Source organism: Oryx dammah, unplaced genomic scaffold, assembly GCF_014754425.2.
Source record: "Oryx dammah isolate SB20612 unplaced genomic scaffold, SCBI_Odam_1.1 HiC_scaffold_8, whole genome shotgun sequence".
In the NCBI taxonomy this organism is placed as follows: Eukaryota; Metazoa; Chordata; class Mammalia; order Artiodactyla; family Bovidae; genus Oryx; species Oryx dammah.
Window position 1 is genome coordinate 17,259,691 of NW_024070192.1, and position 143,275 is coordinate 17,402,965.

A 143,275-nucleotide genomic window follows, 5' to 3' on the forward strand; every position below is an offset into this window, starting at 1 on the left:
CAGACGTAGCCCATGACTGACTCCATCCAGCTGGTCAGTCAAGCTGCCAGATGCGCAGAAAGGTGGGGGAGGGTAAGTAAAGATGAGGTACGGGGTCCTGCCTACTTCAGGAAGAGGCTGTGAGGAGGCTGACGGCTGGCCTTTTCTGTGTGCCCGACTGTTTGAAACCCCATGGACTGTAGCCTATCAGGTTCCTCTGTCCATGGACTCTTCCAGGTGAGAAATACTGGAGTGGGTTACCATTTCCTCCTCCAGGGGATCTTCCCGACCCAGGGATCGAACCTGTGTCTCTTATGTCTCCTTATTGGCAGCCAGATTCTTTACCACTTGTGCCATCTATGAAGTCTGCCCTTTCCTTTATTAAGCACCTATTGTATGCTCAGTGCATCACATATATTACCTCAGTGAATGAATGTTTTTTTTATTTTTGGGCCACACCATTCAGCATGTGTGTGGGATCTCAGTTCCCCAACCAGGGATCAAACCCATACCCCATGCGGTGGAAGTGCAGAGCCTTAACCACTGGACCTCCAGGGAGTCCCTCACTGAATTCTTACAGTGAATGTATCCTTGATGTGAGGAAATAGAGGCTCCGAGTGGTTGACTTACTTAAACCCACACAACTAGTTAAGCATCAGAGTCACAATTTGAGCCTAGATCTATCCTGTTCCAAAGCTACACTTTTCTTTTTTTTAATTTTATTGAAATTAGTTGATTTACAATATTGTGTTGATTTCTTCTGTACAGCAAAGTGACTCAGTTATACATATGTATATAATATATTCTTTTTCATATTCATTTACATTATGGTTGGTCACAGAATGTTGAATATAGTTCCCTGTGCTATACAGTAGGACATCTTTGTTTATCCATCCTCTATATAATAGTTTGTGTCTGCTAATCCCAAACTCCCATTCCTTCTGTCCTCTACACCCCCAAGTCTGGTCTCTACATCTGTGAGTCTGTTTCTGTTTTGTAGATATATTGGTTTGTATCATCTATTTTAGATTCCACGTGTATATTATATCATACAGTATTTTTTTAACTTTTTATTTTGTATTGGGGTATAGCTGACTAATAATGTGATAGTTTCAGGTGAACAGCGAAGGACTCAGCCATACATTTACACGTGTCCTTTCTCCCCTAAACTCCCCTCCCATCCAGGCTGTCACATAACATTGAGAAGGGTTCCGTGTGCTATACAGTAGGTCCTTGTTGGTTATCCATTTTAAATATAGCAGCATGTACGTGTCCATCCCAAACTCCCTACTGTCCTTTCCCCCCATCTTTCTCCCACTCAATCAAGCTCCTTCACAAAGTCTGTGAGTCTGTTTCTTTTTTGTCTGTAAGTTAATTTGTATCATTTCTTTTTAGATTCTCCTTGTAAGAGATGTCATAGATATCATATCATAATCTCTAGATCAATCCATGTTGCTGCAAATGGAATTATTTCATTCTTTTTGATGGCTGAGTAATATTCCATTGTGTGTATATACCGCATCCAAAGCTACATTCAATTGTAACTGTCCCCCATCATCCCTGAGCAGCTTTCTCTGGACACCTGGTGGGAGAGAAAGACGTTGTCTGTGACCTGGGAGAAGGAAGGGAGAGAGAGAACTTGGTCTTGTGGAAATAAGCAAAGATCACCCAAAGGAGAATGAGCACTCTATTTTTCCAGAGTTTGCTACAGCGAGGAAGTCAGCCATATTTACTTGAGTTTGACAGACACACAAAGGCAGGCAGAGGAGTCGGAAAGCTTTATAGTGGAGGGGGGGGTGATGGTAGCCTTCATATATGCCCTGATTGGAGACTGCTGCCTTGGAAAAGGTGTAGGTGGGCAGACTAGATGGGGGGCTTCCCATGTGATTGGTTAGGGGAGCATATTTAACTTTCTCCAGTTTGTACTAGGTTGAAAGTGGGGGCAAAATTAGAGAAGCTTGTTATTGATCAATGTCTGGCCATTTGGGGCTGGTTGCTACAAGGGCTGTGATTTGGCTTCCTGGGCTGTTGCTATAGGTAGTGAGTCAGAGCACTGTTTTTATATACAGTCTGGCCACTGTCTGTATATTCAGTGTGTCAGACTCCTCCCCAGAGTTCAGGAGTGGGGACCTACCTAGCCTGGACCCAGCCAGGTACTCCCTCCTTCTGCTTCTCCCTTCTGCCCTTTCTGGAGGCACTGGTCCCAGAAAGTCTGGTTGCCATTTGATTGCCTTTTTTTTTTTTTTAGCCACACCATGTAGCTTGTGGGATGTTAGTTCTCTGATCAGGGACTGAACCTGTGCCCTTGCAGTGAACACTCAGAGCTCTAACCACTGGACCACCAGGGAACTCCTTGCATTAACTTTTTTTTCTTAAGCTCTTTGGGGCCCTCAATTCTTTTTATTATTAACTAATTAATTTTTGGCTGTGCTGGGTCTTCACCGCTGCACAGGCTTTGTTCCTCTGTTGCAGTGAGCGGGGCCTACTCCCTAGCTGTGGGACACCGGCTTCTCATTGCGGTCACTTCTCTTGTTGCAATGCACAGGCTCTAGGTGCCTGGGCTTCAGTAGTTGTGGGGCTCCGGCCTTGCTGCTCCATGGCATGTGGGATCTCCCCAGATCAGGGATCCTGCATTGGCAGGCGGATTCTGTACCACTGAGCCACTCACTAGGGCAGTCGTGCGTTAACTTTTAATTCATACAATAACCCTGAAAGGTAAGTACGTTACTTATTTATCTCTGCATCACAAATCACCCTCAAATTTAGCAAATATTTATTATCTTGCAATAGTTTCTGAGGGCCAGGAAACCAGAAGCTGCTTAGCTGAGTGGTTCTGGGTTGAGGTCTCTCATGAGGTTGTAGTCGAGGGGTTGGCTGGGGTCACAGTCACATAAAAGCTCCATGGTGGGGGGTAGAGGATTGACTTCTAACGTGATTCCTCAACACAGCTGTTGTCTCGAAGGCTCAGTTCCCAGCTGTGTAGACCTTCCCGAGGGGCTGCTTGAGTGTCCTCATGACATGCAGTTAGCTTGCCTCAGAGCCACTCTTGAAGAAGGTGCTGGAGGGACTTCCCTGCGTCCTAGTGGTCAGGACTCCAGGCTTCCAGTGCACGGGGGTGTGGATTCCATCCCTGGTCCGGGAACTAGGATCCTACATGCCACAAGGTGGGGTCAAAAAGAAAAAAGAAAAAAAGCATGTGCAGGAAGGTGAGCACCCGGTGGAAGGGAGAGAGACAGAAGAATGAGGCTGTAGGATAGTAGAAATTGTTATTTAATCTTCACAGCAAGCCTTACTGAGAGAAACCGTGAGCTTCTTTGGATAGATGAGAAAATGGAAGCTCAGAAAGGAGAAAATTCTTGCCTGAGGTCACAGAGCTGGTAACTGACACAGCCAGAATTTCAGCCCTTAGCTACCTTATAAGCCCAGCCCAAGCTCATTCTAGTTCCAGCAATTTGTTTGCTCATGGGGGCAGGAAGGGTGGGGGGACGAATGGTGAATATAGGAGTGTGCTTTGATATTGGAGAAAAACTCCCCCCTTCATCCAGGCCCCAGGACTCAGGAGCCTAAGAAGGTGCCTGTCTGCGGGCTGTCTCCTGCCCTAGAACCAGGAAGCCAGTGCCTCTGGGCCCAGCTGCCTCCCACACAGCACTATTTTTACCCTCCACCTCAGTGACAAGCCTGCCTCTCCCAGATCTGGAAAGGCCATCTGGGCAGTCTGGCTGCCCCAGGAAGAACCTCCACCCAGAGGCCACTGTTGTCCCCGCAGCTGTTTCTAGATGAACCTTTAGCTCTCAGGCCTGCCTTGGCCATCCAAGATCGGTGAGACACCTCCTCCCCTAGATTCAGAGATTAATCAAACCTCCCCAATTAGTATCACTTGCCAGGTGGACCTATCAGAACTAAAATGTTTAAATCCAAAGGTATTTTACATTGTCAACCTTTCCAGAAAGGTTACTAAAGTGCTCCCTGCATTTTAATGAAGAGGTCAGAATGATTTTATTTGCATATTCAACTGTACACATGAACATGTTGTTCAGTTGTTGCTCAGTTGTGTCTGACGCTTTGCAATCCCGTGGACTGCAGCACACCAGGCTTCCCAGTCCTTCAGTACCTCCTGGAGTTTGCTCAAACTCATGTCCATTGAGTCGGTGATGCCATCCAACCATCTCATCCTCTGTCGTCTCCTTCTCCTCCTGCCTTCCATCTTTCCTAGCATCCGGGTCTTTTCTAGTGAGTTGGCTCTTTGCATCTGGTAACCAAATTATTGGAGCTTCAGCTTCAGCATCAGTCCTTCCAATGAATATTCGGGGTTGATTTCCTTTCTACTGACTGGTTTGATCTCCTTGCTGTCCAAGGGACTCTCAAGAGTCTTCTCCAGCACCACAGTTTGAAATCAGTTCTTTGGTGCTCAGCCTTCTTTATGGTCCACCTCTCACATCCATATATGACTACACACGCACAAAATATCAATAGGTGACCCTTGTACCATAGCTTGTTTCAGGGAGGCCCAAGAACCCTTGAAAGGAATTTATTTTCCGAAGTGGTTTCAAACAGCTGCCCTGGGGCTCCTGTTTATGCTAGTCATTCATTTGGCAAACTCTTCCTGGAGCGGGCAAAGGTTGCTTTATGCCCAGGTCCTGTCCAAATGATCTCACGTTTCATATTGGCAGAGGGGAAGTTAATAATGATTTCCTGCATCTGGTACAGAATTTAAATAAACATGGACTGCCCTGTTCAGCCTTTGCCCCTCCAGAGATTTCGAGGTTGGCCCCTACTCTGTTCATGCACACAGAGTGGAGTACAGAGGAGCCTGACTGTTCATGCAAAGGTGGCTTTGCCCAAAGCAGTGAGAGAAATGCCTTGGGGGGTGTTCGTGCCATAGCAGAAGGTGGGAAGTATTTTTTTAAGTACTGTTCAGTGGAGAACTTGTGAGCAGATGTCACAGGTATCAGGAACTTCACACGTCACTTCCTGCCACCTGTCTGATTTGTGTGTCAGAGAATACCTGGTTTTTGGAGATCTATTTCTGGTTTTAGATCTAGAATCTATTTCTGCCCTTAATTGCCTACATGACCTTTGACAAATCACTTATCCTCTCTGGGCTTTGATTGGCTCATCTGTAAATCAAGGGAGCTGAATCTGATCATTTTCAATAAAACTTTATTTATAAAAACAGGAAGTGGTGCCAGATGGGTCATGGTTTGCGTTTCTCCACTCTCTCTTTCCTGGAAGGGGTGAGGTGGATGTGCAGAGAGCATGGGGCCCAAAATCTGCGCCTGGTCTGTACCTCAGGCATTACCCAGGCCTTTCTTGTTGATGTCATTCAGTCACTCAATCATGTCTGACCCTTTGTGACCCCATGGACTGCAGCACACCGGGCTTCCCTGTTCTTCACCAACTTCCAGAACTTGCTCAAACTCATGTCCATTCAGTCAGTGATGCCATCCAACCATCTCATCCTCTGTCGTCCCCTTCTCCTCCTGCTTTCAATCTTTCCCAGCATCAGGGCCTTTTCTAGTGAGTCAGTTCTTTGCATTAGGTGGCCAAAGTGTTGGAGTTTCAGCTTCAGCATCAGTCCTTCCAATGAATATTCACGATTGATTTCCTTTAGGACTGATAGTTTTGATAGTTTGACTGATAGTTTTGATAGAATTGATAAAATGCAGGGAGCACTTTATTAACCTTTTTGGAAAGGTTGACAATGTAAAATACCTTTGGATTTAAACATTTTAGTTCGGATAGGTCCACCTGGCAATCAATACTAACAAAAAACTGAACAAACTTTTTTTTTTTTACTACTGTGTACCACTCAGCACAGTTTGGACTGGTTTGATCTTCTTGCTGTCTAAGGGATTCTCAAGTCTTCTCCAACACCACAGTTCAAAAGTACCACTTCTTTGACACTCAGCCTTCTCTATGGTCCAACTCTCACATCCATCCATGACTGCTGGAAAAACCATAGCTTTGACTAGATGGACCTTTGTTGGCAAAGTAATGTCTCTGCTTTTTAATATGCTGTCTAGGTTGGTCATAGCTTTTCTTCCAAGGATCAAGTGTCTTTTAATTTAATGGCTGTAGTCACCATCTGCAGTGATTTTGGAGCCCAAGAAAATAAAGTCTGTCACTGTTTCCACTGTTTCCCCACCTATTTGCCATGAAGTGATGGGACCAGATGCCATCATCTTAGGCCTTTCTTACCCCATTTGTAAGAGAAGCAAGGGTAAGATCTGCATTCCCCAAACTGTATTCTGGATCAACAGTCCCAGCGAGGTGCCCACAGAAGTGACACTGACTCCAACAGGTTTCTTCACTACAGGACTTCTCAGAGCCTTTAGAATACTGATCTGCATTGCGACTTTCCTGCAGGTTGTGCTGTGTAACAGTGGGTTGCTTTTTTCCTCACCAGCAACTAATATGGGTTGGCCAAATAGTTCATTTGGACTTTTCCATACCATCTTATTCGGGTTATCTTGTGGAAAAACCCGAATAAACTTTTTTTTTTTTTTTTTGCCACTGTGTACCACTCAGCACAGTTTGGGAAATGCCCTGTAATCTCCCAAAAACCTTTTGTTTCCTTCCCTGCAAAATAAGGGTGATGATGGTTTCTGCCTCCTGGAATTGTTGGGAAGGGTAAGCGAGGTAATGCCTGGAAACAGGCCTGGCACAGGGCCTGGCACAGAGTAAGTGTTCAATAAATGCTGGCAGCGATTATTTATAATAAGGTTCTTCCTTTCCAGCTCTGACATTCTGTGCTTCTAACTGCAGCGTGTAATTAAACCCCAAAGCATCTGGCTTCTCAAGCCTAAAGAACAAGCCTGGAGGAAGGAAAAAAGGAAGAGAAAGATCCTTCTGGGTTGCCCATTTGGCACCAGCTTCAATGCCAGTCGTCACAACAGGGGGCATGCAGCAAAATGCCAGCTCCTAATGACAAGGCTCTAGGGAGTCGGTGGTTCCCTGTTTAGCTCAGATGCTGTGAGGAATATCGCAGACTGTGGAGAGGAGAAGGGGAGGACCAGGGCTGCTTTGGGGTCAAGTGGAAGAACCCCACAGCATCCCACATGAGTCAGCCACCCCTTCCCACTGTCCGGCACAGTGATCTTGGCCACTTACAGTTCTGTATGATGTGTTAGGGGAACAGTGACAGGAGAACTGAGTCAGAAAAGGTACATAGCAGAATTCAGACAGAAGCGGCAGGAAGAGCAATCTGCAGGGGAAGCAGCATCTGCTGTGGCTCTGAAACCTGAGGGAGCCCGGGGCTGCGGTCTCAGGGACCCAGGGGTGAGGCTCCAGCGCTGCGGAGTGTCGAGAGAGAAGGTTGAAGAGTGGGCAAGGAGGGGACTTGCCTGGTGGTCCAGTGGATAAGAATCCACATTTCCAATGTTGGGGGCCTGAGTATGATCTCTAGTCAGAAAACAGATCCTACATGCCACAGCTAAGACCTGGCAAATATTTTTTAAAACAACACACAATATTAAAAAAATATTAAAAAACAGATAATGAAGTACGAAAGATGTAGTTACAACATTATAAATATAACTAACACTGTTGTATGTTATATGTGAAAGTTGTTAAGAGGATAAATTCTAAGAGTTCTCATCACAAGGAAAGTTTTTTTTTTCTTTTTTTCTTTTGTATCTATGTGAGATGATGGATATTCACTAAACTTACCGTGATAATCATTTCATGATGTATGTAAGTCAAATCACTATGCTGTACACCTTAAACTTAGGCAGTGCATTATGTCGATTATATCTCAGTAAGACTAGAAGAAAAAAGAGAATAAGATGATCATTTTATTGATGTTTCTGAAACCATAATGAGCATGTGCAATGCGAGAACCTTCTACAAATCATTGAAAGGGATGAGACAAGGGAAGGAAGTGATTCATACCACACTAGGAACCAGTGTCTAAAACATTCACCCTGCAAAGCCAATTGGACAACAGGAAGGTGTTCACACCTGTTTGAATGTTAGAAACATGTCTTTTTTTGCCTTTTTCTTCAGGGTCATTTGACAGCTGAAATGACATACACAAGCTGCTTTTATTATTTTCTTTAAAAACTTTTTTAATGTGGACCATTTTTAAAGTCTTTATTGAATTTGTTACAATATTTATTCTGTTTTATGTTTTGGTTTTTTGACTGCAAGGTATGTGAGATCTCAGCTCCCTGACCAGGGATGGAACCTGCACCTCCAGCATTAGAAGATAAGTCTTAACCACTGAACTGCCAGGGAAGTCTCCATAAGCTGCTTTGAAATGGTTCAGACCTTCCACCAGCTATATTTCCAAGAATTTATCACATTGCAATGGTTTTCAAACTGTATTCCTTGTGGAGCACTACGGTTTCATAGAGACATTTGGTTGGTTCTACAAAACTTTGACTTGAATGCCACAGGTGCTGAGGCTGATCAGAAACAAAAAGAAAGAAAATGTACATTTGAATTTATAAAATATATGTAACTAACAAGATGCCCCTCTTACCTGTTGTTTATGACTTCTAGTTCAAGTTTTATTTGGAAGGGGTCTTACTTCTAAAAGTAAATGGTATCACCATCCCAAGAAAATAGGAATTTTATGCTAGAAGGTGTAGCTTCAACGATACTCACTACAGCACTGCTTATAGCAGGATCCAGCAAACTATGGCTCCGAGGCTAAATTGGCCACTGCTTGTTTTTGTAAATAAAGTTTTATTGGAACACAGCCACACTCCTTCTTTTATGCATTGTCTGTAGCTGCTTTTGTGCTACAAAGGCAGGGTCAAACGGACACCTTATAGCCTATAAAGGCTAAAACATATTATTCGGCCCTTTACAGAAAACGTTTGCTAACTCCTGGTTTCTAATATTGAAAAAAATGGAACCAAAGCGAATGTCCAAGGAAGGGAGTTGGTTAAACTACAGCATATCCCTTCAGTAAAGAAAATGCAAGGCCACCATGGGAAAGTGAGGCTGTGGCAAGGAGCGCTCCAGCTTGACTGCACATTGGAACCCCCTGGGGAGTCTTAAAAGTCCCATGAACCAACCCCATTCAGGGTCAATTAAATCTGCCTGAGAGTGGAACCCAGACATGAATATTTGTTAAGCTTTCCTTGGGGCTTCTAACAAGAGCCACTGTTGGAGAAAAATATTCGATGACATAGAAATACGCCCACTGTTTGCAGTCGTCCCTCCATTTCCATAGGGAATTGGTTCCAGAACCTGCTTCAGATACAAAAATCCCCAGATGCTAAAGTCCCATAACCAGTCCTCCATATCCACAGATACGGAACCTGCCTTGTTTTGAAAAAAATCTGCAATAAATGAACCCGCGCAGTTGAAACCTGTGCTTTTCAAGGTCAACTGTATTGTTAAGTGAAGAGAAGCAAATTATCTAACAGAGTATACCTCATGACTCCTTTCTGGTAAATTTCTGCCTATACACACACACATGCACACAGACTCACACAGGTGAACAATAGGTGTGAAACAGATGTGCTCATCTCTGTGTAAGATATTTTAATATTTTTATCTGTATTCCCTATATGTTCTAAAGTGAATACTATATCTTGTAATAAGTACCAAAAAAGAGAAAGTCATCAGCTTAAAAAGTCATATACTTTTCATTTCAAGAAAAAAAGAGAAATGAGCATCTAATCAAAGTATTCACAGGTCATTTGTGTACACACCACACCCATAGGGGTGACGCAGCCCAGCGGAGAGGCAGGTCCCAGCCTCTTGGTGACAGCTGGGTTCTGTGAGTTAGGCAGTCGCTGCTGCCTCTAAGCCTCAGGGCCCTCAAGATGGGATGCGGGCTTCCCTGGTAGTCCAGTGGTTAAGAATCTGCCTGCCCATGCAGGAGACATGAGTCCCGTCCCTGGTCCTGGAGAATTCCACATGCCACGCCTGTGCACCACACCTGTGCACCGGGCACCTTAGTGCCCATGCTCTGCAACAAAAGAAACCACAGCAATGAGAAGCACTGCAACAAATAGTCCCGGCTCACCGAGACTAGAGAAAGCCCTCACTCAGCAATGAAGACCCAGCGCAGCGATAAACAAAATCTTAAAAAAAAAAAAAAAAAAAAAGATTAATGGGATGAGTTTCTCCACCTCATGAGATGAAAGATATGAATGTACAACGTCTGGCACAAAGCAGGTGCTCAACAACATTGCATTTTTCTCCATAAGCAGCTCTCAGAGTCAGCCTGCAGCCAGTTAGCTCCTTGCTCATCTTGCTGAAGGAGGAGGGTTAGTTTAGCCCAAGTTCGTCTACAGTTGCTGGTCCCCGGTGCTGTTGCAGTTGTGCTAACCAGGGGCCACCTCTCACTGGCTTTAGCTTGGAATCTCTGCTGCCTGTGGAATTTTCCTGGACTCCCTGGAAAGACCCGGGCTTCTTACCAACCTGTTGACCCTCTTATCAACATAGCCTGTCTCCACCATCCCCAGATGGGGTCCCATCTGCAAACAGAAAGAAGGGCTTTCAATTTTCCTGGGGCTGCTCACCTTTAATAAAAATGACAATTGTAGCTGCCATATTTGGACCCTACCTCTGTCCAGGCTTACATCCTCTGTCTCTCAGCCTCAGCTCTGCTGGGCATGGGATGATGCTATCCTCATTTCACAAGTAAGAGAGGTGGAGGGACTCAGTCAAGCTCACACATCTGGTAACTGGCAGGTCTGTCTGATCCCCAGGTTTCCCCACTGTGCCACACTGCCTTCCAGCAGCTGTTTATGTTCCCTTTTCTATCCCAGTGGATTCTAATGAACAGCTAAGTTAGAGAACTGTTTTTACAAAAGCAGTGATTCTCAACATTAACTATGGAATCTCCTAGAGAGATCTTTAAATGCTAATGATAGGGGGTGGATACTGAAGGGTGTGGCGGGGGAAGGGTGGAGGTGGGAAGAGGGTGAATGCGGAGTCACTGGAAGGGACCCTTCAGGTTTTCTGTGGTTGTGGTAAGGTTCTGCTTCTTGATCTGGATGCTGGGTGCTTAGGTGTGTTCGTTGTGTGTGTGTGTGCTTTTCTTTGTCCATTTATTCCACAGTAAATTTTAAAAAATTATTTTTTAAGTAAAGAAAAAAAAAAAAAAGGCAGTTGTCCTCAACCACATCGCCGCCTCCTGGGAGAAGGCAGTCTGTGACCCTTGGACTCATCTTGAGAATTCCTTTCACAGCATCAAGCAGTTATTGGCCTTTGAGTCTGTGCCTGTCCTTGACAATGAGCAGACAATTCTTCCAGGGCTGATGCTGCACTTAGCTGTCAAAGGCCCACTGTTGCTGCAGTGGCAGGTACTCAGGGACAGTTAGGCCCTGTGGCTGGGTTCAACACCTCCTCCCTCCCCGCAACTGAATTCATGTGACCCCATTCCACCCAAGCCCTGGGACCTAGGGCAGCAGAGATGGAAACAGCTACACCCCAGCACCTGGGTCTAAGGGTGAGCCCCCTGCTCACTTCTGCCTTATATGATAATTTGAGTCCCTGAAACATGTTCTCTGATTTTCACTTATAGACTGTCTGATTTTTAGTTGGGCCCATCCGTGAACATGTGAAACTAAGACTGTATTTCCCATTGTCATTTGCAGCTAGGTCTGGTTCTGGCCAACAGAATGTAAGTGACGTAGTCTGCATAATTCTAGGAAATGCCCTAAAGAAGGAGACTGTATTTCTCCTTTCTTGTTACCTGGAATATGGCAAGGAAAGGCTGAGTCCCAGCAGCCATTTTGGGCCAAGGAGCAAAATCATGACTGAAGATAGGAGAACAAGACAGGGGAAACTAGATCCTCTCTTTCATCTCCTTTGCACTGTGGGGCACCCTGTTGGTAGTAGACTGACTCACTGGGGGTGTCTTAACATGAGAGAGAAATGAGCTTCTACTCTGTTTGAGCCAGTGATACTTGGCGTTTTCCATTCCTCTCAACCCCAATTTAAGCCTAGCTAACGCTCAGTGCTTCTGATTAAACAAATATATATACTTGTTATTGATTTACTTGGCTGTGCCAGGTCTTAGTTGCGGCATGTGGGTTTTAATTCCTGTACCAGGGATCAAACCCGCGCCCCCTGCATTGGGAGTGCAGAGTCTTAGCCACTGAACCACCAGGTAAGTCCCAGGGCTTCTGAGTTTGATCCTTGGCCTGAGTTCTAGCCTTGGTAACCTGCCCAATATGAGGATGAGGGTCCTGCCTTTCTCCCCCTGGGCACTGGAGTTCTGCCCCAGTCCCACCTGAATGGTTGAACCCGGCAACCTGCTGGAGCTCCCTATCCATGCTGCCTGCATGTTGTGTTGGCCAGAGTGGCGTACAGCCTGCTGCTCCAACTGCTTTCCTAGAGTGAGCCCTGCCACTGCCCTCTTCCCTCTCATCCTCTTACCTGTGGCTCCTGCCCTAAACCTGGCAGGCTGGCTGCTCTCTGGACATCTACAGCAGGACCAATGCCTGCTGTACCTTCCCCAGGGGGCAGACAACAGCCAGTTCCTGAGATGTACTGAGAATATGCAGCTAACACAAAAGAAAAAGTACAGCTAATAAGTAATTTTGTTGTTGTTGTTGTTGTTCAGTTTCTCAGTCATGTCAGACTCTTTAGGACCCCATGGATTGATTAATGAATCAATCAATTAACTTGGTACCCCTGCAGCCCCACTTCCTGTACATGGGCCGTTGCTGGCCCCTAGTGGCCACCAGATAACTTGCACAAAGAGTTGGCCTGAGAATTGGAGTGTGGGAAAAATTTTCCCCCATTTCTGAATTTTCCCAACGCTGGGGGTTTCAACCATGACAGACCCATAACTTCTTCATCATATAATACATTTTGTATAATGATAATAGTTTTTAAAGATTTTAAGCACTTTATTGAGGTTGTTGTTCAGTCGCTAAGTCACGTCCGATTCTTTGTGACCCCATGGACTGCAGCATGCCAGGCTTTCCTGTCCTTCACCCTCTCCCAGAGTTTGTTCAGATTCATGTCCGTTGAGTCAGTGATGTGCTGTGCTGTGCTTAGTCGCTCAGTCGTGTCCGACTTTTTGTGACCCCATGGACTGTAGCCTGCCAAGTCTTTGATGCTAATAAATGACATATTTGTAGGGTGCAATTTAATAATTTTTGATTTACGTGAATTTCCATGCCCATCATCACAATCGAGATGGTAAACATCTCCATCACTCCCCCCAAATTTCCTTGTCCCCCTTTCTACCCCCTGTCCCCAAGCAACTAATGATTGCTTCCTGCTTTCTATAATTTTTAAAAGTTTTTATTTATTTATCTTTTTGACCACGCCACAAGGCATGTGGGATCTTAGTTCCCTGACCAGAGATCAAACCTTTGCTCCCTGCAGTGGAAGCGTGGAACCCTAAACACTGAACCACCAGGGAATTCCCCTCATGCTTTCTATAATTAAAAAATATATATGGATTAGTCCACATTTTTGAGAGTTTTCTATAAATGAAATCAGTATATACTTTTTTTGGTCTGGCTTCTTTTACTCAGCATAATTATTCTGACATTTATCCATTCAACGAATTAACCAATAGTTCTCTTTTCATTGACGTGTTTATCCATTCAGAGTGATGGTAAATTTAACAAGCAGCATTATGCCCTTACTATCATATAGAAAAGAAACAGAAGGAAAGTAATAAAATAATAGATAAGTCCCAAGTAGATGCTCATTCATGAGAACAGTAAAACATACAATGATGTGGTCACAGGCTTTACCTATACATGAAATTACATGAGCCCAGTTCTTTGCCAGAAACTTCGGCTGGTTTGGCTCCAAAGGCCACTCCATGCAGGAGGGTACATGCTGTGTGGATCACACATGGGCGCTGAGATTGAGCAGAGAAGGTGGACACAGGCAGATTTTAGTTCAGTGGATTCATTTCTCAGAGGACTGATCATTAGGGTGGCATGTTACTTTTTGAATTATGTGATTGGTGTGTTTGGTGTGGACCACTGTGGAATTTTCTCCAGTCTATTAATTACTCAGGGACTTCCCCGGTGGTCCAGTGGCTAAGACGCCACACTCCCAGTGTAGGTGGCCCAGGTTCAATCCCTGGTCAGGGAACTAGATTCCACAAGCCACAACTAAGTTTGCATGCCACAACTAAAAGAACCCACATGCCGAAAAGAAGATCAAAGATCCATCATACCACAACTAAGACCTGGTGCAGCCAAGTAAGTAAAGAAATGTTAATTACTCCAGCTTATGAGCTCACTGAGGTCCGTACTTGATTTTTTTAAGGCATGTATTTGATTCATCTTGTGTTTTACAGTGCAATCTAGAAGCTTCCTTTGCCCTTCCTGAGCAGAAACGGAAGTCTCCTTCCGTGACCCATGCTCTCAAGGCCAGCCTCCGGCAACGGTACCTCTTTGTCCCACTGGAGGCCTTCTTGAGTCAGAACATGATTTTATGAGAGAAAATGTTTGGCAATGATTTTGAAGTAACAAAGCTTTAGAACCTTCAGTTATTCTACCTTCTTGGATAATCAAGCTACTGAGTTTTGTGGTAATCTGTAGCTTCAGAGTGACCTGTCCTTGCAAGGAATTCACTCCAGAAATTTTGAAGAATTTAGCTTACACTGCACTAGTGCCACAGAGAAGAATCCAAAGTCCAAAGTGGGACACATGATATGCATGTTCTCTCATTGCTGTTTCTTAACGCCATTTTTAACTTGTCACCCAACAATTCCCCTGAATCCGATTCAATATGAATGTGTGAAAGTGTTAGTCACTCAGTCGTGTCCGACTCTTTGTGACCCCCTGAACTGTAGCTCTCCAGGCTCCTCTGTCCCTGGAGTTCTCCAGGCAAGAACACTGGAGTGAGTAGCCATTCCTTTCTCCAGGGGATCTTCCCCACCCAGAGACCAAACCCGGGTCTACTGCATTGCAGGCAGATTCTTTACCATCTGAGCCACTAGGGAACCCCTCACTTAAATATATTATGCTTTTATTTTTATGCTTTGCTTCCTTCTGTTTTCCTTGGGAAAGTTTTTCTTCTAATTTTTCTAACTTAAGTCAAACACTCAAATTTGTTTTACTTGAATGAAAGCAGTTAAGACTATGAATTTACTTCTAAATAAATTTCAGACACAATACATTAATGTCATTTTCACTTTAGAAAGCTGTTACTCCAGATTTTATTAATAATTTGCCAATGACCCAATAATTATTCAGGGGAGAAAGTGTCTGTGTGTCTGTGTATGTGTTTCTTTTAAAGTTATAAGAAATTGAGGTTTTTAAATTGTAGCCAGAGTATGGAGCTGATATAATTCCTCCTTTCGGGACAATTTGAGGTAATAGTTTTAGCCTAGTTTATAATCAGTTTTGTAACTATTCCTGAAGTGTTTGAGAAGGTATACTTTTCTGTGGGGTAAAATACAGCCTAAAAATAAAATAAAAAGCTCAGTCTTGGACTTCCCTGGTGGTCCAGTGGATAAGAATCCGTCTGCCAATGCAGGGTACACAGGTTTGATCCCTAGTCTGGGAAGATTCCATATGCCACAGAGCAACTACTGAAGCCCGTGTACCTAAAGCCTGTGCTCCACAAGAGAAGCCACCTCCACGAGAAACCCGCACCCCGCAACCAGAGAGCAGCCCCAACTCGCTGAGACTAGAGAAAGCCCACACGCGCAGTGAAGACAGCACAAACAAAAATACACAAATAAATAAATTTTAAAATTCGGTTATGAACATATGGTTTGACTATGTCTCACTGGTGACTGCCTTTTCATGTCAGATCTGCAGACTCACCTTGTTCAGCTCTTTGTCTTTGTCCAGTTTGTCTCTGATCTTTGTCATCCACATCCATCCTTTTTGGTCTCATTGTTTTCCACATGCTTTCTGCTCAGGATTTGGAGGACTTTCAACTGTGTGACAACAGCCTTTTTTTAGATATTTTTATAGGGACCATTTTTAAAGCTTTATTGAATGTTACAATATAGCTCCTGTTTTATGTTTTGGTGAAAGCTTAATGGCTCTTGCTAGGCACTATTTTGAAGTTGAGAGAGGCTGTGAGCGGAAAAGTATTTACGTAAGAGAAAAGACTAATAAATTAACTCTTCAGAGCTTCCCTCTCAGGTAGCCTGAAGGCAATAGATTTGAACACAATGAGATATCATTTGCTAGTAGTGCTGAGTGTACAGTTTCTTATTTTTGTGTTCCTATTCTTGGTTCTGGAAGTATCCATGAATTAGTACAATATTTACCTCAGCTGTAAAAAGCTGAGGAAATGTTTGTAATATTGCAGAATTCACATTACTCTTACGTTTTCATATATGTCTAGACTTTAGACATAATATAATACTAATTCTTTACATTGGCAACAAGATGGACATTAAATGATATACTTATGAATTTTTAATTTGAAAAGTTACTTTGAGGTTTTTTTTTTTATGCCTATATGTTGTTTTAATCTGTTAAATTTGTAGTAATATGTCACGCAGCAACAGAGAAGTCATACAATGAAAAGGAGTTAATGGCAGACGGGACATTACAGAAGAAATGATCAGTGAACTTGGTATGATTAGTGAACTTGATGACAGCAATACACAGCATCCAAAATGGAACAGAGGAAAAAGAACTTAAAAAAAGTAAAAAGATCATTAATTAGCTGTCGGCCAATTTTAAGACATTACCTACTGTTACTGCTAAGTCACTTCAGTCGTGTCTGACTCTGTGCGACCCCATAGACGGCAGCCTACCAGGCTCCCCCATCCCTGGGATTCTCCAGGCAAGAACACTGGAGTGGGCTGCCATTTCCTTCTCCTACTTTAAGTTTTAAATTAAATTTATAATTTAAATAAAATTTAAGTTAAATTTTAAAATTCAAAGTTACTTAGTAAAGTGTAGTTAAACTTTCAAAGAGTAAAATAAAATGGATCTCTGTAATTTTGATATAAAAATTTAATATACAGTCATTCTAATTTGTATTTTGACTTTTAAGAAAATAATTTTATTTATATTTATTTTTGACTGTGCTGGGTCTTTGTTATTGCTCGGCCTTTTCTGTAGTCTCAGCAAGTGGGGGCTACTCTCTGGTTGCGATGCACAGACTCCTCCTTGCGGTGGCTTCTCTCATTGGGGAGCACAACGAGAGGGGTGGGGGGTTCACTGGTTGTGGCACATGGGCTCAGAAGTTGCAGCTCCCGGGCTGCAGAGCACAGGCTCAGTAGTCGTGGTGCACAGGCTTAGTTGCTCCATAGCACGTGGGATCTTCCTGGACCAGGGATCAAACCCGTGTCTCCTGCATTGGCAGGTGGCTTCTCTACCACAGAGCCACCAGGAAAGCCCTTGACTTTCAAATTACTAGCTACTTTTTAATATTTTAAAGAAACTAACTTTTTGGAAAACAGAAAAAATTAGTACATTTTCTACATAAATTCATATTTTTGATGAAAATATATTTAAAGTTATATACTTTGAATATAATTATGTTTTTAATTCTTAAATATATTTAAAAGTTGATAATAGTAATATAACTAGTGTTTGTGCTGAAAGGAAGATAAAATAAATTTCATGGGAGAGTTTTAACCCTTTATGAATTATGTATACACATATTATTCATCCCAACATTATTAGTCCATTAACAGAGCATCCAGACATGTGGAATAAAAATTAAATTAATTGATATTTGACATTTTGCTAACTTTCAGTCATATATTAATATAACCCATAGCTTCATATGGGCTTCCCAGGCAACGTTAGTGGTAAACAATTCACCTTCTAATGCACGAGGTGCAAGAGACATGGTTTGAGCCCTGGGTCAGGAAGATCCTCTGGAGTAGGAAATAGCAATCCACTCCACTATTCTTGCCTGGAAAATTCCATGGACAGAGGAGCCTGGAGGGCTACAGTCCCTGGATCCGCAGACTCAGACCCAACTGAGCACACACACACACGTAGCTTTATACACATTTTAAAATTTTATTCTTTTAAAGGAATGTTTGTCAGAATATGAGGATAGAAAATATTTTATTTAATAGCTTGTTGCTGCTGCTACTGCTGCTAAGTCACTTTAGTCGTGTCTGACTCTGTGCGACCCCATAGACAGCAGCCCACCAGGCTCCCCTGTCCCTGGGATTCTCCAGGCAAGAACATTGGGTCTGAGTGGGGTGCCATTTCCTTCTCCAGTGCATGAATGTGAAAAGTGAAAGTGAAGGCGCTTGATTTATAACTTGAACATGTTTGTTTAGACAAGTGATACATGGAGGCCATGTCTTCTTGCCCCAGGCTACTACTTCCAGACTTTATTCATGGGTCCCAGGTTGGATGTGCCAGTCCTTGAATGGGTAGGAATCTATCCAGGGATCATGTGTGCCACGGTTGGGGGTGAGTGGGGCTGGAAGGTCCCTATGGTCCCCTTCTGAGTGCTGCCATCATTTCCTCTAAGACTTCATGCTGCAAGGAGACCCTCGCCTGCAGGTCCAATTCCCAGCATGTGGTCCTGGACTATGGAAGCCTTTCCTGTCACCCAGGGCTCTAATTCTGCACAGGTGCGGTTACTTGGATCATCTGAAGTTATCTGGGTCATCCGTTTTGGCCACAAATGGTACTGCATGAAGTGATAGCCAGAGAATGCCCTCCTCCCACGGTTCAACCTCCACCAGAGCTTCAGAATTGATGCTTTCAAGATGTGGTGCTGGAGAAGATTCTTGAGAGTCCCTTGGACTGCAAGGAGATCAAACCAGTCAATCCTAAAGAAAGTCAGTCCTGAATACTCATTGGAAGGACTGATGCTGAAGCTCCAATACTTTGGCCACCTGATGCAAAGAGCCGACTCATTAGAAAAGACCTTGATGCTGGGAAAGATTGAAGGCAGGAGGAGAAGGGGATGACAGAGGATGAGATGGTTGGATGGCATCACTGACTCAATGGACATGAGTCTGAGCAAGCTCCAGGAGATGGTGAAGGACAGGGAAGCCTGGTGTGCTTCCAGTCCACGGGGTCGAAAAGAGTCGGACACGACTGAGCGACTGAACAACAGTTTCTGCTGTCTTTACATCCTAAGATGCAATGCGCTGCTGCCCCGCTAGGGAGATGAGTCCAGAGGCGGAGGGTACAGGGCATCACTGCCCACTTAGAAAACTCCTCCTACTTCCTGTCTGGTAGACTTTATCACCCTGTCTCAAGGGTGAAGTGAGCATCAGTAACAAAGTTTCTCTTGCCTCCTTTTTGCTATGCTTCTGCTGCTAAGTTGCTTCAGTCATGCCTGACTCTTTGCAACCCCATGGACTGTAGCCTGCCAGGCTACTCTGTCCATGGGATTCTCCAGGCAAGAATACTGGAGTTGATTGCCACGCCCTCCTCCAGGGAATCTTCCCAACCCAAGGATCGAACCTGTGTCTTATGTTTCCTACATTAGCAGGCAAGTGGTTTTGTTTTTTTTTTTTTTAAGCCACTAGCTCGACCTGGGAAGCCCTTCCTTTTTGCTATAGTTGGTGGAAATGTCTCCTAGACTTCCGTGGTGACAAATGACACTGAGATGTGTGTCCTTCATGGGGAGGTGACAGGTTGTCAGGTCACCATTCCATGGATGGTTAACTCCATTCTACCTGTACTAAGTAGGTCTCTTTTGGTTGTATGGGTGACAGAAACTCAACTCAAATGTGTTTATACAAGAAAGGACATTTATTGAATCACAGGGTTGCAGTAAGGGCAAAAGTGAGTTTAGGCTGCAGAAGTGGTGGATGCCAGACAAGAGTCCGGTCTGGACTCTGCTCCCTGTTCAAGGAGGCTTATTCTCTCAGATGGGCTGTATCCATGAGATTCCAAGCAGCCTCAGGCCCCACACCTGAAGGCTTCCTGTGAGAAGCTGAGCCTCGCCACTTAGTTTCAGTTCAAGATACATGGGTTGGGGCACGAACAAACCCTCTCACCTGGAGGGCAGGGCTCTGTGACTGGCAGACCGTCTAAAACCCATGGGGGAAGGAGTTCCCTCAAAGGTGTTACTGTGCCCAGAGGGAAGAGAGGTGGTCAGACAAAACAATGTGCCCTCTCTACCCTGTCCCACCGGTGGTCCTCATCACAGCTGTCACCAATCCCTCCAGGCCCATCTGCCGCTTCTGCCTCAAGTTTGACCTCAAGACTGAGCCAGTTTGCAAGGTTAAGACCAGAATATTTCCAGGAGAGTGATGACATCACAGAACTGGGGTTCCAGAAGGCGGGGGTGACTGAGGGCTCCCATCTTCTTTAGAACATGGAGAGCAGTGAGCTGGGCGGGGCTAAAGGATAGTCCATGAGGAAGAGGAGGCTCCCACCCAAAAGGCTTTGTTCTATAAATTCTCACGGAAAGCCCTGGGCAGGCTGGGACCTGGGGTCAGCAAGGGATAGAAGAGAGGTAAGCTTCAGGAGGGGAGGTTGGGGTGTACCTGCCCAAACCACCATCTTCCCTGGAGAACCCCAAGAGGGGCTTTCAGGGGCAGAGATGGAGCTCCCTGCTTTCCAAGGCTCAATGATATCTGTCTCTGAAGGATCCCACTGAGTCAGGGCCAAGTAAGGTTGTATGAGACACACTTATACTAAAAAAATAACCATTGTCTGTTTGAAATTCTAACATAACAGGACATGCTGTGATTTTATTTACTAAATCTGGCAACTGTAAGGTGGGAGAGAGAAACAAAAGAATGGTCCCAAGCTCAGGCTGCTAAGGAATGAGTCTCAGGAGAGAATAAAACATTCATCAGGAGACAGACTGTCAGGGTAGCCATCTTGTCCAAGAAACTGCCAGACTCATGAAGCCAGTGGATGGAGGAACCTTCAGGAACATACACCTAGTTAAGGAAATCCACACACACACACGAGGCTTCCTAGGTGTAGTGGTCAAGAATCTGCCCGCCAATGCAGGAGACATGGGTTCTATTCCTGAGTCAGGAAGGTCCCCTGGAGGAGAAAAGGACGAGCCATTCCAGTAGTCTTGCCTGGGAAATCCCATGGATGAAAGAGCCTGATGGGCTAAGTCCATGGGGTTGCAAAGAGTTGAACATGACTTAGGGTCTAAACAAGACAGCAGCAGTATGATCACAGGGCAAGACACTTTCCCTTCCTCCTTCTCCATTTCCAGCAAAGGGACATATCTATTCTCCCCCAAATTCCCCTCTTGTATATTACGTTGAGCAGAGTTCCCTGTGCTACACAGTAGGCCTTTGTTGGTTATCTGTTTTAAATAGAGCGGTGTATATGTATGTATATGTTCATCTCAACTTCCCTAACTATCCCTTTCCACACCTTCCCCATCCTTCCCCCCTGGTAACTATAAGTTCTTTCTCTAAGTCTGTGAGCTATATCTGTTTTGTAAATAAGTTCATTTTTATCATTTCTTTTTAGATTCTGCATATAATGGATATCATATTTCCCCTTCTCTGACTTACTTCACTCAATATGACTGAAGTCAAAATGCTGTCTGGTTTCTCCACTGTACTGCTACTGTTTTTCTCATGCAACCAAGACACAATCTGTGGGGAGGCACGTTAGGGTCAGGAACATACTCAGTTCTTCACTAAGCTTCCCACTCCCTCTAAATGCACCCACTGTTGATTCTTTCTTGCCCAGATCAATCTATGATGGTTTCAGGATGGTGATTTTTCAACTTCATGCCTACCTCCACATTTATCAGTCAGCATTTTCTTGTCAGAAAGAGCCCCCTCCTTGATCCCCATTACGTACCTATTTGTCTATCTATTACTGTTATGAACTCATGGATTCCTGTCTCACTCAATGGGTTATCATCATTTGATAGAGTGAAGGTTATCACAGATAATAACTATCATCATTTATTTTGATGGCCAAATTGTTCTAGATTATCATGGAAACCGTTATTCATTGGTTTCACAGATATGATACCAAAACACATGAAACAAAAGAAAAAAAACACAAAATCGGTCTTCATCAAAATTTAAAACTTTTGTGTTTCAAAGAAATACCGTCAAGAGAGTGAAAAGTGACCCATAGAATGTGGGGAAATATTTGCAAATTACATATCTGATAAGGTTCAGAATATATAAAGAACACTTACAACTCAATAATGAAAAGACAAAAAACCCAACTGAAAAAGTGGGCAAAGGATATGAAAAGACATTTTGCCAGTCATACAAATGGCCAATTAGCATGTGAAAAGACAATCAACATTATTAGCCATCAGGCAAAGGCAAATCAAAACCACAATGTGATACCACTTCACACCCATTAGGATAGCTTTGCTCAAAAAGACAGTTAATAACTGTATTGGTGAGGATGTGGAGAAGTTGGAATCTTCATACATGGTTGATTGGAATGTAAATTGGTACAGCCACTTTGAAAGTTTAGCAATTCCTCAAAAGTTTACACTTTAAGTCACCATGTGACCCAGCAATTCCACTGTTTGGTATATATCCATAGGAATGGAAATATTTGTCCACACAAAAACTTGTACATGAATGTTCACAGGAGCATTATTCCCAACAACCGAAAAATAGAAACAACTCAAATGTCCACAGACTGATGAATACATAAACAAATTGTGATATATCCCTACAATGTAATATTATTCAGACATGGTTTAGTCACTCAGTCATGCCCAACTCTTGTGACCCCATGGACTGATGGTAGCCCTGCCAGGATCCTCTGTCCATGGGACTCTCCAGGCAAGTATACCAGAGTGGGCCACCATTCAGGGGTATTCAGCCATGAAAAAGGAATAAATACTGGTACATTCTATGACATGGATGAACCTTGAAAACATTAAGTGAAAGATGTCAAATGCAAAAGACCAGATATTGTATGACTTCATGTATATGAAATGCTCAGAACAGGAAAATCTATAGAAATAAAAAGCAGATTGCATGCGTACATGCTAAGTCACTTGAGTAGTGTCCAACTCTTTGAGACCCTCTGGACTGTAGCCCATCAGGCTCCTCTGTCCATGGGATTCTCCAGGCAAAGAGTACTGGAGTGCGTTGCCACGCCCTCCTCCAGGGGATCTTCCCCACCCAGGGATCAAACTCGCATCGTTTATGTCTCCTGCATTGGCAGACCGGTTCTTTACAACTAGCTCCACCTGGGAAGCCCAGAAAGTAGGTTAGTGATTGCCAGAGTCTGGAGGGAAGTGGAACAGGGAGTCACAACTAATGGATATGAGGTTTCTTTTTGGGTTGATGAAAACAGCATAAAGTTGACTGTGGTGATAGTCACACAGTACTGCATTCTGAAAATGATTTTCTGCTATCTGAAAATGACTGAATTACACACTTTAACTGAATTAAGTGTATAGTGTATGGATTATATATTGTCAATTATATCTCAGTAAAGTTGTTACCTCAAAAATGTTATTCCAGATTTGGCTAGTGGGTACCCCTTTAGGCCAGCTCACATGTCTATCTGACATGCCCCAGCACTGTTAATTTTAAATTGGGAATAAAAAACCAAAGAGGAGACCAAAAAAAAAAAGTATTTATAGAATAATACATGAAAGGAAAGAGAAATAGCCAGGAGGGGAGCAGTGAGTGAGTGAGGACATTTGGCTGCCCTCTCCAGATTCCCCAGGAGAAGACCAGCAAGCAGTCTGGGAGACTCCAGGACCCGCAGGCCCTGCACCGTTCACCCTCCACCGTGCCTCCTCCCCTCCAAGGATGACAAGCCCACTGCTCATCTCCTTGGTCAGCTGCCTCGTTGCTGTGAATCAAGCCAACCTCATCGGCCGCTGTGACTTGGCCAAGGTGCTGCACCAGGAGGACTTGGATGGGTTTGAGGGCTACTCCCTGACTGACTGTGAGTGACATTTTCTCACTCCCTCCTCCCTCTTCCCATGGTCGTGCCCTTGGTGGCCATCTTTCTTTCTTCTCTTATTTGTTTTTTCAAAGTCAAGTGAACAAAGCAGCCCTCTCCAAGAAGGCTTTCCCAACATTCCATATTTGTTCAACCATTATTAACTGAGCACTTACTATGTCCCAGGAATGATTTTAGATGCTGGGGGTACAGACTTCAACACAGCTCCTTCTCTTACAGTATTCACACCCTAGGAGAAGAAGCAGCAAGAAACATACAAATATATGAAGTGCCTCCTGGTGGTGATAATGCTATGCAGAAGAATAAGTCAGGGGGAGTGATGGATGACACTGTTGTAGAAGGGGAAGTCAAGGAAGGCCTCTCTGAGGAGGTGACTTGAGAAGTGCTGAACAGGAAAAAGGATCCAGTCCCCCAAATGTCTGGGGGAAGAGCATTCCTGGCAGAGCGAACAGCCAGTGCAAAGGCTTTATCCCGCTCCATAATAGAGATAGCTCCTTTTGGCCCAGAATTTGTGCATATCTGCCTTACAACACTCTCTCCTTTTATTTTGTCTTGTGGGTTTTTTAGGTCCATAGTTTTATTCTTACTCTATAGGCTCCTTGAAGGCAGCATCTGCATTTGACCCAGCTAAATGTCCCTCTCTGAGTTTTGCACAGCTTCTAGCACACAGTAGGTGATCATTAAGTGCAGAAAGGCTGGATGGACAGATGGATGCATGAGTGGTTGTACTGATGGGTGGCTGGCTGAACGGATGAAAAATGAGAGGAGAAGCTGATGGATGTTTCTGGCCTGCCAGCCCCATCTAGCCTCTCAGTCCTTGTTCCTTTCTTCTGATTCCTCATCCCTTTCTCCTCCGTCTTCCTTCTCCCTCAGCTTGGCCACCCCCTCTGAAAACCCTCTTCTCCCTGTTCTAAGGGCTGTGCCTGGCTTTCGTAGAGAGTGATTTCAACATAACAAAGGTAAATGAAAACACAGATGGCAGTTTTGACTACGGCATCTTCCAGATCAACAGCCACTACTGGTGCAACGATTACCAGAGTCACACGGAAAACAACTGCCAAGTGGACTGTCAAGGTCTGGCAAGGGCCCCAGGGTGGGAGAGGTGAGAGAGATGACCAGGCTCTACTCACGGGACTTCCCTTCCCATGCACAGCTTGGGAACGCCCCCAGAGGGATGGCTCAAGGAATCAATGAATTCCTTTACTGAGCAGGGGGTGTGACTGTGTCCCTGGATGCCCACAGGAGGTTCTGCAGGGTGCTCTCAGGATCCACAAAGGCTCTGCACAGTCAGTAGAGCAGAGCAGTGCAGCAGCCAACATTTATTGAGTGTATTAAATGCTCAGTATTTTGCACACATGGCTCATTTTACCCAGCTTGCTATGTGGTAGAGACTAATATGATCCCCACTGTACAGATGAGCAAACTGAGGCTCATAGAACCAGTGCCAAATGCCACAATGATGGCCCTGAAGGCTCAGCTCTTGTCAGCAAGCAATGCTGTCCTTGGCTAATGGTCTGACCGAAGGTCAAGTGCAAAGTCCCCACCTCAGGCCTAGTCCAGAAGATTCCACAGGTCCATGACTCTGTGATGAGGAGGAGACCTCATCTCCTCCTTTGAACTCTGATGAATGGCCCTTGGCTCTTCACCTGAAGAGCCTCGCTTCCTAGGCAGGACTTCACCTTGCTCTCTGTGCAGTCTGTTTTGGATTTTTCTTTCCCTAGAAACCTCCACACTTGGGGTGAACCACCATCCACTAGGGAGTATGGGAGTAAACAGACCCAAATCTCTGTCCTCCTGCCCCTCCTGCCCTTACTCCCCAGCCACCCCCAACCTCCACGAGCCATTGTATGGATGCCCAGATGGCCCTCTGAGAAGGAGGCCATGCCTCCACTGGAAGTTCTCAGCCTCTGGGTGGGAGGTGCCTTGCAGGAACAGCCAGTCTTTGGGACTGTCCCCGGCACTTTCATGGATATTCTCTTTTTCCCTTTCTTTCAGAACTGCTGAGCCCCAATCTTCTCGCAATTATCAACTGTGCAAAAAAGATTGTGTCTGGAGCAGGGGGGATGAAGAACTGGTGAGGAGGTCACTTTGGGACGAAGTCAGTGGGCAGAGCCTTAAGAAAGATGTGGTGACAGAGAAAGGGACAGTAGGTCAGGACTTTCTCTACAGTCTAGAAAAATGGGGGCTGTGGCAGGAACTCTGACTTAGTAGCACCTGGGATAGGCTCCCCACTCCAGTACTATTGCCTGGAAAATCCCATGGACGGAGGAGCCTGGTAGGCTGCAGTCCATGGGGTCGCTAAGAGTCAGACATGACTGAGCGACTTCACTTTCTCTTTTCCCCTTCATGCATTGGAGAAGGAAATGGCAACCCACTCCAGTGTTCTTGCTTGGAGAATCCCAGGGACAGGGGAGCCTGGTGGGCTGCCGTCTATGGGGGTCTCACAGAGTCGGACACGACTGAAGCGACTTAGCAGCAGTAGCAGCAGCAGGGATCTATCTAGCTCTTTCTCTGATGCTATATTCAGCAAAACTCTTTTGGTTGCAGTAACAGAATGACTTTAGCTAGCTGGGAGTAGGGGTATGTGTGGTGGGGGGCGGTGGATTTATGCTGAGAGGACAAGGTGTCTTGCTAGGCCCACACGAGGGGTGCAGTTAGGCCTCAGGAAAGGGATGGAAGCAGGGCTGGGGACATTCCCTGTTAGGTTTTTGCTTCTCTCGGTGCCTTGCCCTCACTACTCCCTCTGCAGACCAGCTTTCTCTAATCTACAGTCCAGCAGAAAGACTATGTCTGCCCTGAATCTACGGGCTAATGTCCTAAATGACCACAGAGACCCGTAAGGCTTAATCCTAGTCCAGAGAGAGGATCTGTTGGGTTCAACTTGGACCTGGTGACCCAGCTCCATTCAGCTGTAGCTGCTGCTGTTGCTGCTAAGTCACTTCAGTCGTGTCCGACTCTGTGCGACCCCATAGACGGCAGCCCACCAGGCTCCCCTGTCCCTGGGATTCTCCAGGCAAGAACACTGGAGTGGGTTGCCATTTCCTTCTCCAATGCATGAAAGTGAAGTTCCTCAGTCGTGTCAGACCCTCAGTGACCCCATGGACTGCGGGATGGAAGCAATTAAGCAACATAAACATGGCTGCCATGGGATCCTCTCTCCATAACTGGCAGCAACATTTCTATTAAAAAAAGTGTTGTTCATCAGCTGGATGAGTGTTGCAGATCCAGCTTAACTATGGTGGATGTTGAGTTGATTATTTAACATTTCTAAGCCTCAAACTGGATATATAAACAATGTGAATGGCTGCCTCTACCGGAAACTGAAAACAGGAGTTAAGTGCCTTGCATGCTCCAAAGTGAAGTGTTAGTCATGTCTGACTCTTTGCAACCCCACGCACTATAGCCCGCCAGGCTCCTCTGTCCGTGGAATTCTCCAAGTAAATACTAGAGTGGTTTGCCATTCCCTTCTCCAGGGGATCCTCCGTACCCTGGGATCGAACCTGGGTCTCCTGCATTGCAGGCGGATTCCTTATCACCTGAGCCACCAGGGAAGCCTGCATGCTCCAAAAACACCATGCAGTCCAGTGGCTAAAACTCCACACTCCCAAAGCAGGGGGCCCAGGTTCAATCCCTCGTCAGGGAACTAGATCCCACATGTCGCAACTAAGACCTGGCAGAGCCAAATAAATAATTTTTTTTAATGAATGCACATAGCAACTTTACCAAAAAAGAGAGAGAGGGAAAAGAGTAGGGGGCATTGATGACTATTACGGCTGACCCTTTCTGAAGGGAAAGTCAATAGTTACACCTGGGATTTTTTTACTATTATTATTAATAACTCTGTAAGTTACTAAAGTAACTCTGTAAGTTACTTTTGTTTTTTTTTTCAGTAAGCCCTGGAAAAAAGTGCTCCCCCCTTCAGAAGGAGTTGAGGATTTGAAAATGTGGAAGTATACTAAGTCGGGGGAAAGAGCAAACACTATGGATGACAGAAATTAAAGGAAGAATCAGATGGGCCACAGGAGGACCCAGTAGAGAGCTGGGAATGAAGGGGTTTCTGGGCATTGCTCTGTATGGAATACTCACGTAACACTGGGTCATGTGTTAAGAAGCAGCTGCCAAGTAGGAAGCAAGAACCACTCTTCTTTCTCTTCACAGGGTAAAATGGAGGTTGCACTGTGCCGGCCGGCCCCTCTCCTACTGGATGACAGGCTGTCACCTGGCATGAGGCAGCAAGTAGGCCTGTGGTGGAGTCATTCCAGAACTCCTCTCCTCACTCGGGAATTCTTCAATTCTTCTTCCTCTTGCCTCCACTTCATGTTATTTTCTTCCCTTCCCATTTACAAATAAAACTGACCAGAGAGCCCCAGGAATAAATGGTTTTCTAGGGCTTCCTCCTTGTTCCCATCCAGGCCCAGGTCCCTGGTTCCTGACTGTCATTTGCAAACCAAGAAGACCACAATGAAAAAAGCGTCTCTATTTTTTTGGAATTATTAAACCATTCCTTGTGCAAAGAATGTGTTAATTTATTCATGATTAATTCCACCTATATTTGAGTACCTAATAGATTATGAGTGTGTGCTAGGTACTAGAAGAAGGATGATAAATGGTAACTATTGTTCATGTGGTGTTCCTAATCCAGCTGGAGAAGCAAAGACATCTGTGAACAATGGCTAAAATGAATAAATGGACACATACTATGAATGGAAGAATAATGAAATGGATAATAAAATCTGTAGTTATTGGTTTGAAACAGTATCAAGGCCCAAGTTATTCCTCTAAAGTCAACTATTTTTGAAGTAAAAGAGCTCAGAAGTAGGTAATGAGTGAGGCTAAAGTTCTGATATATTGAAGTGGAGAAAGTCATGGTAGGGGTGTAGAAATATGGCAGGTGATTTGGGGGTACTTTAGGAAAATGGGCTCGAAATCAGCTTTTTAAGGATTTCAAACTAGACTGTTGATGGCTTTAGTAAGTTATACCTTGATTTGCATAATTTAAAACTCATGAAAACAAACACTCTTAAGTCCAAGTGTTGCATCTTTGGTGGTCATTTCCCACAGAGTCGGGACATCTAAAATTTTAAAGTTCAGTGGGTATTTACTGCTAACTACTTAGTACTCTGGGCTTCCCTGGTGGCTCAGACGGTAAAGCGTCTGTCTGCAATGCAGGAAACCCGGGTTCGATTCCTGGGCTGGGAAGATCCCCTGGAGAAGGAAATGGCAGCCCACTCCAGTATTCTTGCCTGGAAAATCCCATGGACGGCGGAGCCTCGTAGGCTACTGTCCATGGGGTCGCAAACAGTCGATTGCGCGACTTCACTTTCACTTTCACTTAGTACTCTAACACTAAACTCCAAGGTCTCCCCGGCGACGCACCTGCGGAAGGGGAACTAGAGGCGGAGACCCGCCAGGAGCGGGCGGGGCGAAGGAGAGGTCCGAGCACCGCCCTCGTCTCACTGCCCCAGAGCTGGCTCCGCCCCCTCACGCGCTCCTTTTAAAAAAGCGCGGGCGCACCGTGCGCAGGCGCAGTGCGGCTTGCTCGCGAGCCGCGCACGCGCGGTGACGGTAGGATGGCGGAGTTGGTACCTTTTGCGGTTCCCACAGGGAGTGACAAAACCTTGCTTGTGTGGGAACTGAACTCTGGACCCACGGCCGAGGCCTTGCAAGTGAGCCAGGCCGGGGTGGAGGGAGGGATGGAGAAAGTCGCCTCGCGCCCTAGTAATTGGGAGCCCCGGGGCCCTGCTTCAGCACCTGGCCCGCCGGTGGTTTTCGCTGAGAGGAATCTTAGTTCTAGAGCCGACCGGCGCAGTCAACTCGTCCTTACAGAATTTTGAGAGAGAGTTCCCAGCAGGCCTCACGCTGCCTCCTAATGCTTCTCGAAGCTTAGGAGTTCAGAGGGAAACTTGTTTGTGAAATGAGAAGTGTTTGGAGTTGGAGGCTCACCACCGTTGCCTGTGGCGAAGGGCTGGGGGGAATATAAGGGAATGGGCAATTTGGTTTCCTGGGCTTGAAATTTCCTGCTCTTACTTAGCGTGGGACCACCCTACAGCATTCTCTGTTCACAGTCTTCTCCCAGTTCGGCCTTCTGTATTCGGTCCGAGTCTTCCCAAACACAGCAGTGGCCGGTCCTGGATTTTATGCCATCGTCAAGTTTTATTCAGCGAGGGATGCTCACAGAGCCCAAAAGGCATGCAACCAGAAGCAGCTTTTCCAGAAATCTCCAGTGAAGGTGGGTCCAAATGTGGAATTCCTCGCTCCGCTGGGATGAAGTGCTGAATTTAAAACGAATAGGCCAACGTTTGTAAAGCACCCTGGTTTACAGAATGCTTTCAGATGTATTGCTCCACTTACCGCCCACAGCTCCCCATTTCTTCCCCCCAACCCCATTTCTTTTCTCCTCTTTTTTTTAAAGAAACTCGAACTGAGGATGGTTAACTGACTTACTTAAGGTTCATGACAATTAATATGGAAACTAGAGGTCAAACCCAAACTTATTGATGTTAAACCCCATGTCATTTTATGCTGCCCCTTAATTTAAGAAATCTTCACAAGTGTTCTTTATAGTTTTATATGAATTTTAAATGTGTGAGTTTGACAAAGTCTTTAGTCAGTTGTAACATAAAGGATGCTTTATCATCATCATCATCCTCAAACTGCCCATTCAGAACTCCCTTCAGTTTCCAGAAAATGGTTAAAATATTCTTTAGTGCATGATTATTCTAATAATATGGCTCCATAGTAACATGCCAGCCAGTTTTACTTCCTCAGAGCCCCAGAATGAACATTTCATTATATGCCTCCATTCAGCCACCATTCCTTTTCCAAGGATTTTTTCAATTCCTCTGAATAAGTGAGTAAGGCTTAGATTTCCCAAGCCTTTCACTTTATAACTGTATGTCTCCTCTGGTTGGCTTCTTCTTTTTTAAAATACTTATTTATTTGGCTGGGTCGAGTGTTAGTTGTGGCGCAGGGGCGTGTGGGATCTTAATTCCCTGACCAAGGATTGAATCCACGTCCCCTGCTTTGCACGGTGGAGTCTTAACCACTGGATCACCAGGGAAGTCCCTCTGGTTGGTTTTTTGATCTGACTACTTCCCACTGACCTTGCTGCCTATTCTTACCCATATTTCTTTCCTCACTGGTTTAACCTAGATGGAATCGGAGAACTCTCCTCAGACGTGACTCTAGGTACAGTACTTCCCACTTTTGTACCCTGTTTCACACTCTCTTCAATCTGGGCTCTCCTCCCTATGATTGAAATGATTTCCTGTCAGACATTCTTTAATTTGGAGACTATGATCTGCCTGCTACTTACTGGCTGCGACCATTTCATATACCCACTTAGATATTACTGGAAAGATTATGAAACGATTACTTGGTATCAGTGGTGAGTAATGAGCTCTTTTTCTTAAACTGAACATTAAGACCATTCCGTAAGCTTAGGTTTTGAGATTTACACACCATAAAACCCATCGCTGATAGAGAAATGAAGGCAATATTCTATAAGTCACTATATAGTTGAGAGGAAAGGGCATTCATATTAGATTTCTTTATGTAATGCAGAACCTTAAGTTTTTACCCCCCTCCCAATTGTTTCCTAGTTTAATTATATGTTTTTTGCCAGTGAGGACTGTGGCAAGGTTATCCCAGATGTAGACTCTCTACTATGCTCAGAGCTCTTCTGAAGCTTTCTCATTGTCCAGGACAGCTGAATTATGACTCACCATACAGGGCCTTGGAGAAGGCACTGTCAACCCACTCCAGTTCTCTTGCTTGGAAAATCCCATGGAAGGAGGAGCCGGGTAGACATGACTGAGGGACTTCAGTTTCACTTTTCACTTTCATGCATTAGATTCACTTTCATGCAAAAGGAAATGGCAACCCACTCCAGTGTTCTTGCCTGGAGAATCCCAGGGACAGCAGAGCCTGTTGGGCTGCCGTCTGTGGGGTGGCACAGAGTCGGACATGACTGAAGTGACTTAGCAGTAGCAGCATACAGGGCCTAGCCTCCCACAAGACACTCAACATTTAAAAATTAGTCTTCATTTCTCCTTCCCAGCAGGCAGCTTCGGTTGGAGAAAGTAATTTCATTTTCTTATTTACTCATTCTTTCATTCGTTCACTGAGTCAACAGACCCTCAGTCCTCTATTATATGCCAAGAATTATGCTTGTTCCTGGTGACAAGATATGGTTCCTTCCAGCACTTAAGAAGTTCATAAACTAGTGATAGAGGAAGATCCACAAACAGAGCAATAAAGAATTAATAATGCTTTGACTTTATTTGAATTTTTATTAATATATACTACACCCTGTTTAAAATGGAAATAGACATTTAACAAAGTGCTAGTGATGTAAAAAATCCACAGTAATGTGACACTGTGTAAATTATTTGGAGAGTTAATGCTGGAAATATTTATACTCTCAAAGAAGTTTGTCAATGTAGATGAACCTCTAATTCTTTTGGTTACTTATAAAATTTATAGAGGTATGTGTATTCCCTCTTCTAACAGGGGTTAGTAACTTGGGGAGGGGATGCTACAGATTAAGGTCCTACTTCAGTGGCAGGTCCACCTTATCTCCCCTTCAGGTCATATTCTCAAGCAGGATAAGATGGGGATAAGATGACTAAAAGTTTTCTTCCTTTGCTCACTCACACCCTATAATAGGCTTCTGCTGGGCTTCCTTGGTTGCTTTCATCATCACTTTTACCACCAAAGGTCAGGGAAACCTTCTGATGAATCAGGGGTTCTGGAAATGATGCAGAAAAGTACTGACTTATTAAAAATAATAAAGAACACTTATTTAGGGCTCACTGTAAACTCGTTACTTAAAATGTCATATATAATCTTTACAACCACTCTGAAATTGGTTGGGGTTTCCCAGGTGGCTCAGTGATAAAGAATCTGCCTGCAACTCAGGAGACGTGGGTTAACTCCCTGGGTGGGAAGATCCCCCAGAGGAGGAAATGGCAACCCACTCCAGTATTCTTGCCTGGGAAATCCTATGGACAGAGGAACTTGGAAGGCTACAGTCTGTGGGGTCACAAGAGTCGGACACAACTCGGCCACTAAACAACACAACAACATGAAACTGGTATTGACAAACAGGTATATCCAAAATAAGTCTATGTCAGATTGTGATATTTTTAGGTTTCTTATGTCTTTAGATTCGTCTTGGCACCCAACATAAGGCGGTTCAACACAATGCCCTTGCCCTAAACAGCTCCAGATGCCAAGAATTGGCAAATTACTACTTTGGTTTCAATGGATGGTCAAAAAGGATCATCAAGGTAAACTCTGTAGATTTTCTTTGACCAACCAGGCCCCTTTCAGCATTGAACTCCTACACTTTAGAAAGAAAACTAGAACTGGGCTACAGGGAGGAGATGGGAAAGACTTCCTCATGGAAGTATCTGAGCATGGACATGCCACCTAGAATTCGTTGATCATCTCAGTGACTTAAATGGTAGTATCCATAATTTTCTCCAGTATTTGTGTGATGTATAATAAAAATAGTTCTTTGTACCTAGTAATTCATTTGCAAATCTCACTTGATTTTGAAGCTATAGGACACCTCAACTATTAACTGGGATTGATGGGAGTTTTTTAGTTTTCAAAACAGAATATTTTGAAGTATAATCTTTAATTCAAAATCCTAACAGCTTCAGGATCTTTCTGACCCTGAAGAAGAAAGGGAAAATGAAGATATTGTGGCACCTCTTCAGAAGCAAAGCCTGAAGTTCTTCTGTGCTTTAGAGGTGGTGTTGCCATCCTATGAGTGCAGAAGTCCAGGAGTTGGCATGGCTGAGGAACCTTTGGATAACTTGGAAGAAGGTCTGTTTTCCTTTCTTTCTGAAACTCGCCTTTTCAGATACATCATCACCTTTGCCGAGCAGCTGAAGTCCTGGGCAGAGTTTTTCTCCTTTGCCACATAGGTTTTTAACTTAGGCAATACCTGACAGGACCTTAAACTTTAGAGTTTTAGAACTGACTGACTGCCAAGGAGGAGGGAAAATTAAGGTGGGTTTTTTTTCTTTTTCCATTTTTGGTTAATAATGTGTTTTCTGCTAAAATAGTCCTTCAAATCTCTTGTGGCCTTCAGTTATCCCAACAAAATCAGTCTAAAGATTTCAATAAACTCTTGTGTAAAGGTTCAGTCCTTTGTCTTCTATGGAAGGGCTTGAGTGGAGAAAGCCAAATGTAGATCCCTGGAAAGGGGATTCCCATTGGTATGGATTCCCTTGGCACTTGGGCTACAGTCAGAAGCAGGGCTGTTAGCAAAGGGAGTGGAGGAGGCCCCACCATCCACCTGAAAGTGATGCCTGGGGAGAGGCCAGAGCATCTGTCTCACTGTGAATCCAGCCCTCTCAACGCAGGAGTCTGCAGGAGCGTGGCTGTAGCTTGTCCATGTGGAATCTGTGAGTAATGAGAGATTTGTGTCACGTTCTTGGTTTGCATCTCCCATCTAGTATTTCAGGAACTTCAAGAATAGATGTCAGCAGGAAAAACGTGCCCTGCCGGAATATAACTACATCGTAATCATTCAACCACACCCTAGTGTTGTGTTCACCCTTAATCACTAAGATAATGATTTAAGAATCACAGGTGCATTTTTAAATTTTTAAACATATAACCTAGAAATCAGTTATCCAGATAAGCATTTTAAATTCATTTGTTTTGGTTGGATTTAGGGCCATTATCACTCCTTATGAAAAGGAGAAAAACCCAGAAGCTTGCTATTCAGAAGGCTATGACAGATGCATTCCAGAAACTGCAGATTGTGGTTTTAGGTAAGACTTGTTTTGATTGTCCTTAAAGTACTTCAGTTTCAATGAGCAATTAAACTTATTTGAAAAGTTAATTGGATGAAAATAATGGTTATCTAAAACACTACATAGGGATTTCCCTGGTGGTCTAGTGGCTCCCAATACAGGGGGCCTGGGTTTGATCCCTCATCAGCGAAGTAGCATGTAGCTCCCACATGCCACAACTAAAGATTCTGCATGTCACAGCTAAGACCTGGCACAGCCAAGTAAATAGATAAATAAAAAGTAAAAAAAAGAATGTTTAAAAATAAATAAAACACTACATATTCTTTCATTTACCAAATGCTTTCACAGCAACAGTCTCAAATTTGTTTTGTGGCATTTATGAGAAAAATGACACAAATATTATTGTCCCCACAGTTTAGATGTAGACTGACTTGCCTCAGTTCATATAGAAAGTGTTTGATCCGGTTCTTGTTTCTCGATTGCTGACTTATCATACAGATAGTATAGTGACTATAAGCCTTGGACACCTGTGTTTGAGTCCTGACTTTGTCTCTTAGATTTTTGTTGTTGCTGCAATTTTAGGTTTTCTAGCCAGAGAGATTTGAAGGTATTAAATATCTCTAAGCTGCAATTTCTTGATCTATAAGTAGGGTTAGTATTTCAGCTTACCTTGTGGGGGATATTGTAAGAGTAAATAAGATGATGAATGTAGAAGTCTTAGAGCCATGCCTGGAACATAGTAAACAGACAAAATATTTTGACTATTATTGTTGTTTTATTGAAGAGTTGATTACATTATGTTTTTGGAATCAATTTCAGTTTTCATTTCGGATATATTGGGTGGATATGATTCTTATATACATTTTTGTGAGCCTTGAGTGTGATCATGCTATTGAATAGCTTGATTATGTACCCTATTGAGTTATACAGGGTGAGAATGTCACAGGCTGTGCCCAAAGGAAACTTCATGGTTGGTAGATCCCTGGAACAGAATTGCTCCCCTGTTTCACAGCCCTGCAGGCTTAGGGACTGAGAAATGCTAGCTAAGTTGTCAGAGACCTTATTTGCTTGTTAGAGTTGGCCTTGGACTGGTGTCAGCCTTCCAGCCTGGGCAGTCGTTCCAGTGAATTTTGACTTCCCTGGTCACCAGGCAGAATCTCCATGAGTTGTCAATTCCAGTAACAACCTTTGAGAACCAAACTAACTTTCTAGGTTGTTGGCCTATCCCTAATATGCAAATGCAGTTGGCTCCATAGCTCAGGGGTTAGAGTTAGAACTGGACATGGAACAACAGATTGGTTCCAAATAGGAAAAGAAGTACGTCAAGGCTGTATACTGTCACCCTGCTTATTTAACTTATATGCAGAGTACATCATGAGAAACGCTGGACTGGAAGAAGTACAAGCTGGAATCAAGATTGCCGGGAGAAATATCAGTAACTTCAGATATGCAGATGACACCACCCTTATGGCAGAAAGTGAAGAGGAACTAAAAAGCCTCTTGATGAAAGTAAAAGAGAGTGAAAAAGTTGGCTTAAAGCTCAACATTCAGAAAACGAAGATCATGGCATCTGGTCCCTTCACTTCATGGGAAATAGGTGGGGAAACAGTGGAAACAGTGTCAGACTTTATTTTTGGGGACTCCAAAATCACTGCAGATGGTGATTGCAGCCATGAAATTAAAAGACACTTACTCCTTGGAAGGAAAGTTATGACCAGCCTAGATAGCATATTCAAAAGCAGAGACATTACTTTGCCAACAAAGGTCCATCTAGTCAAGGCTGTGGTTTTTCCAGTAGTCATGTATGGATGTGAGAGTTGGACTGTGAAGAAAGCTGAGTGCTGAAGAATTGATCCTTTTGAACTGTGGTGTTGGAGAAGACTCTTGAGAGTCCCTTGGACTGCAAGGAGATCCAACCAGTCCATTCTAAAGGAGATCAGTCCTGGGTGTTCTTTGGAAGGCAGGATGCTAAAGCTGAAACTCCAGTACTTTGTTTTGGCCGCCTCATGCGAAGAGTTGACTCACTGGAAAAGACTCTGATGCTGGGAGGGATTGGGGGCAGGAGGAGAAAGGGGTGACAGAGGAGGATGAGATGGCTGTATGTCATCACCGTCTCGATGGACGTGAGTTTGAATGAACTCCGGGAGTTGGTGATGGACAGGGAGGCCTGAGGGAGGCCTGGCGTGCTGCGGTTCATGGGGTCGCAAAGAGTCGGACACGACTGAGCGACTGAACTGAACTGAACTGAATATGCAAATAGTGTTCCTTATATGCACTCAAAATTCCTTAAACAGAAAAGCCTGGTGGCTGTAGTTTGCCTTGAGGGAAGCTATGTAGTCCAAAAAGTACATAGGCCACTAAAATTCTCTCTCCAAAGCTTTGCTCATTGTATCTGGTAGAATTTTGGTCCCAAGTAGTAGACACTTGCCTCGCTTCTAATAAGACATTTCCTGTATAGTCCAGTGGTATCTATCCCCGGTTTGAACTCACTTTGACCCCTCCTTAATGACTTCCTATTTAATCATATTGTGATTGAACATTTTTGTTTCCACAGCTTTTACTGCATCATTCCTTAGTTCTTATTTTTAAGATCATAAAGGTTTTTGAACCAAAACTGATACTTCTCTTAAATTTTTTTTCACAAATAGTAATGATATATGTCAGATGAGGGAACTGCTAGGAAAATGCTCTTGTTTTCTGCGTTTAGAAATAAAAAGAATGTCTAATTATTGGATGCTACCATTGTGCACAGGAAGTTTTAGAACAAAATTTCTGAATTGATATTTGTTAACTCTGTTTCAGAAAGTGGTAAAATAGCTGTGGCATATAGATCCTGTGAAGAGGTCACAGATGCTAGAACCGAAGAGGAACTACAGGATTTAATTCAAGTACGTGGAGAGAAAGACTCATGGGATTCAAAGCCAGGGTAGCCATAATTCAAAACAACCAGAAGATTCTTGGCATGTCTGCTCAGCTCCATCATCCTTTAGGGAAATGTGAAACTCTGAAACTGCTTTTGAGGCAGGAAGTTTCTAGGACTTTTCCTGATGTCTAAACCTTCTCTCTGACCCCTTATTTGAAATTTGGAGAGCAGGGTTGAGGACCATGAGGTACTTGTACAGTTGTGGACACAGGAGAAGACACAGGCCTCTTAGAACTCCTCTCAAACAGAATTGTGGGCATTTGGGAACAAAGTAATTATGGCTTTAATTTGTTGTGATTATGCTACAGTGTGTGAAAACTGTATTAATGCCTTTCAAATAAGGTGTTTTACCCAGATCTCATATGTATTTTGTGTGAAATATTTTGCTGAAGGACCTTTCTGTAAACCAATTATATGAATGCCTCAAATCAGGAATTAAGTTGTCAAAGTAATTTCTAAAAGAAAACATTAACGTACTGCATATTGGATTTAAAAAAAAAAAAAGGCAAAAAATGTGTTTCATGTCATTGTGAACTTAATTTGGGCCTAGATTTCTGATTATTTAACCCACCCCAATGTTGCAAAGTTTGCTTTGAAGAGAAGAAAGTAGAGAAAGAAGAGGTGGTTATGTCCTGAAAAACATAAGTTTTGAAAGTTTTTCTTCACAAAATAATTATTTTAATTCAATTTAAATCAAATAAGTCACGGAAACTTCAAACGTATCCAAGTTTGGGCTTTTAGAAGGCTAGCTTCCTATGAAATGAGAGAGGAAAGGAATCGGTATTGATGTTAAAGATTTTGGAAACCTGTTTATAGAAACAAATCTGTTCTCAAATGAGGCCAATCTTCGAATCAGTTCCATTTAAAAAACATTAGGTTGGACAGTGGGAATAAGATGAAGCTCCTTTTTTCTTGGAGTTTAAATGTTAGAGGTCTTGCCAAACAAAAAGGACTAGATTATTTAAAAGGACTGTGAAGAAAGTAAACTGGATGCTTAGTTACAGTATTTCAAGAAAATTACTAAAATGTGCTGACTTTTAACATCTTAAGTGTTTTCTCCAGGTATGTACACAGAACAGGACTCTGTGACACTGCAGTTTTTTCTAGATTAATGGCTGTGTTGAAACGAGGTGGGATGGGGCAAGTTTTCCCATGGTAATGTAAAGGGTCATTCACTTGGTTGGACATTCTTTCCCAGAATGACTTGCTCACTTGCCCAAAGCCTCTCCTACAGAAAATTTGAAGTCATCACTGATTTGGTGGTAACCCTTAACAGCAAAGTGGTGAATTAATGACCAGACTTGGGTACTGAAAATTTAGAGGAAAGAGCAACATTTTTGAATAACTTTAAAATTGTAAGGTGTGCTTTCCTCCCGCCAGCCTAACTAGTGCTGCTCATTTTGCAGGTGAGCTGCTTTTCCTGGAAGCTTTGTGGCCAAGGGGAGGAAGAATGCCTCTCAGACTTCAGCTTTGAGGAGGAAGAGTTTACAGTGCCAGAACTGGACTAGAGCTTCTGAATTGCCTGGAATGCTTGGCCTCTGGGGCTTCCTTGGGAAGCTCCGCATCCCCTTCCACTCCTCCCCCGAGCCCTGGGCTGTCAGCGTCCAGGGCCATTTAGGTCTGCAGCCCAAATCCTGCCTGGTTGCGCAGAGCCCGGGAGGGGCTGGGGGAGGCTGGGGAGAGGGCCCGGCTGGAGGTCACTGTCACCTGTGCGAGAGGAAGGATGGCTTGGTTTGCGCCCTGGTGATTCTGGGAAAAAGGCGCACTCAGATGGCGCAGATTGGTTCGAACCTAATAAAGGTGGCGTAACTAAAGGTGTCGTAAATAAAGGGCTGGACGCGGGGCGGGGGAGGGGCGCGCGGTTGCTAACGGTGCGCGCGCGTTGCGGGCTCACATAACGGTTCGGCTCCCGCTCAGGGGCGGCGCCGGCGCCCCACTGGCCTGGGTCGCTGCTGCGCCCGGGAGCCTCCGCATGTCATGTCCCGGCTGCGCCTCTGGCTCCTCCTTACCTGGCAACCGTTGTGGCTTTTGGTTCAGGCAGCTCAGCCTCTGGAGTGGGCCCAGGGCCCTGTCCAGTTGACCTCGGACCCCCCAGGGCTGACTGAGCCCTGGTCTTCACACTCCTCTGACCTCCCGCCCGAATCGCCCCATGCACTCACACCCCTGGCAGAGCCGGGGGTTTTTAATTACTTGACTTCCTCCTCTCCAGACCACATGTTGGCCCTGCCTCATGAGGATCTGAGTGAGACTCTGGTTCCATACCTGGACTCGGATTCAGCTGGAGAGCTGTTGGCAGAGCCAGATAAGTTTGCTATTCTACACGAGGATCTGGATGACAAGCTAACCCAGCATCAAAAGCTCCCAGCAGCGGTTCCAGTGCTAGATTGGGATCAGAATCAAGCCTTGGTTCTGCCTCCTCAACACAAAAGTAAGGCTAAAACTATAGGTCTAGATCAGGCTGAAAATCACCAATCATTTGAAATACTTGTTCCACCTCTAGGTAGTAAGAGCTCAAAACCAACGAAGTTTATTGTTTCACCCTCAAACCTGAAGAAAGATCTTGTTAAGCATCGACCTCTTGCCAAAGTTGTTGTTGGAACTACAAGACAACTTGGAAAAAAAAATCAGGGTCTAGAAGAACTGCAGGATGATTATTTAGATTCCAGTATGGATGCCTTTTATCCTGAGGAGAGCCTACCTACGGATTTTCTGGGGAGCCCAGATCAACTTCCAGAGCCCCCTGAGGCTGAAATTTCTTCATCTCAGCAGGCGTACCACACTCGCCGACCATTGCCCACCGAGCAGTTGGAATCTTTATCCCAACAAGAGTCGCCTGAGGAGGCTGAATCTTTTTCATCCAAGGAGGAGGCCCAGGCTCAGCATCTGGAGCCCACTGAAGAGGTAGAACCATCTCTACTTCAACAGGAGGCTCTGTCTCAGCCTTCAGAGGCCCCTGAGGAAGCAGAACCCTCAAGCCCTCAGGAGGCCCTAGCCCAGCCTTTGGAGACACCTGAGGAGACTGCAGCTCGACCAGTAGCGCATCATAAAGTCCAGCAGTCCCACTTGCACCATGTCACTGTTAAACCTCTGGATCTGGCGCTTACCTTGACTCCAGAGGTCACTAAAGAGGTGGAACCTTCTCCAGTCCAGCAGGAGGTCCTATCTCAGCCTCCAGAGCACTTTGAGGTTGAACCTCTTCCAGCCCAACAGGAGGCCCCATCTGAGTTTCCAGAGCAACAAGAAGGGGTTGAAATTCCTCCAGTCCAGCCGGAAGACCTATCTCAGCCTGCAAAGCACCCTGAGACGGTTGCATCTGTGCTCCATCAAGAGACCCCAACTCAAGCTCCTGGGTTCCCTACTGAGTATGTACTCCAAATTCCAATTAGTGATGAGGTATTAGTTCAACATGGCATTCAACATCAGGTTCATTCAAACCTGCACAATGTTACATTTCAACCTCATGATTTGAAACTTACCATCACTCCACTCATTAAGAAAACTAAATTTCCTGCAACTCAGCAGAAGCCTCCAGAGACCCTGGGGGAGGTTGAACTTTCAAGTGAGCAGGAGCAACCAGCTCAGCCTTCTGAGCTTACTGGGGAAGTTGAAGCTATTCCAAGCCAGTGGGAGACCACAGGCCAGACCCCTGAGGAAGTGGAGCCTTCTTCAAGTGAACAGGAGCAACTAACTCAGCCTTCTGAGCCTACTGGGGAAGTTGAACCCTCTCTCACCCAGCAGGAGACCCTGACTCAGCTGTCAGACTCTTTTGGAGTAGCTGGATCTTCTCCAGTCCAGGAGGAAGATGCTGCTCCGTCTCCAGAGTCCCCTAATGAGACCGAATCTTTTCCCACCCAGCAGGAGACCCTAGCTCTGTCTCCAGTGGAGACAGAATCTGCTGCAACCCTGGTGGAGCAACCTACTCAACATTCAAGAATATCCAATGTCACTGTCAAGCCTGCAGATCTAGAGCTTACTGTAACCACAGAACCCACTCCGGTGGCGGGACTTTCTCCAAGTCAGCAGATGCCTTTGACTCAGTCCTCAGTGCCCCTTCCTAATGCAGAATTTTCTGCGTCCCCGCCAGAGGCCCCCACACTGCTTTCACAGTTGCCTGAGGAAGTTGAACCTTTGCCAGTTCAAGTGCCAGCTCCAGTCCCAACTCCAGAAGCTGTTACCCAAATTACACCTTCAGAACAACAGGAGACCCCAGGTCAGGATCTACAGGCTCATGAGACTGTACCTTCTCCACCCCAGCAGGAGGCCACAGCTCAGCGTCCAGAGCTCCCTAATGAAATTATAGTTCTCTCTCCAGAACATCATGTGACAACAGTTTCTTCTCTAGGTCAGCTTCTGCAGCGGCCCAGCGCCACTGTCAGACCTGTGGATCTTGCACTCACCATCACTCCAGCATTCACTAATAAGGGTAAAACGTCTCCACCCCAAAAGGAAACCTTAGCTCAGTCCCCTGGGCAGTTAAAACCTTTGTCAGTCCAGCAAGAGGTTTCAAATCAGCCACCAACTGCCTCTGAAAACGAACTTTTTGTGGTCCAGCATGAGCAACCAGCTCAGCCTCCAAAGGACACCAACGATGCTGCTACTCAACCTTTAGTAGAGAATGAGGTAACAGTCTCACCTCTGGGTCCAGTGTTGCCTTATATCACTGCTAAATCCGTGGATCTGGCAGTTGCCCTAACTCCAGGCCCCACTAAAGAGCTTGAACATTCTCCAGTGCAGCTGGAGAACACTGCTCATACTCCAGATCCCCCTGGGGGGATCGAGCTTCCTTTAGCCCAGGGGGGACACCCAGCTCAGTCTCCAGTTCCCCAGGAGAGCTCAACTGTATCTCTCAAGCCCCCCAAGGAGGTGGTGTCTTCTCCCACACAGCAGGTACTTCAGACTCAGACATCAGAACCCCCTGCAAAGATAGAACCACTTCCAGCCCCTCAGGGGACCCTTCCTCACCTTCTACGGCCCCCTCAGAATGTAGGATCTTCTCCAAACCAAGAGGAGTTCCCAGCCCCACCCCTTAAAGAGATAAAACCTTCTCCAGCCCAGCAGGGCTCCCCATCTCAGCCTCCAGTGCCACCTACAGAGGTTGTAGCACAAACTCCAATGCTTTATGAGGTGACAGTTTCAACACCAGGACAGGATCAGACTCATCATTCAAACTTAACCAGTGCCACCATCAAACCTTTGGCCCAGAAGCCTACCATAACTCCAGAACCTTCTACACCCCTGGAGGCGACAATTCCTAATCCAGAGCAGGTTCAGGTTCACCATCCAACCTTGACTGAGGTCACAATTCAACCTTTGGACCTTGAACTGACCATAAAGCCAGAGCCTACCAAGGAGGAAGAACCTTCTCCAACCATGCAGGAGCTACCACCTCAGCCTGTAAAGCCACCTAAGGAGGTTGTGGCTGATTCAACTCCAGGCCAGTATCAAGCTCAGAATCCAACACTGCCAAGCATCACAGTTCAGCCTCTCAACCCGGAGCCTACTGTAACTCCAGAGCTTACTGTAGAAGCTGAATCTTCTACAGCTCTTCACCCCAAACCCCCTGAGGTGACACTTCCAAATCCAGAGCAAGTTCAGTCTCAGTCAGTGGACTTTACAGTTCCACCTTTGGACCTGGAACTTACCATAACTCCAGAATCTACGAATGAGGCTGAATCTTCTCCAGCCATGCAGGAGACCCCAGCTCAGCGTCCAGTGCAGCAAGAGGTGACTGTTCCAATGCCAGCTCAGAGCCAACTGCTGCCCAGTGTCACAGTTCAACCATCAGGCCAGAGGCCTAACACAACTCCAGAACCTACGACAGAGGCTGAATATTCCACAGGCCTACAGCAGACGGTAGCTATTCCACCATACCCCGAGTTAACACAGCCACATCCAAAGCCAGTTCAGTCTCAGCGCCCAGCCTTGAGTGGGGTCACCTTCCAATCTTTGGACCTGGAACTTACACTAACTCCGGAATCCACTGTGGAGGTTGAACCTTCTCCAACTGTGCAGCAGACCCAAGCTCAGCCTCCAAAACCCATTAAGGAAGTTGTAGCTCAGCCGCCATTGTATTCCGAGGTGACAGGTCCAGCACTCGAGGCAGCGTCGCCCGCCGTCACCACTTATCATGTGGACCTGGAGCTTACCGTAACTCCAGAACCTGCTACATCTGAACATTCTACTGCCCTGCCACAGAACACAGCTTCTCCTCCAGAACAGCCTGAGGGGACACTTGCCCATCCAAACCTGACTGAAGTCACGGTTCAACCTATGGACGTGGAAGTTAACGTTACCGCAGTGAATAATACGGAGGCTGAACCTCCTCCAACCCTGCAGGAGACCCCAAGTAAGGATCAAAGTCAGCCTCCAACATCACCCAGCATCACAACTCATCATGCAAACTTGGAGCTTACCATAACCCCGGAACCTGCTATGGTGTCTGAATATTCCACCGCCCTGCAGCAGACCACGGCTCCCCCAGAGGTGACACCTCCTCCACCAAACCTGACTCAAGCCTCAATCCCAACTGTGGACCTGGGAGTGAGCATATCTCAGCAACCAAGACCATCTGAGATGACATCTCAGATGGTTCTTTTTCCTTTGACTCCATTTTCGGTCCCCAGAAGTCCCCCTGGTGTAAAACATATCCTAGGAAAGAAGCAACCAGTACAGAATGCCACCACAACCATCAACGTATGTAAGCTCTGTACCTGCAAAGATGAGACGCTGTCGTGTGTTGGTCTGAGTGCAAAGCAGAAGCTGCACAGAGTGCCTGAGCCAGGGCCCCACCCCTACAATGGCACCTTCACTGTCTTGTAAGAATGGCCTTTCTTGATTTGTTCTCTGCATCCTGCCTAACATGGCAGCCCCTCTTCCAGGTTTTCCTGGGTCTTTCTCATCTCCCCAACCCATATTGACTGACTTGCTCTCTTTAACCTTTCATTTGTCAACGATTCCTTATATTCATTCTCCTCCTTAACTATTGTTGCCTCTTCTCCAGTCTTTTACTTGTAATCACCCCTATTCTTTTTCCTTCTCTATTTTTTACCCCATTATTTAATTCCTCAACATCTACTCTTCTCCCATCTTTGCTCCATCCTCTTTACAGCAATATGTCCCTCTCCCCACCTCACTGGTGGTGAAACAACAAATGGTTAAGAGTAGAGATTCCAGAGCTGAACTGCCTGGGTTTGAACCCATGTTTGTAATTTGCTAGCTTTGTGACTCAGTTTCCGCATCTGTAAAGTGGGAATGATGATAGTTGTCATCTCATAGGATTGTTGTGAGATTTAGACCAGTTAATACATGTAAAGCTCTTACATCAGTGCCTAACGTATATGGGCTTTCCTGGTGCCTCAAACGGTTAAGAATCTGCCTGCAATGTGGGAGACCCAGGTTTGATCCCTGGGTCAGGAAGATCCCCTGGAGAAGGAAATTGCCATTTCCAGTATTCTTGCCTAGAGAATTCCATGGACAGAGGAGCCTGGCAGGTTCCACGGGGTCTCAAAGAGTCGGACCCAACTGAGAGACTAACACACACAATACATGTAAAATACATGTAAAACATCAGTGCCTAGCATATATGTTAGTGTTAGCTATTATTAGATTCAGTTCCTCAGTTATATCTAGAACTCGTCTTTGTCCCCTGACTTTCTATGTATAACACCCATTTTGTGCCCAACACAGGGCTAAGTACTGTGGGCGCCACAGAAGCAGGACATTGTCTGCAGAACATGACAGTGATAGGTGAGAAGAAAGGGGGTGTGCTTTACAGGGAGATAATCCGCAGTTAAGTGTTAAGAGGTACAGATAGCTGCTGTAGCTCACCAGAACCTGGGACCACTAGGGTGTGGAGGTCAGGGAAAGCTGCATGGATAAGGTAAAACTTCAGCTGGGACTTAAAACACTGGCTGTGATTTGTTAGAGAAAAAACAGAGAGCACGGTCTAGGCAAATGTGTGCCTGCGAGGATGATCAGGATTTCATAGATTAGTCTGGCTGTAAAAAGAAGTGGGTCGGTGGTGGTGGTTTAGTAGCTAAGTCATATCTGACTCTTTTTGACCCCGTGGACTGTAGCCCACCAGGCACCTCCACCCATGGGATTTCCCAGGCAAGAATTCTGGAATGGATTGCTGAATCCTTCTCCAAGTGATCTCCCTGACCCAGGGATCAAACCCACATCTGCATTGGCAAGTGAATTCCTTATCGCTGAGCCACCAGGGAAGCCCAAAAGATTGGGTTAGAGAACAATGAAAGCTACGATTTTGGAAAACCTTGGCTATCCTAATGGAGGTTTGAAAGTGATGATGTAAGATATGCGGAGCCACGGAAAGTTTTCAAGCAAGAAAGACACATGATTAAAACAAGAGAATTATTAAGACCAAATAGAATGGTCTAGGAAAATCTAGGGGTAAAGTGAGAAAGGGCTGAATTAGAGTGGTTGTGAGAAGAGTAGAAAGAAAATCATGAGAGCATGACAAAGGCAAAACCAATTAGATGTAGTCATTGACTAGCGTTGGGGGACTTGGGTATGTGGGAAAGAGAAAAATCGCATATGTTGATGGGGCTTCCCAGGTGGTGCTAGTGGTAAAGAACCCACCTGCCAAAGCAGGAGACATAAGAGACATGGGTTGATTCCCTGGGCTGGGAAGATCCCCTGGAGAAAGAAATGGCAACCCACTCCAGTATTCTTGCCTGGAGAATTCCATGGAGAGAGGAGCCTGGCGGGTTACAGTCCATGGAGTTGCAAAGAGTTGGACACAACTGAAGTGACTTAGCATGCATGCACGATGAGGGGAATGATGGTGGTATAACAAGTGGAAGTACAGCAGTTGGGAAGGAGAGCTAGTTAGAGGAAGATGAGTTCCGTTTTAAACATTTAAGGTTTGATCCCTGGGTTGGGAAGATCACCCAGAAAAGGGAATGCCTACTCACTCCAGTATTCTTGCCTGGAGAATCTCATGAACAGAGGAGCCTGGTGGGTATATAGTCCAGAAGGTCACAAAGAGTTGGACTAAGCACACGTACTGGGAAGCTGTGGGAATTAAAAATCTGTTTTCTTTCTGCATTTGAATATTACCCATAAGGTGGCCATGGTTCTTTTACATATTCTCTTCATTCTTTTCCTGACTATTCAAGGATATAACCTGTGTTTCTTCACAGAAATTTCCAAGGAAACTATATTTCTTACATTGATGAAAATATATGGAAGGCATACCGTTGGGCTGAGAAACTGTGAGTATATGCTCTCCAAATGTGAATACAAACTGCTAACTGTCTTGTAAGATCCTACTTGGTCCAGAATTTTGAGGTCAATAGCTGTGAGAAAAGCAACCTATTGATTGAAATTCTGTGTTTATTTTAAAGATTAAATTTGGCAGGCTCTATTTAAAGTCAGTCATTTATTTTCCATTATATGAGTATTGTATGATTATATTCTCACTATGTAAAAATAACAGGTATAGTGAAAACCCTCCTTGCTCCCTAAACCGCATTCAAGCTGCTTTGAGTTTAGTATATATCCTTCCAGACTCTTTCCTATACATTTGAATACATATATATTTCCAGATAACCAAATAGGTTTGTTGTATGATTTTCTTATCTTTTTTACACAAATGAAACATCTTGCGACTTGATTCTTTCATTTCATGATGTCTTAGATTTCTTTCATTCCTAGTACATAGAGGGTTAACCCATTCATTTCAACTCCTGCATAATATTCCATAGTATAAATGTATCACAGTTTAATAATGCCCCTACTGAAGGACATGTGTATGTCCAGTTTGCTTGTTGCATGCATTGCTGCAATGAATATCCTCATACAGGCACCTTTGTGAATCTGGTCAGGTATTTCTGTAGAATAGATATCTAGAAATGGGATTATTGGGGTGAAGACTATGTAGATATAAATTTTTCACTTCAGTTCAGTCTCTCAGTCGTGTTCGACTCTGGGACCCTGTAAACCACAGCACGCCAGGCTTCCCTGTCCATCACCAACTCCCAGAATTTACCCAAACTCATGTCCATTGAGTCGGTGATGCCATCCAACCATCTCATCCTCTGTTATTGCCTTCTCCTCCTCCCTCAATATTTCCCAACATCAGGGTCTTTTCAAATGAGTCAGCTCTTCACAAGAGGTGGCCAAAATATTGGAGTTTCAGTTTCAACATCAGTCCTTCCAATGAACACCCAGGACTGGTCTCCTTTAGGATGGACTGGTTGGATCTCCTTGCAGTCCAAGGGACTCTCAAGAGTCTTCTCCAACACCACAGTTCAAAAGGATCAATTCTTCTGCCCTCAGCTTTATTTATAGTCCAACTCTCACATCCATACATGACTACTGGAAAAACCATAGTCTTGACTAGACAGACCTTTGTTGGCAAAGTAATGCCTCTGCTTTCTAATGTACTGTCTAGGTTGGTCATAACTTTGCTTCCAAGGAGTAAGCATCTTTTAATTTCATGGCTGCAATCACCATCTGCAGTGATTTTGGAGCCCCAAAAAACAAAGTTAGCCACTGTTTCCACTGTTTCCCCATCTATTTCCCATGAAGTGATGGGACTGGATGCCATGATCTTCATTTTCTGAATGTTAAGCTTTAAGCCAACTTTTTCACTCTCCTCTTTCACTTTCTTTTTTTTTTTTTAATTTTTTTAATTTATTTATTTATTTTTAATTTTTACTTTACAATTCTGTATTGGTTTTGGCATAGATTGACATGAATCCATTTCATCACTCTCTTTAGTTCCTCTTCACTTTCTGCCATAAGGGTGATGTCATCTGCATATCTGATGTTATTGATATTTCTCCTGGCAATCTTGATTCCAGCTTGTGCTTCATCCAGCCCAGCATTTCTCATGATGTACTCTGCATCAAAGTTAAATAAGCAGGGTGACAATATACAGCCTTGACGTACTTCTTTTCCTATTTGGAACCAGTCTGTTGTTCCATGTCCAGTTCTAACTGTTGCTTCCTGAGCTGCATACAGATTTCTCAAGAGGCAGGTCAGGTGGTCTGGTATGCCCATCTCTTTCAGGATTTTCCACAGTTTATTGTGATCCACACAGTCAAAGGCTTTGGCATAGTCAATAAAGCAGAAGTAGATGTTTTTCTGAAACTCTCTTGCTTTTTCGATGATCCAGAGGATGTTGGCAGTTTGATCTCTGGTTCCTCTGGCTTGTCTAAATCCAGCTTGAATATCTGGAAATCCATGGTTCACGTACTGTTGAAGCCTGGCTTGGAGAATTTTGAGCATTGCTTTACTAGCGTGTGAGATGAGTGCAATTGTGTGGTAGTTTGAGCATTCTTTGGCATTGCCTTTCTTTGGGATTGGAATGAAAACTGACCTCTTCCAGTCCTGTGGCCACTGCTGAGTTTTCCAAATTTGCTGGCATATTGAGTGCAGCACTTTCACAGCATCATCTTTTAGGATTTGAAATAGCTTACCTGGAATTCCATCACCTCCACTAGCTTTGTTTGTAGTGATGCTTCCTAAGGCCCACTTGACTTCACATTCCAGGATGTCTGGCTCTAGATGAGTGTGAGTGATCACACCATCGTGATTATCTGGGTTGTGAAGATCTTTTCTGTATAGTTCTTCTGTGTATTCTTGCCACCTGTTCTTAATATCTTCTGCTTCTTTTAGGTCCATACCATTTCTGTCCTTTATCGAGCCCATCTTTGCATGAAATGTTCCCTCAGTATCTCTAATTTTCTTGAAGAGATCTCTAGTCTTTCCCATTCTGTTGTTTTCCTCTATTTCTTTGCATTGATCGCTGAGGAACGCTTTCTTGTCTCTCCTTGCTATTTTTGGAACTCTGCATTCAAATGGGTATCTCTTTCCTTTTCCCCTTTGCTTTTCGCTACTCTTCTTTTCACAGCTATTTGTAAGGCCTCCCCAGACAGCCATTTTGCTTTTTTGCATTTCTTTTCCATGGGGATTGTCTTGATCCCTGTCTCCTGTACAATGTCACGAACCTCCATTCATAGTTCATCAGGCACTATCAGATCTAGGCCCTTAAATCTATTTCTCACTTCCACTGTATAATCATAAGGGATTTGATTTAGGTCCTACCTGAATGGTCTAGTGGTTTTCCCCACTTTCCTCAATTTCAGTCTGAATTTGGCAACAAGGAATTCATGATCTGAGCCACAGTCAGCTCCCTGTTTTGTTTTTGCTGACTGTATAGAGCTTCTCCATCTTTGGCTGCAAAGAATATAATCAATCTGATTTCGGTGTTGACCATGTTCTACTCCAATCAACATGCCATGATGACATTCATTTCTCCCACATTCCTTCTACCATTGGATATTCTCTGCCCCGCCCCCCTGCTCTTTTTTTGGCTGATCTGATGGGTGAATCAAAGAGGTCTGATCTGAATTTGAATTTTTCTGATCACTTATGAATTTAAATGTCTGTATGTGTTTACTGAACTTTTGTCTTTCTAAATTGTTCTTAGTCCATTTTTCTGTTACTGTTATTTTTTTTATTGATTTGTAGAAAAAGTCTGCTTAGATACCTAAGTGATTTTGGAAAAAAAACATTCAAAGTAATTAACTAGTATTTTTCATGACCATTTGTGGTCATATCATTCATTCAACTTGAATAAACCAGTCATAAATGAATTCTGAATTAATAATAAAAGACATAACAGTCAATCTGAAAATAGGGATTATGACCACCCTTAGAGACATGTTCCCTTAGTTTGACTATCTTATTGGTAAGGAAAAAATGCTAGAACCAGGCAATTTTTTAAAATTTACAGATTTCATAACTACAAAATGTAGTTTATATTTCCCACGATAGTATCTAACTTGGAGATTTTATTTCCCAAACTTGTAAGAAGAATGAAAGTCATGTGGCACAAGAAATAGATTAACATTCGTTTCCTCTGAGGAGTAGAGGGGAGTGGTAGACTAAGGGACAGAGGTAAGAGAAAAAGTTTGGATTGTGTACTATATATCTTTGGGATTTTGAGCCATGTGAATATATACTACATATTTTGTGAAAAATAAATTTAAATTAAAAAGTTAACTGTTAAAAAGCCTGTGTTTGGGAAGTGATACAGTATAACATGAATCTGGTAAGATTTGAAGATTTCTCAGCCAGCTTGAGGTTTATACCTTATAAGCAGAGGTTCCTAAGTTGGTGTCAGTGGTTCCCCAGGGCAGAATTCTTTAATCTCCCTCCTGATCCCCCATGTATGTCTCTTTGGCATATAATCTACAGAAGCTTATATTCTTGGGATAATGTTTTTAAGTGTATAACACATCAAAATAGATAGAAAAACAAAGGAAATCAACTCTATTGAAACACTGACTAGTTTTCAGAATAGTTTAAAAATCAGTGATATAGTAATAAACATGCTTCTCTTTGCACATTAAATAACAAAATAGTGGTAGGTCAATAAATGTTATACCTCAGGGTAGTGATGTGAATAAATGATACTTTGAGATATCTGCAATGTACGTGTGATATGAAATGATCTGTGATTTCTACTGGGGACCAAGTTAACTACTGCTGATCTACTGTGATTTGTTGCCTATATTCATAATGGAAGGAAATGCTGATTTTACTGAGAGATTGTGAAAACTCAGATGTAATTTTGTTTCCCATCCAAGTTTAGCCCTCTGAATTCAGTCTATTCTGTTCATAGACCTCTGCCCTAAAAGGATGGTCCAAAGATGGAAAATTGCACATATACTTTTACATGTGTTCGAGACAGTGCAGTTTTCTAGGGAAAAGGACATTTTTTTTAAATGAAATTCTCAACGGATTCTTATCTCAAAAGATACAGTCACAAATGTAGGGGAGAAGACATTTCTTTCCCTGTAGTTACCCTCATGAATGATGGTAAATGGATGATTTGTTTTAAATAAAAGTATCAGATAGTTGATAACCCGTCAGTTTTTTAATTCATTCAATAAATATTTTTTTGAGTGTCTCCTATGTGCCAGGAACTGTTTTACATGCTGAGAGACAGGCCTCAAAACAAAAAAGACCAAATATTCCAGTTATTAGGTGGGTTACAAATATATAAAAATAAGTAAGTAAGTATAATAGATAAATAGATATAATTTTAAGTATTGATGAATACTTTGGAGAGAAAGAAAGCAGACAAAGTTGAGTAAATCACTTCTAGAATGGCCTGCTATTTGGCCTGCCACTCAACTATATGTATAATTGAGTCAAAGAAACACTGAGCCCTCTCAGTTTTCTAGAAGTTGCAGAATGGAAAGAAGGTTAATTGTCTATAAATACAGAATCAAGAATGAATGTGAAACTTAGAAGATTGCCTTAGATAAGAACCCTGGTCAGAAGTAAAACATGGATGTTTCTTAAACGTTACTTCATGCCTGGTTTTAATATTTTCATGGTGTGAGAAAGTTTTCGATCTGGCTTTAACTCTTGATTCCCTATAGTTTTAAATTTCTTGCCTCAATCAGAATGAATATTTGGAGTTCTACGGATCAGTAGACTTTATTTCAATTAGTTGCTTATTTGAAGCTCTTTTTGGGGGTACTTTTTGGTGACTGACATTCTCAGTCTACACTTTACTTCTAGGTTGAATTTATTACTGTTATTTTAAAAAATTTTAATATCCTGCCATCCAAGCAAGTCCACAAAAAGAAACCCCATTCATTTAAAATATATATTCTTGGTTACTCTCTGTCCTCCCACAACATTCAGACTCCCAACTAGTCTGATATGGGCATCAGCCCATCAAAGAAGACAGCGCAGTGAAGAGTTGATGATCAGCCCCATCTCTTCACTGTCCTGGTTGAGTCCTTGTCAGTGTTCCGACTTACAACTAGTACATACGAGTTTCACTTCTGTCTCAACCTTTTTCATATATCATTATTTCCTGTGACTTTTGTAAATCACCTATGGTGTACACAGTTTTCTTTACACGATGCGGGGAGGTAGAGTTCTTTCCAACTTTCGAAGTTATGGAAAGGGTTACTATAAACGTCATTGGGCATATTGATTTGAGCTTCCCAGGGGGAGCTAGTAGTAAAGAACCTGCCTACCAATGCAGGAGACATAAGAGCTACAGGTTCGATCCCTGGATTGGGAAGACCCCCTGGAGGAGGAAATGACAACTCACTCCAGTATTCTTGCCTGGGAGATCCCATGGATAGAGGAATCTGGTGGGCTACAGTCCGTGGAGTCGCTTCTGTCTTGACCTTTTTCATATATCATTATTTCCTGCGACTTTTGTATATCACCTATGGTGTACTTGGTTTTGTTATGTGACGTGGGGAGGTAGAGTTCTTTCCAACTTTCAAAGTTATGGAAAGGGTTACTATAAACATCGTTGGACATACTCATTTGTTTTTTCTTTTTGAATCATTTCCATGGAAATATGAAACCACTACTTAACCGAGGTGAGGAAAGAGTCAGTCTTAGCACCGGCTGTTGACCATTCCTCCTTCACCTGTCCATCACTGCTGTTCTTTCTAATATGGTGAATTTCAAATCGAGGTCAGGATCTTTGAAGCATTTTCAGGACTCCGAGAGTTCTTTGTGGGAATTCTGTGGGAATAAAGTCTTCTGTGTTTTTGTTTTAGTGATCCTTTAAAAATGTATATGCCTGTATTCTATATAATATGAAGCATCTTATAACTGAGTTGCAGTTTCCAGGTAGTAATACTTTAATTCTCATATGCTATGAGTAAAGAATTAATTTATGAGATGGAATCAAGCTATGAGGTGGAATTAATATAAATATGTGACCAAGATACACTGTGAGTGAAAAACAATGTTTTAAATGCATCACTCAGTGAAAATATTCACAAGGCAACATAGCATGTGTTCAGATCCCCAAGACTCCTGAAGGATGTACCACTGTTAATATTGCAAGGAAGGGGATTCTTGCAGGCAAGAGAAACTGACCTCTGATATCTTTATATCTTTATAGACAATCTGATATCTTTCTTCTCTACTAAAGTCAGAGAGAGAGCTGTGATTGGAAAGGTCTGCCCAGGGACTCCTCAGATGTTGACAGGATTCTTTTCTGACATGAGTGGTATCACACAGGGATTTGTTTCATAATTATTAAACTGAACAATTGTATATATTTTATGCATATTTTTAAAATATGCAAATAATTTTCAAAAAAGTTTTACTAGAGGAAAAAAATCAAATGACTTCATTTGCAGCCCTGATACAGTTCTGTGTGGAACTTCCCAATAAGGTTTGGGAAAAGAGAAGAGGGAAGGACACCTCTGCAATGTTGGTGCTGCCCAGAGTTGGATTCTAAGAGAAATACTGTGATCTAGAGAGTAGGCATTAACTAAATGATCTGTATGATTTGGTGGGAAGAGTGGATGGAGAGTGTGTGTGTGTGTGTATGTGTGTGAGATGGAGAGAGATGGACACAGCAAAGGATGTGAGGAGAAAGGTTTAAATGAAAACAGAGCAGAAATTGCCACCCCTAAATTAAATAAATATTAGGGTGTTTAGATGGCACCATTACTTAGCTTCCTCCACTTACAGGAGTACTATGTAGTGAATGGTTATAGTTATTTTGCATTTTGATTGAGAAATAACCTTTTCATTTTTCAGAATTCTCAGTGAAAATTCTTTGACTGAATTACACAAGGACTCATTTGAAGGCTTGCTATCCCTCCAATATTTGTAAGTTAATTAGTGAATAATATTTATTTATGAGATCTTCTCTATAAACTAACTACAGGGTTCAAATTAAATAATCTCTTCAATTTCTTCCACCCATACAATTCTACAGTTTTGTAAGTCTGTGTAGGGCCCAAGCCCATCTCTATCATTAAATACCTCCTGATCATTTTTTAATTTAATTAGTTAGACAAGATATAGATAGGAAAATACCCTTTAGTTGTAGAGGAAAAGTGGTAATGGGATCTAAGCAATTATAGACTCCCATGTCTATAACATTATATATAAATGTTCGTATACTATCTGCTTATATTTTGTTCATGACTCAAATCTGACCCATGGTCCATTTTTATACAGCCTGTAAGTTAAAAATGATTTTTAAAGGGTTGTAAATGAAAAAAAAGAGAGAGAAAGAAAGAAATATATGTGACAGAGGCTGTGTGGCCTGCAAAACCTAAGATATTTACTCCCTGGCCTTTTTGGAAAAGGTTTCAAAAACTTGTTTTACTAAAATGAGAGGAATTAAAGTTAACTTCAAATTGTCACCCACAGGAAAGAAAATATGGAGCACTTACATTAGTGTGAATGCCATTAACTCATGATTTTGATAATTTAATCTAAGCTAAAACTGGAGCAGTTCAGTTCAGTCACTCAGTCATGTCCGACTCTTTGCGACCCCATGAATCGCAGCACGCCAGGCCTCCCTGTCCATCACCAACTCCCGGAGTTCACTCAAACTCACATCCATCGAGTCAGTGAGCCATCCAGCCATCTCATCCTCTGTCGTCCCCTTCTCCTCTTGCCCCCAATCCCTCCCAGCATCAGGGTCTTTTCCAATGAGTCAACTCTTCGCATGAGGTGGCCAAAGTACTAGAGTTTCAGCTTTAGCATCATTCCTTCCAAAGAAATCCCAGACTGATCTCCTTCAGAATGGACTGGTTGGATCTCCTTGCAGCCCAAGGGACTCTCAAGAGTCTTCTCCAACATCACAGTTCAAAAACATCAATTATTCAGCGCTCAGCTTTCTTCACAGTCCAACTCTCACATCCATACATGACTACTGGAAAAACCATAGCCTTGACTAGATGGACCTTTGTTGGCAAAGTAATGTCTCCACTTTTGAATATGCTGTCTAGTTTGGTCATAACTTTCCTTCCAAGGAGTAAGTGTCTTTTAATTTCATGGCTGCAATCACCATTTGCAGTGATTTTGGAGCCCCCCAAAATAAAGTCTGACTCTGTTTCCACTGTTTCCCCATCTATTTCCCATGAAGTGATGGGACCAGATGCCATGATCTTCATTTTCTGAATGTTGAGCTTTAAGCCAACTTTTTCACTCTCCTCTTTCACTTTCATCAAGAGGCTTTTTAGTTCCTCTTCACTTTCTGCCATAAGGGTGGTGTCATCTGCATATCTGAGGTTATTGATATTTCTCCCGGCAATCTTGATTCCAGCTTGTGCTTCTTCCAGCCCAGCGTTCCTCATGATGTACTCTGTGTATAAGTTAAATAAGCAGAGTGACAATATACAGCCTTGATGTACTCCTTTTCCTATTTGGAACCAGTCTGTTGTTCCATGTCCATTTCTAACTGTTGCTTCCTGACCTGCATATAGGTTTCTCAAGAGACACGTCAGGTGCTCTGGTATTCCCATCTCTTTCAGAATTTTCCACAGTTTATTGTGGCCCTTCATTACTTCTATGAAATACTTTATAAGCTGATTATTTCATGTTAGCATCCGTATGCTCATTCTTTTTTAAAAGTGCCAGTCAATAAAAAAGCTAAAAAGGAATATGCTAAGAACTTAGCCTAGTGTTGGAAACACAAAGGTGGTTAAGCTAGGATTCCTCCTAGCAATTCATGATCTCACAGAGAAAATAAACATAGAAACTCAAACCATAACAACAAAGTGCAGTAGAGGCACAGAAGAGGGAGCCATGCAGGAATAAAGCTACATTTCTTTTAAAACAGTCATTTTCTTCTTATTCACTCCCTACTTGTTGATTTTATGAATGTTTGAGTTTGCTTTATGTCCATGTGTTGGCTGCAAACATGATAGACAACGTGCATAAACAGGATCTAACCCGTACACTCAAGAGGAGTTTTATGCTGAGAGAAAATGGGATGCAAAAATAGCTTTCTTTTTTTAAAAAAAGAAATGAATAAGGCTAATGAGAGCTGTAAGTTGGTGTTGGAGCATAGAAGAGGGCAAAAAGACTTCTAACTGCATCAGGGAAGATGTTGCCAAAGCAATGCTGTTCAAACGGAACCTTGAAGGGCCATTGGTATCATCAGATAGACATCTTAGGAAGAATAAGCTCGCAAAAGAAAATTGGGAGAAAGACAAAACATAGGAGAAACACTTTGATTACCTATAAAGTTCCAGTGGAGAGAGTAGGAGATGAGAGCCAGATTATCAAGGGCATTGGGGGCCAAGCCCATAATATCATGCCAAGCGACTGTGTTACCACAGCAGTGCTCTAGGACAGAGAGCCTGCAGCAGAATTAGTCACTCGGAGGGCTTGTTGAAACACAAGCTCCACCTCTGTAGTTAATGATTCAATCCGTCTAGAGTAGGGCTAAGTATTTGTATCTTCAGTAAATTCACAAATGGTGCTGGTATTTAAGGACTACTTCTGGAAATTGGCTCAGATGGTAAAGAATCTGCCTGCAATGAGGGAGACCTTGGTTCGATCCCTGGTTGAGAAGAGCCCCTGGAGAAGGGAATGGCTCCCTGCTCCAGTATTCTGGCCTAGAGAATGCCGTGGCCCGAGGAGCCTGACAGGCTACAGCCCGTGGGTTCGCAAGGAGTCGGACACGACTGAGTGACTTTCACTTTCTGAAGAGTTAAACTAATAATAATGTAGAGGCTGGCTTAGCAATGGAGAGAGCAGAGATAGAAACACCCGTCAGAAGACAGTTATACCCATCCAGGTAAAATGAGACACAAGCTGATATCAATGGAAACAGGATAGTCAGCTATAGTCAAGAGTGGGTATTTTCAAATAAAAATCAATATGATGGAAAGTGTAATCCTGAATTAGGTAAAGTTACATATCAATGAGGGGAGTAACTTCCTTTCAGGTTGTATGAAAACAGATCTTTTATTTCTGCTAGTACTGAATTGGCCTAGAAAAACAGAACTAAATTGGGAGGTGTGTAAATATAAGAAAATTCCTTTTAATGTTAGAAATTGTAATTGGAGAATAAAAACTTTGAGCTCATAATCTAGAATTTGAAGAGACTACAAAAGGTGGGAATCTAATCAATTCTGCTGTCAGGAAAGATTACCTCCAAAATCTATCAAGATCTATAGTTGTAGCTCAAAGGGTAGAGAATCTGCCTGCGAGGCAGGAGACCAAGGTTTGATCCCTGGGTTGAGAAGTTCCTCTGGAGAAGGGAATGGCAATCCATTCTAGTATTATTGCCTGGAGAATTCCATGGACAGAGAAGCCTGGCAGGCTACAGTCCATGGGGTCACAAAGAGTTGGACATGACTGAGTGACTAACAGTCCATAGTGATAGCTGCCTTCCAGGTGATTATGATATAAACTTTAAAAAAGTTCTATAGTTATATATTTTATTTATAGAGATTTCTTGAGAGAGGTGAAGGCAGGGTTAGGGACTCTGGAAGGTTCAAATAACAATTCCTAAGGTTTGGAGTTTAGACCAAAACTATGTATTTGTTATTATCATTCTAACCTCTACTAGTTATTCCTATTAAATAGATATCTAATAGCTAATTGAGGCAATATTTTCCTTTTACTTTTCCTAGAGATTTATCCTGCAATAAAATACAGTCTATTGAAAGACGTTCATTTGAACCACTTCCTTTTTTGCAGTTTATGTAAGTTACAAATATAACTTCATTATATTTGGAATTTTTAGAAAACTTAATTTTTATCAAATTAATTTGTTACTCATTTTGAAATATTATTAAATTATATAACAAGTCTTTTTTGTCTCTGGCAAATATGAGTGTGAGAATTATTACACAGATCAGAGTGTATCGTTACAGAACAGTGGTTCCCAACCAGGGTGATTTTGCATGAAGTGACATTTGGCAATGTCTGGAGACAGTTTTCGGAGAAGGCAATGGCACCCCACTCCAGTACTCTTGCCTGGAAAATCCCATGGAAGGAGGAGCCTGGTAGGCTGCAGTCCATGGGGTCGCTAAGAGTCAGACCCGGCTGAGCGACTTCACCTTCACTTTCCACTTTCATGCATTGGAGAAGGCAATGGCAACCCACTCCAGTGTTCTTGCCTGGAGAATCCCAGGGACGAGGGAGCCTGGTGGGCTGCCGTCTTTGGGGTCGCACAGAGTCGGACACGACTGAAGCGACTTAGCAGTAGCAGCTGCAGGAGACATTTTTGGTTGTTAGAACTGTATGTGCTACTGACATCTAGTGGACAGAGGCCAGAGATGCTGCTAAACATTCAACAGTGTGCAGGAGAGCCCCAGGACAAGATAGAATTATCCAGTCTCAAATGTCAATAGTGCTGCTTTTCTAGAGAAATAAAGATCACTCAACATAAGCATTTATTGAGCATTTACTAAGTGCACCACATATATAATCATTAAAGTGTAAATCATATTATCTTCCACGTTGACATTTCTTTACTGTATGGAGGGAGTACTGGTGTTATTTTTATCATATATAAATTAGACTTACTGCCAAAGGATAAGTGCTTTGAAAGAATATATATTTTTCTTCTTCTTTTGCTGTGTCTTTTTTTGTAGAAATCTTGGTTGCAATTTACTCACAGAACTGAGCTTTGGAACATTTCAGGCCTGGCATGGAATGCAGTTTTTACACAAGTTGTAAGTGAAATAGAAGATGAATACATGTATAAAACTATGTGTAAAAACATCATACAGTTATTGGTTACCTGGGTGTAAGCCTAGTACGAATCTTGAAAAGTATGTCCTGAGATCCTTTTTTTTTTTTTCTCTCAAATGAGGAAACTAAGGTACAAAGAGGTCAAGAGACTTGTCTAACTCCTAAGTATGAAACGGTTTGGTTTCCATAGTACTGATCTTTGGCACAGGCAATAAAAGGCACCAGGCAAAAACATTCAAATTAGCACTGTCATGGGATCCCACTGATCCTGCTCCGATATGGGAAGGGTCCATGAAGTTCCATTTTTGAATTTAACTTTGATTCCTGCTTATGCGCAAAGTTCCTAGCTGCTTAAAATCTATGCAATGCAAAACTGCAAAGATCTAAGCTTAGCACACATTTCTTCATGAAACAAAAGGTGTGGATGCTTCCTCAACCATTAGCTTCTTTTAAATGGTAAAGGAAAAGGAATTCCTGAACATCCACCACAGGGCTCTCCCCCATCAGCCAGATCCTTGTTTTCCAAAAAGTATGCCTCTGAAGTGAATGATCTGTGGCCAGTAGGAACCTTTCAGTTATGGAAAAAGTTGACGTTTTTGTTCAGCTGTAGTGTGAAAAATATAAAGAAAATACATTGCTGTAGCCTAATTCTATAGACTTTTCCTGACTACTTGTCAATGACAAGTGTGGGTTTTACACCCCCTCTGCTCAAAAATTCTGTGGTTTCTCTGTGACACAAGCAAATCATAGTACATCCATGGCCAGAAGGGGATTTTCGAGTCAAGGTAAAGAGCCTTGTCTATGCCTGGCTTTGGTGAAGGCTCTCTTACTGTCTCGTGGCTCAGAAATCCAGTTTCACGCAGTTCCTTTCCAGTTAATGAAGGTGTTGAGGGTGTGTCCAGAGCTACAGATCCCTACCTTGGGTGGCCTCCCCCCATCCCCGCCCCTCATGAGTTTCCTGATGCCTACTTTGGGGAAAGAGCACCCAGGGTCAGGTTTTCTTTGGCCAGAGAGCCAGAGAGCAGGCCCCTATGGTCCCTCCACCAGGAGGCTTCAGTAGTGTCAATACACTGTCTTAAACTCACCACTTTTTCTAAACATTTTATAATGCTAAGAGTCCCTGATAAGAATCAGAGTTTCACTGTGGTTATGCAGGCAACAGGAAAATAACTTGTGGAATCACAGGTGACAAAAATTAATGAATTCATTCAAAAACATTCACCGAGTGCCATGCCCACTGTGTGTCAGCACTGTTCTAAGTGCTGTGTTGGGGACACAAAGAAGAATAGGACAAGGACTTTGTCCCCAAGAAGCTTTCACACTGGAAAGAGGAAGATGGATGTTGATGGGAAAATATATGAGAGCCATGCTAGCATCTATGCAGCAGGGTAACAAGGTGGGCAGGGGCAACAATGTAGAAAATGGGGGGTGGGTCCGAAAAGATTCGTAAGGGAAGAGACACCAACTCGTTCCTTTTGAATTTTTGTGTTTATCGTAAATGACAGGAAAAGGTAATGAAAGAATCTGAGCTATCTGGTGTTGGAAATAAATTAATACTGTACTCCTAAAACTAATTCAAAGTTTTACCATCAAAAGTTTGTCACCATATAGTAAGTGTGTGCTGGGGGTAGGGCTCTTTGTTTGGGGCCAAGTCTTTCTACTAGACAAAGCTAATTTCCTTCAGGCAACATTTGCCATGGTGAGATATAAACTTTATTGCATCTCTTTCCAAAGGCAAGATGCCAGGAGACGATGCTACCCCTCGAGTTAAGTCATTTTATTACCTATAATGACTAGGGTGTTTATAAGTAGAAATGATATTTTCCCTTGCATTAAGTAAGTTTGGTAAAGGGCCCCAGTTCAGGTGGATTTATCATGAATTAAATGAAGCTTAAGCTTCAGGGCTCCTTACTTGCATAAGTCCCTTCCAAAGTCTTGGGAGTGGTCCTAGCAATTTTTGTATTCTTATCTTTGTGTGCTTTTATTAGAATTTCCCAAAGTAGATAAGGTTCAGGCCCTACAAAAACTTGATTCTTCACTGGCTTTCAGGTAATTACAACAGTAGGTTTCTTAAATGAAGCCTGTATGTTATTGACAAATACCAGATAACCAGGTTAGCAGTGTCTATTCTGAATCTGAAATTCACCTCAAAGTTGAACCAAGGTCTTTTTAATTAAGTACAACTTGAATGGCAGTAATAATCATATCTCTTTCAGATGAAATCAGGAATGAAATGTATTATGGAAAACCAGCAGTGGTTGATAATCCTAAATGTTAAGTATACTTTTTTTTCTGACTTTAAAGTGCTTCTCCTTCATTCACCTACACAGGTCCAGACTGATGGCTTATTTTTTTAAAAATTCTTTTAGGCACTTCATTGTTTTTAACAATACAAGCTCCATGATTTTAGAAACTGAAGGACTGTACAATGTAGAAAGGCTGTCTAATTATCCAGACAGAGCATGTTCACATGCTGGCTTGTCTGTGGTACATCAATATTGTACCAAGAACATAAGCATTATGAGAGAATTAGCGGAAAACCAAAGCCTTATCCCTATTGAATTATTTACCCCACTGTTGAGAATATTGATGAGAGGGATGTGGTCATACCATGAAGGCAAACTGAGCTGTGGTCATCAAGCCTCCCAGTCGGCTGGCCTTGGTTTCCTTTAGGTAGCTGTGTACACACAAAAGTTAGCACACTGGAGGGTATTGTCATCACTTTTTGGTATGTACTGGAATCCTGGCAGCTTCTCAGATTCAGAAAGGCATCAACATTAAAAATGAGAAAGAACTCACTTGGGTCTGTCCTCTGGGATGATTTAGGGTGGCTGGTTGTGGTTTTTTTTTTTTGTATTAGTTCAAAAATTTGAGATTGTCACACGTAGCAACTACTCTATTTTTCTTCTCCCAACTGCATCTTAGTCTTACCACCTATATTACAACGTTTCTTCTCTCTGTCAAAAGCATAGTAATTCTTCCTCTGCCCTATTACATTTCTTTAATACCTATATCTCTTAGATACGTATTATGTTCCAGGCACTATACTTACTATACAAGTAAGATAGTGCACCTAAAGCTTTTACCATAGTGCTTGATACATGGTAAATACTAAATACATATTACTTCACACTTTTATTCTCCCAACAACTCTTATTATCCCCATTTTGGGGATGAGGAAATTGAAACTCCAAGCCATTGGATAACTTGCCTAGATGCACACTGTTGATAAGAGGCAAAACCGCTTATGAGCTTTGCAAGTAATTTTCTACGCAGCTCTTCATTTCCTTGTAGTAAGAACTAACTGATGACAGTTTGGCTCTTTGTACCTTGCATCTTGAAGTGGGCTTCTAACTTGAGTAGCGCCTTTAGAGCAGAGAGCTCTGGTTTCCCTGTGATAATTCCACACTTCTGGAGCTCTTGGCCAGGCCACCTCTGGGCATCCCCAGGGTTTCTGGCCAGTGCAAATATGACATCATCACTTCTGAGCACCTACTCTGTGCCCAGTCTATGCTGGGTGCTTTGCATATGCTCTTTCACTTAATCCTCAAGCTGCCTTACAAGGTAAATGGTACTAAGTAAGACAGAGATGTTCATTATTCAAGTCACTGTACCAGAAAGTGACAATCAGAATTCAAACTCAGGTCTGCCTGATTCCCTTGTTTCCTTCTCTGTTCCTCACTGCCAAGGACTCTTCTTCAAGGCTATTCTCAGAACTTGGATGGAAAGACAGATTCACCACTTCAAATTCTTTAGGCTGCCCCCACCCCATCCCAAGAAAGGGTTTACGTGGTGCAGCTGGAGGTCTTGTATTGAGGAGCCTCACGTGGGGAGTCATGTTCTCATGGCTCATGGACCTATGTAGATGAATAAAGGAAAGGGGGTCAGCCCATCCCCAAGTACTTCAAATATATTGGAACAGGGTCCAGGTCACTCTGCTCATTTCTTTGACTGCCTTCCTCCAAGGAACCAGTTTGCCCTGCCTGCCTTGGGATTCTAGCATAGATAGTTGTGCAGTTTGTCCTATTTGAAATCTGTTTTCACTGCCTGCTTTGGACATTTTTTCAGCTAAAGCTGTTAGGATTTCAGTACACTCAGGACAGTGATGACAAGCTTCAGTCCTCAATTCTTCTCTGTCTCCTCAGTTAATAGAAAGGAAACGTAGCCCATCTGTCTGGACCTGTATAGAAGAATTTGGAGAAAAAAATAACAGGTAAGAAATGTTCCCTTATTTTGTGTTCTACAGCAGAAGGCTGATGCGAAAACATTTGAACTTTATTCTTCAAATAAGATATATTTTTCAAAACCATTTAGGACAGCATTCCTTAAACTTTGACTCTGAGATGGTCTTTGAGGCTAATAAAAACTGTTGCCTAGGGGAATCTGGGTAAAAATATATACATATGTCTTGATCTGTTTGTTTTTGTAACATTTTATAAGTTTGAAATTATTCAAATGAAACTTTTTAAAAAGTTGCCAAAAAAAAAAAAGAAAAACTGTTCCCATGTTTTTTTCCATAAAGATAAGCTCATGAATCAAAAAGGTAATGGACTAGAAGTTGGCATACCTTTTATGTGTGAAATGAGGGAATCAGGCCAAAATGGAAATGATCTGTAGTACAGTGTCCACTGTGAATCTAAACCCATTTGTCCTTTGGTTTGTGGGAAAGTAGGTGCTGTAGGAGCCCCACATTGAGTTGTTGACTCATTCTCACTCACTCTCCCCTTTGCCCAGACACAAGCTTAGTGAATAAAAGGCTGCATTAAAGGAAGGAAGAAGAAACAGGGTAACTTAGAGTGGCTGCACACTTTTATTTCACTAGGGATGAACACAAGGATGTTCAGCTCAGAGAAGGGCTTCTTGGTTAAGAAAAAACAGTGAGCTCATGGAACCAAGACCATGGGCAAGCTATTAAGAAAAAGTGAAGGGTTGGAGAATTGAGATAATTCTGGAAAAGGATAACAAACTTTGCCAAACTGTTTTGGCTACCTATTGCTTTATGACATTCTATTTTTATATATAGGCGTTTGTGATGACTAGGGGGAAGTGGACAGGAGAAGATGCAAAAGTGAAGCAATTCACTGTCACAGGAGCCCGTCAGTGATCTGATAGGTTTTAATGCCAAAAGTTTGTTTTTCAGCTCCTCAAAGTTTGAGGAACTGTGCTTAACCAAACATGTGACACTCATATTTTTCCTTTTCTGACGTGTACACGCTGCTCTATTTATTTATTGTTTATTTATTTTTGGCTATGCTGGGTCTTCGTTGCTACACACAGACTGTCTCTAGTTGCAGTGACTGGCTACTCTCTAGTTGCAGCACACAGGCTTCTCATTGCAGAGGCTTCTCTCGTGGAGCATAAGCTCCAGGGCGCGGAGGTTTCAGTAGTTGCGGCACAGGGCCTCATGAGCTGTGGCTCGAGGGCCCTAGAACATGCAGGCTTCAGCAGCTGTGGCTCTGGAGCGTGGGCTCAGCAGTTGAGGCACGGGGGCTTAGTTGCCCATAAGGGCATGTGGAATCTTCCTGGACCAGGGATTGAACCTGTGTCTCCTGCATTGGAAGTGTGGAGTCTTAACCACTGAATCTCCAGGGAAGTCCTATCTTTTTTCACTTTCTTGATATTGTCTTCTGAAGCACGAACATTTTTAATTTTTATAAAATCCAGTTCATCTGTTTTTCCTCTGACTGTTTATGCTTTGGGTATCAGGTAGCTTGGTGGTAAAGGATCTGCCTACCAATGCAGGAGATGCAAGAGATGTGGGTTTGATCCCTGGATCAGGAAGATCCCCTGGAGTAGAAAGCGGCAACCCACTCTTTTATTCTTGCCTGGAAAATTCCATGGACAGAGGAGCCTGGTGGGCTACAGTCCATGGGGTCAAAAAAGAATCAGACCTGACTGAGTAAAAACACAGCACATACACAATGCAAGGTCATAAAAATTTACTCCTTTGTTCTCTTCCAAGAGTTTTATAGCTTTAGCTCTATCCATTTGGAGTTAATTTTCTTATATGGTGTGACGTGTAAGAGTCCAGCTTCATTATTTTGTGTGTGGATGTACAGTTGTCCCAGCACTATTTGAAAAGACTATGCTTTCCACATTGAGTTGCTTTGGCACCCTTTTTGAAAATGAATAGACCATAAATATAAGGCTTTATTTCTGTACTGTCAATTCTGTTCCATTGATTTAACATGTCTATTCTTATGCCAGCCCCACACTATGATTCCAGTAGCCTTAAGCTGGGTTTTGATACCACCAACATTGTTTCGGTTTTTCTTTTTCTTTGAATTGCCATGTGAATTTTAGAATTAGGTTGGCAATTTCTGGAAAGAAGTCAACTGGGATTTTGACAGACATTGCCCCGAAACATTAGGTCAATTTGGGAAGTGGTGAAATTTTAATAAGGTTTCTTTCCTATCCATTTTATTTAGACTTTCTTTAATTTCTTTCAACCATGTTTCATACTTTGCAGTGTGAATCTTGCACTTATTTGGTTAAAATTTTTCCCAAGTATTTTATTTGTTTTGATGCTGTTATTTATGGAATTGTTTTCTTAATTTCATGTTTGCAGTATTCATTGCTGTTGTGTAGAAATATAACTAATTTTTGTATATTTATCTTACATTCTGTAACTTTGCTGAACTCTTTAACTAGGGCTAATAGTTACTTTTAGATTCCCAAGAATATGTCTTGTGGTCTTTTAGTTTCCCGGGAATGTGTTGGAACATTACAAAGTCTCTGTGGGCAACTCATTCCTCAGCTTTTCTTTCTTTCTTTCTTTTTGGCTGTGGGTCTTCTTTGCTGTGAAAGCTTTTCTCTAGTTGCAGTAAGGAGCTACTGTCTAGTTGTGGTGCACAGGTTTCTCATCGCAGTGGGTTCTTGTTGCAGAGCCCAGGGTGGCTCTAGAGTGCATGGGCTTCAGTAGCCGCAGCTCCCAGGTTCTAGAGAACAGGCTAAATAGTTGTGGCACAGGGCTTAGTTGCCACATGGCATGTGGGATCTTCCTGGACCAGGGATCGAACCTGTGTCTCTTGCTTTGGTAGGTGGATTCTTTACCAATGAGCCACCAGGGAAGTCCCTCAGTTTTTCTTTTTAAGCTTTTTGGTTAGGCTGTTTTTTGCCTCAAACTGTTATCCACAGCCTCATACAACTGTCTTGTTAAAATATTTACTTAAAAATATTTTCCAAAAATACTACCCAGGAAGAGGCCTTTTACATTAGGTAGCTTCCAGTCAGGCCAAAGGCAAACCTTTCAAGTAAGGTCTTCCAGGGAACCACCAAACGTGTAAAATAATGATAGTGCTTTGGAAGTGAGGCTTTGAAGGCCCTTCCAGTCCATTCTGCTTCCTCTGGTACCAGAAATGTGGGCTATTTTTCAAGGCATGGAGAGCAAAGTTCTGGAACAAATGAACAGTTTCTTCATGTGTAAGTGGGGCAACACAGATCTCATTGTTCTTACAGAAATTAATTTATTTTCCTTGAATAAATGGTTCCCTGGTTTGCTGCACGCCTGTTGGTTAAATTTCCAAAGTTCAGGAAAAGTTGATTCTGACCATTTTTTGGTCAGTTTTGTTGTTTTACTTTTATGGAGGGACGAATTTTCAGGTGTCCTTACTCCATCAGTTTTACTGATTTGCTTGCAACATTGTTTAAAATCTCAGTGACCATAGGCTAATTAAATATTTGATCATGGGAGATGATTAGGGAAAAGAAAGAAAAAGAAAAAGTATAATTCTCATAGAGGCTTTCCCAGATGGATAAAGTTTGAAAAGGTATTTCTATATTTAGTGCTTTCACAATTAAGGTTAACATAACAGATATTTTTAATCCTTCATTTTTTTCCCCATACAGTTTAAACACAGGCTTTAGAGTCAGAACTGAGTACAAATTCCAGTTCTGCTTACTAGTTTGATGACTTAGAACAAGTTATATAACTTCTCTGTGCCTCAGTTTCCTCATTTGTAAAATGGGGTAATAAGTCGATCATGTAAGATTACTATGAGGATTAAATGTTAAATGCCAGTCACAGATGCCTAGCAACCCAACAGATGTTAGTTGTGATAATTAGCTTTACAATATTCTGCAAAAAATATGCTAGTGATTCTTGGGTGGAGTTACCCTAAAGACAGATCTTCTTTCCTTTCTTCTTGTTTCTTCTTGGTTTTCCTTTTCCTTATTTGTTTTAAAGAACCTAAGAAGAAAATCTATTCTAGTATTTTGGAATAAAACTTTGTTCCAAAAAATTAATTTTTTCTTTTTTTTGATATATAAATAAAATGTTATTTATTTATTCAACAAACATTTATTAAATACCTAGTAAATATTAGGCACTCTGTCAGGCACAGGGATAACAATGACAATATACTGTGGTCACTGCTTTCAAATTGTGGACAACCTATGAGACTGACAAACAGGTGATTACATACACGGTAGCAAAGGCTATGATTCTAGGATACACATGGGACCACATGATGGGAGTATGACTTTCACCAGTTCCTCTTGTATTTATCTCTTTTTCTTTGGCTCCAAAATCAAGGAACTGTCCTATTTTTGTCTTTAATTGGGTAGTTTAAACTATGAAATATAAAAAATTTTCTAGAAATGAAAAACACCTTGAATTATGGAGGACTCTAGAAATAGTATTTCTTATGGAGCAAGGGCCTCCTACCAGCATAGTCACTTCTAGGGTTTTTGACCTGAAAAGTTCTTTGGCGTATTTTTTCTTTACTATCCACTATTTTTCTATTTTTTCCCTCTTTTTCTCTTCTCCTTCTTATCATCTAGAGACTTGGGTAATTCCCAAAGGAATAGTGCTTTATGGATTCTAAGGGTGATTTATAGGTAAAGACAGAAAAAGATTATTTTTTTTTTACCAAGTTCCATATGCCCCCAAAATGAATGTAAACTTTCTTGGATGTCATTGAAAATGTGGACAATTTTGATTCCATTCCATTTTTCAGAATTCTCAATCGTAATCCTTTGACAGCAGTGGAAGATTCGTATCTTTTTAAATTGCCAGCATTAAAATATTTGTGAGTATTGCAGCATTTTCATGGCCCTTGAGATGATTTCTGCTCTTTCTTACTTTTGTTACAGGTTGAGTATTTTGACTAAAAAGTCATAATTTAAATTTTAACTAGGTTATTGATACAAGAGTTATTGGCAAAGAAAAAAGTTAAAGAACATATATGAGTAAGACAGCCAGCAGAGGAAGAGAGCAGTGTTGAAGAACACACATAGATATGGAACATGAAGATGCATGTAGGAATGTTATTTATCCCAGAAAGCAAAAAGGAATAAGGGGTACATTATTTAAAAAAAAAAAGTTATCAAGAGAGGTAGATGCAATTGAAAATAAGAAGTCAGGGTAATAAAGATTTTACTATTCAGCACCAGGGTCGTTAACTTGATGCAAATTTAAATTTCTCCAGTAAGAGTTCTCTGGAATTATCTAGGGCATATAAGAATTCAGAATTGAAGTAGTCACATGTTAAAAAATTTTAAGTTTAGAATTTGTGTTTATATTATCTGTTTATATCTTACATGTTTGGGCTTCTCCTTCAGAGACATGGGAACAACACAAGTGTCACTCACAACAATTGAAAGCATTCTCATGATGACCCTTGAATTGGAAACGCTGTAAGTTGATTTTTGTTATATTTATTTTCAATCAATTGTGTATTTTTAGGTTTGTTTTATTATTTTTTAAAGTTTATTGATGTATAATTTTCATGTAATAAAATTCACTGTTTAAAAATATACAGTTTGATGTGTTTTGACAGCCTTATAGTTCTGTAGCCACCATTACATTTGAGATTCAGAAAATTTCTCCACCCCCCCCAAAGACCCCTCATGTCCCTTTGTAGTCAGTCTCCTCCTCCCACTACCAGCCCCTGGCAACCATCAATCTGATTTTTGTCTTTATAATTTTGCCTTTTCCATGGTATCTTATACATGAAATCATGTGGTAAGCAGCCTTTTTGTTTTGACTAACCCTTTCACTTAAGCTAGTCTCCTTGGAGATTTACTGATGCAGTTGCACCTATTGGTAGTTCATCCCTCAGCAATAATGCTGAGTAGTATTCTAGTTGTGTGGGTATACAGTTTGTTTATGCATTTATCAGTTGATGAACGTCAGCTGAGTTGTTTTGGTTTTTGGCTATTATGAAGAAGACCTCAAAAAACATTCACATGCATGTGTGAGCATATGTTTTGTGCAAATGTATATTTTCATTTCTTTGGGATAAAATACCTAAGGGTGGGATTGCTCATCATATGTTAAGTGATTATTTAACTTTTTAAGAAACTGCTGAACTATTTTCTAAAGTGGCTGTTCTATTTTGCATTCCCACTGGCAACGTCTGAGAGTTGGGATTGCTCCACATCTTCACCTGATCCTTATATTTGTTTTTAAAAATTTAAGCCTTCCTAGTAGGTGTGTGGTTAAATCTCATTGTGCTTTAATTTGCATTTCTCTAATAGCTGATGCTGTTGAGTGTCTATTCATGTGCAGATATCTTTTAAAATGAAATGTCTGTTCAAATCCATTTTAATTGGATATTTATATTGAGTTTTAAGAATACTTTATAGAGCACTGAAAACTAAGGCCTTTCTCTTAGATATGTGTTTAGTAAATATCTTCTCTCAGATTGTGATTTACCCTCATTCTATTAAAGTGTCTCTGAAGACCAGAAGTTTTAAAATTTTGAAGAACTCTAGCAATTTTTCTTGTATTGTTTGTGCTTTTTTGTGTCTTACCTAAGAAATCTTCTTCTGAGATCCCATTGCCTAATCCAAAAATCACACAGATTTTCTCCTGTATTTTCTTCCAGAAGTTGTATAGTTACATTTAGATCTATGATCCATTTAATTTTCACGCATGGTGTGAGGGGAGGGGTCAAGTTTTAATTTCTTGCAGTTTAAAAAAACTATTTCTGTAGGTCTTTATTGTGACAGTTTATTACACACCTTCAGCTCAGTTCAGTTGCTCAGTCATGTCCGACTCTTTGCAACCCCATGGACTGCAGTATGCCAGGCTTCCCTGTCCATTACCAACTCCCAGAGCTTACTCAAACTCATGTCCATAGCGTTGGTGATGCCATCCAATCATCTCATCCTCTGTGGTCCCCTTTTCCTCCTGCCTTCAATCTTTCCCAGCATCAAGATCTTTTCCAATAGGTCAGTTCTTCGCATCAGGTGGCCAAAGTACTAGAGTTTCATCTTCAGCATCAGTCCTTCCAATGAATATTCAGGACTGATTTCCTTTATTTGAGTGGTGTGTTCTATAAAGGTCAATTAGGTCAAGTAGATTGATAGTGTTGTTCATGTCTTCTAGTCCTTTCTGATTTTTTACCTACTTGTTCTGTTAATTATTGAGAGAGGAATGTTGAAATCCCTAACTATAATTGTAGATATTTTTTGGTTTCTCCTTGCCACTCTCATTTTTCATTCATATATCTTGAAGCTCTTACCGAATGGATAACTTTTTAGGTAATGTCTTCTTCATCAATTGACCTTTCTGTCATGGTGAAGTAACATTCTCTATCCCTGATAATATTCTCTGCTTTGACACTGACTTTGTCTTAAAGTGATACATCCACTCCAGTTTTCTTTTCATTAGTGTTAGCATAGGATAATTTTTTCTGTTCTTTTAACCTTTTATTTCCTATTGAAGATGGTTCTTGTATATAGTTGGCTTGTGCTTTTTTGTCTAGTGTGATGATTCTTTTAATTAGGGTGATTAGAGCATTTGCATTTAATGTAATTATTGATATTACTACATTCAAATCTACTGTCTTGCCATTTGCTTCCTATTTGTCCCATCTCTACTTTCTTTTTCCTTTTTCTTCCTACTTTCAGACTGAGTACATTTTATTATTTTATTTCCTTTGTTGGCTAATTCATTATAACTCAGGTTTTGTGATTTTAATGATTGCTTTATAGTTTACAGTATGCATCTTTAACTTATCACAGTCTATCTTCAAATGATATTACACAATTTCATTAATACTATAGGAATCTTACAATAGGGTACTTCCATTTCTTCCCTCCTGACCTTTGTGGGATTGTTTTCATATATTTTACTTATGTCATAAACAGCACACTATATTATTTTTTGTTTAAACAATAGATTATCTTTTAAAGATATTTAAATAATAAGAACAATCTTATATATTTTACCTATGTTGTTACCAATTACAGTGTTTTTATTCTTTTGTGTAGATCCATGATTCCATCTGGTATCATTTTCCTCTGTTTAAAAATACTTTTTAACATTTCTTACAATGAAAATCAACTAGTGATGAGTTCTTCAGCTTTTGTATGTCTGAGATAGCCTTTATTTTTGAAAGATCTGGGTATAGAATTCTAGCTTGATAGAATTCAATTCACTACTTGAGTTGTTATTACGTTAATCCACTTAGTATTTGCTTACATTGTTTCCAACAAGAAATCTGCTGTCATTGTTATCTTTGTTCCTCTATATGTAGTGTATAGTTTTTTCTTCTGATGGCTTTAAAATTTTTCTCTTTATTGCTGGTTTTGAGCAATTTGATTATTTGTGCCTTGGTGTAGTTTTGTCCATGTTTCTTACGCTTAAAGTTCACTGATCTCAACTTTGTGGGTTTATAGTGTTTAGCAATGTGGGGAAAATTTGGCTATTATTTCTTCAAATTTTTGTATCTCTTCTCTCCTTCATGGACTCTAAGTATACATATATTAGGTCACTTGAAGTTGCACAGTTCATTGTTGTGCTGTTCATTTTTGTCATTGTTTTGTTTTGTTACTCTTTGTGTTTCATTTTGGTTTGTTTCTGTTACTATGTCTTAATGTTTTCTGATCCTTTCTTCTGCAGTGTCTAATATGCCATCAACCTCACCCAGTATCTTTTCATTTCTACATTGTCTTTATAATCTCTAGAAGCTCCATTTGGATCAGTTTTACATCTTCCATGCCTCTACTTAACATCTTCAGTCTTTGGTCTGGGTTTGTAACAAATGAAATACAGTTGTTATAACTTTTTTCAAGTATGTTGTTGTTCAGTCACTAAGTTGTGTCTGACTCTTTGTGACCCCATGGACTGCAGAATACCAGGCTTCCCTGTCCTTCACTATCTCCCAGAGTTTGCCCAAATGCATGCCCATTGAATCAGTGATGCAATCTAACCATCTCATCCTCTGTCACCCTCTTCTTTTGCCTTCAATCCTTCTTTTCCAATGAGTTGGCTGTTTACATTAGGTGGTCAAAGTATTAGAGCTTCAACTTCAGCATCAGTCCTTCCAATGAATATTCAGGGTTGATTTCCTTTAGGATTGACTGATTTGATCTCCTTGTTGTCCAAGGGTCTCTCAAGAGTCTTCTCCAGCACTACAATTCAAAAGCATCAATTCTTCAACGCTTTGCCTTCTTTATGGTCCAACTCTCACATCCATACATGACTAATGGAGAAATCATAGCTTTGACTATATAGACCTTTGTTGGCAAAGTGGTATGTCTGCTTTTTAATATGCTGTCTAGGTTTGTCATAGTTTTTCTTCCAAAAAGCAAGTGTCTTTTAATTTCATGGCTGCAGTCACTGTCTGCAGTGATTTTGGAGCCCAAGAAAAGAATATCTGTCACTACTACCACTTTTTCCCCTTCTATTGCCCATGAAGTAATGGGACCACATGCCATGATCTTAGTTTTTTGAATGTTAAGTTTTAAGCCAGCCAGTAGTCACCCAGTCAGCCAGCTTTTTCATATATTATAATTTTTTAATGTCCTTGTCTACTAATTCTTATATCTGTATAGATAATGAGTTCGTTTTGATTTATTGCTTTTTTCCCCAATATAGGTCACATTTTCCTGCTTAGTTGCATGCCTGGTAATTTTTCATATGATTCTAGACATTGTGAAATTTTAGCTTATTGTGTGCTATATATTTTTATAAAATGTTTGGGCTTTGTTTTGGGTAAAGTTAAGTTACTCAAAACAATTTTATTCTTTTAGGTCTAGCTTTTAAGATTCATTAGGTAGCACTTCAAGTAACCTTTAGTCTAGAATTCATTATTTGCAACTAGTGAGACAAGTCCTTTCTGTGTACCATGAGGTTTTATCTTCTGACTTATAGGAACACCCAACCCTGTGTGATATCCAGTTAATCTTTTTTTTTTCACTTTTAAAAAAAATTATTCATTTTTTAAAATTTATTTTTTATTGAAGGATAATTGCTTTCCAGAATTTTGCAGTTATTCTTATTATTAATCCTTTCATGTGGTTCTTTTCCTGGTATCAGTTAATTCCTCACACAAATATTGTGTGATCAATACTTTGTTGAATACTTAAGAGCTCCCTCTGCATATCTCCAGAGTTCTTTGTCTGTGTACTTCTTTACCCTCTATTACTCTGCTTTGTGAACTCTCACCACCTTGGTTTTCCCAGATTCTCAGCTCCATTTCTTCATCGAGGGAGTCTACCAGTCTGTGCCAGTGTTTCTCTTCCCTGTACCATGACCTGGAAATTCTCTTAAAGAAGTAAGCTAGGGCAATCATAGGGGGTCACTTCATTTATCTCCCATTTCTTGGGGATCACTGAATTTGATTGCCTGAGGTCCAGTTTCTTGAAAACTGTTTTTCGTATGTTTTGTTTGATTTTTTCATTGTTTCAAGTAAAAGGTTAAATTGGTCCTTGCTACTTCATCTTGACCTGAAGCCAATCATATTCTTGAAGTCTGTTTTGTTTTGATATGGAGCCCAATCAAAGACTAGGCATTGCATGTCATGGCTTTGTTTCCTTTAATGTAGAATGTTTCCCTGCTTTTTTTTTTTTTTTTTTTTGGTCTTTTATGACATTGGCATTTCTGAAGAGTCTAAGCCAGTTGTTTTGTAATTTTCCCCACAATCTGGATTTGTCTGTTTCCTCATTAGATTCAAACTAAACATTTTGGAGTAGAATACTATATAAGTGATGTATCCTTCCTACTTCATCACTTCAAGTGGCCCACTGCTAAGTCTGATCACTTGATTAAGGTGATATCTTACATATGTCTCCATTGTAAAGTTATTTTCCCCCTTGGTAATTGATAAATAATATGTGGGCTGAACTTTGCGATCAGTGAAGATCCTATTTCCAGACAGTTCTTCACCCAGCTATGCATCAATGATAATCCTTGTCTGAATCAACTATTACATTGATAGTTGTAAAATGACACTTTCCTAATTTTATCATTCCTTTCTCACTTATTACCTGTTATTATTCTATAAAGCAAAGCTCCCTCACTTTTCTTTTTGAATATCATTATAAACCCATGTACTCTTCTTTAATTATAACTTGTTATAATGATAATGTTATTCTTTTGACTGTTCACATTGTCCAGATTTGGTCAATGAGATCTCTGTTATTGTTTAACCACACTGTTTTTCTTTTTATTCCTAGAGTAATTTCTAATGTATTTATTACTCACAAATAGGAGTTGAGAAAGAGACTCTGGAAGTTGGGGACTTATTCAGATTTTTCTTAGAAGTCTGCCTACTTCTGTGTACTATCAACCCAAAATGAAGTTTTTGGGTTGGAAGGAGATATTTCTGAATTAAACTACAGATCAATGTCACCCAATTCTAGTCCCTATTCCCTTTTTTCTAGGCATACCATCCTCACTGCCACCCTAATCCTTCTGTTGGGCACCTCTGGCCTCTATATTTATTTTCAACAGTCAAAAACAGCAACTGGCCAACTGATCTGTATCCAGTTCTCCAATCCATATGCCCCAAGAATTAACTCCGTTATGCACTGGCCTGTGGTGGCCTTGGCCTGCCTCTTCCACCTACTTGAGTAACTCCTTTACCACAAATTTGATTCTCTGCATTTCCATTTATAGGATCTTACCTATCCGAATGGCCTGCTGCCTCTGCCAATTTAAAAATACTATTGAGGTTGTCTGCAAGACAGTCAAACTACACTGTGATAGTGATTGCCTGACAAACGTCACATTTTGTGGTGAGTCTAAATCGCCTGATGGTAATTTTTAAATTTTCTTCTAATTCTTTAATTTTTATTTTTAACCAGTGATGATAAATTTTAAAATTAATAATGTAATTGCATTATTTTTATTCATTCAGAGTTCCACATCCCTAAATTTCTAAGAACTACTCTTACTAAAAATCAGATTCTTGGTTACATTATTAAGCTAATAATAGCTTAGTTACATTGTTAACTTAATAAGGTAACTGATATACATACATGAAAGAACAAGAAAAAGCAAGGAAAGGGGCAAGGGCATTAACACCAATGGCCACATGGTGTGTTCTGTGCTGTCTGCAAATGAGAACTTGTTCATACAGTGCATCAGTTTGTAAACTGATTCTATACGCATTAGGTCTCAAGTATCCTTTGTCTTATAGGATAGATGTAAACTTTTTTTTTCATATTTTTGATATTTTGTCTATTTTTGTAATATAAAAGAGTACAAGTGATGCTGTCTTATGGCCTACTTGGAGCCTGAGTTTCTGGTTCCACCACTAGAAGCTGCCAGCTAGCTCGTCTAAAGGGTGGGTGCACTGTGTGTGTGCTAAGTTGCTTTAGTTATGTCTGACTCTTTGAGATTCTATGGACTGTTGCCCACCAGACTCCTCTGTCCATGAGATTCTCCAGGCAAGAATACTGAAGTGTGTTACCATGCCCTCTTCCAGGGGTTCTTCCCAACCCAGGGATCGAACCTACATCTCTTACATCTCTTGCATTGGCAAGTAGGTTCTTTACCACTAGAGCTACTAGGAGAGAGCAATTTTATTCTTAGACTGTCCAGCTCTGAACTTGTTCTGAATCTCAAACTTTTCTATCCACAAAACACTCAGGTGCTTCTGAGTATTTTTCTATATATTAGATTTGTTGGCACTAACTTCATAACCTCTAAAATGTGTTTTGATGCCCAGATAGCTTGAATACAGGTATCTATCAGTGGTCTAGAACACATCATAAATAATAACACTTTGTTACTTATATAAAGACAATTTTTGTTTATTTTTCAAAAATTTTTTTTTTGTTTTAGCCACTCAGTTCCCTTGCCAGGGATAGAACCTGAGCCATGGCCGTGAAAATACCAAATCCTAACCATTATCCCACCAGGGAACTCCTCAAAACAATTGTTTTTACCAATTATATTACTCCCTTCTCCCCCAGAAGTGGGCCAAGAAAGGCATTTTTAATCTCCTTTTGCAGATGAGGAAAAGCAAGATCCGAGGTATTCAGTGCAATGGCCTAGTACCCAGATCTCCTGTCTCCGATTTTAGGCTCTCTGCACACCCATGCCCCTCCTCTCTCATGACCCTTATGTCCTCCTTTGACCCTTGCCACCACCACTAAAATTTTTAATCCTTTTGGAAGAGAAGCCCAGCTACACAACAGTACATATACAGTCAGAAGCTTTGGATGGTTTCCCAAAACACTGGAAATATTAGAAGTGAAATTAAATGAAAGCAAAGTAGGCAACTGACAGAAGTTGCTTTTCCCTTCTGCATTATAGTACTTCAAGTATTATTCTATTGATCTGTTGAACATTCCACTCTGGCATATAGGCTGGCTATATGTTAGCTAATGGATCCCTGCCTGAATTTCAGCAAAGAGCCAAGGTGACGTAAGAGTTTTGGACGTAGAGCCCTCTGTTCTAGGGGCTGGAATATATGGAGGAAGGGACTGAGCAAAGGATGGGTGGGTGGAGGACACGGTCAGATGATGACCTGTCGGCCATCATGGTTGTGGTCATGATCATCTGTGATAGTAGTAAGAACGCAAGTGCGCTGAAGAGCTGGAGAGGGGAGACCTTGTGCTCCTCTGTGTCTGAGGCAGGGCAGGATGGGGTATGTGCCTGTGAGGAGTCACAGGAGATCTGGGTAGAGGACTCTTTGTCTTCCTGCCAGTCCCTTGGGAGCCAGTCGAGTGACCCTAAATATAATTACTATATTTCATGCCACAGAATCTTCTGAGTAGATGGTCACTTTTTCAAGAGATGTCTTTTTTCACCTTTTATTGTTGTCAATCATTGACTTATGTTTGGGTTTCTTTCTCTCCCTTCCAAGTGGCAGTCAAACATTTGCTGAAGCCTAATTTATTTGTCTGGGATGCATGACTGTGGACTGACAAAAAGCTTTCCCATCAGTCTTCAGTTATCAAAAGCAGTCTCTTCTCTTTCAACAGATGAGAACGCATCTATAGGGAGTGCAGAAGGGTCGTTCATGAAGGTGTTACAGGCCCGGAAGAAGAGCACCAGCACGGAGCTGACCATTGAGCCCGAGAGGGCGTCCTCAGACAAAAGTGCGGTCAGTCTGTCAGCCTTCATGAATGAGCAGCTGGACTTTAACGACGAAAGTGATGTGATCAGCGCACTGAACTACATACTGCCTTATTTCTCAGAGGGAAATCTAGAAGATGTTGAATCGACATTATTGCCCTTCATTCAACTTCTTTTTACAAATGCCCATGAGGGAGATATACCACTGGGCCATTTCAAAAACAATACAAAGAACCCCTCTGTTAAGCCTATATACAACAATTCGACTTATAAAAATAAATTGAGGAAACTCTATTTTCTGGAAAACTTGTTAGATGCAGAAATTCAAGAAAAAATTGATGAGGTTAAAAAGAAAGAAAAAACGGCCATGCTTTTCCATGCCAACCTTTTGGGTCCCAAATTTAAACGCCAGATCTTTCCGAAGAAACTGGAAACAGCCCAACCACAGGAAAACAGCCTAGCTGAGATTGAGAGCCCAGGGCAAAGGCTGCTGAGAGTGAACAGGGTCCTCAAGCGCCCGAGGGGCCTACAGAAAAGGCACTTCAAAGATGCAGGAGATGAGAACAGCGAGAAGAAACAGAATGCCCAGCCATTTGTGGAGAACACTGCCAAAGAAAGAAGGCTCAGAAGGCCATCCCCAAGGGAGCTGGACAAGCTGGACGTGGTGCAGAGGCCCAGGAAGTTAGTGGGGAACTCCTTCAACACGGAGCCTTCGTTCATAAAGGAACACAAGGCAGCAGTCTCTTCTTTCCTGAAGCAGTACTCTCGGGGCAGGCCTTCCAACCCCCTCCCTCCAAAACCCCAATCTGAGGTTCAAAACAAATCCAAAGACTTATCCTACACCATTTTCATTTTAGAAGATGCCGATGCTAGAGTGAGAAACATGAAGTCTTCCAAACCAGCCTCGCATTCCAGAAAAAAATACCTCTTCCATAAAACTCGCTCTCGAGTGGCCCACAGAACACCAAAGGCCAAAACAAGCCGAAAGCTGAGAAAGAAAGGTTCACTCAGCAGAATGATGCTGGCCAGAAGGCCTCTGTTCTCTGCAGTGAGGAGTCTCATCAATTCCCCTCCACGAGAGGCATTTTCATCTTCAGGATTACTGGATCCTCAGGAAAATCGTTTTTCAGAATTATATTCTGTTTCAGACCCTCCTAAAGAAAACCCTAGTTCAGTGAACAATACTCCACATGTTTCTGAAGGAGTTATCTCTTTGGGAAACATTACTCTGCCAAAAGAAACCAGACCTAGAATCACTGCCCATAGTAATGTCTCCAGTGCACGTTCTACTGTTGCTGCGGACTTCATGCCACCTGTTCAGCACACCAACGAAACACAATGGGAATACCACAACGTGGGCATTGAGTTCGCCTCCAAGCCCCCAAGCATCAGTTTCCCAGTGCTCTCCCCAGGTGATCAGTTTGAAAGTCAGCTTAACCAGCAGCTACGGTCCCTCATCCCCAACAACGACGTGAGAAAACTCATTGCTCACGTCATCCGGACTTTGAAAATGGACTGCTCTGAGACCCACGTGCAGCTGGCCTGCGCCAAACTCATCTCCAGAACAGGCCTCTTGATGAAGCTTCTCAGTGAGCAGCAAGAGATAAAGGTGTCCAAGGCAGAATGGGATACGGACCAGTGGAAAACTGACAACTACATCAATGAGAGCACAGAAGCCCAGAGTGAACAGAAAGAACAGGAGTCCAGTGAGGTGAGGGTCATGCCTGAGACAGGGGACCTGGACTTTCACTCAGCTCAGGACACGCCATTAAAGCGCCCAAGCAGGAAGACCTGGGGCTCCTGGTCTGTATCTCGTCTCGGCCAAGCCGGCTAAGACAATAACCTCCCGCTCTGCTCATTCAGAGAAGGTGTCACTATTCGTAGGGTAGATGAGAAGAGGACATAACACATAAGATAAATACAATGTAGAAGAAAATGCTAACGATGAGATCAATAACTGTAAATTTGGTTTCTTCTGATAAAAGCTATCCACCTGAAAAGGATGGAGTCTTCTAGTAGTTTAAGAATAGTTAGCTATTGTTTAGAATAGGTTTAAGAATGCTCAGCTTTCATCCTTTCCAGTTCCCTGTTTTTAAAAACTTGTTATTTATTTATTTATTTATTTATTTATTTATTTTTAGCTCACAAAAGAAGTTCCAGGTTACGGCTATAACAACAAACTCATCTTGGCAATATCTGTGACTGTAGTAGTGATGTTTTTGATTATAATGTTCTGTCTCATTGAGGTAAGGACAATTATTAATTCAGATTCAGAACCCCCAACCCAAAAAATCAAAGCCACCTTTCCACCTGCTAGTACTTGATACTCCTCTTCAGTCACAAGGACTGAGATGTACTTTGTCCTTTTACTGAAGGGTGTGTTCCCAGGGTTTTCATAGGAGCTCCACTCCCAGGAGATAGCTGTGGAACTGAATCCAAGATCACAGGCCATTAGACTATTCTGACCAGTTAAGTTTATAAGAAGCCAGAGTTGACACGATAGTAACGTTTCTTTGACTCAGAACACCATGTGGATTTGATGTACTCTCAGTCACTCTCATGCCACCTCGATTTCTCTCCTTGTTGGCTGCAGTGATGAGAGATACATCATTTCCACCCTCACATAGCTATCGGTCACTCTAGGGGCTAAAAGGACCCGGCTGATAGATAGAAGTGCCTTAGATCTCCTCAGCAGCTGTCTTCTCCTGTGTGTTAGGCATTGTGTAAATAGGTTCCATTAGAGTGCTACAAGTAAGAATCCTGCATTTTGCCACCTTGAAGTATGTCCTGTTTAGAGTAGCATCTTCCTGGAGCTAGCCTCTTTATCTTTCATTCAGTTACATAATGGTTTATTACTTTCCCCAACAGGCAGTTGCTAACATTAAGAGGAAGATTTGGGTTTTTTTTTTAACATGTTTATTTTATTTTTTATAGCCTTATTTATTGATTTATTTTTGTTGCCCCTGAGTCTTTGTTGCTTTGTGTGGGCTTTCTCTGGTCTAGACAAGTGGTAGGGCTGCTCTTCCTTGCTGTGCACAGGCTTCTCATTGTGGGGGCTTCTCCTGTTGCAGAGCACGGGTTCTATGTGTGGGAGCTGAGTAGTTGCCGCATACAGGCTTCGTTGCACCATGGCACGTGGGGTCTTCCTGGACCAGGGATCAAACCCATGTCTCCTGCATTGGCAGGCGGACTCCTATCCACAGCACCACGAGGGAAGTCCAAAGGAGCAATTTTAATGAGCTGACCATCTTGATTCTACTCTATCGAGTCAATCTACTTTATCGTTTCTTCTGTCCTGGCAGCCCTCTATTCCAGCCAAAGCAGCCCCTCACCATGTGCTCATTACACCGTACCCATTGCTGCTTTTACCTGCACGTTTGCACAGACAAATTCCTTTATTTTACTTTGCCTGTGGGAGTCCTGTGACTCTCAAAAGCCAGCTCAAGTTCATCTTTCTTCAAATAGACTTCACTGAATAATCCAGCCCTCCTGACCCTAGTCCCGTGAGGCCTGTCACCAGTTCTTACGGGCCCCAGCAAAGCAGTCCCCTCACCTCAGAACTTACAAAAGTGGTAAACAGTTCTTTAGAAGGCGGCTCCATAAGAGCCTCATGGGGGGAGCAGAGCGGTATAAGGACCAATGGCTTCCCGGTCTGTCAGACTTGAATAAAACCTGACATGATGTGTTACCTGCTAAAGAGAAATGTGTCCATCTGCAGGAGGGCTGGTCAGTTGTGAAAGTACAGAAAAGGTAAAGAGGGACCAGCAGTGCCCAGCCTCACCTTGTCCAAGAGTAGAGATGACACCCGAGGCAGCATAACTGAAGAGTCAGGCCCATCGCCTGGCAGGACCTGCTGAGAGCATCTGACTACTGCAGGCCTTTCCATTTAATGTGGGATTCAGCTGATTCCTTTGGCTCTAATTCTATTCTCACCAAGTAGCCTTTTGAGTGTGTGGTTGTGCTTTGGTGTGCCTTGGAGGCCTGTCTCTACAGAAGTTTAATTCTCTGGTTGTGTAGACACAGGTGCCCTGTCTGTAGAACAGACATATTTCTCGTTGTCTAGTAAGAATTTGGCATTCTGATTTTTGATCAGTCCTGTGATATTATTGATAAAGTGAAGCTGCCACAAAAGGAAAATGTGAGTTCTCTCTTGGTGGAGAAGAGTAATTTCTGAGCCTAGATGGCTGGGGACTTAGCATGGGGTCTGAAGACTTAGCATGGGGTCAGCTTGCTAGTAGTTGGCCACTGCCCAGACTCTACCCTCTGCATCTCCAGGTGGCATATGGCCTTTGCTTGCTTATTTAGTATATCTACATGTGCGAGCTAGTCGCCAGTCGTGTCTGACTCTTTGTGACCCCATGGACTGTAGCTCTTCCAGGCTCCTCTGTCCTTGGGATTCTCCAGGCAAGAATACTGGAGTGGGTCGTCATGCCCTCCTCCAGGGGATCTTCCCAACCCAGGAATCAAACCCGCATCTCTTATGTCTTGTGCATTGGTGGGCAGGTTCTTTACTAGTAGTGCCACCTGGGAAGTCCTGTAACATCCTCTTTTTACTGTTTTTAATTTCCATGTAGTTTAACCTTGCATTTGCATTTATTTATACTATTTCATTGTTTCCTCTCCCCACTTACGAGGTTTTTGAGGACAGGGACTGTGCAATGTTTTTCCCATGACAGACACTGATGGTGTTACAAAGATGAGGCCTTATATCAGTTCCACAGTGAGGAATAATGCAGCGGAATATTTATTTGAAGTAGTGTAGAGAGTCCAGAAATAGCCCCATGTGTTCTTAAGATATTTGTCATGTTTTAATATTCTAATCAGTGGAAGAAAATGAATAAATGATAATCAAATAAGCTGCCCGACTATTTGTGGGGAGGGGGGAGGAATAATAGCAGATCACCTTAAATAAACATGTTTCCATAAATGTGAAAAAATGCTGCATAAAAGTATCAGAAGAAAAGCAGTATTTTAATAATTTTGTGGCAAGAAAGCAGCTTCAGGGCCCGGTACCACGAGCAGAGTCTTTGGTGGATCTGACCACCTGGTCTGTGACACCAACTTAGTGCTGATTCATGCCAAGTGGAAGGTGAAGAATTTTCTGTGTTTTGTCTGACTCAGTGGCCACAATCCTGTGAGGATGGTATTACTGTCGCTCTCTCATAGAGGAAGGGAATCAGCATGAGGCCCCAGTGGTCAAACCAAAAGCAGGAGCCAGGAGCACCCGACTGCAAAGCCTGTGCTCCCTACTCTGCTCTTTTGTCTTGTCTCCTCAGAGACAGAAACAGTGGGAGGTTTTGAAACGCTGAAATTCAATGAAAGCCAAAATTTGTTTATTATAAAGAGGTTTGTGGTGGGGGGTTGTTTTTGTTTGTTTGGCCGTGCTGTGCTTGCAGGATCTTCGTTCCTGACCAGGAATCGAATCCAGGCCACCACAGTGAAGTCGCCAAGTCCTAACCACTGGGGCACTAGGGAACTCCAGGGAGTTTTATAAATCAACAGGAAGAAGATAGACAGTCCAGGAGAGGAGGGGGTGAGGGCTGAGAAGAGCAGGAGAGGCACTGACAGTCTGCCACCACACTGGGCCGTCCTCTCCTCATGGCTCATGTGCAGCGGGTTTTGTTATCCCAGCCTTTGTCACCTCATGACATAAAAATCATCTCTGGTCATCATTTTCAAGTACTTTTATAATCTGCCCAGAACTTGCTGTATTTGATTTTTAGTGTGGTTGAGGTAGGGAATCTAACTTTTTCCCCAGTACGTGAAGATCCACTTGTTTTCAAATCTTTCACTGAATGGTTCATTCTTTCTCCCCTGTCTAAAATACTATCTTTACTTGGATTCTGTTCTGTTGATCCAGTTATCTTCTCCTGTTATCTTTTCAAATCACACTGCTTAACTCCAGTTACTCTGTAACATGTAATTTTATGTCTGTTAGGGTAAGGCCTCGCTCTTTGATCTTCTTTTCATAAGTGTTCTTGCATATATTCTCTACCAAATGTCAGCTCACCAGGTTTTGTTTAAAAATTTCCTTGGATATAAATAAGGTTGCATTGAATTTGTAGGTTAATTTGAGGAGAATTGACCTCCTTACAGTATTCTGGGAAGATAGAATCCCATGCCACGTATGTATTTCTTCTCAAAGTCCTTCAGGAAGGTTTTAATATTCTCATTACATAAGTCTTACACATTTTTGGTTGAGTTTATTCCTAGTTACTTTATGCATTCTTATTATAAATGGGATCTTTTTTCTATTTTTTAGCTAGTTATTTGAGCCATATAGGAAAGCTATTAAAGCTTATATGTTGATCTCTTGATTTTGTACATAAGCCATATTATTGAATTCTCGTATTACTTACAGTACTGAAAATGTTGGTTGATTCCTTTGGTCTTCTAAAGTCCATCATTCATATGCCGATATGTTTATCTCTTCCTTTCCAATTCTCCTGTTTTCTTACTGTACTGATTAGGACCCCCCTTCTCCACAGTGATCAATAGTAACAGTAATGATAGGCATCTCCCACCTGTTCTTGATTTTTAAACAGTGCTTAGGTTTCTGGTCAGTACTTTTATTTTCTTTCCCTACTTCTGAAAGTTTTTTGTTAGGAATTATCTGTTGAACATGATCTAAAATGGTCCATGAAGTGTATCACCAGCTGCATGCAACACCCAAGGTTAGGTACTGTGGGAAAGTCAAAGGATTCTTAAACAGGATAGAATTCCTGTCCTTAAAAATGTTATCAACTCACTGGATAGATAAGACTGAAAATAAAAAGTAATAAAGATTTGGAAGTGGCTGTCATGATCGTGATCATGTTTTCTTTTAAAACAGATTTATTCTCATAGAACAACATCAGAGGAAGAAGGAAGCAGAAGGTAAACACTGGTCTTTTAATAACTAGAGGAGAGCTGAGAACTCATCTATTTTAGTCTCCTCACCAAAGGCAGGAAGAAGCTTTATTTACCCTAATGCTTTACGCTAATTTATTTATCAGCAGAACTAGTTCCCCAACCAAATCTGGCCTAGCACAGGACTGGGACGGATTCATCTGGTTTCACTTGTTCTTTAAGGAAAGAGGGTGGACGGGGAGACGTTTCGGTTGTCCTGCCGGTGGTAGGCATCAGGCCAGGTCAGAGGTGTTCTTGGAGGCTCTGGGGTAGGGAAGTTAGAGATTTGGGGGCTAGCCTTACTCAAAGCTGATAAAAAGTAGAACAAATTATGTGTTCTTTCTGTAAAGGGGCAGGAAAGCTTCCCTTCTCATCCTCCTGGTTTTCAGCCCCAACTCCGCATTACCTTTATCCAAACCTCATACAGTTTTAACTGGAAGAAATTTTAGACAGTAGTTTCTCTTTTCCTTTTATAATTAAAAAAAAAAAATGGAGAAAAAGAAAACATCTGGCCCCATGGTCACGCTGCTAGTGATTATCAAAAAGAAGGTGGTCACCTTTCCAATGAGGGCCCCTTATGACCACACTGTGCTTGGGCTACGAGCTGCATTTAATGTCACAGCTCGGTACACACATACTTTATGGAGAGAAGTGGTTTCTGATACAAACTCATTGTGCTCTCCATTTTGGTTTTTTTTTTTTTCAATTCTGTTTGTTTTCAAAAAGATTACTTTTGCGTTTTCCTGCTGGTCATAACCTTTAAACTGATTTCACGATTCACTCACACCTTGCATGTGGCAGGGACAACCTGCCATATGCAAGCCAGAGTGCTAGATAACTTTGCTAGTTGGACTTAGGGGTTTACCTGCTGAGATGCAGTTTATCAGATAGAGCAGCTAAGAAAACAGAAGCACCTCCTCCCCTCCCCCACCCCCACCCCAGCAAATGCTGCACAGGAGACTCAGTCCAAAGGGGGCTAGCGTGGAGTGCTTCTGAAAGGAGTGTGCATCTGCCCAGCATGGCTGTGCAGTGTTTTCACTGCTTGAGGGCAGTTGGCTGAGGGCTGAGAAATGTGAGTGGGGCTGCAGTCATGCCTGTAGGCCACGCTAAGCCAGATGCACAGGTCTCCCCAGAGATGCAGGCGGGGGGCCATTTTGGACAGACCCCGAGAGCTTCTGGGAGGCCAGCATGCATGGAGTGATTCTCAAGACCCCAGGTCTGTGGTGACTTTGCTCATTGTGATTGCTGACTGAAGTCCCATTTAGCCCTGGTAAGACCAGAGCAAATACACTGTGAGAGAGCGAAAGCGGCATGTGACTCTAACTGTGTGTGCTTTCCTCCAAGGGGCTTTTTCGGATTCCTGCTGCGTAAGAGAAGCTCAGGGACAAGTGAGAGTCAGGTAGGTTTGGGAAGGATAAAGTGCTGTGGCCAGAGGAAGCAGGGGAGGAGCAGAACTAACATGTCGCTCTCTGTGTCCCAGGAGGGCTTTTTCTGGAGGCGGCGGCCACTTTGGCTTCGGGACATGTACAGGCCTCTCAACGCCACACGCAAGAAAAACATGGCGCAGAAGCTGCACGACAAGGAGTCTTCAGAAGAGGATGAGATTTTCAATAAGGATGCAGGGTAAATTACAGGGGACGATTTATACTTCTTGATTCAGATGAGGAAATAATGAAAAGTGTAATTGCCCCTTTCGAGACTAAACGCTTTGGCACTCTTCTTCTTATCCCAGGGGGGCCCCTGAAGCACCGACAGAGGAGGCCCCTCCGGGTACAGATTCGGCTGCTGAAGAGCCAACGGGTGAGGACAGTGAGGCAGCCGCCGACACCGCCACAGAGTGAGCCCCGTCCTGCCACTAGCCATCTGCAGATTTTATTTTCTAATACTGGCTTCTCAGCGTCACTTGTAAAATACTTATTTTTCTCATATTAAAATGTATAAATCCGTAACCAATTCTAACCATGTGGTAAGGAATTAAAATGTCAATAGTTGAGTATTTATGTAAAGTATCAAGGGCCTGCAAGAAAAAAGGAGAGCTGTTTTTTTGGAACTAGACTCCCTCAGGGCGGCCAGAACTTCCACCAGAGGAAACGTGGGCAGAAGAGGATAAATACAAGGATGGAGGGGGGCTTCCATCCCTGGTTTCCCCAGTATAACCAGCCCCTGGGAACTGGAAAACAGGTCATCCTCAGGGGGCATAGATCATTAAATCAAATAACAGTTTTCTCTGGTGCTCTCTCTTCTGGTTCATCAAGTACAAGTTATTTACAGCACACTTGACCTCCTGCTCATGGAGGATCGTCCACTTCCGGCCCCTCTTGTAAGTCACTGGGGCTGACAGAATATTTGGATCACTGGGTCTCCCTCCACCACAGGACCAAGGCTTGACTTTCTCCCAAGCTCTCAAACTCATGTACAGATGTGTTCCCTGTCTTGGTAAGGGGTTCTCCACCCCTTCAAGCTGGTGGAAAATGCACATTGGGTTATATTTTTTCTTTAAAAATAAAAAATCTGAGCCTTTGAATAGCTAGCAGGGAGGGGCCAGAAGGACAGGATAAAGAAAAACACGTGAGAGTACCCAAGATGGTCCTCCTCGGGCCCCAGCCTCTCTCGACCGCTTTGAGAGTCAGTCATGTGCTGCTCGGCGCCTTCCAGCACTAAACCCAACCCACTCCTGCCTCACCCAACACGTGCCCAGGGCTGCCTTGACTCCAAGTGATGATGTAATGACAGTGCCATGTGGGGAAGCTGCAAAGGCTTTTCCAGTCCTCCTGCAAAGAAAATCGTTAATCAATTGCATTTAGTAAGTCAGAAAGAAATATATTAATAAGCAAAAGAAATTCTGAATGAACAAGATTTGATAATCTACCAAAATGACCACAGATAGCGCCAGAGCTTTAATAATACGAGGTGAAGAAGGGTGCAAACCATGGGATGAGAGCGCACAGTCCCCCAGAGGAGCAGTGGGCCTGAGAGACAGCCCAGCAGGTTCTGCTAGTTGGGTGGGGCTTCAAGCAAAGTGATCAGCCCACCCGCTTCTTCTGGTTTATGAGTTCCCTGATGCTACATGAAGACATCTGTCCTCTCAGTGCCTGCCCAGGTCATCTCCCAAAGTTTCTCACCAAGAATGGAAAACAAATGTTTTCTCTGGGCGGTAACTTCAGCCAACGAGTATTTACTTTGTTTAAAGTGCACGACCAATAATACTAATAATAGGAAGCAGCATCAGCTAGCATGTTCTATTTGCTTGTGTGGTGCCCAGCCCTGGGTTATCTAGTCTTATCTAGCCCAAGAATCCATGGAAACATATCTTGTTATCCTCGTTTGACAGATAGGAAACAGGGTTTAAAAAATGTAGGTAACCTGGACTTCCCCTGAGGGTCCAGTGGTTAAGAATCCACCCCTCAGTGCAGGGGGCATAGGTTTAATCCCTGATTCGCAAAGATTCCACGTGCTGGGGGGCAACTAAGCCTGTGCGCCACTCAATTACTGAAGCCCACATGCTAGAGCCCGTGCTCTGCAACGAGAGAAGCCACGCACCTCAACTAGACAAAGTTCATGTGCAGCAGCGAAAACCCAGTGCAGCCAAAAACAAATAAAATTCAACAAAGAACATAGGTTACCTGCTCAAGTGCCCCAGGCCACACATCCAGAAGTGTGTTGGGGTTGTGGCGCAGAACTGCTAGATTCCAATAGGAGTGAGAGAAGTATGGAAACTTTGGTTGCCACCAAAGAGTCAATAACAGTGATGACAATAATAATTAGGGGAAGAGGCAGCTGCTGTTTATTGAGCACCTGCTATGCGCCAGGTACTATACTAGGGGCTTTGGTTACACTATTAGTTCACAAGAGCAGAAAGTCCCCATGTCCGCTCAAAACTCTGTAATGAAAGGGAGGTTGGTTTCAGTAAGAGAGGTAGACACAAAGACAGGGAGTTGACAAGATCAGGGGTAGAGATCCTTGCGCTGCTGGGCTTCCCAAAGCATGGACCAGGATTCCCAGTAGCTCCAGGTTCCTATCTGGGAACATTTTCATTATTTCAAAGTTGGTACATAAAGTGAGGTTTAGATATCATTTTTTTGTATCACACTACCTCAAATTTGCACAATTTTATATTGGTCTCACATGCTACCCTACCAGTTTTCTAAATTAAAATTCCCAAGAGTTAAGGTCTGTTTTGCCCAAATTGACCTAAAGTTTGCTGTTGTTGTTCAGCTGCTCAGTCGTGTCTGACTCTTTGTGACCCCATGAACTGCAGCACGCCAGGCTTCCCTGACCTTCACCCTCTCCCAGAGCTTGCTCAAACTCATGTCCATTGAGTCGATGATGCCATCCAACCATCTCGTCCTCTGACCTAAACTGGGCAGTGTTTTTGCCAGAGCCCAGAGACATCACCTGGCCAGCCTATGAGTGAGATGTCTCTCCTTGGATCAGGGACACATCCCTGGAGAGAGCTTGAAAGTGGGAAGAGTGCCCAGGGTCAAGTGGTACAAAACTTGTCTGCCCAGGGCTGCCTCTGCCACCATCGCATGATGGCCAAGCCAGCGCAGAGCCCAGCTCCTTGAGAGCTGAGTGACAGAAGGAGAGAGGGAGACACAAGGCCAATAGCTACCGAATGAATGAAAAATCTCACTGATTCTGATGAAATCTGTCAGAGAAATTAGCCATTTTTTAAAAGATAGTGAAATGAGACAGTGTATGATTAGGGTAAAAAAGATACAGAAAAATTGTAAGACTCAGAGGAGGGAAGATTAGGAAGCTAGGGAGAGTCCATGAAAAAGGGAGAACTTGAGCTGGGCCTGGACTATAAGCCAGACACTGCTCCTGGTTCTGGGGAAAGAGTTGAATAGGACAAAGTCACTGCCGTGAGGGACCCTAAGCCTAACAGGAGGCCCAGACACCTGAAGATACACGCAGAAGAGAGTGTGTTGGCAAGACAATGGCGATGGACCAAGAAGTGGTTCAGTTCCTGGTTGACTGGAAAGAAGTAGATGTGAAGGGTGGCTTGGAGGAGAGGAAGAGGACGAAAGCCGCATAGAAGCTTCTTAGGAGGACAAGATGAGGGAAGGGCATTCTCGATGGAGGACAGTACAGAGGTCTGAAGCATGAGATCTAGGGTGGGCCTGAAGCATGTGCAATCTGGTGTTCCCAAGCGTGGAGCTCAGCGGGGACAGGGCAGCAGATGAGGCTGTGCAGGTGAGCAGGGAACTAGTCCTGAAGGGGCCTGGCAAAGGCATATGGACCTGACCAAACAGCACAGACTATAATGTTTTAAGCAGAGAAAAGAACACGACCAAGCTTGAGTTCTATAAAGAGTATTTTGATGGTGGCCTAAAAGTAGTCAGGCCAAGAGATCAACATGGGGATGTGTAGACCAAGTAGGAACCGGAAGAAAATGGGGCACCAGACCAGAGGTTTTGATGCAACTGAAGGGCTTGTGCAGTGGGTGCAGATGAGTAAGAACTGAAAGGACAAGAGCTTGTGTTTTAAGGATGAAAGATTGGTCTTGTATGTGAAACCCACATGTGCTGGCTAACTGACGCTTATCAGAGGTGGGCTCCGACCCTGTCCCAGCAGCTGGGAGACAAGCCCCTAGCTTCAGGTGTTGGCTGGAACAAACAGCAAATTCTTTAGGCAACCTGGAGTTTTTCCAGGCAGGCACTTTAAGAGGGGCTAGAGTCAAACTAGAGCTGCAGCCTTGAACTGGTAGAAACTATGTTGGTGTTTGTTCAAGTCTCTATGGGCCAAGGTTGAATCTAGAGGGAGGTTCAGAGGAGCCTGGCTAGAATTTAGTCCAGGAGAGAGTCTGTCACTGTCCAAACCCACAGGCCCACCCATCCAGCCTCTGTCAGCCTCTGAAGCTGGGGGACCCCTGCTTCTTGTGTTCACTGAGGTGCTGAGATATGGAAGCAAGGGAACCAGGGAGGTGTGGGATACAGAGGTTCTCTGGCTTCTTCAGGGCCGGAGGTCAGCAGGAATTTGAGGGTGGGAGAGGTCGGCTGCACGGATGACTGGGAGGCAGAATGGACATCTGTCCACCCTTCTCACTCTCCAGGGAGGTCAGGACCTCTCGCTCCTGGGGAGCACCAAGCCTGGCTTCTGGTGAGAGTGAGATGCTGTTGAGACCCCCTGAGGGAGGGCAGTGGAGCAGCAGCTTGCAGACATGGTGGGAGCACACCCATCCAAGAAAAAGACAGGCCCCGAGGCTTGGAGCAGCAGTGGAAACATGGTTCAGGGTGAGGCTTCAGGTGTTGGAGGGTAATGTAGGAAAGAGGGTTTGGCGCTGCACTGTGGCGTGTTTGGACTTGCAGGAAAACTACGACCAATCTGTGAACAATACGAAGGCTGTAGGTGGAAGAGGGCTACAGCGAGAATGGTGGAGCCTGGCTCCCCAACGCATGAGCCGCCAAACTAACCCTGGCTGCTTACCGAGATTCTTACAGAAAAGATCAATAAATGTTTTTCTTATTTAACTCACTATTGTGTAGGGTCTCTACTGCAGTGGCTTAACTTTTCATCTAATAAAAGAGTGTGCACATGTATTTGTTAGTTATTGCCACAATAATGCTATGTAATAAACCCACCCCAACCTCAGTGGGTTAAGATAGCAATTCTCATGAGTCTGCAGTTTGGCTGGTGCAGCTGTGGTTTAATGCTCTGCTGGCTGGGTCCACTCTGCTCTTCACTGCTGGTCTGCAAACCAGATGAGGTAGCTCTTTTCCAAGCGTGTTTATCCTGGGGCCTGGGCTGAAGAGGCAGCAGCTGCCCGAGTGATGTATATGAGAGGAAGCATCAACAGGCCTTTTCCAACCTGGCATGGAACTGCCACACTCTCATTTATGCCCATTCCATGGGCCAAAGCAAGTCACATGACCAAGCCCAAACCCAGGACTGGACAGTCCACTCCGTCCACAGTGAGATGGGTATAGATGTAGTGAGGGATAAGGGATCAGGGCTAATGATTCTATCCATCCTGGGATGTGGTGAGTCTTGGCTTGGGATGTGTGCAGATGATTGCAATTTTGTTCTGCATCAATAAACAGCTGCCATAGGACCTGTTGGTAAGGGTAGTCCTGGTTCTGTAGCAGAAGGAAGAGTTTTGCAGAATGCACACCTTCCACTCTCGAAGGTGTCACCTATAAATGGAGCATTGTGAAAGTCACTGTCCAGACCCAAACACTTTCTCTATTATGTCAGGAACCCTGACAAGGCAAGAATCACATCCTCTTCCCATCCCCAATGTATAAGAGCAGGCCCTGCCCCCAGCGATGATTCAGGGATATTCTTGAGTGACTTTTAGATCATTTCTTCATTCTCCCCATATGCTTCCTTGTGAAATACAGACTGAGCTCCTAAAGGTCAGCACGTATTTGTTCCACAGGCTGCAAAGGGACTATGCCATTTGGAAGCAGGTTTTTGTACCCAGATCTGGCTGAGACTGAATTCTGTATCCACTGCTGCCCAAAGAGACTTCACAGAAGAAAGCGTTTGTACAGAGTAAACATCAAAACAGGGTAGTGAGATGTCTTTCTCTAGATGCCATTTGAAAGTGGGTAGATACTCATTGCCTGAAATATCCTAAGAGGGAGACTGTCTAAAAGCACAGTCCTGGGGATTTCCCTGGAGGTCCACTGCAGGAGGTAATGTAGGAAATCACCTTCCAATGCAGGAGGTGCAGGTTCAGTCCCTGGTTGGGGAGCTAGGATCTCACATGTCTCGGGGCCAAAACATTAAACAGAAGCAGTACTGTAACAAATTCAATAAAGACTTGAAAGAAAATGGTCCATATCAAAAAATCTTTAAAAAGAAATAAAACAGTACATTTCTAGTTATGCCTGAGCCTTGGTTAAATTATGACACAGATTGAAAAAAAAAAAAATAGCACAACCCTAGGGAATTCCCTGGCTGTGCTTTCGCTGGCATGGGCCCAGAGTTCAATCCCTAAGTGGGGAGCTAAGATCTTGCAAGCCACGAGACGTGACCAAATAAATAAATACAAAAGCGCAATACTACAAAAGGGATCCACATGGACTTAAGGACAATTTTAAGAACAATGAGATCGTTCATCAGAGCCCTCGGCTCCGATGTCACATGTGGCTAACGGCTACCATATTGGACATCGCAGGTAGACTGTTTTCATCATCAAGGTTCTATTGGATGATGCTGGGACAGAATATGTCCAACACACAGAAGAAACTGGAGATGGTAGTTGCTTTCAGAGAAGGAAACTTGGAGGCTGCAGCAGCATATTCCCTCTTGTACCTCTTGAATTTTTTGTCATGTATTTCTATGAAGTCCTTATATTAAAAGCTACAACCACCACTGGGGATTAGAGATCTCCACACAGGGTCACCATACCAGGACAGTGATTGTCAGGATATTACGTTGCAATCAGCGTAAAACAAAGTAAGCTAATAGATGTTATGATTTCACATTTACTTTTTTTTCACAGTGTAAATATTTAGCTCCTGCCACCATCTCTCTGCTCTTGTGAATTCATAGGCAACAACGTGAAGTAGCCAGGGGATGTTAAAGGAAAAACAGCCTACTGTCAAGCACTGGTTGGCAACATTATTTTTCCTGAGAAATAAATTCGAATGATCATGATTTTATTCTGCATCAATAAACAGCAGCCACAGCGCCTGTTGATAAGGTCATTCCTAGTTCTATAACAGAAAGAATTGTTCTGCACAATGCACGCCTTCCAAGTGAGACAGGAAGGAAGAGGGCAGGGCACAATCTCTAAAAGAACAACATAGTCCCTGAATATACAACACAAACTGGCTAGAACCAGTGAGGTCCAAGATGGCAAAAGATTTGACTGCTGGTAGACCTCGAGCCTCTTGCCTTCTGAGATGGCCCACACTCTGTGTGGGGTTTTTCTCCCGTGGCTCCTCTCAGTTTCCAAGATGGCCCCATGCTCTGGGGCTGCTCTTGCCAGCTGAAACTCAGATGGGACTTGAACCCAGCCAGAAGCTACACTGGGACTTGAATCCATTGTCTTTGAGTTGAGTTCACAAAACTGGCCTTAGGACTTAACAAAGCTCAGGTTCTTGATGTTTATCACAGAAAGAATTCAGTGAAAGGCAAAGTGATAGGTAAAAAGTAGATTTATTTAGAGAGATACACATTCCATAGACAGAAGGTCTCAAAAGGCATGAACTCCCCTCCAGGACATGTGGTCATTTCGGAAAATAAGCCCTCAAAGAGCTATGTCATTCTTTGAAAGGTTGTGCCCTGCCCCGTCCCTCCTGTTTTACAAACACCCTGCCTCCCGAATGAATTTGAGAACTGGTGTAACAGGGAACAGGGATCCTGCCTGTAACCTGCATCCAGGTCAGTTAAGGAGGGAATGGGGGTAAGCCAGGAAGAGGGCAGGGAACAATCTTTAAAAGAATGACATAGTGGGAGGACAGGGCATGAACTGGTTAGAACCGACTAAGCCCAAGATGGCAGGCAAATTGACTTCCACTAGAACTTGGCCCTCAGTGGATGCTCACTGCAACACATCAGCATGCTAAATGACACGCCTACAGGCACCATGACTGTTCCCAGCCTGACCATAAAAGTCAAAAGGTGGACAGTGGCCTCGATCCTGGAAATCTCCACCCCTTCCTCAAAATAGCTGGAATACTCCTCCCACTCATTATCCTATGAAAGTACCCAGCCCTACAGAACGACAACGCCATACTCTGCTGCCGCTCTCCCCTTCTGAGATGGCCCTGTCTGTGGAGTGGGTTTCTCTCTAAATAAACTCACTTCTTACCTATCAGTTTGTCTCTCACTGAATTCTTTCTGTGATGACATCAAGAAACTGAGCTTCATTAAGTCCTGAGATGAGGTGTGTGATATCAGTTAAAAGACTGTGAGTTCAAATCGCAATCTGAGTCGCATGGTTTCATGACCAGGGATTGAACAAAACCTGGGCAGTGAAAGATCTGAGTCTTAACCACAGGGCCACCATGGAATTCCCTGTAAACACTATTAATTATCTGGAGACAGTGACATAACTAAGTCTCAAGAATAGTTTGGGGGTGGCAACTCCTTGCCAGTGCCAATTAGGAATTCAATAGACAGGGTCTAAAATGGATAAATCAAGAACTAGATGTGCAAAGAGAAAGGGAGAAAAGCAGCAGAAGATTCATCTAAAACCTGCTCCGTAGAGGTGCCTAGGCCCAGTGAGCTGGCTCAGGAAGGCGGACAAGGACCTGGTCTAGGGCAAGGAACTGCTATGAGTCCTCGTGTTTCATCACCATTTCATTTCACTTGGTACTATCTGAATATAAACTTCATGTAATACAATTTTTTGTTGGTTTTTTTTTTTTCAGTTCATTACTTGGTGACTTTTTTTTTTCCAATAAGAGGTATAATTGACAAATAATTTAAAAATTTAAATCAATTTTTAAAAAGAATGGGAAGTGGCATTCCCTAGTGGTTAGGGCTCCACTAGAGGGCCGCAGGTTTGATCCCTGGTCCTGGAACTAGGACTCGGCAAGCCATGCCATGCAGCCGAAACGAAGAGAAAGAGGGAGAGAGTGGGAAGAATCAGTTCCCTACTAAAGAACCTGGGAAAACACCAGCTAGTCCATTGTGAAAAGAGATGGTTGCAGTAATTATCTGTTTCATGATTTTAACCTGATGCCGAGTAAGAATATATCTGGGATCCAAAGAAGAAAAGATCTCACTCCAGTGCTCAGAAGAGCAGTGACAGGCAGGGGCCTGACTGAACTGGGAAGGTAAGAATTGCCTTGGGTTTCCCTGGTAGCTCAGCTGGTAAAGAATTTGCCTGCAATGCAGGAGATCTTGGTTCTATTCCTGGAACTCCAGGAAGTTCCCCTGGAGAAGGGACAGTCTACCTGCTCCAGTATTCTGGGGCTTCCCTAGTGGCTCAGAAGAATTACCAGAATTGTAATAATAATAGCTAGTCTGCTTCCAGTGCTTCCTACAGACCAGAAACTGTCTTAACGATATTATCTTATTTAATCTGATGTTTTCCCCAGTTTACAGATGAGGAACAGAGGCTCATCGAGTTTTAGGAACTTCCCTGAAGTCACACATTCCGGACCACTCTGCCTGAGGCTAAGGGGCCAGAGGATGTTGTGACTTCTCTTTTCTAAACATCAATAAAACTCAATTTAGAAGTTTCATTTTCAGTGATACTGCAAGGGACCTAGGAAAATTAACAACACTGTGGCAGTTGTCCTAGTTTCACACTCACTGGATGGCCCTGAAGCCTGGACTGTTCTAGGGAAAGCTTAGCAAACACCTGGGCTTCCCAGACGGTTCAGTGGTAAAGAACCCGCCACCAGTGCAGGAGACGTGGGAGATGAGGGTTCGGTCCCTGGGTCAGGAAGATCTGGGGAAGGAAATGGCAATTCACTCCAGTATTCTTGCCTAGACAATTCCACGGACAGAGGAGCCTAGCAGGCTACAGTCCATGGGGTCGCAAAAAGTCGGAGACAACCCAGCACACACGTCCATCCATTTACTATCCGCAAACAGTATGGGATTCAAAACTAAGCATTCCTGTCTCCAAAGCTCACTTGCTCTGCCACTGAACTATGCTTCCTCACCAACCAGAATCAGAAAGAGCTGGGTGAGAATCCTGCTTCTGCTGTTTATTCATTGCATGGCCTTGGGCCCCAAGTCACTTAACCTCTCTTAAGCCTCTTTTTGTATTTGTACAGTTGTTAGGGGAAGCTCTGACCGAAACCATACCGAAACCATCCTCCCTGGCCAGACCCAATACTAACCACTTGCATGTGTTATCTTACAACAGGAGGTGCTGGGAAGGAACATGAAACTAACAAGCTACCACCAACCAGGAAGAAGTTGGGAAAGGTCAAAAGGAGAGAGGAGACGCCAGTTCATATGTCCTACCAACCTCCCAGAATCCTTCTCGCTGGAATCCATCTTGGCTGAGCAATATGCATGCCATCAGGAAGGACCCTGAGTCAGAATGATCAGCCAGAGGGACTTCCCTGGTGCTCCAGTGACTAAGATTCCACACTCCCAATGCAGGGGGCCCGGGTTCAGTCCCTGGTCAGGGAAATAGGTCCCACATGCTGCAACTGAGATTTTACGTGCCGCAACTAAAGATACCACATGCAGCAACTAAGACCCAGAACAGCCAAAAAAAAAAAAAAGACTGGGTGGAGACAGCCCAGAAACCAATACCATCACCATAAAACCTAATACTGTGAACTGCATGGCAGAGTTCTCCTGGATTCTCTTACCCTACTGCTCTCTGCTGGGGCACCCCTTCCCAATAAAGTCTCTTGCTTTATTAGCATGTCTTCTCCTTTGAACAATTCGTCTCTGAATGTTAGACAAGACCTCACTCTCAGGCCTTGAAAGGAAGCCCCCTTCCTGCAATACTGTGGGCATAACAAGGATGCCTACCTCCCAAGTGCTTGGTAAGGGCAGATCACAATTCCATCCTGGCAAACAGTAGGAGCTTCTATTTTCCACAAATGTCAAACCCTTACCCTTCATCTCCCAGGTTGGGGCAGAGATTCTCACATTTTGTTATGCTTCACATCCATCAGAGCTGAGGGCAGAAGACAAGAGGGATGATCAAGCCCCAATTTTTGGACCCTGTCTTGTAGTGACTCTTTAGAGTAGGGGTGGGTTTCAGGATTCTATATGTTGGACCTGTCCCCAGGGAATTTGGATGGCTGCAGTTCTTCTATCTGGCTTCAGATAACTCTGGATAGTGCTAGAAATCTAAGCTTTCAGACCAGTAGGAGATGAACTGCCTTTGCAAATGTTTTGAGCCCTCCTTGCCCTGGTCTCCAACTGTGTCTGTACCTCCTCCCTTTCTCTCTGGTGTAATCTATCTTTATCTTCCCTTTTATCCTGACCCCCTGCTCTGACTTTTCCCTTTCCTTACTTCCTTGCTTCCCCTCCACCTCTTGGGCCACCCTCCCCTGAGCTCAGCTTGCATTTCTACCCACCGGCCATTTCTTCTTCTCCTTCTTCTTTTAATATTTATTTATTTGGTTGCAACAGGTCTTTGCTGCAGCATGCGATATATTTAGTTGTGGTATGTGGGATCCTCTATTGACAAGAAGGCCCAGATCAAAAGTCACCTCCTCCGGGATGCCTTTTGAGCTCTCTTGTCTAACACTTTGTGGGTGCCTTTATTATTGTTCAAATTGTGTAGTAATGTGAGATTCTTTTTCTGGCTGGAGTCTACATGGTGCACTCATGGTCCACATAAAATTTCTCATGGGGATGCACACTCACCTTCACTCTCCAACCCTCCAACCCCCCAACCCCTGCCAGGATTCAAGGCTTTATTCAGTTTCACAAAGCCTTGTAGGACAAGAGGAAGAGAGGGAGACAAGCTCTCAGACTTTGCAGAGGCTGAGAAGCCTGGGAAGAAGGAGAGGACTGAGAGAGGGGCATGGTCCTGAAAAATCAGACAACAGATTATTCCAGGGGTTTCCCACAGCTTTTGCAGATGGCAGTAGTGCAAAAATTCACTGAAACTGAAATTGCTGGGTGGCATTTCAGGCGGCTTGAAGAGCTCTGGTTCTTTATGTCTCAGAACACAAAGAATTCAGCGAGAGGCAAAGTGATAGATAAGAAGTGATTCATTAGAATAGGGTGCTTTTGAGGTGTACAAGCAGGCGGTGAGAGGTTGCCTTGACCCAAGAACTTAGTGGGCTACAGTTTTATAATCAAAGGAGAAGTGGGGAGGGGAAAAGACCATCTTCTTCCTTATCCATGAATAGACTTCCACCATTGGGTCCTCCTCTATCTCGTGGCGGGGGTTGGGGGGGAGCGCGGGAACATAGTTTTCTCGTCCCCATGTGGCCGAGCTGGGACTGTCATGACACTATGGAAAAATTATTTCAGGTCTCATTACAACGAGTGCCTTTCACTTTGAAATGTCACATTTCCATAAATTCCTGTTTTTTATGTCTGCAGAGACTATGTCCGGGGTCATTAAATTACTGAGCCCACTGGGCAGGATGCCGGCCTCCTGTCACCACTGTTTTGTTGTTTGGGGCACGTCTTGTGCTTCTGTTGTGCGCTTTTCTTGCGCAGCGAGCCCGCTTGGTTTTGTAGTTAAGCAAACCTCTGCTTTCTTGAGTAATCACTAACTTACCTAGTGGGGTCTCCCACACTATTCTTTCTACTTACAATGCCCTAGTGGAAATAACTGTTTAATCACCTATCTTGTCCCTTTACGTGTCCCTATCAGAATAACCAAGGGACATTGCATGCTCCATTTGAGGGGAGGGTATGCTTGGTCCAAGCTCGTGAGACTCTTGCTGTGCCACTTATGACCAAAAATACTGCCCTTTGGCCAAGGTGACCAGATTTCCCTAGTAACTCTCTTACTTTCCACCTTGTTTAAAATGCATTTAAGACTGGGACTTCCCTGGTGGTTCAGTGGTTAAGAATCCACCTGCCAGTGCTGGGACACAGGTTCGATCTCTGATCTGGGAAAATCCCCCGTGATGCAGGGCAGCTAAGGCCCCATGTGCTGCAACAGGAGAAGCTACCACAAGAAGCCCTCTCACAGCAACTGGAAAGAAGCCCTCATTCACTGCAACCAGAGAAAGCCCGTGCACAGCAATGAAGACTCAGTGCAGCTAAAAATAAAAATATTAATTAATTTTAAAAAGGAGTTTAACAATGAGAATACTTTGCCTCTATATCCTTCTTTCTAATCTTCCTGATAAACAATTAACTCTGGTGAATGCATTCAGCAGTCAGACTCATCAAGCCCACAGCCAGAGATGGGGTTGTTCTCACTCCTGGACAATTTCAAAAGGGGCAGACCACAATGCCAACAGCCAGGCAGGTGGTTATTATTATTATTATTTTTTTCTGAGAAGAGAATAGAGTTTATTAGAGTGGGAGACGCGATTAGAACAACAGGCCAGCTCAAGGGAGAGCCAATCATTTTCAAGGGTTAGTTGCAAATCTTTTTTTTTTTTTAGTTGCAAATCTTTATAGCCTTAAGAAGTGAGTGAAGTGAAGTCATTCAGTCATGTCCAACTCTTTGCAACCCCATGGACTGTACCCTACCAGGCTCCTCTGTCCATGGGATTTTCCAGGCAAGAATACTGGAGTGGGTTGCCATTTCCTTCTCCAGGAGATGTTCCCAACCCAGGGATTGAACCCGGGCCTCCCTCATTGTAGGCAGACACTGTACCATCTGAGCCACCAGGGAAGTTCTTAAAACAGAGACAAATTCTACTGGAAGGGTGGTATTAGGATGGCTAGGATGTTATAGTGTGGGTAATCAGTGCAAAGCAATAGAGGAAAACAACAGAATGGGAAAGACTAGAGATCTCTTCAAGAAAATTAGAGATACCAAGGGAACATTTCATGCAAAGATGGGCTCGATAAAGGACAGAAATGGCATGGACCTAACAGAAGCAGAAGATATTAAGAACAGGTGGCAAAAATACATGGAAGAACTGTACAAAAAAGATCTTCAAGACCCAGATAATCATGATGGTGTGATCACTCACCTAGAGCCAGACACCCTGGAATGTGAATTCAAGTGTGCCTTAGAAAGCATCACTACAAACAAAGCTAGTGGAGGTGACGGAATTCCAATTGAGCTATTTCACATCCTGAAAGATGATGCTGTGAAAATGCTGCACTCAATATGCCAGCAAATTTGGAAAACTCAGCAGTGGCCACAGGACTGGAAAAGGTCAGTTTTCATTCCAGTCGAAAGGCAATGCCAAAGAATGCTCAAACTACCGCACAATTGCATTCATCTCACACGCTAGTAAAGTAATGCTCAAAATTCTCCAAGCCAGGCTTCAGCAATATGCAAACTGTGAACTTCCTGATGTTCAAGGTGGTTTTAGAAAAGGCAGAGGAACCAGAGATCAAATTGCCAACATTCGCTGGATCATCGAAAAAGCAAGAGAGTTCCAGAAAAACATCTATTTCTGCTTTATTGACTATGCCAAAGCCTTTGACTGTGTGGATCACAATAAACTGTGGAAAATTCTGAAAGAGATGGGAATACCAGACCACCTGACCTGCCTCCTGAGAAATCTGTATGCAGCTCAGGAAGCAACAGTTAGAACTGGACATGGAACAGCAGACTGGTTCCAAATAGGGAAAGGAGTACGTCAAGGCTGTATATTGTCACCCTACTTATTTAACTTATATATAGAGTACATCATGAGAAACCCTGGGCTGGAAGAAACACAAGCTGGAATCAAGATTGCCGGGAGAAATATCAATAATCTCAGATACATAGATGACATCACCCTTATGGCAGAAAGTGAAGAAGAACTAAAGAGTCTCTTGATGACAGTGAAAGAGGAGAGTGAAAAAGTTGGCTTAAAGCTCAACATTCAGGAAACTAAGATCATGGCATCCAGTTCCATCACTTCATGGGAAATAGATGGGGAAACAGTGGAACTAGTGTCAAACTTTTTATTTTGGGGGGCTCCAAAATCACTAAAGATGGTGATTGCAGCCATGAAGTGAAAAGACGCTTACTCCTTGGAAGGAAAGTTATGACCAACCTAGATAGCATGTTCAAAAGCAGAGACGTTACTTTGCCAACAAAAGTCCATCTAGTCAAGGCTATGGTTTTTCCAGTGGTCATGTATGGATGTGAGAGTTGGACTGTGAAGAATGCTAAGCACCAAATAATTGATGCTTTGGAACTGTGGTGTTGGAGAAGACTCTTGCGAGTCCCTTGGACCGCAAGGAGATCCAACCAGTCCATCCTAAAGGAGACCAGTTCTGGGTGTTCATTGGAAGGACTGATGCTGAGGCTGAAACTCCAATACTTTGGCCACTTCATGCGAGGAGCTGACTCATTGGAAAAGACCTTGATGCTGGGAGGGATTGGGGGCAGGAGGAGAAGGGGACGACAGAGGATGAGATGGCTGGATGGCATCCCCTAGTTGATGCACATGAGTTTGAGTGAACTCTGGGTGTTTGTGATGGACAGGGAGGCCTGGTGTGCTGCAATTCATGGGGTAGCAAAGAGTCGGATACGAGTGAACAACTGAACTGAACTGAACTCTGCATAGAAATTAAATAAGAAGGGTTGACATACTAAATAAGCAGGTTGATATACAATATATAGCCTTCACGTACCTTTCCCAATTTGAAATCAGTCCATTGTTCCAGGTCCAGTTCTAACTGTTGCTTCTTGACCTGCATACAGGTTTTGCAGGAGGCAGGTAAAATGGTCTGATATTCCTACCTCTTTAAGTATTTTCCACAGTTGTGATCTACACAGTCAAACGCTTTAGCATAGTCAATGAAGCAGAAGGAGATTTTTTCTGGAATTCTTTTCCTTTTTCTGTGATCCAATGGATGTTGGCAATTTGACCTCTGGTTCCTCTGCCTTTTCTACATCTAGCTTGTACATCTAGAAGTTCTCAGTTCACACACTGTTGAAGCCTAGCTTGAAGGATTTTGAGCATTAGTTTGCTGGCATGTGAGATGAGTGCAATTGTGCAGTAATTTTAACATTCTTTGGCATTGCCCTTCTTTGGGTCTGGAATGAAAACTGACCTTTTCCAGTCCTGTGGCCACTGCTGAGTTTTCCAAATTTGCTGGCATATTGAGTGCAGCACTTTCACAGCATCATCCTTTAGGATTTGAAATAGCTCAACTGGAATTCCATCACCTCCAGTAGCTTTGTTTGTAGTGATGCTTCCTAAGGCCCACTTGAATTCACATTCCAGGGTGTCTGGCTCTAGGTGAGTGATGACACCATCATGGTTATCTGGGTCGTGAAGATCTTTTTTTGTACAGTTCTTCTGTGTATTCTTGCCACTTGTTCTTAATATCTTCTGCTTCTGTTAGGTCCATACCCTTTCTGTCCTTTATTGTGCACATCTTTGCATGAATGTGGGAGACCCAGGTTCAATCTCTGGGTTGGGAAGATCCTCTGGAGAAGGAAGTGGCAACCCCCTCCAGTACTCTTGCCTGGAAAATCCCATGGATGGAGGAGCCTGGTAGTCTAGAGTCCATGGGGTCTCAAAGAGTCGGACACGACTGAGCAACTTCACTTCACTTTGCATGAAATGTTCCCTTGGTATCTATAATTTTCTTGAGGAGATCTCCAGTCTTTCCCTTTCTATTGCTTTCCTCTATATCTTTGCACTGTTCACTTAAAAAGATTTTCTTATCTCTCCTTGCTATTCTCTAGGAGTCTGCATTCAGATGGGTATCTTTCCTTTTCTCCTTTGCCTTTTGCTTCTCTTTTTTTTCTCAGTTATTTGTAAGGCCTCCTCAGACCATTTTGCCTTTCTGAACATGCGTATTTCGTGAAGGGGCTTGGGTAGTGTATGCACCTTCATGAAGGGGCTTCAGCAGAGGGATTTAACATAGAATAAGGGAAAATGTTGACAGAGTTCAGGTTTTAGTTGATTGAAGTCACAAAGTCAGAAAAGGTCAACATTATTCCTTATTTTTCCTTCAGGCTGGTAACTGAGCATGCAGTTACCACCCTCCACCTGGTGGGAGGAAGGGTAGGGATGTGAGGGTGAGGGGGCCAAGGCGGACTTAGTTCCTGTAGCACAACTCAAAGATGTGTATCAGATTGTTACATCCAGCCCTTGAGGAGGAACTAGGATTCTTGTTTCATCGCTGAATTATTGTTTCCTGATTGCAATCCTTTGTTCCTTTCAGATCATTAATTACTGAGACCTGTTCAAGGGCAAGCATTGTGGCCAGGCTTAGATCACAAAACAGCTTAAGCAGAAAATGGCTTCTCTTATGTCAAAAAGCTATATTGAGTTCTTTTCCTCCTAGGACTTGCCCATCCCCCCATTGTATCTGCTTACACTGGGACCTCAACCTTCCCAGAGATATGAGGGACACCTTCCCTGAAGAGGTGGATGGAGCATAAGATCCCAGCAGGGATCAGTGGAGCTTCCTCCCAAGAACTGGTGTGTCCCCCATCCCCAAGTCCTGTAAAGCCACCCCAAAGTCCCACAGCCCTGCGTGTAGTGGTACCTCTTCCACACGCGCAGGCCCTAGTCTCACTCGATAGAAACCTGCTCATGTTAAATGTCTCAAGAATGTCAGGACCCACCGCACCCCCACCCCCACTTTTGACCTTTGGTTCTCTGTACCCCTCCTTTTTAAAAAATATTTGGCTGCGTCAGGACTTCATTGGTTTGTGGGATCTAGCTCCCTGAGCAGGGATGGAACCCCCTTCATTGGCAGCATGGAGTCTTAAGCACTGCACCACCAAGGAAGTCCCTATTCTGATTCCATTTGAAAGAGAAATATCGCTTCTACGACGGAAAGCAAACAACCACAAGGCTACCTGAGAATAACTGCTTGAGCGAGTGTGGCGCTGGCATGATGGTAAGTTACTAGATAATGCCAGGGGACCTCAAGGCGTTCCCTTGATACAAGCTGTGCTTAAAACATACACGCTTTTCCTGAGAAACGCCAGGCGGGACAGAAGCTCCAAGTTGGGCCTGGGCTCTGCCTATTTGGCTACACTGATTCCCTGGGGGAGGCAAAAATAGGGTTGGCGTTGGTCCCATTTTATAAGCGGGGAATCTTCTCTGGAGGCCAAGTGACGGCCCCAGTTCTACGCAGATGAGGTCGGGAACTCGGAAGCCAGGATCTCGTCTGACACAGATCCAGCGGAAGGCGGGCAGTGAAGACGCATTCCGCCGGGCGCCGGCGGCCTTGCTTCTCCGTGCCCTGCTACGGTACTGTGACCGTGAGCCTCCCAGACCACGTATCTGCTCCGGGGCTAATTCTCAGGCACAGGAGAGCGCTGGCCCCGCCCCGAGGCCCCTCCGGGCCCCACGATTGGCTCCACGGGCAGGGGCGGGCCGGACGCAGAGCTGACGTGACGGCGTCAGGCGCCGCGGGAGCCGCTTCCTGTTGTCAGTGGCCGGGAGGCCGCGGCGTCCCATCCGAGGCTTAGGGGTTGCAGCGGCTGGCAGTGCCCCCGCCCCCTCGCTTCTCCCTTCGGTGAGTTAAGGATCCGGGGCGAGGCGGGCAGCAGAGGGGCGGCGAGGCCGGGACGCATATGGGCAAGGGGACACCAGCCCTTTCCGTGAATCCAGACCCCTGGTTGCCTTGAGACTGCCTTGCTTCTGAGCCCTCACCCTTCGCAGCCCCAGCTCCGCGCCCCACTCCATCCCTAGCCTTCGGCCCGCACTGCCGCTGCTGGCCTGTCCCCTCCATTTGCCACTCGTGACTTGACCCTAGGGCTTACCACTCGACCCCCGCCCCCCCACCGGTCTTGCGTAAATGCAGCCTCATCCTTGACCTCGCTGTAGCCCAGTTCCACCCCCGACCTTGACCACATGCCTCTGCTTCCCCCCAACCCCTTTGGCGATCCTCATGCTGCATACTAGCCTCGATTCTGGTTCGGTTCGCCCTTTTCATGATCAGCCTTCTTATCCTAATCTTCCACACCCTCTGCTCAGCTCCCCAAGGTATGCCCATCCTGAACACCCCATCTCTGTCCCACTCTCCTTTAAGACCCACCACCAAAGTAGACGCCCTGTTGAGCACATGCTTTTCTTTTTGGTAACTCTGATCTCAGCCCTTTCTCTTACACACCTCTTGCCTTCGCAGACTCAAGCCCTCACTTCTTAGCCCACCATAGACGTCCTATCCATCTCCAACCATCAGAGGACACTTCTGTCCCTAAGTCTTTGCTAAACTGCCCATGACTCTTGGTGCCCAGTTCTTAACGTCCTCACCCAGTCTTACTAAAAATGAGGTCTCCTGCCCTCTCACCTCTGCTGTCCCCATCTCAGTTCTACACCCGTTTTCCGCTTAACCCAGTCCCCACTCAGTCTGAGAATTAGTGAAGAGTTCCCCTGCCAACCTCACCAGCTGCCCCTCAACAGCCAAATGTCACTGCTTGCTGGGAACCCAGCAGTTAGACACTGAGGGGCTTGATGGGTGCAGGCAGGGCCTCAGGTGGTAGGTAAGTGTGGAGAACTAGAGCTCCCTGCCTTGGGTCAGGGTCAGGGATATTTTTCCCAGGTGTCGGTCCCCTGGACTTGCCCCCTGAAATTGTATGTCTAACATTCATATTAAATGACTTATGCTGCTGCCGGAATGGTAGGTGTCCCCAGATACCTGGAAGGTGAATAATGGCCGCTCACCTGGTTCCCACATAGCCTGGGGCAGTGGAAGCCGTCACTTCCTGTTGGTTGGTTTTCTGGCCGGGAATAAGCTCAGGGAGTAGCACTGTGTGGCAGTGTTCACAGAGCCGTGTCCATGAGTGTGGTCACTTGTTAGGGACCTTCGCCTGGTGCTCCTGCCAGCTAGAGCTGAGAGCAGGCCTGTCCTGACACTGAACACAGGGAACGCAGTGGATGCCAGAGATGATGTTACACGTTGTGAGGTGCGTAGGTGAGAGGGCTCCCAGGGGGCTAAGGCTCAGGCGGGTAGAGCGGCTGTTGACTCACTTCCTCTTTCTGCAGGTGCTGGATCTTTGAGTTTGGGCCGTTTGGTTACCCATGAACATGGGGAGCCCAGATATCTGAGTAGCTAAGGCAGAGGGACATTCCTGAGGCCTCACTTTCAGCATTTATCATCGCCTGGGCTTTTGGGGTACACATGCTCTTCAAATTCTGACAACCTGGCTTTAGAGGCCATTTGGTAGCAATTTTAAAGGGTCCCCAATAGGACCTGTTGTCTTTGTTTGCCATTCCTAGGCTCTTTTTTTCATATTTATTTACTTATTTGGCTGCACTGAGTTCTAGTTGTAGCACACAGGATCTTTTTAATTGTGGCATGCAGGATCTAGTGCCCTGACCAGGGATCAAACCTAGGTCCCCTGCGCTGGGAGCATGGAATGTTAGCCACTGGACCATCAGGGACGCCCTCTTGCCATTTATAGTCTTGTTCCTTTGAAAAGCTGAATGCTCTTCTCCCTTCAGTGTCCACCCCGGCACCCTATTAAGGTGGGATACATTGAAATAGTTTTAGCCAGCTGGCAGGGTGGTTGACTGGAAGGTGTTCCATCCTGGCTGAGAACTATATACCTCAGCTTCCCTCAGCCTGTGAAATGGAGATTCCTGCCCTGAGCCTTATTTTTGTTTTATTCTTCTGTTCATCCAGTAGATATTTTTTGAGCACAACTGTGTGCTGTGTGTTGCTCTAGGCACCAGAAATGCAATGGTGAATGAGTCAGACAAAATTCCTGTTATCATTCATTCAGAGTTAGTTGGTCCTTGCTGGAATCCTAAGGATGGGACAAGAATATGGGCAGATGGGTGTTATTGATGGAAGGAAGGAAGGAGGAAAGAAAACTGCTCTGTCTTCACTGACTTCACATTTCTGGCCTTACTCACTAGCCTTTGGTTTGGGAATCACAGGGCTAGAAATTTCTCTCCCTCTAGCTGGCATCTGATGACTTCAAAGCCCGTTGCACACTCTCCCCACTCACTTCTCCTGCCTCAAGACACTTGTCCAGAAATGCAACTGTCTTCAGGTAGAAAGAGGTATACTTTACTCACTCAGCACTCACATGTCTGAAAGATCAGCTGCCCTTCTGAATCAGAAGATAACTTTGTCCTTTTCCAACTGTAAACCATGACTCATCAGTTCATACAGCAGCTGGATGGCTTAAATGCCAGACTGTTCTCAATAGCCCCATACAGGGTTGGATTCAGGCCGTAGAGAGCAGGCTGCTGAGAATAGCTGAGAAGTCTCTAAGGAGAGGAGGCTGCTGTTTACTGATGGATGAAGTGTTTCAGAACTGAAGAAGCCCAGCAGTTCTTTTCTTCCTTTAGTGTAAGTCTCATCTAAGCCATTCTTTTCTTTTCTTTCTTCCTTGGTCTCTGGAGGAAGTGAAATTGGACATACATAGAAGGCCAGGCAGCATAAGAAAGAAAAGCAACCAGAACAATTCCTTCCTGTGTGTTGGAACATTTAAGAAAGACAACTGTGAAACCTGGGTACCATGGAAAGGACTTGGCCTCAGCTGGTTGGGACTACAGACTTGATGGGTAAGATTGTTTGAGTTTCTGAGTGCAAAGTTAATTATTACTTAGTTCCAAAGTAATAAGTTTTGCCTGAAACTCTTGGAATCAAAGACCTGAGACACTTTGATCTGGCCAAAGACACAAGACTTAGAATGAGGAAACCAAAGAGTTCTATCCCTACTGAGCCTCAGTTTTCTCCTCTGTAAAATGGGGATAATCACCCTTCTCTCACAGGATTGATTTAAGAATTACATGAGATTAGAGAAGCTTGAAGCTTTGAATCTAGGTGAATTGATACTTAGGGGGAGAGGTAGACTTTTCAAGGTTAGGATTTGCCTAAGGGGCAGACAGAAGTCACCTTTTCTGTCAAACTCCACCAGTGGTGTTTGAAGAACCTTTTAGCAGTGTTCCCCACATTATCCCCTTACTCTTTTTAGCCTAGGTCTCTTTGCAGCCCTGCCCTGCCCTTTGGTTTGGTTTTTGGTGTCAGTGAAGAGTGTTCTGAGGACAGGAAGTGAAACCTGTACCATGGGAAGGTAGACTGGGGGGCCCTGGAGAATAATGGAGTGCTGACCCAGCAGTCAGGAGACCGAGCCCCATTCTGGTTCCATCAGCAAGTTCTCCTGGCATCAGCCATCACACTCCTGCCTCTGAGCTGATTCCTGCCTCCCTGAGGCATGCTGGGGCAGACCCACATAGGCGGGGTGCTTTGGAAAGATGTGCCCTAAAGTGTGGCATGAACCCCAAAGCCTCAGTCCTGTTTTGTGAATTATCAAGTGGCCGTTGCCTTCTGAACTCCTCTGCGCTGTTATTCTGTAGCTTTTCTGACACTTGGTTTTAAAAGCAGCCGGTACTTGTCTGGCCCTGCTCTGACCTCTCAGCATCAGTCTACGTGTGAAGAGACCCTTTCTGGCCTGGAGCACCTGCTTACTAACAAGGCTACCCTCCTCCCTCCAACCCATGAATATTATTTTCAGTTAATTCATTATGAAGCCTTAATAAACCCAGGCTATTGTTCAGGTTGCTGAGGCCTAAGCCTTTCCTGTCCTGACCTGTGGCTGGTTGAGGGAAGGGCAGCTGTGGGGCTTGAGGCTCCTTCCAGAAGAGGCAGGCCCAAGGGGAAGCCTGTGGCCTGAGGGGAGGCCTGTGGCCACTGGAATTACTGAAGGGGATTGGTGCCCAGGGTCTTGGAGCCAGAACACCTGGATTTGGCCTCCTGAGCCACACAAGTTGGCCTGGAAGGAACGTTGTCCAGAGGGACTGTCTGCAATACTGGTCCTTCCGCTTGGGGTGCCGGTGGCCGGAAACTGGACACGGGCCTGAGAATCCCTGTAGGTGGGAGGGGCAATGAAGTGAGGGTGAGGCGCTAAGACAGGGCCTGAGGTCAAGGGTTGCATCTTGTGGTCCGTCACGCCCTGACCAGGGCTGGCTCTGCAGGGACCACCCTCCAAACCCCTCCCTCACTCCGTGTGTCTTCACTGGGGGAGGTCAGCTCTGGGTCCTGTTTACCCTCTGCCAGCTCCAGGGACCAGGGACTGAATCAGACCATCTCCCACCATTAAGGGCCATGCTGCCTCTGTCACTTCCAGATGTCGCGCTCATGTCCTCCTGTAAACCTTTCCCGCCAGGCTGACCTCAGTGTCCCACTGCAGCCCCTCACCTGGACCCCCAGGCCTCCTTGCCCCCTTGTCCCTCCCTGCCTTAGCCCTTGCCCACACCCACCTCTTCCAGAAGGGAGGTGATCACACTCCATCAGTCTGAGGGTTTCCCTTGAGCAGGGGTGACCCTTGTCCTGGCAATGGGTGGTAGAGTTGGCCACTTACCAGCCCTGGAATCTTGGGAATTTCCTTGACCTGCATCAGCTTCTGTTTCTTATCTGTCAGACTAAGATAATAAAACACTCCCAGGGTGGTTATGAGAAATGAATGAGGTGATATATGTAAAAGGTACAAAACCCATTGAGCGTGCCTTGGTTTTAGTAACGTCTTTGGGCTGTGAGTTTCGGTTGATTGTTTTTTTGGCTGCACCACATGGTATGTGGGATCTCTGTTTCCCAACCAGGGACTGAACTCACAGCCCCTGCAATGGAAACATGGAGTCTTAACCACTGGACTGCCATGGGACTCCCATGGGCCCTGAGTTTTTGAGAGCAGAGACAGCAATAATCCTTTTTTCTTTTCTTTTTTTGATGTCCCCTCATGCTCAGTTGTGTGGCCACTGGAGATTTGTTTAGATGTGAGTGTGCCTGTCCAGTCCTGGTCTGTACAAGTTGCTGCGTTGGGACCAGGCAGCAGCCCCCCCAGGTTCAGGCCAAAGTCCCCACCATCCCCCACCATGCCACCCTTGGCCTAGTTGCCTCAGGAGAAAGCCAGCTGCTCCAAGAGATGTCTCTGCATACTGACTTGAGCTGCCTGCACACGCTTATTTAGGCAGTGGCATTCTTTGCCTGTAAATTTGGACAGCCATGTCCCCTAGGGTTAGAGATACCATTTATCCTTGGTAAATATCAGGCCCCATGCTTGGCGCTGTCCACACTCATAGTCGCCATCCAAGAGGTCTGATACATGCCCCAGTGTGCCAAGTTGGTTAGTGGCAAATTAGGATTAGAACCCATGTTGTTACCCTTTAGACATGTGCCTGTGCTGTTCAGGCTGGACCCTCATGGCTCCAGCGAGAAGCAGCGGCGTGGCAGGAGTGCCATTCCGTCTGAAGCCAGGCCAGCTGTACTTTTCCCCGCTGAGCTGGCTGAGCCTGGGCTAGGAGAGGAATCCGGGGACAGTTGCAAGGCCCCGGCCCCGAATGTGAATTGTGAGCTGCTGCTTATCAGCCGCTGTGGGTTCTTGGTGCCTTCAGCTGCAGCAGCCCCCTTGCACCCTCAGCTCTGAATCAGATCCGCCTTTCGCCCCCTGCCTTTTTGTGCCAGTGTTTGGTGTGGCATGAAGGGCCCTTTCTGGGCTTCCCTGGTAGCTCAGCTGGTAAAGAACCCACCTGCAATGTGCGAGAGCTGGGTTCAGTCCCTGGGTTGCGAAGATCCCCTGGAGGAGTGCAGGGCAACCCACTCCAGTATTCTTGCCTGGAGGATCCCCATGGACAGAGTAGCCTGGCGGGCTACAGTCCATGGGGTCACAAAGAGTCAGACATGACTGAGCAACTAAATACAAAGGGCTCTTTCTACCCACCTTTTGGGACAGACCCACCCTTGGCACCCAGGGCTCCTCTCCTCATGAGGTCCAATCCATCAGCCTTTTTTTTTCTTCCTTATTTCCTTCCTTAACATCCACGCTCAGTTTTCACATTTGTATTAAAACTCCTTTCAGTTGCAGTTTGCATAAGATGGTGGTGAGGTGTGGTGAAGAGACGGGCTGGCGTAGCGATTATTCCTACAGCCATGTCTTCTCTGCAGGTGACATGTAATTCTCCTGGGGAGCTGCAGCTGGAGTGGAAATGCTCTCAGGGGTGGAGAATGGACTGGACCCCCGGGCTGCCATCCCGGTAGGCAACAAGGGAAGATCAGGGTGGGGGAAGGGGTGCCTGGGACAGCCATGTCTTTGTGTTTTCTCACTTTGAAATGAATTAGCACTGTTTAGAAAGGGAAGCCTTGGGTTGAGAAAAAGTTGTGCCCAAAAGATCCTGCCCCAAATCATCTTATTGGTGATAAAATGGGGATTTACATAAAACAATGGGGATTGAATATAGGTTACATGAAGACCAAGGATTTCTCCGAAGAAGATATACAGATGACCAATAAATACATAAAAAGATGCTCAATATCATTAGATGTTAGACAAAGACAAATCAAAACCATAATGAGGAAAATAGAAGTAGTCACTAGTGTAGGAAACAAACATGGTTATCTGGGGATAAGGGTCGGGGAGGGATAAATTGGGAGATTGGGACTGATATACACACTAATATATATAAAACAGATAACTAATAAGGACCAATACTTTGGCCACTTGATGCAAAGAACTGACTCATTGGAAAAGACTCTGATGCTGAGAAGGATTGAGGGCTGGAGAAGAAGGGGACAACAGAGGATGAGATGGTTGGATGGCATCACTGAATCAATGGACATGCATTGGGGACATGTCTCCTTCTCCTTCACAAACTCCAGGAGATAGTGAAGGACAGGGAAGCCTGGCGTGCTACAGTCCATGGGGTTGCAAAGAGTTGGACATGACTTAGCAACTGAACAACAACAACAACAACAATAAGCACCTGCTGTGTAGCACAGGTCAATACTCTGTGATAGCCTTTATGGGAAAATAATCTTTATATATATAGTTATATATTTATATAGTTATATAGTTATATATATATAAAGTTATATATATAGTTATATATATATATACACATCTGATTCACTTTGCTATGCCCCTGAAACTAACACATTATAAATCAACTATACTCCAACAAAAATTTTAAAATAAAATAGTAAGGGAAAAAAAGCCATAATAAAGGACTTCCCAGGTGGTCCCGTGGTTAAGACTCTGAGTTTCCATTGCAGGGGGTGTGGGTTAACTCCCTGGTAAGGGAACTAAAATCCCACATGCTGAGCAGTGTGTGTGGGGGGGGAACCATATTGAGATACTTCTTCATACCTACTAGGATGGCTGTAATGAAAATGGCAGACAATAGTAAGTGTTGGTGAGGTTGTGGAGAAGTTGGAATCCGCATACCTTGCTGGTGGGAGTGTAAAATGGTATAGCCATTGTGGAAAACCCTTTGATAGTTCCTCAAAAAGTGAAACAGTGTTACATACAACCCAGCAATTCCATTCCTAGATATATACCCAAGAGAACCAAAAACATATGTCTACACAAAAACTTGTAGGTGAATGTTCATAGCAACATTGCAGCTAAAAAAAGTGGAAACAACCCAAATATCTATTAATTGATGAATGCATAAATAAAATGTGATATATCCGTGCAATGGGATATTATTTAGCAATAAAAAGGCATGAACTACTGATCCATGCTACTACACCGACTAACTTGAAAACATACTAAGTGAAAGAAGTCAGACACAAAAGGCTGCATGTTCTATGATTCCATTTATGTGAAATGTCCAGAAAATAGGCAAATCCATAGAAACAGAAAGTAGATCAGTGGTTGCCAGAGGTTGGGGGAAGAAGGGAATAGTGAGTGATTGCTAATGGGTACAAGGTTTTTTTTGAGGGCAATGAAATATTCTAAAATTAGATAGTAGACACGGTTGCACAGTTCTGTGAATGTACTGAAAACCACCGAGCTGTGTGTTTAATGAGTGGATTTTATGATATGCAAATTATTTCTCATTAAAGCTGTTCTAACGAAAGAACATTTAACTTTTCAAAGAACATTAACAGGGATTGTGTTGTCTAAAATAAAAACCAGTGAGATATTTGTCCATAATCCTGTCACCTAATAATTCAAACCAGTTTTTCTGTAATCCCTCCCAGTCCTTTTCCAAACCCTTAGGTAATTTTGACATATGTACTTCTATTATGCTAGAACAATCTTAACTCTGTATTTCCAAAGGACTTTATGTATGTTTAAATATAGGCTTTCTCTAGTTGCAGTGTGCGTAAGCTTCTCTAATTGTGGCTCACGGGCTCTTTAGTTACAGTGGCTTAGTTGCCCCAAGGCATGTGGGATCTTAATTCCCTGACCAGAGATCAAACCCTGGCTTCTTCCTCTGAATCCAAAGGTGGTTTCTTAACCGCTGGACCACCAGCGAAGACTCCTATTTATTCATTTAGCAAACATTTACCGAATATACATGCCGAGAACCAGGACCATTGTTGAGGGCATGAGGATGAATAAAAAGCTAGTCATGCCCTCAAAGAGTATCCCCGCTCCAGCGCTGTAAATCACAAGCTATTGTTTCTGTATAACAGATAGGAAATTGAGGCTCCGAGAGGTGAAGGGGAATATCGAGGTGACCCAGCTGGTGACTACCAGAACTGAGACTAAACCCAGGCTCTGACTGCCAGGTCTAGGATCTTTCTTCCTATAAACCATGTTCCTGTTTCTGGGTGTTTTTATGGTTCTAACACAGCACTTTTTGCCTCTTAACTTATTGACTCGCTGTGCGATGTTGGTCATATGATTAAGATGGAAAAATCTCACTCCCGCCCTAGATGAATTACTTCAGCTCCCATATCTGTAACTATAGTGGAGTCAGTACTTAAACACAAGGTTTATATGGCTGTCAGCTCACTGAAGTTTGGTTTAAAAAACAACCAAACAGGCAGTTCCCTGGCAGTCCAGTGGTTAGGACCTGGTGCTTTCACTTCTGTGACCCGGGTTCAATCCCTGCTTGGGGAACTAAGATCCTGTAAGCCTCGCAGCATGGCCAATAAATAGGTAAATAAATTTAAAAACTGAAAACCAAGCAAAAAAACCCCACAAATATCTTTGCAATAATTAATAATAATAGCAACACTTCTCAGTGTGATTTTTTCTTTTTCTTCTTTCTCTTTATTTTCTACCATTAGCCCTACTAAATTTTTTCTTTTATTTTTAATTAAAAATTTTTGATTTTCTTTTTTAAAAATTTTTAAAAAGAAAAAATTTTAATTTATTTATTTGGCTGCACTGGGTCTTTGTTGCTGCATGCAGTATATTTAGTTGGGGCATCTGGGCTCTAGCTCCCTGACCAGGGACCCCTGCATTGAGAGCGCACAGTCTTAGCCATTGGACCATCAGGGAAGTCCCGGCCTGTCCTAGTCCTGTTGCAGAGATACACGGATTTGTGCTTGCATGGGGACCCACGTGTTTGGCAACAAGCAGAGTGACATTGCAGGGGTCGCCGCAGGAGCCTCTAAAGACCTGTGTTGTGTCTGGTGCTGCCCAGGTCATCAAGAAGAAGCTAGTGGGCTCTGTGAAGGCGCTGCAGAAGCAATACGTGTCCTCGGACGCCGTGGTCACGAGCGAAGACGGAGATGCCAACAGCATGTGCAGCGCCCTGGAGGCCGTCTTCATCCACGGCCTGCACGCCAAGCACATCCGCGCCGAGGCCGGAGGGAAGAGGAAAAAAGGCACCCACCAGAAGCCTCTGCCTCAGCCCGTCTTCTGGCCTCTCCTGAAAGCTGTCACCCACAAGTGAGAGCCGCTGGGTGGGGGCGGGGTTCACGTCAGGGTGGAGCTTCAGAATGTGGGGCTCCGGGCTCTTCCTTCCAGGACTTTTCTGTGGAAAGCCACAGGGAGCCCCGTGGCGTGGAGAGGAGATGGCCCAGAGGAGGGTGGTGTTAGACCAGGCCTCAGTGGGCCCCTCAGGCAGTGGCCCAGCACAGTGTCAAGCCCCTGGGCTGGGCACCCTGAGTGGAAGCAGGAGCCGTCTTTTTTCCATCCTCTGGCAAATTCTGTAGTTGCAGCAGAAGCTGTGTGGCCTGCAAAGCCTAAAATCTTTACTGTCTGCCCCTTTCCAGAAATTTGCTGACCCTGCCTGAGGATGTTTGCATATTTGTGTGCTAAGTATCATACTTGTAAGGAGGTAGGGCTTTTTTTTTCTTTTTTAATTTAAGAAGAGCAGCCTCCGGCCAGAGCATCTGAATGTGTGCCCTGAGACATTTGTCTTGTCTGCCCTGCCCTGAACCGCCTGGGCTTTGGAGCAGGCAGCTGGCATGGAGCCTCTCTGGTCTATTAAATGCCCCTGGTGTCTTGTCAGTCTCCAGTCTTTCTTTTTGTGCCTACTGCCGCTGCCCTGTCTCAGGCTCTTACCTTAATTCTGGGTGGAAGTGCCTTTCTAAGTGTCCCCCTTATCTCCTTCTGTCTTTTCTTCGGTTAGTCAGCCAGCCTTTAGCAAGCTCAAGCTGACCAGAGCGCCATCCCTGGGTTCTGCAGAGTATGGTCAGTGCTCCTGTGGGAGAGCCATACACTGGGGATGGTGTAGTCAGGGGAGGGGCGTTTACAGCAGACAAACATTTTAGGAGCTGAGTTTGGTACACATGGGGCCAGGATGGAACACCCTGCCCTGAAGTCTGCATAGCTGTAGGCGTGTAGCTTTCCTGAGCAAAACCCTGTAGCCATATGTCAGGCTGGGGTCTGATTGATTTGCCTGGGGCCCCAGAACCTGTATCCTGGTCTCATTCTCTACAGAGTTCTAATGCACAGCCAGGTGTGGGTACCATTGCCCCATTCTGCTTCCCTCCTTTGATACTCAAGACTCTGTATTATTACCTCGCCTTGCAACCCGATCTTCCACTCCTCCTCCCCAAGGTGCAACCAGAGCTCCCCACTCCTGTTATAGTCTGTTGCTTTTCTCCCCTTTATGCCTTTTTCTCTTTCAGTCTCTTACGCCTTGAAAGTTCTCCTTCCCCCTTTGCGTCTTGAGATCCCTCAAGGCCCAGTGCAGAGACCCCCTTTCTATGGCATTTTTCTTACTCCAACCCAGAAATGATTGCTTGGCCCCCACCACAGTGCTGCTAACAATAGGGTTCACCTCAGTATGCCCTTGAAAAGGCATTACTTGGACGGAGGGTAGGGACCATGTCTTGACCCCGTGTCTTCACAGCTCCAAAGACCTTGTCCTGGGGGCTCAACAGACAGATAGTTGTAATGAAAACGGCAATGATCCTTCATGATACCAACCAAAGAACATTGGGGGTTATAGCTGAATCTTTCTGAATTTCCCCTCAAATGCTGTTATCCAAGAATTTTTCATGCCTATGTTTACTTGCAGTCATTGTTCTTGGCTCTTGCTAACCAGTGGATAAAATGACATGTCGGTGACTGGCAGTCGTTTCCTGAAACATGTCTGTTCTCCATCTTCCCAGACACATCATCTCGGAGTTGGAGCACTTGATCTTTGTGAGCACAGACGTGGGCCGCTGCCGGGCCTGGCTGCGGCTGGCCCTCAACGACGGCCTGATGGAGTGCTACCTGAAGCTGCTGCTACAGGAGCAGGCCCGCCTGTGCGAGTACTACCAGCCCACAGCCCTGCTCCGCGATGCCGAGGAGGGCGAGTTCCTCCTGAGCTTCCTTCAGGGCCTGACGTCCCTGTCCTTTGAGCTCTCCTACAAGTCTGCCATCCTCAACGAGTGGACGCTTACCCCACTGGCCCTCTCGGGGCTCTGCCCGCTGTCAGAGCTCGACCCCCTCACTACCCCTGGAGCTGAACTGCAGCGGAAGGAGTCCCTGGACTCCATCTCCCATTCCTCGGGCTCAGAGGACATTGAGGTCCAGCACTCAGGCCACAAGATCCGACGGAACCGGCAGCTCACCGCCTCCTCCCTCAGCCTGGACACGGCCAGTTCATCCCAGCTCTCCTGCAGCCTCAACTCTGACAGCTGCCTCCTCCAAGAGAATGGCTCCAAGAGTCCAGACCATTCCGAGGAGCCCATGTCCTATGACTCAGACCTGGGGATGGCCAATGCCGACGACTCGGACATGTCTCTGCAAGAGTGAGTTCCCCTCCCCCACCCTTTCCCCTTCCTTCCTGCTTCTCTTCCTCTTGTCCTCCCGGCCTTCCTGGAGCACATGATTGCCTTTCGCTGAGCTCAGGATTCTTGTTTGGGCAGAAAGACAAACAGAGGTCATAAACTCTCCCTCAGGGACCAGAGTTACTGGGAGCTGTACCTGGAGATAAACTGGGGCTAGTGGGGAGAATGCATAGAATGCATTTAAAAATATATATTTCTTTATTTATTTGACTGTGCCAAGTTAGTTGCTAACACGTTAGCTCAACACTTGAGCTCTTCCATCTTCATTGTGGTATGTAGGATCTTTAGTTGTGGCATGCGAACTCTTAGCTGTGGCATGTCAGATCTAGTTCCCTGATCAGGGATCAAACCCCGGCCCCCTGCATTGGGAGCATGAAGTCTTAGCATGGTCCAGCGGGGAAATCCCTGGAATGCCTTTAGATGGGGCTTAGAGCTGGTTCCAGCCCCAGCTCTGTCCTAGGTGGCCTGTGACAAGTTAGTTAGTCTCTCTGAGTTTCAGTGTCAAATATCATTGTCATCTTCATCTAGAGAGAAGGAAACCAATAGTTCAGAGCTCTGTGTACAATTTCCAAAAAATACAGTGAAGCACAGTGCACAGCGTGATCTTCTGGGACCTCACGGGAGGTCTTCTGGAGGACATAAAACCTGGGTGATGCCTGCATGGGAGTGGCAGGCAAATGGGGATGAGCGAGTGTGTGGAGGAGGAGGACATGGAGTGACAAACTTGGCTGGAAACAGGAGCCTGGGTAGAGCCTTCCTTCATTCAGGCTTTTTAACATTGACTTTTGATAATCTGTCTTTATAGTTAAGAAAAATCTAAAATGTGTACAGTGAAAAAATCTCTCCCACCCCTGTAACCATAAATATTAATTTCTTACATATGTTTCCAATGTCTCTCAATCCAGCTATACCGTGTGTGAATATATAGATTTGAACTTTTTCTTTCTTATTTCTTTTTTTTAATTGAAGTATAGATGATTTACAGTATTGTGCTGGCTTCAGATATATATATATATATGCTTTTATAGATTCTTTTCCTTTATAGGTTATTATCTTTCTTATTTCTTTTTTGGCTGCGCTAGTCTTCGTTGCTGCACATGGGCTTTCTCTAGCTGTGATGCACACAAGCTTGTCTGGTTGTGGCACATGTGACTCACGGGCTCTGGAGCGCAGGCTTAGTCGTTGGGGTACACGGGCTTGGTTACCTTGTGGCATGTGGGATCCTAGTTCCCCAACTAGGGATTAAACCCATGTCCCCTACATTGAAGTCAGATTCTTTACCACTGGACCACAGGAGAAGCCCTTTATCTCTTGTTTCTTATTTCCCCACTTCTTTCCACAGAAGCTAGTATAAATTATAAATACACCATTCTATAGCTTACCAGGGCTTCCCTGTGGCTCAGTGGTAAAGAATCTGCCCACAATGTAGGAGACCCAGGTTCGATCCCTGGGTTGGAAAGATCCCCTGGAGAAGGAAATGGCAACCCACTCCAGTATTCTGGCCTGGAGAATTCCATGGACAGAGGAACCTGGTAGGCTACACAGTCCATGGGATCACAAAGAGTCAGACATGACTGAGTGATTAACACAAACATATATACCTTATTTGGGAGATCTTGTCATATCAGAGCTTCTTTTCCTATTACATATTTGTGCACTGTATGAATGTACCGTGGTTTATTGAATCAGCCCTGCGTTTAATGGACATTGGAGTTCAGGGTCTCTACAAATAACCTGTGAATGTGGTCCTTTAGCTCTATGCGAGTTCTCTCTGTTCAGTAAATTCCCAGAAGAAAAATTACTGAACCAAGAAGTAGATTAATTAATAATTTTTATAGATGTTGCCTATCTACACTTCATCAGGGGTATGCCTGTGTCCTTTCAGCCTTGACAACAGAAGGTATTAGCAGACTTTTGGATGCTGGCTCATCTGATAGGTAAAAATGGTAGCTGTTTATGAAGCATTCCCTCCAGGTAGGACTCATTTTTCCATCAACTGTGTTAGGACCTTCCTTCCACAACTGCTGTCCCCACCCTCACCCCTACCTTGGTTCAGGTCTTTACAGGGGCTTATGGGAATCACACCAGGACTGGGTGTCCTGGACTGGCCCGGAAGCAGATCCAGTTTCAAGCTAGTTCCACCACTTACAAGCTCAGTGGTGTCCTGCATATTACTAACTCTTTTGGAGGTTCTGTTTATCTTTTTTTTTTTTCTCAGAGTATAGTTGATTTACAATGTTGTGTTAGTTTCCGCCGTACAGCAAAGGGATTCAGTTGTACATATACATCTATCCACTCATTTTTATATTCTTTTCCCATATAGGTCATTAGAGTATTGAGTAGCTTTTCCTGTGCTATACAGTAGGTCCTTATTGTTACTATAGTTACTGTTTCATTGCTTCTTTATCTTTAAGATGGAAATTCCCTCATAGGGCCGTTTGAAAGTCAAATGAGATACCCATCAATCAGTTGCACACATAAGAATGTGTGGTAGTTCCCAGAAACCGCTTCTGAACTCTGAACACATCAGATGGAATTTTCATGTGTCCAAATGGAAGGATTAGATATAATGTTCTGAGAAGGAGCGACCCTGCCCCAGAGATGGCAGGGCCCGAGGCGTGGCTGACTGTCAGCCACCTGTCCTAGCCTTTGGTGCTTCTCCCCCCGCAGACGAGCCAGGCTTCTCTCTGTCATGTGTTTTGCCTTTATCTTTCATGTGCCTTGTGATTGGAAAATTCCAGCTTAAGGTAGATGAATCAGTGACCATCCGCCCTCCTTCAGGGGAAGTGTTGTCCTGTGTATTCTGGGGGAACGAAAGGGAAGAAGAGGTCAGGAAGTATAGACCCAGACGGGACAGTGATGTGGGGAACCAGACACCACACACACGCAGAAGCACGCAGCCAGCACCACCGTTCTTAGAGCATCCACAGAGACCAGCGTTTCTTGGAGGGTACGATTTAAGGGAGATTCTCACCAACACTTAAAGAGTTTACTTAAGTTAATGTGTTACTTAAATGTATGTAACTTAAAATTGGGTGTAAACACATTGTGCTTAAACTCTCCCATCTATAGAAATCAGAACATCTGCAAATTGGGAATTCCCTGGTGGTCCAGCAATTAGACCTCCATGCTTTCACTGCTCTGGGCCCAGGGTTCAGTCCCTGGTAGGGGAACTAAGATCCAGCAAGCTGGGCTGTATAGGAAAAAACAAAACAAAACTACAAATCAGACCTGAAATGCAAAACCCATTTCAAATGAAATTTATCAATGTTTGGCAGAAACCTATCCACAGTTTACCTTGTGAAGAGAAGATTAACTGGCTCTCACAGCTTCTTTTGCATTCGTTAGGTCTGAGTTATAATTATCGCTGAGAAGCACAGGTACAGTCTAGTGGTAAAGAGTGTGGACTCGAGAGCCAGGCTGCCTGAGTCCTGCGTCAGCCAGCTTTGCCAACTCAGGCAAGTTAGTAAACCTTTCTGACCTTGATGCCCTCATCTGTAAAATGAGGGTGAGAATGTTTCAAAGGAATGCTGGGGCGATGCAGCGAATAGAGATCTTCAAGCGCTTAGAACAGTGTCTGACTCAGCATGCATGCTGGCCATGTGGTGGTGTCATTTTACTTTTGGGTACCTGTGACATCAGCTCTGCTTGTCCCCATATCCATTGCTGAAAAACCTTGCTTAGTAATATTTGTCAGAGGTCACCGTCATGAGGCCTTCCCTTGGGGGAGAAATGATTCTTTAGTATATGCAGCCCACCTCTGTGCTTTTATTAGTGGCTCTTGACTGCCAGATAGTACCGTGTATCACCACCATAGTTGGCATGTTCAAGAAAACCACAGGCTCAGAATTGCTTATGAGGGGTCCTTTATAAGGTGACCATTCAGATTCTCCAGGCCATGCTTTTTATTTACTTTACACATATAAATACTCATAATACATATATTTTTCCGCCAGATTGCTCTCTAAATGAAAGCACAAAGTTAGAAAGTTTTCAAATAGAAAGTTTTTGGTAAACAGGGCCTTGCACCAGACCCCAGTGGAAGGACTGTAGCAGTTTCACAGTTTCATTTCTTGGTTTTTTTTTTTTTCACTGTTTCATTTCTATGTTGTATTTTATAAATACAAATATAAAACTGTCAAAACATTTGACAGTTTTCTTTCTTTGCCTTTGCTTCACGATCTCATCTCTATCCCTTTATCCCACTTGATGTATATGTCTCTTATTTCTCACTGGGTCCTGAGGACTGGTACCAGTTCTGGTGAAGCTCTGTGAACTTGATTTCACCTTGCCTTTAGTTTTGATTTGACAGAAGCTCTAATTGATCACACAGGCTTCTTGCCATTTGGTGGCATTTCTCTAGGCATTATATCACTCACTTATTCTAACACCCCATCCATTCTTGTCATTAAAATCTTTCTTCTAGATCAGGATTCATGTCTGTTTGATAACCATTTTGGCAATGCTAGTGAGTGTTTCAATAAATCTGCTCCTTTGCTTACATTTTTATGTTTGTGTACAGGGAGGCTAAGCAGCCTTATCAGTGATAATGAGGTTAGTACTTACTTTGTGCCAAACCCTGTACTAAGCACTTTACCTGTATTATCTCATTTAATCTTTGTCAGAGTCATAAAAGATGGATGCTGTTACCACATCTGTTTTTCAGATAAGGGAATTATGTCCATGAACTTCATGTTCACATTGTGGGGCCCACAGCCACATGCTAACCAAGGCCAGGTAGACTCAGGGGCCCTGCTCTTAATCACTCGCCACACCACCTCCTGGGAGCCCACAAGGAGTCGAGACCTCACAGAGGACCTTGTCAAAACTCTGCCTCGCTAGTTCATTTCGGATGAGGTCCCGTTCTGTCCCAGCGGTTTGGACACATACAATTGGTTAGCAAATGTCCCTTCCTCCTTTGCTAGTGGAAACTCCCCTTTTCTCTCCAGAACTCATCATTGCCTTCTCCCTACACGTTGCACTCTTGGATTTCTCATGGGTCTGTTTTCAGAGTGCAGCTTTAGAGCAGGAATGAGCCCCCAGCTGCCTCCCCCCATAACTCTCCCACAAATACGACTGTACCTTTCTCTGACAGGTCATCCATTTATTTGCTGTGCTGTGCTTAGTTGCTTCGTCACGTCCAACTCTTTGTGACCCCATGGATTTCTTTGTCTGTCGGGATTCTCCTGGCATGAATACTGGAGTGGGTTGCCATGCCCTCCTCCAGGGGATCTTCCCAACCCAGGGATCGAACCCAGGTCTTCTGCATTACTTATCGAGACAGAATCCACATACCATAAAATTCACCGTCTTAAAGTGTAGTTTTCAGTGGTTTTCACTATAGTCTCAAGGTTGTGAATTCAACATCTATACTATCTTTTTTAAAAAATATTTATTTAGGTTCATTATGTATTAGTTGCGCCACACAGGATCTTGTATCTTTGTTGCAGCCTACGTGATCTTTAGTTGCAGCATGTAGGATCTAGTTCCCTGACCAAGGATTGAACCCAGTCCCCCTGCATTGAGTGCAGAGTCTTAGCCACTGGACCACCAGGAGAGTCCCCAGCATCTACTACTATCTAATTCAAGAATATTTTCATCCCTTACCCATTAGTTATGAATTTACCTATTCTGGACGTTTAATATCAGTCACGTCATGCAATATGTGGCTTTTTGTGACTGTCTGCTTTCACTCAGCACTGTGTTTTCAAGGTTCATCCACGTTATAGCACATATCATGGCCAATTAATATTCCACCGTCCATTGTGTAAGCTATACTACAGTTTGTTTATTTATCCATCCGCTAATGGGCATTTTTCTTTCTGCTTTTTAGCTATCATGTTGCTATGTGTATTCATGTACAAGTGTTCTGTGTGGATATGTTTTTAATTCTCTTGGGTATGCACCTAAGCATAGAACTGCTGAGTCCAGTAGTAACTCTATGTTTAATATCCTGAGGAACTATCACATCATTTTCCACAGAAACTATACCATTTTACATTTCTACCAACAATGTGTAAGAGTTGCAATTTCTCTACATCTTTGTCGATACTTGTTATTTTCTACCTTTTTTATTATAGCCATCCTACTGGGCATAGAGTAGTATCTCATTGTGGTTTTGATTTGTATTTCACTATTGTCTAATGATTTTGAACACTTTTTCTTGTCTTTGTTGGCCATTTGTATGCTTTCTTTGGAGTTATATCTATTCAAACCCTTTGCCCATTTTTTAAGTGGCTTTAAATTGGGTTATTTATTATTAAGTTGTAAGAGCTCTATATTCTGGGTACTAGACCCTTAGATATATGGTAATATTTGCACATTTTGTATGCAAATATTTCTATTAGATATATTTTTTATTAGTTGCATATGTATTAGATGTCATATCTAAGAAATCATTGCCTGATCCAAAGATATGAAGCTTTATGCTTATTTCCTTCTAAGAGTTTTATAGTTTTAGTTCTTACCTTTAGGTCTTTGATCCATTTGGGGTTAAATTTTTCTTTTTTTGGCTGTGCCATGCAGCTTGTGGGAACTTAGTTTCCAGACAAGGCATTGAACCCCGGCCAAGGCAATGAAAGGGCCAAATCCTAACCCCTGGATTGCCAGGGAATTACCTGGGTTAAATTTTTCTTTTCACTGTTCATTCATTTATTTAGCTTCATCAGCTCTTAGCTGTGGCATGTGAGATCTTCATTGCGACACACAGATTCTCTAGTTGTGGCCCATAGGCTCAGCAGTTGTGGTACATGGACTCTCAAGTTATGGTTTCTGGGCTTAGTTGCTCTGTGACATATGGGATCTTAGTTCCACAGCCAAGGATTGAACCCACATTCCCTGCATTGCAAGGTGGATTCTTAACCACTGGACCAACTGGGAAATCCCCTGGGGTTAATTTTTTTTTATGTGGTATGAGATAGGGGTCCAGCTTCATTCTTTTGCATGGAACTATTCACTTATACCAGCACCATCTGTTGAAAAGACTATTCTTTCCCCACCGAAATGTCTCAGCACCTATGCTGAAAATCAGTTGCCCAGAAATGTGTGGGTTGGTCACCTCTTCTTGACTAGAATGCTTTAAAATGTTGTTTGGGGTCATGATGGTATAAATAAGAGCAGAGCGCACCTAGAAGGCAGTCAGATGAAAACCAAGAGATCTGAAATCCTTGTTTCCATGAGCCCACACTCAGGGGAGCTTGATCTGTCTTCTGCACCCACTCTAAGCCTTTAAGGCAGATGTGTGCGATCTCTTGGGCTCCAGACAGCTCTTTTGACACCAGACCCTGCATTTGTCTATGGCATCCTCACTGGATTCATAAGCCGAGGTGGAGACAGCAAACAGGTTTACTTCAGAAACAGAATTTGGATTCTCTGAAGCCTCAGGAGAGGGAGGGAGGGAGGAGCAGCCACTAGCCAGTGCACATTCCAGAAGGTATAGCAGTGTGTGTGTGTGTGTGTGTGTGTGTGTGTACAAACAAAGGCAGGGACATTGGCCCCCTTAGCCCCAGACGTTGCCACTGAGGGGCAGGAAGCACAGTCCCATCAGGCACACCCCCCATGGACATGGGCATGCGTACCACATCGCCTGCATGCACTGTTCTCCAGCAGCAGCTTCCAGAACTGTGAGGCTTCTCTGGCTCCACGCCCAGCCCATCACCCCAACCCTGCTGCCCAGTTACTGTTCCAGGGACAAAGAGGATCCTCACTTCACCCCAGCCCACATCCCAGAGAGTAGAGTGCTGGAGCCCAGCCCGGAGACACCATTCACCGGGGCTCTGCCAAGGTCAGCGTGGGGCGGGGCAGGCTACACGGCCATTTGGCTGAGCAGACTTGCCCGACCCACAGTTAGCCCGCTCAGAGGGTAAAAGACAGGCAGTTCCCATTCTCCTCGAGTCCAGCTTTTGTCACCTGAGGCCCTGGGCCGCACAACTCACCTGGCCACCGAACCCGCCCAAGTCCCAGCTGGAGAAAAACTTTGGTGGGAGGGTCTGTGTGTGGGAGCTGGGAGCACTGCCATGACTAAGGGGGTTATTTTGTTCAGTCACAAAACAGCAGTTTTCCACTTAGCCTTGGGCATTCCAGCTGACAGCCCCATCACACGGGTTTCTTTGTTTAAAAACTTCTAGGGTGTTGTCGGAATTCAGCAAAGCCCAGGTAAACTCTGTGCCAGCCAACGGACTGAGCCGAGAAACGGAGGCTCCCACGCTGGAGGCCCTGCTCCCCGTCCCTGGCCTCGACACCAGCATGTCCCTGCACTTGGAGGAACCCGAAGAGCCCCGCCACGCCCAGGCCTCCCCTGAGACTGGAGATGGGGACCACAAGCAGGAGCCGCTTGCCCAGGCGCCCGGCACCCTGGGCTGGCCACAGCCGGGCCCTGCCCAAGCTGTCCTTTCGGGGAGCACTTCAGGCCAGCAGCCTCCTCGTCCCATGAGAGATGCCACCAGAGCAGCCAGCCAGGAAAGCAGCCAGCAGAAGCCCCCGGAGGATGGCGGGCCTCGGCTCAGCCTTGCGGTTCCCTCCCCCACCAGTCCGGTGAGTGCTGTAAGCTGGGTTTGGGGGGAAGGGACGGAAGGAGGGGGGTGTTGGTACATGTCTCAGAGCCAGTGTAGGGTTTCCCCAGCTAGTAACCCAAGTGGCCTCTGCCTTCTCTTTGAGCCCCCTCGCCTTGAATGGTTCGGTGTTAATACAGCATCGTGCTGATGGAGCTAATGTTCTGTGGGGTGTGAGTAGTGGATGGGAGCAGGGCTCTTTGCCCATCACTTCCCACGGGTGTCTCTATCACCTGCACACCCACGTGGAGAAGGTAGTTCTCTCCCGACCATAGGCTCTGCTCTTCATTACGGACACTCACCAGCTTATGCCTCACTGAGCTTTGGTTTCCTCCTCCGTGCTTGTTATTGTTTATTTATTTACGTAGCTGCATCAGGGCTCAGTTGCGGCATGCAGGATCTTTTGTTCTGGTGCAGGGATTCTCTAGTTGTGGCTCATGGGCTGATTTGCTCCACAGCATAGGGGATCTTAGTTCCGCAACCAGGGATCGAACCCGAGTTCCATAACATTGAGTAGAGTTCCATGTGCTATACAGTAGGTCCTTGTTGGTTATCCATTTTAAATATAGCATCCCAAACTCCCTATCTCTTCCCTTCCCCTTGGCAACCATAAGTGTGTTTATTGATCACATTAAAATGAAACCATTTTAAATAAGTATTTTAAATAAAATATAAAATTAAAGTTTTAATTAGTTAATTAAATGAAATTTTAAAGTTTTAACTAAAATTAAAGTTATTAAAATTAACTTCACTTTTTTTTTTAACTTTCTTTAATGTGGGTCCTAGAGCATCTAAGATGACTTATGTGGCTTGCATTGTGTTTCTGTGGGACGACACTGTTCTAGAATAAGCTATTCCAGTGTGCCGAAGACCTGAAGAAGCCAACCCTGGGACTGTCTTGGAAAGACCCCTGAGGGTAGAGGCTGGAACTGGGGGCCCTACTACTGCAAAGCAGTAGTCAAACTGTGAACTCGAGTTCTTATGCCATTTCACATTTGTTCTTGGGTCATGAAAAGCAGAAGTAGGAACTGGAGTGCACGTGTACCCACACAAAACCCAGAGCTCATCCCAGCTGTGTCTGGAGCTCATGTTGGGCATACAGTCTTACTCTTTCAGCTCCATCCACAAACGTCCCTCCTTTGGCCTGTAGCTTCCAGATTCTATAACTTGGGTTGGGCCAAGGCCATGAAATAGACTACAGGGGGCACCCCCAGCCCCTCTTTTAACAGCTTTATTGTGATATAATTCACATACCATACTATTCACCTAATTAAGTGTATAAATCAGGTTTTTTTTATTCCTAGTTGTACAACCATCACCACAGTCTAAGTTTAAATATTTTCATCTTCCATTAAAGAATCCCCCTACCCGCTAGCAATGACTCCTGTCCTTTCCTCCCACTCTCCTGCCTCTCCTCACCTTGTCAACCCCAAGCAACCACTAATCTACTCTGTCTATAGATTTGCCTGTTCTGGACATGTTACATATACAGAGTCATATAATCACATTTGTAATTGGCTTAGTTTCAATTAGCAAAATGTTTCTAAAGTTCATTCATGTTGTGGCATGTATTAGTACTTTGTCTTTTTTTTTTTTTTAATATCCCATTGTAAATTCCATCATATGGATGTATCATGTTTTATTTATCCATTCATGAGTTAATGAACATTGGCATTTTTCCTACTTTTTTGACTGTTGCGAATAATGCTACTATGAACATTCATGTATAATTTTTTGCATGGACATATATTTTTAACTTTTTTGGATGCATAGCTTGAAGTACAATTTTGGGATCATATTGTATCTCTATATTAACCTTTTGAGAAACTGCCAAACTGTTTTCCAAAAGCAGTTGTCTTGTTTTATATTTCAACCAGCAGTGTATTTCTCTACATCCTCACCAACAGTTCTTACTGTTGTGTTTTTTTTATTATACAAGTGGTATCTCATTATGGTTTTAATTTACATTTCCCTGATGACTAATGATATTGAGCATCTTTTCATGTGCTCATTATCAGTTGTGTTTTTGTTTGAAGAAATGTCTATTCAAAACATTTGCTCATTCTTGGGAATTCCCTGGTGGTCCAGTGGTTAAGACTCTGTGCTTCCAATGCTGGGGGATACAGGTTCAGTCCCTGGTCAGGGAACTAAGATTTCCACCTGCCACGTGCCATGGCCAAAAAAGATTGCCCAGACTTAAACAGGGTTATGTAATAAATTACAGTTTTTTTGTGTGTATTCTGGACGCTAGACCTTTCTTAGATAAATGATTTGCAGATTTTTCTCCCATGCTGTGCATTATCTTTTCACTTTCTTGATGGTATCATTTGAAGCATAAAAGTTTTGAATTTTGTTTTTGTTGCTTGTACTTTTGGTTTCATCTCTAAGCACTCCTTTTCTAATCCAAGGTCATGGAAAGTTACTCCCATGTGTTCTAAATGTTATAGTTTCATCTCTTACTTTTAAATCTATGATCCACTTAGAGTTAATTTTTGTATTCGGTAAAAGAATGGTGCCTGACTTCATTTTTTTACATGTGCTTATGCAGTTATACGAGCACCATTTGTTGGAAAGACTTTTTTTTTCACATTTTTATTGATTGATTGGCTGGGCTGGGTCTTCACTGTAACTCAAGGGCTTCTCTAGGTGTAGCACACGAGCATGGTTGCCCAGCGGCACGTGTGATCCTAGTTCCCAAACCAGGGCTCAAACGCACATTCCCTGCATTAGGAGGCAGATTCTTTACCACTGGACCACCAGGGAAGTCCCTGCTAAGACTACTATTTGCCTGTTGAATTGTCCCACTTTCCCCTTTAAACATTTTTTTGAGAAACGAAGTATTTAAAGCACCCAGATCCTCAGTGTACACCTCAGTGTACATTATATACTTATATATCACATACACTCTGTAACCACCATCCAGATTGAGATATAGAACATTTCCAGCCACCAGAAGTTTCGCTTCTGCCCTCTTCCACTCACTGCCCACCCCGACTCCAAAGGAAACCACAGTTCTGACTTGTAGCCCATAAAGTCTTTCCTTTTGTTGAACTGTATATAGATAGAATCATCTAGTATATATTCTTTTAGGTCTTTCACTGAACGTTATATATGTGAGCCTCATCTATAGCCTGAGGTTCTTTTCCATTGTTCTGTAGTATGCCACCATAAGAATACAGATTCTTTACCACTAGCGCCACCTGGGAACCCCACAGAATATATCACAATGTCCCGTATAGTAAATTCCTGTAACGGATTCACTGTCCTGTAACAGACGTTTGAGTTGTTTTCAGGTTTGGGCTATTATGAAGAGAGGAGATATGAGCATTCCTATACTTGCCTTTCAGTGAACCCAAGTGTTCGTTTCTGCTGCTGCTGCTGCTGCTGCTAAGTCGCTTCAGTCGTGTCTGACTCTGTGCAACACCATAGACGGCAACCCACCAGGCTCCTCTGTCCCTGGGATTCTCCAGGCAAGAATACTGGAGTGGGTTGCAATTTCCTTCTCCAGTGCATGAAAGTGAAAAGTGAAAGTGAAGTCGCTCAGTCGTGCCTGACTCTTAGTGACCCCGTGGACTGCAGCCTACCAGGCTCCTCTGTCCATGGGATTTTCCAGGCAAGAGTACTGGAGTGGGGTGCCATTGCCTTCTCCATTCGTTTCTGGGTGTTCATCTAAGAATGGAATTGCTAGGTCACTGGGTAGGCATGTGTTGAGCTCTAGACAGGGAAGCCTGGCGTGTTGCAGTCCATGGGGTCGCAGAGAGTCGGACATGATTGAGCGACTGAACTGAACGGGACTGAACTGAGATACTGCCAAACAGTTTTCAAAGGGCTTGTACTGACTTATACTCACATTTGCAACGTGAGCATTTTCATTGTCCTTCGTCATAGTCAGTGGTATTGGCAATCTTCTACATTCTGGCTACTCTGGTAGGTGTATAGTGGGGTCTCACTGTGGTTTTAATTTGCGTTTCCCTGATGACTAATGATACTGATGCCTTTTCATCTACTTTTTGGAAGCATTCTTTAAAGTCATTGTCCCATTCTTGAATTGAGTTGTGTTTTCCTAATTGATTTGTAGCAGCTCTTTATATACTGTGGATGTGTCTTTTATTGGAGGAAAAAATACATATATATATAATAGCAAATATGTTCATATAATCTATGGCTGGCCTTTCAGTTCAGTCGTTCAGTCATGTCTGACTCTTTGCAACCTCTCAATGGTATCTTTTTAGTATTATTTATTTAGCTATGCTGGGCTTTGATTGTGGCATGTGGAATCTTTTTTTTTTTAATAGTTTCAGCATGTGGGGTCTGGTTCCCTGACCAGGATCAGACCTGGGACCCCCTGCATTGGGAGTGCGGAGTCTCAGCCACTGGGCCACCAGGGAAGTCCCATCAGTCTTTCTGTTTTTCAATCAATGTATTTTGTGTCTATTTTTTAAATCCCTTTCTACCCCAAGGCTATGAAGACTGTGGAAATCCCCGTATTTTCTTCTAGAAGCTTTCTTATTTTACCCTTTACAATTAGGTATATGATCCACCTGAGCTTATTTAGATCTGGTATGAGGTCGGTGTTTTCCACATGGATGTCAGGATGTCACACCGTTTATTGAATATGACTATAAATCATGGAGCCTTGTATGTGTGGATCAGACTGTCCTTTTTTGCTATCCCAAAGGTGACTTCAAGCCCAGAATGTCACAAGGCCCTGAAGGCTGTGACTATGAAAACAGCAGCATGCTGAGGTTGAAGAGAAAGGCTCTGTGGCCCCCGCTAAAGGAGAGGGATGTCCCCTGGGGTCGGCGGCTGTGGGCCCCAAACAGGGTTCCCCAGAGTGGCCTTGACCAGGGTACTTTCACTCCTATCCAGGGCTGGCTTCTGCTTTGCAGGCTCAGACATCCTATCTTGCCGGGGTCCCAAAGCTGGTAGATAGGACAGCTTGCTTTGTCAACAAAAATCTTCTCTGCTCACCAAGTTTTGACACCTCCCCCGACCCCACCCCAGCCTCCATGCAGCTGCTCATAAACCCAGCACCTTCCAGCCCTGGCTTTTACATTTTTTAAAATAAGGTTACTTATTTATTTTTGACTATACTAGGTCTTTGTTGCCGTACACAGACTTTCTCTAGTTGCGGTGAGCGGGGGCTGCTCTTTGCTGCAGTGCATGGGCTTCTCATTGTGGTGGCCTCTCTTGTGGAACACGGGCCCTAGGCTGTCAGGCTTCAGCAGTTGTGGTTTGCAGGCTTAGTTGCCCTGTGGCATGTGGGATCTTAGTTCCTGGACCAGAGATCGAACCTGTGTCCCATGCACTGGCAGGTGGATTCTTAACCAGTGGCCCACCAGGGAAGTCCCTGCAGCTTTCACGTTTGCTGTTTCCTCTGCTTGAACTGTTTCCCATCTCACTGCTTTTCTTCAGTGTCCTTTCAACCTTCCCTGACAATCCTGTTTCAAAAGCACCCTCCCCAGTGACTCTCTTTCGCTCTCACCTGCTTCTCTCTATGGCACTCCTCACTTGGTTAGATTCTGTTATATCTTTGTCTACTTGTTTATTGCCTTATTTCTGTCTAGAATATTATCTGCATGATACAAAAGACCATGCCTGGTTCCTTAGCTCTGAGCACTGCACCTGAGAGAGAGTAGGTATCAGTGAATAGTTCTTAAGTCCTCCAAGCACTCTTAAGATGCCAGCTTGTAAGTTTACATGCAGGAATGCTCCACTGGGTGCATTCAGGTCAGTCCAACCAGGTCACCCGCTGCCTCCTGGCCAGCCTCAGGGGAGTCTGGTTGCTGGAGGGTTGCTTGGGGAACATGGCATCAGGGCACCAGATGCCGAGCCCAGTGTAAGATGCTGGTCCCTCCCAGGGCCTGTCCCCAGGGGGCAGCTGTGTGCCCATCCGTCCCCCTTGCTCAGGAGACAGTCCCTGTGCTGCTGCTGGCATTCGACTCTTTCTCTGCTGCCATCACTTAGTCATTGCTGTTTATCCAAGAGCCATTCAGCCTTGCTTTAAGACTTTGTTTTTAATTAATTTTATTCAGAACCCCAGCTATGGGCCCAGCGCTACGCTTGGTAGAGTGATGGAGCAGGACAGAGGCCCTGCTCTCTGGAGACAGACACTGGGTTAGACAAAGGCCATCTGCATCATAATTACACTTGTGTTGAGTGCTGGGAAGGACTGGAGTGACTCTGTGTATGTGGCATCTGGAAGGTCATGAGTTGGTTTCTCAGTCTGACTCCCAGAGGACAGTCTGACTTCTAAGACTTGGCTCTAATCGCTCCCTTCAGGGACCACTGACCTCTGGAATGTGGTCCCTCTGCCAAGTCAGGCTACAGGTAGTCCTTTCACCTGATAGGATGAGGACAGACTGAACAAAAGGGATGTTTTGAAAGTGGTCTAGAGACCTGACATCTCACCCCTCTGCCAGACCCCTCTCAGGGATTCAGCTGTTGTGCGTAGCATCCTGGTACCTGTAGTAACTCCACGTGGCATTCTTCCATCTTGGGTGCTGGTGGCAGGTACTGCTCTGGCTTAGATGCTGGGTCAATAGTGATCTCCCCCAACAGGGAACAGGCCAGATGCGGGGCCCTGAGTGAGCAGGAGGCAGGAAGATGGTGGGGGGAGGGGGCACAGTGGTGTGCTTCCCCCTCCCTGTTATAACTCGGGATCCTGGAGTGGGGCACAGCTATAGAGCTCATTCCAGGCTCATGTGCAGAAGCTCCAAGGACCCAGTGTTCCCACTGTTTTTCTCTATTGCTTAAGAGAACAAAAGCTTTTCCCCAGAGTCTTATTTCCTGGTGGGCAGCCTGTGGTCACTGGGCCATGTGTGGACACTTCCCAGCAGTGTCCCTCTCCTCCATGGAGAGAGAGGCCCTCACCAGTGAGCATGTTGTTGTTCAGTCGCTAAGTCCTGGACTGCAGCATGCCAGGCTCCTCTGTCCTCCACCATCTCTGGGAATTTGCTTAGATTCAAGTCCATTGCATTGGCGATGCTCTCCAACCACCTCATCCTCTGCTGCCCCCTTCTCCTTTTGCCTTTGCTCTCGCCCAGCATCAGGATCTTTTCCAGTGAGTTGGCTTTTCGCATCAGATGGTCAAAGTACTAGAGCTTCAGTTTCAGCAGCAGTCCTTCCAATGAATGTTCAGGGCTGAATTCCTTTAGGATTGACTGGTTTGATTTCCGTGCAGTCCAAGGGACTCTCAAGAATCTTCTCCAGCACCACTATTTGAAAGCATCAGTTCTTTGGCACTCAGCCTTCTTTATGGTCCAGCTCTCACATCCATACCTAACTACTGGAAAAACAGTAGCTTTGACTATACAGACCTTTGTCGGCAAAGTGATATCTGTGTTTTTTAATATGCTATCTAGGTTTGTCATAGCTTTCCTGCCAAGATGCAAACGTCTTTTAATTTCATGGCTGCAGTCGCTGTCCAAAGTGATTTTGGAGCCCAAGAAAATAAAATCTGTCACTGCTTCCACTTTTCCCCTTCTATTTGCCATGAAGTGATGGGACCTGGTGCCACGATCTTAGTTTTTTGAATGTTGAATTTCAAGCCAGCTTTTTTACTCTCCTCTTTCACCCTCTTCAAGAGGCTCTTTAGTTCCTCTTCACTTTCTTCCACTAGAGTGGTGGTGTCTGCATGTCTAAGGTTGTTGATATTTCTCCTAGCAATCTTGAGTCCAATTTGTGATTCATCCAGTCCAGCATTTCGCCTGATGTACTCTAAGTTAAATAAGCAGGGTGACAATAGACAGCCTTGACTCACTCCTTTGCCAGTTGTGAACCAGTCAGTTGTGTATCCAGTTCTAACTGTTGCTCCTTGACCTGCGTACAGGTTTCCTGGGAGGCAGGTCAGGTGGTCTCGCACTCCAGCCTCTTTAAGAAGTTTCCAGTTGACTGTGATCCACACATTCAAAAGCTTCAGCATAGTCGGCAAAGCAGAAGTAGATGTTTTTCCATCCAGTGCTGCTAAGTGGCTTCAGTCGTGTCCGACTCTGTGCGACCCCATAGACGGCAGCCCACCAGGCTCCCTCGTCCCTGGGATTCTCCAGGCAAGAACACTGGAGTGGGTTGCCATTGCCTTATCCAGTGCATGAGAGTGAAGAGTGAAAGGGAAGTCGCTCAGTCGTGCCCGACTCTAGCGACCCCTTGGACTGTAGCCTACCAGGCTCCTCCATCCGTGGGATTTTCCAGGCAAAAGTCCATCCAATAAATGTTGGCAACTTGCTCTCTGGTTCCTCTGCCTCTTTGAAACCCAGCTTGTACATCTGGAAGTTCTTGGTTCATGCAGAGAAAGATTTTGAACATAACCTTGCTAGCATGTGAAATAAGCACAGCTGTATGGTACAGCAGCATACAGCATCACAAAATCCACATCTGTGTCCTTCCTTGTTTCCTCACCCCACCTTTGTTATTTTACATTGAAAACGTTTGGACAGTCAAGATTTATTCCCTCATCTTTTTGGGTTTTTTGGGGGACCATGCTATGCCTGTGACTTGTGGGATCTTAATTCCTCAACTAGGGACTGAACCCTGGGCCCTCAGCAGTGAAAAGCACCAAGTCCCAACCACTGGACCACCAGGGAATTTAAACCTTATCTTTAAAAAATATATTTACTTATTTATTTATTATATATACTTATATATAATCATATATAATTATATAAATATATAATATATATAATATATTTATGTTATTATTTATATTGTTATAATATTTATTATTTATTATAATATTATTTATATTATATTTAATATATTTATATATAATTTACATGTATTTATATATATATATATTTTTTTTTTTACTGTGTTGGGTCTTAGTTACTGCATCAGGTCTTAGTTTCAGCATGTGGGATCTTTAGTTGTGGCATGTGGAATCTAGTTCCCTGACCGAGGATTGAACCCAGGTCCTGCTTAGAAGGTACAGAGTCTTAGCCACTGGACCACTAGGGAAGTACCCCCCTCATCTTTTATAATTCTGTACCAGGCACAAAGAATGACCATTCCAAACAGCTTTGTAGGTGCTAGGATGGAGGTAAGTGTAAAATGCCATAGGAGCCCAGAAGGGATCTCAAACCTACCTGGGGGTGGGTTGGAGGGGGTGTAGGCTGAGGATGAGTAAGGACAGCTTCCAGGAGGAGGTGATGAATGACCTCTGAGTTGAGTCTTAAGGAAGAGTGGTCTCTCCCATAAGGGTTTCCCAGGTTGTATGCGCCAGGCTCCAGGAATTTCCCTGGATGGCCATGGGATTGCTCCTGCAGCCCATTTTCCTTGGGGAGTTGCCCTGGGTCTTGATGACTTAGACAGGCTTTGTTCAGGATCCTGAGTTGTGAGTGGTCCCTGGCAGTCACTCTGATTGACACATTGTCCTGTCACTGGCAGAAGGAAGCACCTGCTGGTTCTGAGGGTTTTAGAAGAAGCTTTGGAAGCCAAGCTCTGTGAGCCTCCCTGCCACCAAGCTCCTGACTCAGAACTCACCACTCTTGGCTTAAGGAACTTGACAGCATCTGAATGGATTAAGCTGTTCAAACCAATCCTTCTGACATTCTGGGCAGCTCCAGCCCCGCTCCCCTTCCCTGTCTGTGGGAGTGGGGAGGGCATTGTTAATTTAGGGGTTGGAAATAGCAACATCAGGGTGAGGTTTTTGGCACTTAACACAACAGCTGGGCTGGTTGCAGCCCTTGGCTGACTCACTTCCTCTGTGTAGACAGCCACTGAGGGCATCCAGCCAGCTTCCTTGCCTCTGCTCTCCCATGACGCTTAGGCACAAAAAGACAGGGAGCACTTGAAATAGTGAAGAAAAAGAGCCAGAATTCATTCCCACGAGCCTCCTGACCCCCACCACACTTCCGTCAGCCCAGTGAGCAACATCAGATTCAGGGAGATAGCAGCAAAAGGGAAGGGGCATGGCCTGGCTGCCTGGAGCCTTGGGGACCTGCTCAGAAATGGGAAGTAGACGCAGAGGAGCTAGGGATATCTCTGGGTCTTGCCTGCCCATGCCTCCTCCATCTCAGACCCTACAAGCAGCGCTGAAAAATTCAACATCCCTTTAACAAATGGTGCTGGGACAACTGGGTATCCACATGCATGAAGGTGGATCCTTTCCTCACATCACAGACAAAAATTAACTCAAAATTGACCACAGATCTAGGCATAAAAGCTAAAACTGTAAACCTCTTCGCAGAAAACATAGTAAATCTTTGTAACCTTGGCTTAGGCAATAATTTCTTCTTTTTAATGTTTATGTATTTATTTATTTGGCTGCATCAAGTCCTAGCCACAGCGCGTGGGACCCTCTCATTGCCACATGCAGGCTGTTCACTGCAGCACGGGGGCTCTCTAGTTGTGGCATGCTGCCTTAGTTGCCCCATGGCACATGAGATCTTAGGTCCCTGACCAAGGGTTGAACCACTGGTCCACCAGGGCAGGCCCAGGCAGTAGGTTCTTAAGTGTGGTACCAAAAGCATAGAGACAAAGGAAAAAACAGATAAATTGGTCTTCATCAAAATTTAAAAATTTTCTGCCTTAAAGAAAGAAAGTGAAAAGTGAAAGTGAAGTCGCTCAGCCGTGTCTGACTCTTTTCGACCCTGTGGACTGTAGCCTACCAGGCTCCTCCGTCCATGGGATTCTCCAGGCAAGAATACTGGAGTGGGTTGCCATTCTCGTCTCCAGGGGATCGTCCCAACCCAGGGATTGAACTCGGTCTCCCACATTGCAGGCAGACGCTTTAACCTCTGAGTCACCAGGGAAGCCTTAAAGAGCACTATCAAAAAAGTCAAAAGGTAACTCACAGAACTGGAGAAATGATTTGCAGATCATGTATCTGATATGGGCCTAGTACCCCAAACTTAGAAAGAAACCTTGCAACTTGTATTTGCTTCCTAGGGCTTCTGCAACCAGAGAAGGCAATGGCATCCCAATCCAGTACTCTTGCCTGGAAAATCCCATGGATGGAGGAGCCTGGTAGGCTGCAGTCCATGGGGTCGCTAAGAGTCAGACACGACTGAGTGACTTCACTTTCACTTTTCACTTTCATGCATTGGAGAAGGAAATGGCAACTCACTCCAGCGTTCTTGCCTGGAGAATCCCAGGCACAGGGGAGCCTGGTGGGCTGCCATCTATGGGGTCGCACAGAGTCGGACATGACTGAAGCAACTTAGCAGCAGCAGCAGCAGCTTCTGTAACAAAGGACTATAAACTGGATGGCTTGCAACCACAGAAATGTATTATAGTGGTTACCCCTTATCCATAGGGATATGTTCTAAGATCCCCAGTGGATGCCTGAAACTGTGGATAGTACCAAACCCTGTATATACTATATTTTTTCCCATACACACATACCAATGATAAAGTTTAATTTATAAATGAGGCACAGTAAGGGCTATCCCTAGTGGTCCAGTGCTTAGGATTTCACCTTCCAACGCAGGGGGTGCAGGTTCAATCCCTGGTTGGGAGGCTAAGGTCCCACATACCTGGTGACTAAAAAATCAAAACAGAAAACAGAAGCAATATTGTAACAAACTCAATAAAGACTTTAAAAATGGTCCACATCAAAAAAATCTATAAAAAAAATTAGGCACAGTAAAAGATTAAAAGATTAACAGTAAAAGATTAACAGAACAATAATAAAATAGAGCAAGTATAACAGTGTTCTGTAACAAAAGTTATGTAAATGTGACCTCTCAGCCCCCCAATATCTTATTGTACCAATGTAATGCCTTTTCCGTCTTAACTTTAAGCACTTATTCACGTGCTGGGGGTATAGCCTCTGTAGTTTGAGGTGCAGCAACAAAGCTGGCACAAATTTATTTTCCCTTCTTCATAATCTCACAGATAGAAGACTCTTACCGTAGATCTTAACAACTTTTGAATATCATTTCTTTCTTTCCTTATTTAGTCGAGAACTTTTACCGTGTTCCTTAAAGACAGCACTTTACGGCTTCTCTGGCAGATCCGAATTGCCAGCATCACTCTTCTTGTGCTTTGGGGCCATTATTAAGTAAATCAGGGTTGCATGAACACAAGCACTGCGATATCACAGTGAGCGATCTGATAACCAAGAGGGCTACTAACAAAGTGACTAATGGTGGGACAAAGGGGTGATTCACACGTCCCAGGCAGGATGGAGAAGGAGGATGAGAGATTTCATCGCACTACTCAGAATGGTCACAGTGCAAAACTTGTGAATTGTTTATTTCTGGAATTTGCCACTTAATGTTTTTGTGGAAAATATAGTTGGCTGTGGGTAATTGAAACCATAGATAAGGGGGAACTGGTGTATCTGATGGTTCTGGAGGCCAGAAGTTCACAGTCCAGATGCTGGCAGGGTTGGTTCCTTCTGGAGATTCTGAGGAAGAATCCGTTCCACGCCTTTCTCTCAGCTTGTAGTGTCAGCAGCAGCCTTGGGCATTCCCTGGCTTGGAGACACATCACTGCAGGCCCTGCCTCTGTCATCACACGGGGTTCTCCCTCTGTATCTCTGGTTTCACTTGGTGTTCTCTGTGTGTTCTCTTTTCTCCTCTTATAAGTAGATCGGTCACATTGGATGAAGGGCCCACTGTACCCCAGTATGACCTCATCTTAACACATTTGCAACAACTCTACTTTCCAAATAAGGTCACGTTCTAAGGTCCTGGGGGGTAGGATTCCAGCATATCTTTTGCAGGGTTGTGGGGGGGACACACACAATTCAACCCATAACACGACAAAAGAACAAGTAAACCAATTTGAAAATTGGCAAAGGATTTGAATAGACCTTTCTCCAAAGAAAATTTACAAATGACCAATAAGCATATGAAAACATGCCCAGTGTTTTTAGACATCAGAGAAATGCAAATCAAAACCATAAGTTTGCACTTCATATTATAGCCATACATTCATCTGACTATAATCAAAAGTACAGATAATAATGATGGAGAGGATGTGGAAAATTGGAACCCTCATACATTGCTGGTGGGAAGGTAAAATGGTACAGCCACTTAGGAAAACAGTTTGGAAATTCCTCAAATGTTAGACGTAGTTATCATCAGTTGAGTTCAGTTGCTTAGTTGTGTCCAGTTCTTTGTGACCTCGTGGACTGCAGCACGCCAGGTTTCCCTGTCCATCACCAACTCCCAGAGCTTGCTCAAACTCATGTCCATTGAGTCTATGATGCCATCCAACCATCCCATCCTCTGTTGTCCCCTTTTCCTCCCACCTTCAATCTTTCCTAGCTTCAGGGTCTTTTCTAATGAGTCGGCTCTTTGCATCAGGTGGCCAAAGTATTGGAGCTTCAGCTTCAGCATCAATCCTTCCAATGAATATTCAGGATTGATTTCCTTTAGGATTGACTGGTTGGATCTCCTTGCAGTCCAAGGGACTCTCAAGAGTCTACTCCAACACCACAGTTCAAAAGCATTAATTCTTTGGCACTCAGCTTTCTTGCTTTCTTTATGGTCCAACTCACATCCATAACACGGCTACTGGAAAAACCATAGCTTTGACTAGACGGACCTTTGTTGGCAAAGTAATGTCTCTGCTTTTTAATATGCTGTCTAGGTTGATCATAGCTTTTCTTTCAAGGAGCAAGCGTCTTTTTTATTTCATGGCTGCAGTCATCGTCTGCAATGATTTTGCAGCCCAAGAAAATAAAGTCTGTCACTGTTTCCACTGTTTCCCCATCTATTTGCTAGGAAGTGATGGGACCAGATGCCATGATCTTTGTTTTCTGAATGTTGAATTTTAAGTCAGCTTTTTCACTCTCTTTCACTTTCAAAAAGAGGCTCTTTAGTTCCTCTTAGCTTTCTGCCATAAGGGTGGTATCATCTGCATATCTGAGGTTATTAATATTTCTCCCAGCAATCCTGATTCCAGTTTGTGCTTCATCCAGCCCAGCGTTTCTCATGATGTACTCTGCATATAAGTTAAATAAGCAGAGTGACAATATGTAGCCTTGACGTACTCCTTTCCCCATTTGGAACCAGTCTGTTGTTCCATGTCTGGTTCTAACTGTTGCTTCTTGACCTGTATACAGGTTTCTCAGGAGGCAGGTAAGATGATCTGGTATTCCCGTGTCTTGAAGAATCTTTCAAAATTTGTTGTGATCCACACAGTCAAAGGCTTTAGCATAGTCAATGAAGCAGATGTTTTTCTGGAATTCTTTTGCTTTTTTGATGATCCAACAGATGTTGGCAATTTGATCTCTGGTTCCTCTGCCTTTTCTAAATCCAGCTTGAACACCTGGAAGTTCTCAGTTCATGTACTGTTGGAGCCTGGCTTGGATAATTTTGAGCATTACTTTGCTAGTGTGTGAGATGGATGCAGTTGTGTAGTACTTTGAACATTCTTGGCATTGCCTTTCTTTGACATTGGAATGAAAACTGACCTTTTCTAGTCCTGTGGCCAGTGCTGAGTGTTCCAAATTTGCTGGCATATTGAGTGCAGCACTTTCACACATCATCTTTTAGGATTTGAAATAACTCAGCTGGAATTCCATCACCTCCACTAACTTTGTAGTGATGCTTCCTAAGGCCCACTTGACTTCACATTCCAGGATGTCTGGCTCTAGGTGAGTGATCACACCATTGTGGTTATCTGGGTCATTAAGATATTTTTTGTTATCATATTATCCATCAATTCCACTGCTAGGTGTGTAAAGAGAATAGAAAACATGCGTCCACAGAAGAACTTATACATCAAGGTTCTCTGCAGCATTATTCATAATTGTCAAAAAGTAGTAAACTACTCATATGTCCATCTTCTGAGGAGTGGATATATAAAACATGATAAATCCATAATTGGAATATTAATTGGTAATAACAAGGAATGAAGTAATGATACATGCCAGGACATGGATAAACCTTGAAAACATCATGCTAAGGGAAAGAAAGTGAAAGTGAAGTTACTCAGTCGTGTCTGACTCTTTGCGACCCCATGGACTGTAGCCCACCAGGCTCCTCCCTCCATGGGATTTTCCAGGCAAGAGTACTGGAGTGGGTTGCCATTGCCTTCTCCAGGGGATCTTCCCAACCTAGGGATCGAACCCGGGTCTCCTGAATTCCAGGCAGATGCTTTAACCTCTGAGCCACCAGGGAAACCAGTTTCAGAAGACCACAGGTCGTAAAATTTCATTTATACATATTCAAAATGGGCCAACCTAAGGAAACGGGGTTTCTCAGGTGGCGCAGGGGTAAAGAATCTGTCTGCAATGCAGAGACACAAGAAAGGTGAGTTTGATCCCTGGGTTAGGAAGATCCCCCTGGAGGAGGAAATGGCAAGCCACTCCAGTATTCTTGCCTGGAGAATCCCATGGAGAGAGGAGCCTGGTGGCCTACAGTCCATGGGGTCACAAAGAGTTGGACACGACCGAGTCCTCACACATGGAAACAGAAAGTAGATTATTGATTGCCTGGAACTGGAGGGGCTGAGGGGAAACAGGAAGTGGCTGCTGATGGGGTTTCCTTATGGAACAATGAAAATGTTCTACACATAGATTGTGGTGATGGTTGCACAACTCCATGAATATGCTAAAACTACCGAATTACACACTTTCTTTTGTTGTTCACATCACGTTAGATCTTAGTTCCCCAATCAGGGATGGAACCCACTCCCCCTGCAGTGGAAGGGCTGGAGTCGTTACCACTGGACTGCCAGGGAAGTCCCTGAATTATACACTTTAAATGGTTTAATTTTATGGTGTGAATCGTGTCTCAATAAAGGTGTTTTTAAAAACAAACAAACCTGCCTTTCCTTCTTTCCCAATAGAAAAGCAAGAGCTGGATCTCAGAAGATGACTTCTACCGGCCTCCCCGAGAACAGCCCAGAGAGAGTCCTTCTGATGCCGCCACAGCTTCTCCCAGAGGGATTCCCGAGTCAAGGCCTGGCCTCCTCGTGCAAGAACCAAGACGAAGCTGCTCTATGGAGGCCTTAGACAAAGCTTGTGTGCCTTCCCCAGGAAGCGAGAGAAGCAGGGTCACCCCGGCACCGCCGGAACACAGGAACTTCAGGGTGGTGCATCGCCGGCAGATGGGTAGGCGGCTCTGCGGGCGTCTGGGTGCTGCACTGCGCCTGAGCAGTGCCTTTCGGAGAACAGTTCGAAAGTCCTCTCTTGCGTAACCGATTGGGCGGCATCTTCTCCCAAGTAAAACCTCATCCCAAAATGTAATAAGGAACACCCTTGCAGAGTAATTCAGGAAGGCATTTCAGGAAGAGTACTGTATTTTCTCATAAAATCTTTTTTTAGTTTTTATTGGAATATAGTTGATTTACTCTGTCGTGTTAGTTTCAGGTGTACCGCACAGTGAATCAGCCACACAGATACATACATCCACTCTTAAAATCTTAAGCAAGTAATGCTCAAAACTGCCTCCAGAGTACATGAATACTGTTTCATACACAAAAATGGAAAATAACTTCCCTGAAACTCTCCTATAAATCTTAATGATTATACATAAGATTATATGTAAGATACATAAGATTATATGTAAGATACATAAGATAATCTTGTGAGTATATAGGCCTCTGGATTCTGCTTGGGGCCCAGAACGAAAGCCCCGCCTCTTGAGGACTCAGATGTTTCAACTGCTCCTCCCTAAGGCCCTTCTCTCAGATGGTTTATTTAGCAGCTCTGGTGGGGTTTATCAGATCTCCAGTTTGTTCACTGTCCTCTTGTGTGCAGTTCACAAGGAGGCCAGCTTGACCTCCACACCCTATGAAATTCCATAAAGCATTAAATAACCATAACCTAATTTTTATGTCTGGCACAGCCCTGGTTTCCATGCCACCTCCTCTTAAGTTTTTCTTTCAGCTCATGTAATGGCTGCAACCATACCAGAGAAGGTGTGCTTTATGCCTGCATCATCAGGTACCCAGAAGGATAGGAAGACCCTCCACAGTGGTTTGAAATCTCTAAGGCTAGTCCAAGCTGGTAGAGAGAATTGTGTGTCCTTTGGACCCCCTTGTTCAGGAAGATGGCTAGCCCCCAGGGATCAGGGAGCCTTGGGCTGTGTGTGGTACGCACACCCCCTACTCAACAGATACTTATTGGGCACCTGCGATGTGCCAGGTACTATTCTAGGTGCTGGGGACACAACAGGAAACCAAGCCAGGTCCTTATCTTCATGGGAGTTGTATTCTAGCGTGAGAGACAGGAAATAAGCAGATGAACAAATAAACGTATAGTGGGGGCGGGTGATCATTCCTGTGGGGAATAGTAAACTGGGGAGGTGGGCAGGGTACCATTTCATAAAGGACGGCCAAGGACTTCCCTCATGGTCCAATGGTTAGGACTCCACACTTTCATTGCTGGGGCCCACGTTCAATCCCTGTTCAGGGAATGAAGATCCTGCAAGCTGCACAGCACAGCCAGAAAGTAAATAAATGAATAAAGGCTGGCCAAGGAAGCCCTCACAAATTAGGTGACATTTGAGGAGGCTTGAAAGGTGGGGATAGAGGCATGAGGCGATCGTTGTATTTCAAGCAGGGAGAAAGTGCGCAAAGGCCCTGCAACAGGAACATACTTGATGTGTCCAGTAAGCAGCAGAGACCAGAGTAGCTGGAACAGAGGAGATGGGAAGGGGGTGGCTAGAGATGAGGTCAGAGTGATGGGGGCCTCATGGGCCATGGTAAGGACGTTGGCTTTTGCTCTGAGAGAGACGTGATCTGACTTGGGGGACTCTGCAGGGAAGTCATCCTGGCTCATTTCTTGAGGCGCTTCAGGGGGACATAGACCAGTCAAGAGGCCACAGCCATAAGCCTGGCCAGGAATGATGGTGAACCAAGCCCCTGTGGTAGTGTTGGAGGAGGTGAGAAGTGGAGGAAGGCTCTGGATATACCAAGAGGATTTGCTGGTAGATTAGATGTGGGGTGTGAAAGGGAAAAAAAAAAAAATCAAGGATAGCTCCAAAGTTTTAGTCCAAGCATCTGGGAGGATGAAGTTTGCCATTTTACCAGATGAAGAACATCAGGAGAGAAGTGGGTTTGGAGTGGGAGAATCAGGAACACGTTTTTGGACATGTCAACTTTGAGAAGCCTATTAGACATACACGGAGCAGATGGAGATTGGAATCTAAAGCTCAAGGGTGAGGTCCAGGCTGGAGATAAAAACTGAGGAGTTGTTGGCATAAAGCCCCAAGACCAGGGAAGATCAGCTAGGAAAAGTGGGGATTAGTAGAGAAGAGAACCAGGGCCGAGCCCGGGGCCTCCATGAAGAGGCCAGTGAGAGGAGGGAGCATCAGGGAGACAGGAGAGGGGGACCAGTGACGGCAGAGAAGACCCCGGGAAAGGGGGGCTCTGCTGTGTGCGGTGATGCTGATGGGCCAGGCCAGATGGGGACCAACGACCAGGCTTAGGACTTGGCAACAGGAGGGCCTGGTAGCCTT

General features: G+C 44.0%; 4 protein-coding genes across 6 annotated transcripts in view; all 4 read left to right on the forward strand.

Moving 5' to 3' along the window:
* Positions 1–23,486: 23,486 nt before the first annotated feature.
* Positions 23,487–28,167, forward strand: LYZL6 (lysozyme like 6). The gene is made up of 4 exons (XM_040245086.1): positions 23,487–23,684; positions 24,618–24,776; positions 25,698–25,776; positions 27,861–28,167. The coding sequence occupies exons 1-4, from the start codon at positions 23,546–23,548 to the stop codon at positions 27,928–27,930; spliced, it is 447 nt and encodes a 148-aa protein (XP_040101020.1). The 5' UTR covers positions 23,487–23,545; the 3' UTR covers positions 27,931–28,167.
* Positions 28,168–29,229: 1,062 nt separating this feature from the next.
* RDM1 (RAD52 motif containing 1) lies at positions 29,230–39,211 on the forward strand. The gene is made up of 7 exons (XM_040245087.1): positions 29,230–29,368; positions 29,752–29,931; positions 32,870–32,992; positions 33,365–33,536; positions 34,394–34,492; positions 37,277–37,362; positions 38,804–39,211. The coding sequence occupies exons 1-7, from the start codon at positions 29,273–29,275 to the stop codon at positions 38,903–38,905; spliced, it is 858 nt and encodes a 285-aa protein (XP_040101021.1). The 5' UTR covers positions 29,230–29,272; the 3' UTR covers positions 38,906–39,211.
* Positions 39,212–39,374: 163 nt separating this feature from the next.
* On the forward strand, positions 39,375–85,859 carry LOC120866574 (leucine-rich repeat-containing protein 37A-like). Its single transcript, XM_040244365.1, has 18 exons — positions 39,375–41,168; positions 41,949–42,017; positions 42,378–43,429; positions 43,529–43,743; positions 44,050–44,212; positions 46,559–46,630; positions 53,964–54,035; positions 57,806–57,877; positions 58,772–58,852; positions 67,829–67,900; positions 68,433–68,507; positions 74,722–74,840; positions 77,037–77,314; positions 77,579–78,841; positions 79,272–79,376; positions 82,407–82,417; positions 85,363–85,641; positions 85,751–85,859. The coding sequence occupies exons 1-18, from the start codon at positions 39,375–39,377 to the stop codon at positions 85,857–85,859; spliced, it is 5,901 nt and encodes a 1,966-aa protein (XP_040100299.1).
* An 18,003-nt stretch (positions 85,860–103,862) lies between these two features.
* The window catches only part of PLEKHM1 (pleckstrin homology and RUN domain containing M1), a 61,107-nt gene continuing 21,694 nt past the window's right edge, over positions 103,863–143,275 (forward strand). Inside the window, exons 1-7 of one of the 3 annotated variants that reach the window (XM_040245090.1) lie at positions 103,873–103,968; positions 106,809–106,970; positions 110,350–110,438; positions 113,784–114,031; positions 115,705–116,331; positions 124,497–124,902; positions 140,661–140,925. In XM_040245090.1, the coding sequence (XP_040101024.1) occupies positions 110,391–110,438; positions 113,784–114,031; positions 115,705–116,331; positions 124,497–124,902; positions 140,661–140,925 (1,594 nt within the window). In that variant the 5' untranslated portion in view covers positions 103,873–103,968; positions 106,809–106,970; positions 110,350–110,390. Of the gene's footprint in view, positions 103,969–106,808; positions 106,971–110,349; positions 110,439–113,783; positions 114,032–115,704; positions 116,332–124,496; positions 124,903–140,660; positions 140,926–143,275 lie in introns of all 3 variants that reach the window. The other 2 variants (XM_040245089.1, XM_040245091.1) reach the window with 2 other exon arrangements.

Excerpts from the sequence above, each read along its gene's own strand:
- RDM1 (XM_040245087.1), top strand. The coding sequence starts at position 29,273 with ATGGCGGAGTTGGTACCTTTTGCGGTTCCCACAGGGAGTGACAAAACC. Across the intron at positions 29,369-29,751 it reads CCACGGCCGAGGCCTTGCAA|CATTCTCTGTTCACAGTCTT; the intron begins GTGAGCCAGGCC and ends ACCACCCTACAG. Across the intron at positions 29,932-32,869 it reads TCCAGAAATCTCCAGTGAAG|ATTCGTCTTGGCACCCAACA; the intron begins GTGGGTCCAAAT and ends TTATGTCTTTAG.
- LOC120866574 (XM_040244365.1), top strand. The coding sequence starts at position 39,375 with ATGTCCCGGCTGCGCCTCTGGCTCCTCCTTACCTGGCAACCGTTGTGG. Across the intron at positions 67,901-68,432 it reads TTGCCAGCATTAAAATATTT|AGACATGGGAACAACACAAG; the intron begins GTGAGTATTGCA and ends CTTCTCCTTCAG. Across the intron at positions 77,315-77,578 it reads TTCAACTTCTTTTTACAAAT|GAAAACAGCCTAGCTGAGAT; the intron begins GCCCATGAGGGA and ends GCCCAACCACAG.
- LYZL6 (XM_040245086.1), top strand. The coding sequence starts at position 23,546 with ATGACAAGCCCACTGCTCATCTCCTTGGTCAGCTGCCTCGTTGCTGTG. Across the intron at positions 23,685-24,617 it reads GGGCTACTCCCTGACTGACT|GGCTGTGCCTGGCTTTCGTA; the intron begins GTGAGTGACATT and ends CCCTGTTCTAAG. Across the intron at positions 24,777-25,697 it reads CTGCCAAGTGGACTGTCAAG|AACTGCTGAGCCCCAATCTT; the intron begins GTCTGGCAAGGG and ends CCTTTCTTTCAG.